At 38.0% G+C, this 115421-nt stretch overlaps 10 protein-coding genes and 1 long non-coding RNA gene across 23 annotated transcripts; 7 read left to right on the forward strand and 4 right to left on the reverse strand.

The window, feature by feature from the left end:
* Positions 1-7321: 7321 nt before the first annotated feature.
* On the reverse strand, positions 7322-22302 carry fgd5b (FYVE, RhoGEF and PH domain containing 5b). 3 transcript variants are annotated; one of them, XR_013192974.1, is made up of 22 exons: positions 22095-22275; positions 18866-21215; positions 18121-18226; positions 17974-18032; positions 17819-17849; positions 17549-17655; positions 17317-17437; positions 17041-17119; positions 16845-16895; positions 15541-15599; positions 15326-15397; positions 15103-15171; positions 13862-13945; positions 12423-12502; positions 12230-12323; positions 11996-12133; positions 11483-11585; positions 11278-11387; positions 9035-9157; positions 8806-8948; positions 7877-8242; positions 7322-7709 (listed from the first exon to the last, which is right to left on the reverse strand). XR_013192974.1 is itself a non-coding variant. In XM_077198263.1 (21 exons), exons 1-21 carry the CDS (start codon positions 22102-22104, stop codon positions 8206-8208), a joined length of 4026 nt encoding a protein of 1341 aa, XP_077054378.1. In that variant the 5' UTR covers positions 22105-22302; the 3' UTR covers positions 7322-8205. The 3 variants fall into 3 exon arrangements, 2 of the variants coding, with proteins under 2 accessions (XP_077054378.1, XP_077054379.1); XM_077198263.1 differs by having other exon boundaries at positions 7322-8242; positions 22095-22302; XM_077198264.1 differs by lacking the exon at positions 7322-7709 and having other exon boundaries at positions 8061-8242; positions 11492-11585; positions 22095-22262.
* A 2152-nt stretch (positions 22303-24454) lies between these two features.
* LOC143706400 (uncharacterized) lies at positions 24455-25847 on the reverse strand. The gene is made up of 3 exons (XM_077198267.1): positions 25762-25847; positions 25011-25225; positions 24455-24913 (listed from the first exon to the last, which is right to left on the reverse strand). Exons 2-3 carry the CDS (start codon positions 25219-25221, stop codon positions 24591-24593), a joined length of 534 nt encoding a protein of 177 aa, XP_077054382.1. The 5' UTR covers positions 25222-25225; positions 25762-25847; the 3' UTR covers positions 24455-24590.
* A 180-nt stretch (positions 25848-26027) lies between these two features.
* Positions 26028-31636, forward strand: crbn (cereblon). Of its 2 annotated transcripts, none has more exons than XM_077198265.1 (11): positions 26028-26153; positions 26710-26819; positions 27053-27255; positions 27426-27584; positions 27686-27842; positions 28221-28283; positions 28583-28667; positions 28749-28864; positions 28992-29056; positions 30100-30231; positions 30360-31636. In XM_077198265.1, exons 1-11 carry the CDS (start codon positions 26036-26038, stop codon positions 30535-30537), a joined length of 1386 nt encoding a protein of 461 aa, XP_077054380.1. In that variant the 5' UTR covers positions 26028-26035; the 3' UTR covers positions 30538-31636. The 2 variants fall into 2 exon arrangements, with proteins under 2 accessions (XP_077054380.1, XP_077054381.1); XM_077198266.1 differs by having other exon boundaries at positions 28224-28283.
* Positions 31637-32055: 419 nt separating this feature from the next.
* Positions 32056-34612, forward strand: vhl (von Hippel-Lindau tumor suppressor). The gene is made up of 3 exons (XM_077198273.1): positions 32056-32524; positions 33578-33700; positions 34054-34612. Exons 1-3 carry the CDS (start codon positions 32329-32331, stop codon positions 34245-34247), a joined length of 513 nt encoding a protein of 170 aa, XP_077054388.1. The 5' UTR covers positions 32056-32328; the 3' UTR covers positions 34248-34612.
* A 1026-nt stretch (positions 34613-35638) lies between these two features.
* On the forward strand, positions 35639-41198 carry tatdn2 (TatD DNase domain containing 2). Of its 4 annotated transcripts, none has more exons than XM_077198270.1 (7): positions 35639-35998; positions 36623-36939; positions 37024-37377; positions 37963-38961; positions 39054-39181; positions 40302-40485; positions 40606-41198. In XM_077198270.1, the coding sequence occupies exons 2-7, from the start codon at positions 36634-36636 to the stop codon at positions 40744-40746; spliced, it is 2112 nt and encodes a 703-aa protein (XP_077054385.1). In that variant the 5' UTR covers positions 35639-35998; positions 36623-36633; the 3' UTR covers positions 40747-41198. The 4 variants fall into 4 exon arrangements, with proteins under 4 accessions (XP_077054385.1, XP_077054384.1, XP_077054383.1 ...); XM_077198269.1 differs by lacking the exon at positions 35639-35998 and adding an exon at positions 36046-36114 and having other exon boundaries at positions 36604-36939; XM_077198268.1 differs by lacking the exon at positions 35639-35998 and adding an exon at positions 36064-36120.
* A 198-nt stretch (positions 41199-41396) lies between these two features.
* Positions 41397-42429, reverse strand: ghrl (ghrelin/obestatin prepropeptide). Of its 2 annotated transcripts, none has more exons than XM_077198275.1 (5): positions 42352-42429; positions 42115-42229; positions 41891-41971; positions 41701-41809; positions 41397-41518 (listed from the first exon to the last, which is right to left on the reverse strand). In XM_077198275.1, exons 2-5 carry the CDS (start codon positions 42226-42228, stop codon positions 41511-41513), a joined length of 312 nt encoding a protein of 103 aa, XP_077054390.1. In that variant the 5' UTR covers position 42229; positions 42352-42429; the 3' UTR covers positions 41397-41510. The 2 variants fall into 2 exon arrangements, with proteins under 2 accessions (XP_077054390.1, XP_077054389.1); XM_077198274.1 differs by having other exon boundaries at positions 42115-42253; positions 42352-42369.
* A 736-nt stretch (positions 42430-43165) lies between these two features.
* ccdc174 (coiled-coil domain containing 174) lies at positions 43166-47009 on the forward strand. The gene is made up of 11 exons (XM_077198276.1): positions 43166-43291; positions 43483-43587; positions 43673-43773; positions 44447-44505; positions 44621-44774; positions 44865-44960; positions 45066-45202; positions 45334-45428; positions 46023-46152; positions 46280-46429; positions 46547-47009. Exons 1-11 carry the CDS (start codon positions 43250-43252, stop codon positions 46852-46854), a joined length of 1377 nt encoding a protein of 458 aa, XP_077054391.1. The 5' UTR covers positions 43166-43249; the 3' UTR covers positions 46855-47009.
* Positions 47010-47533: 524 nt separating this feature from the next.
* Positions 47534-52976, forward strand: LOC143706418 (sorting nexin-6). The gene is made up of 14 exons (XM_077198305.1): positions 47534-47700; positions 48255-48362; positions 48448-48555; positions 49205-49274; positions 49454-49581; positions 50199-50282; positions 50465-50539; positions 50636-50666; positions 50791-50875; positions 51004-51043; positions 51136-51222; positions 52063-52152; positions 52275-52340; positions 52509-52976. The coding sequence occupies exons 1-14, from the start codon at positions 47698-47700 to the stop codon at positions 52650-52652; spliced, it is 1119 nt and encodes a 372-aa protein (XP_077054420.1). The 5' UTR covers positions 47534-47697; the 3' UTR covers positions 52653-52976.
* Positions 52977-56006: 3030 nt separating this feature from the next.
* On the reverse strand, positions 56007-94632 carry slc4a8 (solute carrier family 4 member 8). 6 transcript variants are annotated; one of them, XM_077198292.1, is made up of 25 exons: positions 94371-94632; positions 78372-78453; positions 78093-78254; positions 74218-74353; positions 73696-73856; positions 70524-70712; positions 69803-69891; positions 68441-68598; positions 68268-68355; positions 67951-68097; positions 67770-67870; positions 67357-67531; positions 67009-67142; positions 65131-65376; positions 64846-64951; positions 64106-64267; positions 63863-63976; positions 61394-61555; positions 61042-61293; positions 60853-60921; positions 60591-60764; positions 60123-60254; positions 59547-59650; positions 59242-59350; positions 56007-57398 (listed from the first exon to the last, which is right to left on the reverse strand). In XM_077198292.1, the coding sequence occupies exons 1-25, from the start codon at positions 94413-94415 to the stop codon at positions 57387-57389; spliced, it is 3309 nt and encodes a 1102-aa protein (XP_077054407.1). In that variant the 5' UTR covers positions 94416-94632; the 3' UTR covers positions 56007-57386. The 6 variants fall into 6 exon arrangements, with proteins under 6 accessions (XP_077054407.1, XP_077054408.1, XP_077054410.1 ...); XM_077198293.1 differs by having other exon boundaries at positions 59547-59647; positions 94371-94597; XM_077198295.1 differs by lacking the exon at positions 59242-59350 and having other exon boundaries at positions 94371-94595.
* LOC143706423 (uncharacterized) lies at positions 81702-96419 on the forward strand. Its single transcript, XR_013192976.1, has 4 exons — positions 81702-81806; positions 82101-82165; positions 93162-93194; positions 96356-96419. It is a non-coding gene; the product is annotated as an uncharacterized LOC143706423 (long non-coding RNA).
* Positions 96420-96748: 329 nt separating this feature from the next.
* ttll3 (tubulin tyrosine ligase-like family, member 3) lies at positions 96749-109283 on the forward strand. The gene is made up of 12 exons (XM_077198298.1): positions 96749-96864; positions 98207-98310; positions 98451-98616; positions 99604-99659; positions 99766-99894; positions 99999-100113; positions 100406-100516; positions 100584-100776; positions 101429-101577; positions 101651-101894; positions 102537-102972; positions 107486-109283. Exons 1-12 carry the CDS (start codon positions 96846-96848, stop codon positions 108089-108091), a joined length of 2328 nt encoding a protein of 775 aa, XP_077054413.1. The 5' UTR covers positions 96749-96845; the 3' UTR covers positions 108092-109283.
* Positions 109284-115421: the final 6138 nt, after the last annotated feature.

The following is a 115421-nucleotide window of genomic DNA, read 5'->3' on the forward strand; positions in this document are numbered from 1 at the left end:
TAGTTTTAGCGTATGGCTGCGTTAGAGAGAAGTTTACATTGCTACATAAACTTTGCATCTGACACACTCTCTCTCACACATAACACACACATACTCTATAAACAGATAAGTGATGCCTTGTCAGTTTCCAGCAGTAAAACAGAAGCCACATGTCTTCCTCTTCTCATCACAAACCAAAGAGAGTATTTTACAAAGTAGCCTACTTGTTACACATGTAATGTTAAACTAACCCAAATAAAAGTGAAGTGGAAATATTAAGAAAATTTAAAATATATATATATATTTTTAGAGATAAGTTTATTTCCTGTGTAGTAATAGTAGATCAGGCCATCTGATATGATTTAGAAAACGAGAGATTCCTTATATATATATATATATATATGTGTGTGTGTGTGTGTGTGTGTGTGCACTGACTGTTTAATTTACCTATAGATCAATTAAAAGAACAGACAATGCTTTTATCTATTGTAAGAATATCTTTTCCTCCGCCTCTCTTTATCACTCTGCTGCATTGCAGAGGAACATTAGGCACTTAAAAGACCCAAAAGTGTCATGACAATGTCACTGTGACACTGCCACACAATCATACACTCTCTGTGATAGTAATCCATCTAAATTCTCATCTTTGTTGCTTCTTCTTGGGTGAGCCTGATTTGTACTCGAATAACATCCCGTATCCAGTTACTTCTTTTAGGTAAAGTTTAATAACAAAATTAACTGGAAAAATGTTACATGGTCAAAAAACTGTATCGCTCCAATATTGCATCACACAAAAAACTAACAGTCATTGCCGGAAATGACATCATTGTCAGTATTAAATATTATTACACATCTAAAATTGTTTACTCATGATTATTTACCAATTGCTTAAAGGGATAGTTTCACCCAAAAATGAAAATTCTGTCAGTATTTTATGGAAGTAAAATAATGCCAAATGTTTTTGAAACAAAAAGCATGTTCAATTGTACTATGCCTACTTGAAAAAAAAATGCATTGCATTTTTAGGGCTTGCATTTTTATGGTCTGAAATTTAGCATGGTTGAATATTTAAGCTGCAAATATTTCAATTCAAAACATTTCAAACACATTTTCATTAGTAACATTTCAATAACTCATATTCACCTTTCATATTTCACTTCTAAAATATTCAAACTGATTAAAAATACAACCTATAATATTCAACAGGCGGTTTTCGGTCCATTTTATTTCGCTTTGCAAATTCGCTTCCACAAATTCAGTGGTTCTAATTCGACAGTAAATTCAATGTTGACATCCAGGAACTGCAGGAAAAGCAGTAGATTACCGAGCACAATCTCCATCTGCTGTTAGTCGACCTCACCAGCAGGGGGTGCAAGCGCGTGTTGTTGACGAAGAAAGAGCAACAGTTAGAGCAAGCCATTCATTCATAAAAACTCATTTACAACAATTGAGCATGCATTACGTTTTTTGTGACGATTATCTGGGTCAGTAGCCTTAATGTGCGTAAAAGATGATAAAGGCACAAAAGCTGTTTATGTTTCATTCATTAACTTCATTGTTACTTTCCCTTTGTTACATGTTATCAGCTTTTTCTACCATGAACGGGATTATAATCGGTTTCCCTCAAAACCTCATCATACTCAAGGATTCCCCTGCCATCAGGACAAAACCCTTACCTCGCACCTTATTGGGGAAGTATGCCTACATACATGTACTGCATTAGATTAAACTGGGAAGGGTCATAGCACTTTCATATTGTTGTCCTATATTGTTAGTTTAAGTTTGGATAAAATCGTCTGCTAAATGACTAAATGTAAAATTGCCTTGAAATTTTGGCTTTAGAGACGGTCCCTAAATGTGCGAATGTCCAATCTCAAGCCAATTTATGCCAGTATCACTGAGAAACGCACAGCTTTAAACTTTGCGCGTTAAGTTCATATTCTGAGTCCTTCTGCTTGCCTGCGAGTTTGGTCTTTTATATCACTGTATTAGTCCATTTTTAGCTACGTTAAGAGTTTTATATATCCAGCAGGGGAATCCTGAAGTAGGCTATTGAGGGAAACCCATAGGGGAAACCCTAGTAGGCCTACTGCATGCAGCACAATCGCCGCAATATAAGGTTAACATTATAATCTCGTTCACGGTAGAGAAAGATGCATGTAGGCTACACAGGAAAGGTAATCGTGAAGACGTTGAATTTCACATAAAACAGACATCATAATAATCACAGATACACTTACATCGTTGTAAATGGGTTTTTATGAATGAATGGCTTGCTCTAACTGTTGCTCGGTCTTCGTCAACAACACGCGCTTGCACCCCCTGCTGGTGAGGTCGACTAACACCAGATGGAGATTATGCTCTGTAATCTACTGCTTTTCCTGCAGTTCCTGGATGTCAAAATTGAATTTACTGTCGAATTTGAACCACTGAATTTGTGGAAGCGAATTTGCAAAGCGAAAGAAAATGGACCGAAAACCGCCTGTTGAATATTATAGGTTGTATTTTTAATCAGTTTGAATATTTTGGAAGTGAAATATGAAAGGTGAATATGGATTATTGAAATTTTACTAATGAAAATGTGTTTGAAATGTTTTGAATTTAAATATTCACAGCTTAAATATTCAACCATGCTAAATTTCAGCCCATAAAAATGCAAGCCCTAAAAATACAATGCATTCAAATACAAGCAGGGTTAATGCAATTTATATTTTTTTTCAAGTAGCACAATTCAACATGCTTTTTGTTTCAAAAACATTTGCCATTATTTTACTTCCATAGTATGTACTCACCCTCATGTTGTCATGTTACAGTCATTACGTTCCTGTATATATTGCGTGAATGACGTGGTTGGGCAGATATTGTGTTTTGTGGTAGGTGGTATGCCATACGGAACCGTTGCCACTGAAACTGCATATTAACGCACCAGTGGGGCTCGACAGCCTTAGTCAAACGGGTTGGCGCGTATGGTTGGGTTGCGGTGAGATTGTGGTTAGGTCTCAGCAGCAACTGTTGGTTTATTTGTATAGGTTGTATAGTATTCACAGTCATTACGTTCCTGTGTATATTGCGTGGATGACGGGTGGTTGGGCAGATATTGTGTTTTGTGGTAGGTGGTATGCCATACGGAACCGTTGCCACTGAAACTGCATATTAACGCACCAGTGGGGCTCGACAGCCTTAGTCAAACGGGTTGGCGCGTATGGTTGGGTTGCGGAGAGATTGTGAGATTGTGGTTAGGTCTCAGCAGCAAGAGGGAAGTAGAGGTCAGTAAGCTGGGCTGAGTTGAGTGGGGGACGGAGGGGGGTGACTCTGGGACGCCAGAGTCACTGTCGAGCCCTCTTGAGGTGTCGTGGGCTAGTCGACGAAACACTGAGGACGGAAGGTGCCCACTTGAAGACCCTAGAGATGTTCCCTACTCCGCTCAATCCAGAGGGTTGTTATGGGGGGACCGCACTGTGGTTGCAGCCGTTGTGTGTGCTGACGCGCAATACACTGTATTAACACCAGACAGAAAATTCACGTCACTAGATGGAAAGAAGCGTAAATGGATGGAGAAGCATAGGTTACTGTAAAGCTACGTCTTAGTTGGTGATTATCTTGGCGAAAGCCGAGTACAAATCAGCATGAAGTTTTAACATCTACTCTCGTGTAATGGAAATCATCCAATCCCGTAAGACCTTCGTTCATCTTCGGAACACGAATTAAGATATGTTTAATGAAATCTGAGAGCTGGATCACTCCTCCATACTCCTCCATAGGCTTCTTCAGGGATTGAACTTGCCGGCCTCGAAAAGTTAAAGACATCGTTAAAATAGTCCAAGTGACTACAGTGGCTCAATCTTAAGTTAATCAAGCTACGAGAACACTTTTTGTGCGCAAAAACAAACATAAATAACGACTTTATTTCAACTATTAATTTCCTTCTCTTTGGGCCTTTAGTCAGTTAAACTAGTGTAATTCCGCAGTGCTACGTCACACGTAGGCTCACTATTGGCTGACGCTGGTCATTGTGTGTGATGCGTGTGACGTACAACAACAGAAGTGTACGCTGTTACTCTAGTGAACTGACTCGAGGCCCATAGAGAAGGAAATGAATAGTTGAAATAAAGTCGTTATTTTTGCGCACAAAAAGTGTTCTCGTAGCTTGATTAACTTAAGATTGAGCCACTGTAGTCACTTGGACTATTTTAACGATGTCTTTAATAACTTTTCGAGGCCGGCAAATTCAATCCCTGAAGAAGCCTATGGAGGAGTATGGAGGAGTGATCCAGCTCTCAGATTTCATCAAAAATATCTGGGGTTCCGAAGATGAACGAAGGTCTTACAGGGTTGGAACAACATGAGGGTGAGTAAATACTGACGGAATTTTCATTTTTGGGTGAACTAACCCTTTAATGCACACAATTATTTATTCCAAATCTATATAAAGAAACATAACTTATGGCTCTTACAGCCTCTCAATCACTCTTCAGTCAGATTTTCTTGGTCTAGAAGTATGAAAGACTAAAAACGGGTATTCTGAAATATTTGACCATTACATCCATGATGATCTATCTTTAATCTATTTCATGACCTAAAACGATAAAACTGTTTATTATTTACAATACACACAACTATTTACCTTTAAATTGAATTTATCTACACTCAAGGGCAAAAAATGGGCCAATCCAAAAATGGCAACAAAGACATACTATTAAATGTATTAAAAGTGTACTTGAGTATGTTTTTAGTACAATACAAATATACTTTAATGCATTTTTAATACATTCAATAGTACGTCTTTTTCACCTGGGAAATTATATTTAGTTGTCTTTTAATGGTCTTAACCATTTTAATCACAAATCACTGGTCAGGAAATTAGCAAGAATTGCACAAATACTGTAGATAAAGTAACTTAGCATGAATAGCCTTCCCTTTTGTTTTATTTAAATGTATAAGCTGTGTGGGTAGTAAACTTGCAGACAGCTTTTTACAGGAAAAAAAGTTATGTTAATGGCTTCAATCAGTTCATGAGTATTTGAAAAATGCCTCCCAGTTCATTTGAGCCATGCATTTCACTATGCCAATGTAGGCAAATTAAGTCGACTTTGTGTAATTATAGGTCTCTCAGTGAGAAAGGTGAAGTGGGTTGGGCTACAAGCAGTCTAATTAGAGATGTTTTGATTAACAGTAATTATCACACATATCACAGGCATTATAACAGTAATGATCAATGTACAACTAATTTTCATTAATTCAGTGCATGCAGTCAAGTACTTTGAAGAAACCTATAAGGCTGAGTGGAAGTACCATCCCCTCAAATTGGAGTGAGTGAGTATAGATAGTCCACTACTGGAAAGGTAGGTTCCAAGCTTTAACCATCCAGCACCACCCTTAATAATTTTTGTCTTTAACAAGATATTTAATTTCTTTCTGTTTCTTTCTCTTAAATGTTTTAATGAAAGTTCTAAAAATGCATAGCTGGTTCAACGAGACCTTTAAATTCTGAAATCAAAATTGACTTTATTTTCGTTCTTAATGCTGTGTTTGTAATCTTTCATTAAAACATAAGATCCCCTCTGAAATGACTTTCCTTTTCGGCTTACGTCATCAAGCCCCTCTCCTCAACCTGACAGACAACGCCCAACTGCAGATCCATTTTATTATGGAATGGCTACTTTTCACAATACAATAAGTTGTCAATGTATAAAATTTTTCAAAAGTCCTGTTTTCTTGTTCAATCTTGTTTCAAATAAAGTAAAAATTTATTTTATGCTGACTTAACACCTGGAGCTAGAAGGTCCAACCACACCCTAACCCTACCCATAACTCTATCCCTCGACCCATTTGATCCACAGATTTGGAGCTGGACTAGGTCAAGCTCAACCCATGACGCCTAGAGAGGGGGAGCTGCGTCATTTGGCTCTGCACAGTGAGCGCCACTTGGTGCTCTTTCTTTCATCTAAACAAGCAACCTTGGATCCAACCTGGGTCCATCCATCTAATGTCCAATGCAATTAAAAAGCCTTGCCAATTGCTATGCTGGACAGATTTATTTGAAATAATAAGGAGATTTTTACACTCTCTCTAGAATTTCTGATTATGTAGATTGCATGTGAGTGTAGGCCTATATCGTATATTGTTAGCTCAAGTAATACACTAGCTCAAGTAATGCACTTGGTTACAACCATTACAATAATTTTTCAATCATAAACCTGATTAAAGTGGAACATTATATACGTATACTGTATATGTTCCACTTCTCTATATATAAGGGAAGTGAAGTGACATGAAGGCCAAGTATGGTAACCCATACTCAGAATTTGTCCTCTGCATTTTACCCATCCAAGTTAGTGCACACACATTAGAGCAATGAAAAGTGAACAAACTGTTGACACACACACACGGAGCAGTGGGCAGCCATTCACTGCAGCACCAGGGAAGCGACTGTCGGTTATGTGCCTTGCTTAAGGACACCTCGTTTCCTGCCAGTATTGAACCAGCGACCTTCGGGTTACAAGTCTGACTCTCTAACCATTAGGCCACAACTTTGTTACACGTATACATCTAGTATTCACTATAATATATTATGCACACACACAAACACACAGTCTTACTGTATATACTTTCAGAAAAGAAAAAAGGGGAGTATGTGAGGCATAATGTGATAGGCAGAATGGACAAGGAATAGCTTGAGATCAGAGTGACTTGGGAGAAAAAGAAAATACAAAAGAAAAGAGAGAGGAAGGTAAAATGATGAATGTGTCTCTTATTTGGGACAAGGTGTCCGTAACTTTCAGGTACTCCAGAAAACACTCTCACTTTGTTCTGGGTCACATTGTCTCCTGGGGACGTGGAAGCAGGGCAACGTCACCCCTCCCTTTTTCTTCATATCCCTCACACACAGTCTCAATCTGTAATACACTCTTTAATTACGGAGTTGAAGATACTTAATCACAGAATCGCATGTCTAAAATTCACTCTCTGTGGACTCAACCTGGCTGTCATTGAAAATAAAACTTAAAAACACAGAAGGGTCCTAATAAAAGTTATAGAGCTAAACATAAACTCTTGGTTCCTCCTTAAGTTCCTCATCTGAATTAGAATGATTTACATTGTAAAAAAACTACACAAAAACATGTGAATAGAACAGAACTGAATTTTAAAAAAAAACATTTAGGAAATCATATATGCATAACAATGACTACCATATTGTTAACGGTTTGATTTCAGCATTGGTCAAGCCTATATATAGGTTATAGGCATTTTATACATAACCGCGTTAAGGAAGCAAATTTTCACAAACAAAACGAGGAAAAGAAGAAAAAACTGAAGTTGAGGCAATGTGAACACAATGCACTACACTCAAATAATGTTTATTCAAATGACAAAATAACAGTTAATCCATCTGACAAACTACTTATACATTCCTCATAAATATACATTAAGCCCTCATAGTGAAGATGACAAAACATAACATTCCAAGTTAACAGAATGGCAAATTGGACAAAAGGTAAGTAAATTAAACATTGCATCCTCATCAAGTGCAACAAGAATTCCAGCTCTGTTGCTTGCTAGATACTAACCATTGTCCAAAAGACTGACTGAACATAAGATGCTCAAATTCACCCCAGTTCCCATCAATAGAAATTGTCCTAATATATTTGAGTGGTCTGGGATATTACATAATATGTCATTGTATAATGAAACTGTTAGTTAAGTTAAGCCAGGGGTAGGCAAGTTCGGTCCTAGAGAGCCACTGTCCTGCAGAATTTAGTTCCAACCCTAATCAAACACACCTGAATAAGCTAATCAATGTCTTCAGGATTAATAAGGCTATAGGCAGGTGGGGTGTTTTTCAGTGTTGGAGCCAAACTCTGCAGGACAGCGGCTCTCTAGGACCGAACTTGCCTACCCCTGAGTTAAGCAACATATCACTAGTTCTCATCTAGATATTCTCATCTAGATGACAGCTGGAAGTGCTACAGGGCGCCTTTTATAGCTCAACGAGGTCTTTGGAAGAAGCATTTGGCACAAAATAAATGTCTGAGTGTGAGCATTTTGTTCCCTTGGCATTCCAAAAATACATGTGTTGCGTCACATTAGCGTAGGGATTGCTGATTGCGCTCCCAGTCACACTGGGTAGTGATTTTTGAGTATGACGTGCAAATGCATTGCTCTTGAATGATCAATAGCAGATTTAATTGCTGATATGAGAAGACGACACAACGAGGACGACTGATGCTACAGAACTGTAGCTTCTTCCATGGCGTTGACCCACCTAGAACAGAACAGAATTTTCACATTATACAAAAGTAGAACCTAACATATATGTTATATTATTTGTATAATGTTTTAGAAAGAAGTCTCTTATGCTAAACAAGGCTGCATGCATTTGATCAAAATACAGTAAAAACATTAATGATGTGAAATATTATTACAATTTAAAAGAACTTTTTTTTATTTTATTGTATATTTTAAAATGGCAGAGCTGAATTTTCAGCATCATTACATCACATGATCCTTCAGAAATCATTCTATTATGCTGATTTACTGCTCAAGAAAAATTTCTTATTATCAATGTTGAAAAAAATTGTGCTGTTTATATACTGTATATATTTTTTAAGTTCAAAAGAACAGCATTTATCTAAAATAGAAGTCTTCTGTAACAATATGAATATCTTTACGGTCACTTTTGATCAATTTAATGCTGAAGAAAAGTATTAATTTCTTTTAAAAAATCCTACTCAATCCAAACATTTTGAATGTAACATTATTCATATTTATATATCATATACATTTTTATATAAATATACTGTGAATGTAAAGTTAATGTGTTTTAACCTCAGCGCAGTGTTACTGTCCTGGGCTCTGAAAGTATAGAAGAGAGTGCTTTTGTGGTACAGCTGAAACATACTGCTTTCCCCTTCAACCTCCGGCCTCACAGAGAAACCCAGCAGGGGAAGGGTCTCACATGCCACCCTCTCCTTATATATGAGAAAAAGACACAGGAAGGGATTAGAAACTGCATGTTGCAAGTTAATGTGTGCAAAAACGTGACTGTGTGCATTACCTCAGGCTGTGGATATGTGTAGAGAACTTTATCCTTTAGGAGGAACCACAGGCTTCTCCAACTTCTCTTGCTGTTCTTGCATCTCTGCAGCGTTCCACTCATCATGCCCTCAGACCCGGTCACCTTGGCAATGACACATGATAATATATTAGTTTCATAGTTCACCCCGAATTCAAAGGAAAATAAACAAAAAATAAAGAAAACATTCATTTAAAAATGTTAAAAAAAAGATAAATATATATTTATATATTATTTAAATTAAATTTATTCATAGATCTCATTACAAAACGTGTATGAGTGATGATTTTCATGCATTACAACAGAGTTTTAACATTATTATTGCAGTATTATTTATAAGACAGCTAAGATTAATAGTTAATTTTACTTCAGCCTCATATACAGGTCCTTCTAAAAAAATTAGCATATTGTGATAAAGTTAATTATTTTCCATAATGTATGTATGTAAAAATGTTTTTCATATATTTTAGATTCATTGCACACCAACTGAAATATTTCAGGTCTTTTATTTGTTTTAATACTGATGATTTTGGCATACAGCTCATGAAAACCCCAAATTCTCAAAAAATTAGCATATTTCATCCGACCAATAAAATAATTGTTTTTTTAATACAAAAAAAGTCAACCTTCAAATAATTATGTTCAGTTATGCACTCAATACTTGGTCGGGAATCCTTTTGCAGAAATGACTGCTTCAATGCGGCGTGGCATGAGGGCAATCAGCCTGTGGCACTGCTGAGGTGTTATGGAGGCCCAGGATGCTTTGATAGCGGCCTTAAGCTCATCCAGAGTGTTGGGTCTTGCGTCTCTCAACTTTCTCTTCACAATATCCCACAGATTCTCTATGGCAGACCAATTGAGCACAGTAATACCATGGTCAGTAAACCATTTACCAGTGGTTTTGGCACTGTGAGCAGGTGCCAGGTCGTGCTGAAAAATGAAATCATCTCTGTAAAGCTTTTCAGCAGATGGAAGCATGAAGTGCTCCAAAATCTCCTGATAGCTAGCTGCATTGACCCTGCCCTTGATAAAACACAGTGGACCAACACCAGCAGCTGGCATGGCACCCCAGACCATCACTGACTGTGGGTACTTGACACTGGACTTCAGGCATTTTGGCATTTCCTTCTCCCCAGTCTTCCTCCAGACTCTGGCACCTTGATTTCCGAATGACATGCAAAATTTGCTTTCATCCGAAAAAAGTACTTTGGACCACTGAGCAACAGTCCAGTGCTGCTTCTCTGTAGCCCAGGTCAGGCGCTTCTGCCGCTGTTTCTGGTTCAAAAGTGGCTTGACCTGGGGAATGCGGCACCTGTAGCCCATTTCCTGCACACGCCTGTGCACGGTGGCTCTGGATGTTTCTACTCCAGACTCAGTCCACTGCTTCCGCAGGTCCCCCAAAGTCTGGAATCGGTCCTTCTCCACAATCTTCCTCAGGGTCCGGTCACCTCTTCTTGTTGTGCAGCGTTTTTTGCCACACTTTTTCCTTCCCACAGACTTCCCACTGAGGTGCCTTGATACAGCACTCTGGGAACAGCCTATTTGTTCAGAAATTTCTTTCTGTGTCTTACCCTCTTGCTTGAGGGTGTCAATGATGGCCTTCTGGACAACAGTCTGGTCGGCAGTCTTACCCATGATTGCGGTTTTGAGTAATGAAACAGGTTGGGAGTTTTTAAAAGCCTCAGGAATCTTTTGCAGGTGTTTAGAGTTAATTAGTTGATTCAGATGATTAGGTTAATAGCTCGTTTAGAGAACCTTTTCATGATATGCTAATTTTTTGAGGTAATTGCTATAAAAATAATGGAATGGTAAACATTTTAATAGTCTTAAATAATATTTAATTTTCTTTATTTAGTATATATATTTGCCCTTTTGATTTTTGGGTGATATTAAAGGGCATATTTAATTATGAGATTCATCTTCAAGAGCTGCAAGGCAAAGGGTCATAAGTGCAAATCCCTTTTAATAGCACCTTGGCTCCAAACTCAAGAAGGACTGCATTAAATATGTTCTTAAGAGACACTTTCTTACTAAAGTGACTTACTACATGACAAATGACTACTAAGAGCATCATAACCATGCTACACTTTAGATTTACTATGTTAGATCATGCTACACTTTAGATTTATTATGTTAGATCAGTGTGAAAAATGATCTACTGAGAGTGCAAACAAATATTTAGGTATTATTTCGATATAGATATGAATCCAGAGGTTTTGAGATACCTGGTTGAAAGATAAATGGCCTTTGCGACTCTTCCACAGACTTGAAGGATGAATGTTTTGGAAGACAGCAGAGAGCGGTCGACTGGAGCTCTCCGTTATTGCGGCAACATCTTTCAAACAGATGTACACACATATGAGAGTCAGTCATAACTAGGTTTAACTTATAAAACTATTTGAAATGAAATCAAAGATATTGTGGTTGTACCATTCTTACGCAGTTCAGTGTAACAATAATCGCACACTTTGGCACGTCTGTTCTTCATGTATTTTAGGGGGAATTTGTTCCTGCAACAATCTCTGCAAACAACCTACAAGTAAGATAAGATAGAAAAACCAGAATTAACAGAGCGTACTGGTAGCCTATGTAAGTATGGGTTACACTTTATTTCAATCGTCCACTTTGGACATTCTACTAACTATAAGTAACATTGCAACAACATGTCAATTAACTCTCATTAGAGTATAAGTAGACTGTCTGCTTAAAATCTGCTAACACTTTATTTTGATGCTCCCCAACAGACATTCTACTGACTATAAGTAAATTTGCAACTACATGTCAACTTATTCTACTTACCTGAACCCTAACCTAACAGTCTACTACAGTCTAATAATACTCTAATGAGTAGGTTGAGACATGTAGATGCAAAATAACTTATAGTTTTTAGAATGTCTAAAGTGGACAATCGAAATTAGCATGTTTCTCTGTATGCATTTGTACCTTTCCACAGGCATGGCAGTGATGCCGTCTGTTTGTGAGGCTGAAATGTGTGGGACAGTTCATGCAAACGGTCACCTGGGAAACAGACAACAGGGGAGGAGCGTTCTCACCGAGACACATCTCTGGACCCTCCACTAACTAAAACACAAGACAAATTCAAAACAGGAAACAAAATGTCAACTCTTTCAGGTGTCACGTTGACATTTTTTCATACTGTCCATGAAGCTTCCTAACCTCAAAACAGTCCACTAGGTCTCCTGATGCTGGGCCAAGATCCACCAATGTCCGATTAAGTGTAACAAACCAACTGTCCCGTTCGATGCAGGAGCTGCACACGGGAACACATGCATCAGTCATGCTGAACACATACACATGCACACATGCACACATGCATGCGTGGGTGAGTGAGTGCATGTATGTCACTTGCCTGGCAGACAAAGTGATGCTGATATCTTTCACTTCTATCTTCAGTGCACTCTGAGCGTTCTCTATAGGTGGCTTGCTGACCTGAAAGACAAGAGTGAGAAAGATTTAACTATTATTATTCACTCCCTGTCTGTGGCTCAGATCATTTATGGAGCTCAAAAGGAAAAATAAATTGGACATTAAGATTCTATAAGAGGAAAGGCCAAAATGAGAGAAGGAAGATATAAACACAATAAATAAACAAATAAAATGTATATATGATTTTTTAAAAACATTTTTAAACATAAGAAAAGCAAACTAAAACATGATGAAGAGAACGATCTGCCATGTTTTATGCATTTCAATTTAAGTTTATTCTCTCATTTTTTAATGCATTTTTCCTCATTCTTTTAGTTTTGAATTCTAATCTCGTTTTTTTAAGCATTTTTTATTATTATTCTTTAAGACCATTAGATTCTTTTAGATCATATTCTTATACTATTTATACTTGTCACATTCCCAGCTCAAAGATGATGAAGGCAGATTAAGTATTTCCCAATAACAGCTAGATTTATTCAACACTATGACAGAACATAAAACAATGCACTATGACAGAACATAAAACAATGCACTATGACAGAACATAAAACAATGCACTATGACAGAACATAAAACAATACGCTACACCCAAACATTACCAGATAACAACTGAATGAAAAGGAGGAACCTAAATACATAGTGGTGATGAGACAATGACAAACAGATGTGATGATTAATGAGTGTCCATGACAACTAACGATTGGCGGGAAACTAGGAACAATGGAAACATAGGAAACAGGTGACTGACGAATAAAAACTAAAAGTCCATGAAAACTAAACTAAACACACAGATCATGACTAATATATAATAAGAAATATACATAGTGCTATAAGGTACTATTTAAATAATGCTTTACATACATACTTATAATTAATTAATTAGTTATTTTCATACTATTTACATGTAATATTTATTAATATTTTGAATAACCTTTTATTTTACACTTTTTTTGTTTTTATTTAATTGTATGTTAAGTTTTAGTAATTTTGTCATTTTATTTGTTTTTAAAACGAATTCAATGTAGCTATATTTCAGTTTTAGTTTAGTAATTGTATTAATCTTATTTTGCTTCAGTTAGTTGCCAAGGCAACATTTCCAATTGACACCAATTTTCAAGTTTTAATCTAGCAAGTTTAAGGTTTTTTTTTATTATAATATTTATATTACATTTTATTTCAGCTCCATTTCAATTTATGAAAGTTATTTTTAATAATTTTAGTTAAAAATAACAACACTGCTAATAATTAGCATTTTGGGGACTAATAATGGTGCATTAGTGTTATGCCTATGAATTTTTTTTTTCCAAGAACCATTATCCATTAATAAACAGGAGAAATTTCCATGAATATGGTCATTCCTACCTCCATCCCTGCCAATGGTAGTCTGTTAATGAGTCTGAATTTGCCATCTTGCTGAGGATATGTGTAAAGCATTACGTCATTCATCTGAAAATGTAAAATGTTAGGGCTTAGAAATACATAACTTACACAACATACATGTAACATACAAGCACAAATAATTACTTGATCATTTTATTATTTGCATACCACAACAGTTAATATGAGTTGGTCGCAGTAACAAATGTTCACCACAAGGTCGCACTAAGAGATCGGTTTTGACCACAAGTTGCTTTGCTGCATCACTTCCCTGTCAGTCAGTGACTACACAGGCAGTGTGTTTGTATTAAGCCAGCTGGTTTCAGACCAGCTTCCAAGGTATGATTACATAGTAATCTAGAACATATCCAAACGTGCATTCAAGTTGTGATATAACAAAGCGAATAATCACTGACTAGAATACTTACTGTATTTCTCTGTGAAATAGAACCATTAGTCAGTAATTACTCAGTCTTACACCATTTTTATTCTTTCAAAACAAATGCCAAATCATGTGAACAGGATTGTTGGTTATCATAGGCAATGAAGAAACAACTATACTGCTAAACACAACCAAATTCCATCTTTGTAGACAGGGTGTTGTGCAAATGATGTGCCTTCTTACCATCAAATACTGTCTGATAAGGCAGCATATTTTGTCTTCTGAAATGTTAATCAATGGTGCATAAGAAACTACGATATGCCACAGACTGTCTCCTACATCGAGTAATAAAACATGAGGGATATTCGTGTTCAGCACTCTGGGGGCCACATGCCCGTCTCATGGCACAACTGTCCGTCTGGCTTTAAAGTCTAGAGTATTTCTGACAGCCCATCTCACGTCCATCCTGTCACCCTCTGTTCTGTTATCTTAGCAGATCGCTCTGTCCCCGTTCCCACAGACTTATTCTGGGGTGAGAGCAGCACGGCAAAAACAATAGCACATGTAGACATAAACACACACAGAACAACATCCTGCCAGGAAACTCAAAAAACAAGTAAAATAGCTCACAAACACAAAGGAGAGACACTAGAGACTATGCAGAAAGAAAGCAACCATGTGTCTTGTGTGCTCAACCTCACAATCTCATCTCAGCAAACAAAATTGATATATAAAACCAAATGACAGAGAAGTTTTTTAGTTGTAGTTGCAAAAATATTTGTATAATTGATAATCAAGTTGCAAAAATATTGTGGGTAAAATCAAATCAAATCAGCTCGCATACCAAGAAAAGGTGACGTGGCTGCTTGCACTTTCTGCTGACCTTCATCAGGGTGCCCTCTTTCACAAACACCTATGGCAAAGAAACAGATAGACAACCTTACTCACCATTACTGACTGAATTTTTTCTCTCTCTAAAAATCTGAAACAATTTCATAAACTAACTAAATTTGATAGGTTAAGAAGTATAATGTGTTATGTGATCAGTAAGCCATTGAATTTCTCACTCTCCCAGGCTGTAGGAGATCTGTCAAACCCAGAACGCTGTGTTCAATGTGGACCAAACGCAGGAGATCTGCCTGACAGAGAAAAAAAACCCAAGGTAAATTCCCTTAAATGTCACAGTGGGGTCATGATATACACATTCGGCCTTGGTTTCACACACATATAACCTTGTAGACACTTGTAGACAAACACATTAGGCCAACACACACATACTCACTCCATTCTTAAGGCTGTCATTGGCATGATAAGCTACATCTGAGACCACAACCAAAGCATCTGAGGGGCAAGAGAGAAATAGGTAGAGATTTAATATTTTAATACATTGGTATTTTCAACATATAAAAATATTGTACATTATTTTATAATATTAATAGATAACACACACACACACACACACACACACACACACACACACACACACACACACACACACACACACACACACACACACACACACACACACACACGTAGTGTTTCCATGTTTTATGGGGACTTTCCATAGACATAATGATTTTTATACTGTACAAACTGTATATTCTATTCCCTTACACTAACCCTATCCCTAAACCTACCCATCACAGAAAACTTTCTGCATTTTTACATTTTCAAAAAACATCACTTAATATGATTTATAAGCTGTTTTCCTCATGGGGACCAAAAAATGTCCCCACACGAACAAGGATTTCAGATATTGCCATCCTTATGGGGACATTTTGTCCCCATAATGTAGGGTTTACCAGGCCACACACACATGTTATGAGTTTCCATGTATTATGGGGACTTTCCATAGACATAATGATTCTGTACAAACTGTATATTATATCCCTACCCCTAAACCTACCCATCACAGAAAACTGAATTTTTACATTTTCAAAAAACATCATTCTGTATGATTTATAAGCTGTTTTCCTCATGGGGACCAAACAAAAAGTATATATTTATGTTAGATGTGATTAATGTGATTAGTGCTGGAGATGCCATATACAGTATGTATTGTAAATAGAACTGGATATATATTGCATATATTTTAATGACCTATGTTCAATAATTATGAATAATAATATAATAATAATAATATTATTATAATATATAAAAATATTTTCTAAAACTGCATATGCAATAATCAATCAATATAAAAATGTTTAAAATAAATTGATGTTAAGCTTAGTACGTCACACGGCAGAACATAAAAGTACACCTCCCTTACCAACAGATACTCTCTTTTAGCAGCACCTCATAAATAAATGATCATCATATATAAATAATGCAGAAAGGCTTGTTTAAGAAGATTAATGAAACTGCACGAAAGGTCATTTGTCTTTTGTGAAACTATCTTGAAGATCTGAGATTTGTGGTTGCTTAAGTAAATCAATTATACACACTGAGAGATAAGACCAAAGGTTTCCATTGGAATTACAAACATGCCAAGATAAGAATCAAACATCAATTTCTTAAAATTGATGAAAACTAAATTAGGGGGGAAAAAATGGCTTCCTGATTAAATTGAGTAATGTGTTTTACCTTGTGTATTTTCAAACTCTCTGTTGTCTGGTGAGAGGTTATTTAGGTAGTCTGTTAGAAAAAAACAAAGAAACAAATTTAAAGCAATAAGAAACATTAAAGAATGAAGAAGAACATAAGAATTACACAAAATCACAAATTATTAGGTAAAACATTAGGCATGTTTATCACAGAAACAAACATATTTAGACGTCACCTGTTAGCAACATACGGTACTGTAGGATGCGCACAATGACCTGCAGGAACTGCTTTTTCAGGGTCACTGCATCTAGTAGCTGAGATATAAAGCACATCCGAGTAACTAAGCACAATAAATAAACATTCACATGTAATCATACAGTACAAAACACATAAATCACACAGTACAGTTTGAACAGCTACACTAAACAATTATGGCTGGTTGATGGATATGCCTAATAATAAGCATATATTTGATTCTGTTAGTCAATCAATGAAAAAGAAAAATCCTTACTGTGGCTTGTATGTGTTCCAGATAATTCAATTTGTCATCATAATGACTGATGTAAGAAGAGAAAATGGAAAACTCTTTCTTCTTTGCCAGGATGATTTCAGCAACACCTTGATTCTGATCCCTGATGAATGGAGTGAAATAGGAAACAGATGAAATGATGACAGATGGACATAATTTGGGGATGATAAACAGTTGAAGGTAGCATCTGCACATGCTTTGGTGAGAGTCTTACCATTCTTTTAAGCGGGTCTCCAGTAAAGTGTGGATATTTTTGTGGAGAGTACAAATATCAGGTACCTCTGTCCACACTGTCATCAGCCTCTCATCGGCTTCAACTGACTATTGTGTGAAAGTGAGAAAAAATAAAAGGAAGGGCATTTCAGTATTTTGAAGATGCATTCCATCACTATTTTTCTGATTTTTCAAAATCACATTAACATATTTTTACCTGAAAACCACAGGGAAACATACAACGTCATTAATGAATATATGAATGACTCACCTCACAGAGAAGTTGTAAAGTCTTAACATGCCTTGAATGAAGAAAAAAGAGGCATGTTGATAATAATATTGTATTTCTATTCAATTGTTTTTCAATTATGAAAATAATTTGTGCCGCTCTACTCGTACACTTGAGATGTTGTTTTCATGACTTACTGGGCCTCACTATCCAGAAGCTCTTTGGCACAATAGAAAGCCCTGGAGCAGTTGACAGTCTGAAAAAAAAAAAAAAAAGACAGCGGAGTTACAATAAATTGAAACAAATGCATGCAAGACACATAGAAACACTCATAATTAGCTCACCAGTTTGTCAGATGCATTTGTCTTTTTCTCTTGTGAACTAGTTACACCAACAGACATACCCACTGTTCCATCCGGCCTCACATTAGGAGAACAGAAAGTGTAGAGGCTAAATAACAGAAAAGGTCAAATCATAACACATGAGTCAAAAAGTGTTTAAAAAAATGTAAAGTTTTTTTTATGGGCAATAAACTTTACTGACAAAAACATCATAATCAGAGATCAGATGCTTGTCTAAAAAATGGTCTATTACTAATCTGGAACTGCAAGACGTTGAGTTCTTAAAATCCAGAAGCTAAAGGTCTAAAATGAACAAATGATTGTCACTTGATGTCATGATTCTTAGATAAATTAAATAATCCTGAAAATATAACCAAAGATTTGCTTAATTTTTGTGTTTTTTTACCGTCTTTCTTTTTTATGCATCTTTTGTATTAGCTTTTGTAATATAATCGGGTCAGTTAAAAACATACAGATTAAAGGGGTTGCAAATTTGTCTTGTAAATTTAGAAAATACATAGGATTGTATCATTAGATTACCAAAAGATTTAACATGTTAATTTGCCTTAGTTTTCAATATGTTAAATAACACATTTCTTATGATCCCAACATGCTGCGTCTAGTTCCTCAAAACTGAAAAAAAATATATATATTTTTTAAATCACAACTGTATTGAAATGAATCCTGAGCCTCATATTAATAATATAAAATATAATTAAACACCATATCAATATATAAACAATTGTACCTATCTGTCTCTTGCTCAGATGACTGACTTTTGCCCTGAAAGCCTGGCAGACTGCTCATATCCACATAGCCATCAGTATCATTGGTTGAACTCTGATTTCTTTGACTCTGAATGACTGGTTTCAGGAGGCGAATCTGCACATTCTCATAGTGAGAAGCAGCGTTTTGAACGTTCTCGTATTCCGATGAGTCGGTATTGGGAGATGAAAAAGATCGAGGTTTGCAAAGGGAAAGAGGCTCAAAGAGGGAGCCTGGCTCAATAGAAATGCTGCTAGAAGTCAAATCATTATTAAGAGTGAAGTTTAGTCTTTGTTTTTGTCTATTCTTTTGGAAGAGATAGGAAGAAGGGGACACAGGTGGTGTGCAATCTGGAGTGTTCTGCAACTCCAGGCTGCCCATGTTATGCCTGATAAAATCCAAGCGTTTGCATGACGCTTGTGGACTAGACTCAGATGAAGACCTGGAGGAGATTGAGCTATTATCCATCACACTTTTCCGATCTGATTTCCTAAGGAATCGTAACGGCAGAAGGTATCGTTTAAAGCCGAAATCAGGCTTCTTGCAAGACGCAGAGATTTCGTTCGGGAGGGACGGAGAACTTTTTCTGATTGGTCGCTTTGTGATGGATGCAAGTTCAAAAGGGGGTGGAATATCCACTCTTGTAACTTTAGCTAAGTTTGAGGAGAGGGTGCCTTGTGAAAGACACCCTAACGAACCAGTCAATGCAGGCCTACTATCTTCAAGGAAACACTGATCTGTATAGGAGGAGCGTGGGTGTAGCAAAAGTCGCCCATTTCCTGGTGCAGGGCTAGTCATTAGGTCAACTCTCTTACTGGGGGTTTCCACCGATATAGAGCGAGTCATAAAGTACTTCCTGTTCTGAAGAAAGCCTTTGGCTTGGACTTTTGGCTCTGTCTCTTCATACACATGATCTACTGTGAGTTCTTTTCCTTCAGATATACTCAAGTGGTCACTTGCAGCTCCTTTTTCTTCTCCAATGCTCTCTTCATCTTGATTATGTAGTAAATGTTGGCCTTGGGGTTCAGGTTGCTGTTGAACAAGCGAGAGGGCGCTGATGACATCAAAATTTAACGAGGCAGACATGGCTTCATCATGATCAGCCACAAATTTGCTACAATAGTTGTGATTTGCATCTGGTACATCATCATCTGAGATAGCCTCAGAGCCTGAAACAATAAATGGCTGAGAAGAAGAAGGAGAATTTGAAGAAGTCTGATCGGACTCAAGGAGATTTACATCTCCAGTGTTTGATGAGGGACAGTCTGGAGACTCAATAGCAGATGAGAGATCCTGAGAAGCACTTTTGACTGACAAATAATTGTTTCCTTTTTTCTCCATTTTCTCTTTTTCCACCTGCATTTCATCATCCTCTTCCTCAATGGAAGTTGAAGACAAATCAGAGCTGTTCAATCCATCCTCAATGGAAAGCATCATAATATCTCCATTGACGTTGTCCTCTGTCTCTGTTATTTCAAGAGGCTCTGTTTGTTCAAAGAGATCACACTCAGAAAGTCCATCTTTGTCTGCTAACGCCTCACCTGCATCACAAATATCAGGGAACATCCCATCTATGTCTTCTTCAAGTGAAAACATTATGCTTGGGATTATACCATCTGGGCAAAATTCTTCAATGAAAGTTCTACCGGTGCATATGTTGTCATACAATATTCTGTCTCTGTGTGTTATGCATCCAAAAACTTTACTAGAAGCCATATAAACATCACTCGAACTTTCATGTGATGTTGATACACCATTTTTAGTCAGTCCCCATGCTATCTTCCCTATGTCTTCTACTTGTATCTGCTCTGCTACTACATTATTACCCACCTCTCTGTTACTGGATGAATCAGAGAGAAGGTCCATTGACTCTTCCTCATCCTCTGACTTAAAAGTCTCACTTTCTTCTAAACCTTCCACCAAATCTAAATCTATTCCCTGTGCTAACTCATCGCCACATCCTAACTCATCCCCCTGCTCCAGAATAACCTCCGGTTTTGCCTCATCTGTTTGTACTGTCTTTTCTGTACACTTTTTTTTCTCTGTCTTCCTCTCTTGTGACCCCTCCTGTTTCAGTACTATTTTTCTATGCATTTCCATCTCACGCCCTCTTAAATTCGGAGGACTTAGATGTTTGTTGGCGTGGAATGGAAAGTGCGTATGGAAGTTTGAACTGAGATGATGCTGGAGATATTTTCTAGGTTTGGATGCAATTTTTGGTTTGGGTTCTTGATTATCACAGTACTCTTCAGGAATAGGTGGTTGACATTGCATCTCGAAGAGAGGCTCAGCCTGGAAGTGTCCTCTGGGCTCCAGGGGGTGCTCTTGAAACTCTAAAACACAATGTGTAATAAGTAAATTAATATTTACTAAAACATTGCTGGAAAGTACCACTGTAAACATCGTAACACTTCAGGGCAGTTCCTTCTGCTTTATGCATTAAGATTGTCTGGCTATGGACACAAAATATAGAATAATATGTAGAATAAAAATTAAAAAAATAGATCTATATCAAATTGTATGATATACACACAATTGTCTTGACATATTACAAGGTGTTCATTTGTATTTTATATTTTGCATAAACTTTTCTTTTATCATGCATTCAGTGTTTATTTCTGCTTTTTTAAAATGTTTTAAGTAGGCTATATATTTGTTTTATTATTTTTACCCTTTTCACGGACCCAAACTTTTAATGTTAACTATAAAAATCCATCATACAAATGAATTCATTATGATCTACACAAAGAGTAAAATAAACCATTTAAGTTTGCATTTTATATGTTTCAAATATAATTTTCACTACAAGTTTCACTTTCAAACACAGTTTACTATAGTGGAAATTTTATTACGTATAATTAGCCTACTTCCATTGGGCCAAAATTGCCCATAGCCAAACATTCTCATAAAAAAAGGATTGGATTAGCAAATACCATAGTGTATTTCACACGTGTTCTACTTTAGCATTTACAAATAATTAAATAGCCTATCTAACCCGTCAGATCAACTGTAAATTAGCCTACTCCATACAGGATAATACAATGAGACAAATTTGAGAAAATTAAAAATATATATATCGAAAGGTGAGCTACACTAAACTTGATATATTTCACATACTTTCAGACATTTCCCACAGACACATATTCCTCGCTTCCTAAATTACCATACTAGCCTACTTGGTTTTCGTAACAGAATCTTGTTTAAAAACTCACCTGCGGTCATTGTCGAACATCATCTAGTAGCCTATCTGAGACACGGCAAAACGGGTCAAATCCATTTGAACAATGAAATCGTAATCCTAGGCGAATTTACACGGGATTATAACACGAGATTATACCTCAATTACAATCCCATAAATTACTGCGTTCTCTTCGTTTAGCGCTATAGCAGTGCAGAACAGCAGGAGCTCAGCACGAGCGCGCGTGCACACACACTCACGGACGAGACTTCGCCTTGACTTCCTGAGGAAAGGGCGTCAAGACAAAAAGAAAACAAATAAGGAGTTTTTAAATAAAGAAAATTATATTTATATATATGTTTAATGTGCATAAATATAGAGTTTGTATAAATTTGACCACCTAGTTTGTTCAGGAGCACACAGATCCGAGGAAGGTAAAAACTATTTGTTTCTATATCTTACAACATAAAATGAATATAAAACATAAATACCTAAAATAAATATTATATATAGAAAATGTCAAAGTTAACTGAGGGCAATATATGGCCTTCAGAGGTTTGCATTGCAGGGAAAAACCTCTCTATCCCGCATAGCCTTCCTTAACATACACCCAAGAGCAGGCAATATGTGGAGTATATAATGAGCATATTACCACTTTTTAGGACTTTCTATGAATTTGTCCCTAGACATTTTGTCCCTAGCAAGCATTCATGATGAAAAAAAACCTGCACATGATTATAGATTAGAATCTCTCCTCATGTAAATCTCTTATAGCCTACTAATGATAAGATCAGTCAGAGGTTAAATCCAAATAGTTCAAATGTCATTTTGTTCAGATGTCTGTTTGTAACTGCAAATATGGCCATAAGTAAAGTAAAGCTATAGCACTGAAAAAGGTCTAGAATCATCAGTTTGTAGCTGTTAGCTACAGCTGCAACGTCTGAAGTGCAATGACTTGATAGGAGTAAAACTGGCAGCTGTTATTTTTACATGATTAATAGTAGGAAGTCTTTTCTATAGGCTTAAATAAGGCCATGACCTTTTTCCAACATCTCTACAGAAATAAGCTTCCTTCCTCAAATTTCTTTAGCCTCAGTTCAGTCTGGGTTAGTGTGAGCATTCAATTTTCAAGGTCAGGAGAAGAGTACAATTGAAGAGGTTTTCAAAAAACTACCTTAAACCGACTTGTACCTAACTTTACTTGTTTTATTTATTTACTGTAATGTTATTCGTGAACAAAATTTATTCAGGTGTCCTTTCATGCTTAAAAAAATACAGATTCTTTTTGTTTCAATGTTTGTGTATTTAGATGGGAATATAATGAGTTTGTGGATTAGACTTCCTGTTTTAATTTTTCTTGCAGGATGAAATGTTTTACCTGCTCATTTGTTCCACTTTGTTGGGACACCATGACAACAAAAGTGTCACAAACTTGGGATAAACAAGAAAAAAAAGGAAAGTGTATTACTTTGTGTTAAGAGATGCCTGCACAACATAATACACTGGATCACATCATGCATGGCATCCTAATGTCTGCCTTCCATTCCCTCTATGATATTAATATATCCTTGATACTTTTGGAATCGCAATGGCAACTGAACAATGGACAATATTATTGATATCCTCTTCTCCTCTCCTCTCCTCTCCTCTCCTCTCCTCTCCTCTCCTCTCACTGCCCACATAAATAAATAAATATGGTTATACATTTCTTATCCTTGATTCATCGCACACTCACAAAGGCTTATTACCTTCACACAGTGTTGTAGTTTAACATGAATGTATGATTCTGGTGTTATCATTCACATTGCAGTCAAAGACAACGCTGGAAAATGAGGGAGATCTCACTGGCAGTTAGTGAGACCTGCTGTAGTAAAATGTTAAGCACAGGCACATACAATCACATAGACATGGATATAAAGACATGGTGGAGACAAACACTGACACGAAATCACTGTTCATCGTTTGAACAAAGAAGGGAAAAAACACCCTGAACACTCCACCCTTTCCAGTTCAAGCAGGAAATGCTGAGCATGATAAAGTAGGTTGAGTGTTTATCAAGGATTCTGTTTTATCTGAGCGTCAGTCCTTTTGATCATACATTAGCATGTGTTCAGTTTCCATTGCAAATGTTTTTACCAGTCCCTGTTGATATGTGTTGATGCATGATATCACATAGGTATATTTATTTAATGAATCAGCTCTGACTAGAGCATAATGAGCATTATATTTCATGACAGAAATGATACAACACAAAAACATTTAAGGAAAGGATATGAGGAAATAGCATCTGTTAAGTAAGAAGGAAGGTTGAATTTGTCATTTTATAAAAATGAAATAGTTTCTAAACATAGTTATTTGCAGCACGTTATGATATAACACAATAAGACATATGCAGGGTTTTTTCAAGTTTATTTAAAGCTTTATTTAATAAGAAAGGTAATTGTGCAGAAGCAATTTAAAATCAATTTGAATATATATAATTAATAAACATAAATATACAAACAAATAAACAATAAACAAACCCTGGAAATCAAAACACGTTGAAAAGGTCACTCAGGAGGACTGTTTCATCATCATCCTCAGACTCAAAATGATAACTCCATCCTTCATAAGCAGGTTGTTCACCCATAAAAAAGTCATCATCCATCCGGAGAGTATGAAGTAGCTTCTCTAGACTAAAATGCTGAAAACCCCTTTTACTATGAAACGCTTCTTTATTGATGAAGGGATTGGTGCCCATGTCCTTATTCTGATCTTTCTTGAACTTTCTCTCTCTGCCCTGATCAGGGTTAGTTAGATGGTCCATTTGATCATAGACTCGCCTCTTCTCTTTGTCAGAAAGCACCTCATAGGCTAAGGAAAAAAAATTGAACAAAATGATTAACAAAATACTTCATTTTGGTAGTGAATAAATGTATTTTAGGATGTACACTTGTGCACCCACACACACCCTGAGCAATGTGTGTGAAGATCTGCTGTGCATTCGGGCTTTGGCTCTTGTCAGGATGGTGTTTAAGGGCCAGCTTGTGAAATGCTTTCTTGATCTCCCTTGAAGATGCAGAGCGAGAAACTCCAAGAACTGAGTAATAGTCACTCACACAAATACAGGCACACACACATAACAGAAGCACCATGCATAAATGCTCTGCTGACGCCATCATTCACCTGAAGATCAAATGAGAATAATAAACAAACACATATACTGTTCAAACATATTTAATGTACCAGCAGAAAACAAACATATATAATGATATCTATCAAAGTGGCATCTGTTAATAAATTATGCCAAGTAATTGTTCCTCATAAGTAATGTAGCATTTATTTTCCATAAGTGCGATTGCGTTTAACTTTTTATTTTAATTTTAGATCAATCCACTCATCAAGGTATTCTAGCAGAGCAATCACAGGTGTAGTTCATCACATTAACTAGAACATGCTCCACTAAGTTTGAAAACCAGAAAGTCTCAAAAAGAGCTTATTTTAAAGCTTTTATTAGGTATCATTTAAAATGTAACAATTTTTGTATGTAGTTTTGCTAGTATTGGTATTGTGGTGCGTTTTTATCTTTGATGATAATAATGCACACACACACTCAAACACACAATTGCAATACAATGGAATCCACACTTTTCTAGTGTCCAAAACTCTTGGGTCCACTAAGGTTCCATACGAAAGAAATTCATACATTTCAGCAAACTTACCAAAGTAGGCCTATATTACTAATACACCCAGAACATTCCCTGAAAAAATAAACTTTTTGCATACACGATTAATAAACACAGAATTTCAATCAATGCTGACCCTGCGTTTCGAAACGTTCCTGCGCTCTTTTAGTGGTATTTCTTCGTGAACGAATTGTTTTTTATGGATCTTTTAGTGTGAACTATTTAAAAAGATTCGATTCATCAGGATGATTCAAAAGATTCACTATGCCACTAACATCCATTCACGTGAGGGCGCTGTGTTTTTGTTCGCATGTCTCTTCACTGCTTCTTGAGAGCGGATTGTAAACACAAGGCTATGGCTGCTGAGAGGGGCGGAGGCGACAACGACGTTAACGACGAAATGGGGAACCAACTACAGCTCCTGCCAGGTGCGTGTTGGTATTTGTGTCCTATTAAACACGGAGTTATATCAGAGTCGAAACCATGCCATCTTAATGTCCTCCTCAAAACTTGCAGGGAGATCTTTACAGACATTTCCATATCCGCAGCAGTCGCCGTGCATGAGAGCTGACAGGTTTTCTTACAAACTGAAAGTGTCTGCGTACACCTGTTATTTATTTGCCCCTTGTGTGCCAAAAGCTATTTTTGTAACACGTTTAGGAGCTGTAGCAAAATGGATGCAACAATATTTTGAAGTCAAGTGTTGTACGCATTTTGTTGTTTTATTGTGTTGTCAGCGAACAGTTGTTATAAATTGCATTATGTAAGATGAGATATATCTTATCTTATTTATGTAAGATAAGATAATATTGCTTGATATTTGCTGTTTGCTTAATAGTGACTTCATGTATGCCTGTTGTCCACAGATGACTGATTTTAATGTAGTAGTTGACAAAATGAAAGTATGAGTAATAAGTGAAAATGGAGTAAATAATAAGAGGAATTATATTCCACTTCTAATCTTTATATATTTTTTATGTATAGACAATGAAGAGGAAGAGGAGGATATCATGGAGACTGAGGATCGAGATGGTGAGGATGCAGAAAAGCCAAGTATTATAAACTTTGACACGAGTCTGCCAACTTCACACGCTGTGAGTGTCGTCATCAGTACTTTTAAACACTAATAAGATTAAAATCATTTTTAGGATATAGCTCTTTCACTCATTTGAATTCATTAGCATGCACGTTAATATTAAATAAGGCGTTTATGGATAGATTTTTGCTGTAAAAGAAATCTCAATTTATAGAAATAATGTAACTAAGTCATCAATAGTTTTTATTTTTATTTTGCATGTTCGTCTTCATTTGTGTGTGCATTGTGAAGTATCTGGGCTTAGACATGGAGGAGTTTCACGGCCGTACCCTGCATGATGAGGACAGTGTGCAGAATCTGCCGGTTCTTCCCCACGTCGCTCTCATTCTGATCCCAGGTCAGACGCTGCCCTTGCAGCTTTTTCGACCACAGGAGGTCAGCATGTTCCGCAACCTCATAAGCCAAGACCGCACGTTTGCCGTGCTTGCACAAAGGTATTAACAGACACAAGGTGTAGAATAATCCACATTAATGATCACGTACCTTTGATTCCTCTTCAAAGACATTGTTTAAGCAGGTTGCAGTAGAGGGTTTGCAGGTGTATTGATATTTCTTACATTTGTACATGTATGTCATAGTTTGACCAGGTTTCTATTTCTCTCAGTCCTGATGCGAATGGAGCAGAGATAAAGGCAGAGTTTGGGACGACGGCAGAGATCTATGCATTTCGTGAGGAACAGGAGTACGGCATCGAGACCGTGAAGATCAAAGCTATTGGACGGCAACGCTTCAGAGTGCATGAAATTCGTACACAAGCAGATGGGTATGGGTATTCACATGCTTTCTGTGGGTACAATGCTATTTTTCATGAATTCAGTTATGTAATGAAAATAAATATATTTTTAAAAATTATATATTTCGTAGGATTCGTCAGGCAAAAGTACAGATTTTACCGGAAAGGATTCTGCCAGACCCTTTATGTGCACTGCAATTCCTGCCCCGCTTGCATACATGCACTCCACAGACCAAATGCTCACAAACAACGCCACCGCTGGACCGGTGCACCCAGACTTATAGACAGGTAACTGACATACAGGTAAACGCACATCACTTTAGGAAACGTCAAAGGGGGTCACAGAATATATATAATTATTATAAATACAATTATTATTGCTGTTGTTGTAGTTGTTATTATATTAAAACATCTAACTATTATTATTAATGCACTAAAAATCTAACTTAATTAAAATGCTAAAAAATACTCAAGATCAAAACTGAAATATTTTCCCCCTCAATAACTAGTTTTTATTAAAGAACATTTAGTTCTTTAGTATATATATATATATATATATATAATTATAATTAATTGGACTAGTTATTCTACTTTATCATTGTTTTGCCATTACTTCTACACGTAGCTTAAATATGATGTCACTTTCCCTCTCACTTTCTTTCATAGAAGAAGCTCCATTGTGCTGGTATGACCTCATGGCCTCCCTGGGTGTATGACCTCTATGACTCTGTGAGTTTGATCTCTTATTATTCATTTGATTATATCATAAACAAAAGATTTTACACTATACATTATAAAGTCCTAAAGGTGCATTTTTTTCCACTTAAACCATTTTAGATCTTAGAAATAAGAGAAAACTTATTATTTACTTATTGTAAATATTATTTAACTTTTATTCTTATTATTTATTTAGACTGTAAATACATTGATCCGTTTCTAAAAGGTACAATCTCAGCAAACTATCATTATCATTTAGATAATATTGACAACATTTTAGCACTGATGGTTATGTATGTGTTTCTCTCTAGAAAACTCTCATGAGCAGAGTAAAGAAACAACTCCATGAATGGGATGAAAACCTCAACGACGAGTCCCTGCCTACAAATCCCACAGGTACACACTGGAGCACATAGACACTTTCAGGCTCACACACACAGTCAAGTAGTTAAAAATTCTCTCTCTCTCTCTCTGCAGATTTCTCATACAGGGTGGCCGCATGTCTACCAATAGATGATGCTCTACGACTTCAGCTACTGAAGATTGGCAGTGCCATTCAGAGACTGCGCTGTGAGTTGGACATCATGGACAGGGTGTGTATGTGTATAGTTGCCTTTGTCTATTAATCTTCATATATGTCTTTCTATTTGTCTAGGAGCTTGTTTTATGCATTGTAAAATGCAGGAAAAGATCATGTTCATTTTTTTTCTCTCTTTACAGTGCACCTCTCTCTGCTGTAAACAGTGTCAGCATACAGAGATAACCAGCAAGAATGAGATCTTCAGGTCAGACAATGACTTTTTGTTTTAAATACTGAGAACTGAATTTGACAATGTAGTTATATATAATATATTGTTTGGCAATTGAGGAGAATTAAAGGGACAGATTACTTTCACCAAAAGGCACCAAAGCCCGTCAAGCACCAATAAAAAAAAAAATAAAGCATCCTAAAAGTTCCATGAAAGTGGTCGTATGAATGATTCATCCATGCATATTTCATTTCAAAAAAACATTTAGACATTTCCATTGTCAGAACGTGATCTTCTGGTGAAACAACTGACTTCTCTCGGGTGACGTAATTTAGTCTACTTAAAGTTCCGGTGAACTGGAAGTTGCAACCGACTTTACTTCTGTGTTGTGACGTATTTCCTAGTGAAACTGAATATTGAATAGAGGGCGGGGTTTCACTTTAGCGCACCTCCTCTCCATCCCTCGCTCATAGCAGACCGGCAGTTGGAGGGGAATGGTTAAGGATAATCAATCAAAGCCATCAAACTGATGTCATCATAGAAGCAACGCCATTCCAGATCGGAAGCAAATTTTTAATGGAAATTATTATTTTTGTATTATTATTGACAAACAAATTATTTTCTGTCTATTAACTTCCATGGATTAAACATTCACCATAAGACTAACAAAGTAAATAAGGTCAGTTTTTATTTCACGATGACTTTGTTTGAACCCTGCACCTTTCTTACAATCGACTGCAAGCTCGCAGTCAGATCTGCCTCCATCAAATCTACAACTGATGGATAGAACCAAGTCCCCTCCCTCCATTTTTTTTATTCGAATGCACAGTACACGGAAGAAACAATGTGTCGCTCCTTCTGTTTTATTGCAACTTTAATATTCAAAGTCCTCTGAAGCCACATGATAGTTTTTAGTTAAGGAAAAGATCAAAGTTTACTTGTAAAGTCGTTATTTCTCTGTTGAACTTTTCAATGTCTTGAGGCTTATCAAATGATGACAGACTTTACATTTTTGGGTGATCTTCTCCTTTAAGATGGAAATGAATACAGTTACAAATGCAACACTCCTCTTTCTTTAGTCTGTCTCTGTATGGGCCAATGGCAGCATATGTGAATCCACATGGTTATGTTCATGAGACACTTACGGTCTACAAGGCCAACAACCTCAACTTGATTGGACGGCCTTCCACACTGCATAGTTGGTTTCCAGGGTGAGATTTAATGCTTTTGTATGTTCAATAATGTGTTTTTGATCACTTGAATTTTGATTTTTATATCTAAGTATCCATCCAAATGATTAGCCAATGTCACATGAAATTTGATCCATTTCTTTTCTTAGGTATGCGTGGACAATTGCTCAGTGCAGAAACTGCAGCTCTCATATGGGCTGGAAGTTCTCAGCAGTAAAAAAGGATCTGAGTCCACCTCGGTTCTGGGGTTTGACTCGTTCTGCCCTGTTACCGACAATCCCACAAGGCGAGGAGGGTGTCAAGGGGTCACGCTTGCTGTGCCTGTGATGTGATCTGACGATTACTTGTGACCTTTAACCCAACAGCTCACAAGCATATGCTCCCCGAGTGGTCTCCTCTATCACCCCAAAAACATGAGACTCCAAACCACACCTAGAGAGAGAGAGAAAGTGTGTTTGTGAGTTTATATGTGTAGATGTGTGCATGAACAGGGAGAGGAAAGAAAAAGGGGACAGTGATGCATAAGATACAGAAGTAGAAAGAACAACAGAATTTAAGTTGTTGCCTTCACACACCTTGTGCTGTGTAAATTAGAGGCTGATACGTGCAATATCATACCAGATGAGCTCTTTAAGATTACAGTCTGTTGTAATGCACTTAATTAACGGTCTAAGCAGTCTTTTCTTCATCATTACTGACTAGACAGTTATTGATGCTTTTTAAGCAAGATCTTGTTTGGATGTTCATGAAATAAGTACCGTGTTAAAATAGGGATAAATCTCTAACTCCATCTCATTTAGTCTGACAAAAAGTCTTTCATGCCCACATTTATTGACATAATCAATCATCATGTAGAATACCTCAATCTATGAATAGTTCTTGAACATCTAAGCTTCTTCAAAACAAGATCTAAACTGCTTAAAATTAAATAATTATCCACATGCTGTCTCATGTGCTTGCTTCGGGTACTTGGCACACAACACCTGGCTAAAAGTGGCAGATTGTGAAGAATAAAGGAAATATCAGGGAGTTGCCCTTTATGTTATTCTCAAAAACTATTTTGTATTGCTCAGTTTCTCTGTTTTGCTTTTTCCTTTGTCATTTGATTTTTTTGGAGACCATTTAATTAAATGATGGTTTGATGTATATTTTGAGTTGAGAGCCCAAAACAGATGTTTGTATCCAGAATGGAAGTCGCATGTGACAAACTAGTCTCCACCGAGAACGTCCTAAAAATATAAAGATTCTGTTCACATGTTTATTAAATGGAGTGCAAAATACACTTTATACAGACAATCGGCACACACGTGTATATTCTCCACCAGTTACATACAAAAACACTGACTTGCATATCTGTAATGTTCCAGACATAAAATACTGTTCAGTACGAATAAATTCTCACCAATAAACCGCTTCTGAAAAGTCACAGTGTGTTTCATCTTTAAGGACACTTTGGTAACACTACAATTTGTAGAAACATTTATAGTATGGCATTCCAAACAGAACCTTAGTTTGATCACAGTCTAAACACATTTGTACACAAAATCCAAAATTAGAAAATAATTATATTATGTTGAAAATATTATTTTCAGCATTCTGCTGAAATAGCCTGCTTGACATGTAGGTCATGTGACAGCAGTGAATTATACTACTGTTTGAAATATCTGTTGCATAATGCCTATTATTTCTTATGCTACTTTTTAAAAGAGAAGGAAGTATATACCGTAATAATTCATTCATTTCGAGCACAGTTACAGGTATACTTCATGCGTCATGTTTTCAATTCATTTCCAAACCACTAGAGGGAGGTGTTGGTATGCTGTCGCGCGCTTTCTTCTTCACTGGCTCTCACGTTATTACGCAACAACAACAACAAACGTCAAGCAGTACAGATGGATGTCTGATAGTCACGTACGCGTTCTCTTCTTTCCGTTCGTGTTCTCTTTAAAACAGATCCCAGATGGTCCGAGCCGATCAAGTGAACTTTATCGTATCTATTTTTTGTATTTTTCTGTTTGCTTAGCCTTTAAGAGGGAACTAGCGCTTTAGGTGTAACTTTACTCCGTAGTAGCGAAGCTGTTATTTGTAGATTTGTGTTGGTCCTGTCCTGTCCTGTCGATGCCTCAGGAATCTCAGGAGGGGCAGCAATCGCTGCCGCTGGTCCGATCTTTGGTCAGCCGGATACCGGCCTACGTGTTGTTCTGTAACAACAGCCCGCGCGTCGTGAAGCCCGTCTGGATCAACTTCCGAGGGGAGCCGCAGCCATACGTAGATATACAGCCGTACACCGGTCGAAGAATGACAACTTATGTGGGTTCGTCAAATTATCGTTGAATTACGTTCAATATAAATTGGTAAAATTACAGTAGAGGCGGTCAGCTCGTTCAGGGTTATTTTAATCCTGTTACACCTTAAGAAGTATTTTTTATGCCATTCAATGCACAAAATAGCTAAACACCAATTGTTTTGCACCAGGCAAACCAAAGTGTTCAGCCTTTGAGTTGATTATCTAGTCTAAGAAGAAACTGCTTGAAAAATTAACTTTGACCCCAAATGTAAGTGATTCGAAACCATTGACATCTTGTTTAGACTTTTTGCAAGCGGTGTTCACTGCAGGAGAGGCTGCTCACTGCAGAGCCAATGGGTGGAGCTTGACGTCCAGCTCCCCCTTTCTGGACGTAAAGGGACCCTACCCTATCCCTAAACCCAGAGGTGGAGCTTGGGGAAGGTCAAACTCCATCCATTATGTCCAGAGACATTGTCCACACAATGTACATTATGCCCCCCCTCTTTGGATGTAATTTGGCCATAATGGGTGGAGATAGGTTCAACCAAACCCATCTTTAACCATAGGCTTGTTCGACTTGAACCGCCGCTGCACAGACCGATCGGTTGATGACATCAAAGTACCGCGAGAGCTATTCAAAAGCATAAGGAGCCGTCTGCTCTCTAATCGCTCTCGCGGTACTTTGATGTCATCAACCGATCGGTCTGTGCAGCGCCGGTTCAAGTCGAACAAGCCTCATGACTCTATCCCTCCACCCATTAGATTAACGAGGGGGAGCTTAATGTCATTTGGCTCTGCAGTGAGCACCATTTGCATTGCAGAGCCAAATGGGTGAAGCTTGACCTAGTCCAGCTCCACCTCTGTGGGTCTAAGGGGTGGAGCAGAACTTAATTAGGCTTGGGCATAGGGTAGGTTTAGGGTTAGGGTGTGATTGGACCTTCTAGCTCCACGAGCAGCCTCTTGTTTTTTGACTTCTTCATGGCAATAAAATTAATAATTTCAAAGATGCCTTAAAGGGTTAAGTAGTGCAATAATCTGTTTGAATGAAATTTTCTTATACTGCATTTCTGTTTACGTCAGGACATCCATGGATGTTTCGGGATGCAGAGACTGACGATTCAATGGTAGTCAATAGTAAAGAGATGTACTTGCCGGCCTCCGTTGAAAATGGACAAGTCTCAATTGCGCACATCACATTGCCTGGTAAATATATTTCACTGGCTTTTGCTTAAGTATTCAGGCTAAAAAACAATTCACTCCTTTTATAAATTAGAAATCTTATACTAATATTGAGTAACTGAGATAACTGTATTCCTAGGCATGGCATAAATAACAACACTTGACATTATTTTCAGTGTAAAAGAAAAATCTTTCAAAGAAAATCTGGAAACACACACACACACACACACACACACACACACACACACACACACACACACACACACACACACACACACACACACACACACACACAATTATAGGATCATTAATCAGACTGTGAATCTAAAACCTTTGTGATTCTAAAATTGACTTTGCACTTAATATTTGTTTACCAGTGTTGACCTTGCGAGATCGCTGTCTGCAAGTTGTGAGGCGGTTGGTGCGCAGAGAAGATATCTGTCGGCTGGAGATCGCCCGCTGCCTACAAGATGACCTTGCTCAGAGACCCAACATCCACGCCGATCTACGACGCATTAGCCAGCGAGTGGAACAGAAGTTACTGGAGAACAGAGAACAGCAAAACAGATGAAAACATGAGCATTAACTTAGGGCTTTAACAAGGACATATTTACTGAGCAGATCTGTGCACCAGCACCATATACAATGGACAATGTAGTCTGACTGTAAAATACAAACCTGAGATCAGGCGGAATATTTTCTTAAGCAAATGGATGCTTTAAACATGTATCAAGCAATGCATTTAGGTCATTTCCTTTACTTTAATGAGTGGTACTGAATTGAGAGCCCACAGAAAGAACTTTATAAAATGCAGATTTTGTGTGATTGTCTGTGTAGTAGACCTTGCAATCTCGGTATACTGTTGCTCTGTTACTAATAACTTTATACTTGGAAAAATGTTCTTTGTAAATAAAAAATTAAATATTTGTAATTATATCTAACTTTCTAATCTGATTCTAATTCTAATCTAGACTCTTGCATCAAGCCAGCATTCATTATCTATCTACATATATACTGTGAAAATGTACATACAGTACTTAACAAATTGATTAGACCACCTGTTAAAATAAAGGGAAAACACAAATAGTTTAGGAATCTGCCCAAAAGTTGTTTAAAACTTTTCTTTCTTTTTTGTCATTAGGCAAATAGCAAACTGAAACAGCTAAATAGTCTTTATTCACACATAATAACAAAAAACATAATATTTTATATGGTATCCTTTGGCTTTGATAGCAGCTTACATTCTTGCTGGCATTGTTTTTATGTGCAGTACTTTTCCACAGTGTCTGTTATTGACTCCCAAATATTTTCTATTAGTTCCCAAAGAGTTGCTTTTGATGAAACTTTTGTGCGATCTATCTTTGAATCCACTAAATCCAAAATTTGTTCAATAGCAGACTTTTGACTTGGCCAACTTTGACTTAAGAGTTTACACATACTGGTGGATTAACCATTACAGAAGCATATAAAGAAATAATTATTTCGGTAATGACCAATATTATTACATTTCTCTAAAAGTGGTTTTGCTTGGTTTTAAACATCTACTTCAAACCCATCTTAAATTACAATGCATTTTCTGATGCATCTTTCGAACTAAAATGATAAAATTGTCCTTTTGCTATAGTTGTAAAACAAGTGAGCACAAATTAAGCATAAGCATTAAGGTGGGTGTTAATTATTTAACAATAGTAGATTTTAACCAACATTGTGAACTGTTCTCAGGTCAAGGATTTTGTTTTATAGAGTATAACTGTCAGGTTGGAGCAAGTTGTCACGTTTTAAATGCTACAATAAGTTTATACAATTTATTAATTACAATATTTGTTGGACAAAACAATGGTTTGATGTTTCTGTATATTTATATGAACTGTTTGTGTTTTCTCGCTTTTGAACTGATTTTTTAAAAATATATTTAGCTAAAAAGCACTTTAATAACTTACCCCAACGTTCAACGTCTTTTTTTTTCTTTTTCTTTTTTTAAACCTTTTGTCCTGTATTCGCCTTACAGAAAATTGCTTTTCAGAAATAAACCCACCATGGGATATACTACCTCTAAAGTTTCTATACAAATATAAATGATATTGCATTTAATCTTAATTCTGTAGGTCAAATTAAATGGTCATTTTTATATTCCTTCAAAGTCTACACACATGCTTGAAATGGAGGAATGTGCACACTCCATACTTTGTACGTCTCAAACTAAGCGTTCACCATCTATGCTATCCAGTACGGTGAGGACCGTTGACAGCGGTGAGCAGTGAACGCATCGCTAATTACTTACCCACGTGATCCACCTGAACTTTCATCCGCTTAGGCCATAAGGTTTGTGATAACGTTATTAACTTTGCTGTTGCTTTAATAGAATCGGGTTTAATCAAGACTATTACACACTTTCAGACTGTTTTCCGTTCTTGTGATCGCCGTTATGTCCACTGACGCTTGGGGTAACGTTAACCGTTTTAGGTCAGGCATGAGGTTTCTGCTAATTAACGTTGCTAGCATCTGTTGTTAACTAATAGCTTTTGAAATAAACATGTTAACGCGATTTACAGTGTACACAGGTTTTTGCTTTTAGTTAATAATGTATATAAATAAATACATAGTATAAAAGAGCCGTCGATGTGTTTCTAACCTTTTAGCTAACCTACATAAAATGCCTGTCTGCTGACCTTTCTGTTTTTAAAGATACGTGTAAATATTGAAATAAAATGATATATTAATTCATTAATTAATGAAGGGAGTAAATATAACTCCCTTTTACTTCAAGTGAGTTCAAATGTTCTTATAACTGCATCTGGCTCCACTTTGAATTTACAGTGTTTTGAATAGTTTTCAGGTTTTCAAAGAACCTGGAAGTGAATCCATCTCAAAATTGGCTTAGAAACAGCTGCATCTGTTTGTGGTTCTGATTTTTGACCCATTTATACATTTTCTTGCTTTCTCAAGATCCTAGTACGATGAACCGCAAAAGGGAAAAGGTGAAATTGACATGGCTGAATAAGGTGCTGAACTCCCCCAGAAAGCTCATGAAGAACAGTGTGGGTGTGGCACAGCCCACATGCTGGGATGGAGATGGTCAGGATAGCGGTATGAGCGAGCCTGTCTCTCCTGGCCTGAACACATCTACTGGGTCAGCTGGACTGGGCGACGTGGAAAACATGCATCTTACCACTCCAAAGCACTCTTCACGAAGTGCATCTAAATCACGCTTAAAATTGACTGGACCCCACCGAGCACTCCGGAAAAAAAACAGTCCTGGCGAGGTGTGTAACAATAAAGATCTTTTTTTCAGTTTCCCCAGTCAATATATATATCCATTAATTTGAGTTTTTTTGTATGGCATTTAGGACACTGTTACAGGGCAACAATGCTCTGTTGAGCCTTCACCTCCCTCTGCTGGGAAAAAACACAGGAGTCCAGAGGATGGACGGAAAGTCATTTACCTCAAGGCGCTGAATGATGCAGTGGGGAATGCAGACAAAAAGTCATCATTTGGTGGGCCTAAAAGTCTATTTGCGAAGAAAACCCCAGACAAACCTGTGAAGGCAGAGGAGGAGGAAAACTGCTCTGACCTTGATTGCTGCTCATTCAGTGAGAAGAATGAACCACTTTCTCTGTTCACGACTAAGGATGATGGACCTCCCCCACTTGAGATCATTGACACAGAAGATGAAGGGGAAGAAATAAAGCTGGACACCAGGGTAATGGATGATACTACTTTTATTTATTTTTTTGGAAATAAATGAATTCTTATGTTCAGCGAGAATTGATCAAGTGCCGGTAAACACTTTTACATTGTTGCAAAAAAACAAAATACATTAAATAATGACATTCTTTGGCATTTCTATTCATCAAAGAATCCTGAAAAAAAATGTATCATGGTTTCATCAAGAAAAGTGAATATTATTGAGTATTCAAATCAGCATATTAGATTGATTTCTGAAGAATCATATGACAATAAAGACTGTTTATAGAAGTCATGATGCTCAAAATTCAGCTTTGCATCACAGGAATTATTACTTTTTTTAAAAACAAAATATAGCAAAACAGCCATTTTAAGTTGTAATAATATTTCCCAATATTACTGTTTTTACTGTATTAATAAAATAAATGCTACCCTGTTGAGCAGGAGAGACTTTACAAACATAAAAAAAAATCTTTTATATATATATATATATATATATATATATATATATATATATATAATCCTATTTAAAGGATGTTTATTCTGCACTATTTTAAATGTCTTTTAAAAGAATTGAAACTGACTTTGTCTCTATGCACAGAGTGTGATCCTAAAGCGGCCAGAATCGCCGGATTGGTCGGATGTTGAGGACCCGGAGCAGGTTGAAGTTTTCTCGCAGGATGAGTCCTTTGAGCCAAAGGGTCAACAAACAAAGCTTAAAAGGGATTGTGAGCTTGTGGACTTCAGGGACACTCCTCCACCATTAGAACACAACCCTTACTCCTCATCACCTGCAGTTTTAAAGTCTTCAACATTCTCACAAGCCCACAAGAGATTCACAAGAGATTCTGAAGAATCTCAAGGGGCTGACACTACCCCAACCATCCCAGCCAGGGATGTGGAGTTGTGGTCAGAGCGTCCTCCTCAAACTACAGCCTCTGACCTCGCAACCCCCGAGAACTATTCGTGCTGTATGTCAGTTAGGCGGTCCCTCAAATTACAGCAGTCCATCATCAGCAGCTCTACACTGGCCGATCCTTTTCCCGGGCTCAGAAGCATCACCTACGCCCCCTTCACACCTGAAAGCTGGGATTGCTTTCCTCATACTACACGCAGGACTTCAGATTCAAATCACGCATCCTCACGGATGCTTCTTGCTGCTGAAAGTGACACCCGCAGGATGTCTGTTGGCTCGGAGCCTCTTTGGTTGTCCGATTTGACCAACTCAAATGCAGATTCTGCAGGATTTATTGACACGCACTGTCACCTTGACATGCTCTATGGGAAGTTGGGTTTCCAGGGAAGCTTTCAAAGGTTTCAGCGCAAGTATGCAAGTAGTTTCCCTTTGGAGTTCAGGGGCTGCATCGCAGATTTCTGCAACCCACGAATCACAGAGAAAGAGGCCATCTGGGAGGGGCTACTGGCAGAGGATAAAGTGTGGGGTGCATTTGGTTGCCACCCACATTTTGCCAAAGAGTATAACCACACTCATGAGCAAAGCATCATGCGTGCTATGCGTCACCCTAAGGCCATAGCGTTTGGAGAGATCGGTTTGGATTACTCGCACAAGAATTCCACAGACTCAAGGAAACAGAAAGAGGTATGGCAGACTGGATGATTACTTCCAAATTAATTAAACATGTACTTGAGAGAGTCAAAAGAACATTATTTATTTTGATTTTTCCTGTCAAGGTGTTTGAACGGCAGTTGCAGTTGGCAATCGCTCTCAGGAAGCCTCTAGTCATACATTGCCGTGATGCAGATGATGATTTGCTGAAAATTATGAAGAAGTGTGTCCCCCGGGATTACAAAATACACAGGTCAGTTCTCATAAACCAAACACTCTGGACAGTTTTTATGTTCATTCTTAGAAATAACTAAAATAAAAACTCATGGCTCATATTTCGCTCTAACATTAAACTAAAGTAATAAGTTGCATTTGTAATTAAACAATGAAGCATGTTTTAAGGAGCATTAATATTTATTTTATGTATTTAGTATTACAATATTTACGTTTTTTTCTGTTTTTAAATCATTCTGTCCATTCAGGATCATTTTATAAATATTTTTCTTTCATATATAATCTTTTATATATTTTCTGCTTTTTCTTTTATATTATTAATTATTTAGATAAGTTTATAAAATAGAATGTCTTATTTATTTTAAGTGAAATTACATTTTATTGTGAGATTCACTCTACTGCACAAAATGCCTTTACTAATACTAGTTAGTCAGTGTTGCCAATTTAGCGCAATTTTTACAAAGAAAAACTGATTAGCAACAAATCTAGCAAATTATTTATTTTGTTTTATTTTTGACTGCTGGTTAACATTTAGTTGCTTTCCATTGATCGAAAGTATGTAAATGAGAACGGCTTTATTGGACATTCAGCTATAGATATATAGACATATATGCCTCATTAGCGGCTGTTTCTATGGGCCGCTACGTAAGCCATCCGTCATATTGGAACGGTCAAAACACAGGTCCGTGAACACTTGAGAGCAACTTGACTGACCATCTGCAAATGTACTTAGACGTATGGATGTCTAAATCTGCAATAGACTTCAGCAGATCATTTTGCTAAACTAACGACACAAGAAGACGAAGGCATCAGCTAACATCACATTAAAAGTATAAAAACCTGTAATTTTGAGTTAATACATATAAAAACACAAACCAAAGTTCTTATTTCGCAACATGCTGACTGTTCCAAGATGGCGGGTGCGCACCGACATGCCTGGAGGGGTCGAATGTTGCATCTACATACACATCTATGCATTCGGCTGTATATTATATAAAAATTCAGTATGTGAGCATGGATTAGGAGAGAAAGCACAGTACGTCGTTAATGACTCTTTGAGCAGGATTTTGCTACTTTCCATTGAAAATAGTTGGCAGCTTAGTTTATAGTCTACTAACCTGTGTTCATATGTTTGTTAGACACTGTTTCACCAACAACTACTCTGTGATTGAGCCGTTTCTAAGTGAATTCCCTAACCTGTGTGTGGGTTTCACTGGACTGGTGACGTACCAACGCGCTATAGAGGTTCGAGACGCTGTGAAAAAAATCCCACTCGACAGAATCCTACTGGAGACCGATGCACCATATTTCTTACCCAGACAGGTATCAGTGCTAGTTACTAAGCACGCATTGTTTGATTCCACTAACACATACGTGCATGACTTGTCTAATTTGTCATTCTTTAAAATACACATACATTCACCTCCCTTCCTCTTTCTGTAGGTGCCCAAGTCCGTATGCAGGTTTGCTCACCCTGGTATGGGCATACACACGCTGCGTGAGATTACTGTGCTGAAAGGAGAGCTGCTAACCACAGTACTGCAAACAGTACGGCAGAACACTAGACACATATACGGACTGTGATTGGAAACGGTGTGTTAAACTACTTATTTTATCAACTAAAGTCCTTCAAAATCTTAGTCCTGCTAGCAGTTTAGTCTTGCATCTTTGGCCTTTTCTTCTTTTTTTTTTTTAAACCTTTTTCTTTTGTTTTCATAATGTCTTCAAGAATTGATATTCCAATGTACTATAGTGTGTATGAGAATTGCAACTTAAGTTTCTTACCCTGTTACAGGGAATTTCACATCTGTTAAAACCGTTAGCAATGATACATTTTAATATCTTTTCAGTTTTGTGTTTTAAAATGGTTCTGTTCTCAGGTTTCTTTGGCCGTGTGTTTGCATACATGCTTACAAGTTATGTATGCTTTTGTGACATAAGTAACATAAAATGCCATCTTGTGTCTTCCCTTATATAAGAAACCAGTAATTTTCACATGAACGTTTATGTAAAAAGAAAATGTGAAACAGATTGTGGTTGGTTTTATATAAATGTAACTTTTGTTTAAATAAATGTATATGTAACATGAATGGCTTTATGAAATTAATCTTTTGAGAAAGACAAGGCAGCTTTTCCTTTTGTGACTCCATTAACCTTTAGTTTCATCTGTCACACAAACATGACCTTGAAACGCATGAGAGTGAGCAAAGAAAATAGAAACCAGAGGCAGAAAGTTATTTCTTTGTCATCCTTTATTTTGTCAAATCAATGTGTTTGAAATTGATTTAAACTGTAAATCATTTTTATGATTTATAAGGAGTTGATTTTTGTAGGATTGGTAGATCTTGTCAGAATTCTGAAACAAATGAGAACATACATTTAGTGTGTTAGTTTGAAGAACACAAACTATTCAAATACATCATCAAACGGTGTCTTGAAGAATTTTCTGCCAGAAAGCACTTTTAGGTAAAATTGGAACTTTTTCTGGAAAATTTTCCATTTGTTTGGATCTGTTCTTAAATCAAGCATTTAGCTCACCAAATGGAGAATCGCTAAGAAGATTCACAAGAACCTTCTGCAGCACAGGACCGTACTTCTCATATTCTGCTTCACTCAGAGACACGGACAGTTGGAATGGAGCGCTCATCTAAACAGGTAGTGAGAGCAAAGTATGACTAAAGTAGTAACTCAATGAAATCCTATTTAAATGTGCATTTGCTTGTTTTACCATAAACTGATCATCCTCTTTAATCACTGGGATCTCTGACTCAGCAGCATCTCTTCTGCCCACCCGTGGTGGCTTTCGACCCTTGAAATGGGACACACAATATATCAGATGCCAGACTTCGAGCATGAATTGATATAGTCTTTACCAACTTTATTTTTAAATTGAGTTTCTAAAATTGGTTAACTCCAAACAAACTCAGACACATCCGCTAGACATATACTCACCTGTGGTTTCTTATCAGGACTGAGGAAGCTGGTGCCGCCTCTTACAGATTCGACACATAAGGAAAGAGCACATAAGAGCAGGAACATGCGGCTGGCACGACTGCGCAGAGGCATCCTGGGAAAGTCACCCGGTTTAGTTCTGATTTATGACAACAATCTTAACGACTGTACTTTAAAAGTAAAATTATTTTATATAAACTAAGTGTGCAGAAATAGTAAAAAATCAATCAATCCCACCTTCTGTAATGATCAAACTGCTTCAGTAGGTCTGCACACAAAGATTTGCTTCTCACTTTTATAATAGCCTTTGGTTAACAATTAGCATTAAAATCTACAAATGAAACTGTGAAAACAAACAGAACTAAAAATCGCTGATTGTTACTGTATGTGAATGTGTGACAAAGATTTACCTTAAGGTGATATGAATATGATAACAGATGATGACAAATAAAGTAATATGGTGATGTGGCTGCTGTGTCAATAGCTATATGTGTTACTAGACCACTGAATTATTGCCTTAGCAGGTTAATTTAACAGACCTGGCAATTCCTCTGTAACCGGAGCAAATATTTGGTATGAACAAACACTTTTAAGTGGACTCACCCTTGTACATGGTTGGCAGCATATTCTTCCAAAACATGATCCTACCCATAAATAACTGATATGCGTACTGTTTTTATGGCAATTAAAGAAACTTATTTTACACTTATTTTAATGGTTCTGAATACGATTCATTTTCTCCTTTTTTATCAATAATAATAATGTAGCATAAAATACAATTTTTATGGAGAATATCAGTTTATGGGCCATTAGCCAGTCAGGCTTGGAGACCAACTAACCAGCTGAACACCAGCTTGACCATCTTAAACTCGCTACATCCAGCTTACCGAGCTTCGTCTGGTTGCTTTTTTGGACATTTCGTTGCATAACGCCATATTTTGGGCATTTAACATAGTAGAAACATGTTTTATTTACGCCTTAAAAATGAAAAACTAGTTTCAATTAAAAATATTGTTGTAGTTTGACTTCCGAGACGGCAGATGGCAGGCTACATTTCTTCTTTTCAGCATTGTTTTTGGATACTGTTTTGCTCTCTGAATGTCAGTGCTTGCCTGCTAAATCAGCTACAGTTAACATGGATAAAAAGAAGAAACCATACAATGTTACAGCCTCATCGGTGAATAATTTGTATCTTATCTCTTTTTTGAACAAGACACTTTTCTCAATTTCAGTTTTGTTTGTGTGTTATAGTTAGCTTAGCATCACAGCTGACAGTAGACTTGCATGGTGTACCTCTTTTTAAACTGGGAATGATGGCCCGATCCTAAAATCTCTTGGCCAACGTATACTTTTCAATTTACATTTCAGCTGGTGGATTTGAAAGCGGAATTATATCGGAAGCAGGAGAAATTTAAGCACGACAGACTTGGCCAAGATGCAGGAGCTGCACAGAAGTCCAAGACAAAAATAAAAGTAAGACACGGGCAGTTCATAACGACTGGTATCATTCAACCATTATATATACGCCTGTTGTAATTGTGTGTTTATGTGCTCACAGAAGCCCAATATCTGGACTAAACAAAATGAAGGAGTCAATGTACGAGCGCAGAGGGACGTTCAGCAAACTGTTGAGGAAGAAAACACACTGGACAAATCCAGGTGAATATAGACGTACACTTTTAACGTGATTTTATTTATTTGAATCTTTTTTGGAGCTATTAATAGTCCAGTACTACATTATTCTGAATCTTTATATCATCTTTATCAATTCATGTTATTTTTCCAACTTCACTACAGAGTGGCTCAAAAAGTATATAGACACAAGTTGTATGAATGTCAGTACCATGAAAAGATCTAACTTTAGTGTGTTTGCAGTTGACACTTTCTTTTTACTTTCTTTTTTACAATGAATTTTATATAAGTGTGGCTTAAGTGTCCAAATATTTTTTGAGGCCAGAGTATAGTTCATGAGTTTTGTTTTTTATAACAACCTGTTGTCATAAATAATTTTTCATAGTTTTTTTTATTTGCTGCAGACTGTTTCACATTCTCATATTTAAAAAAAAACATACAATCAATAAAAATACTAATGAAGATATATTATTATTAAAATGTTTTTTTTAAATGTTTTTTGGTCACTCTGTTTTTATTAATACTGTATTATATAATAATCTGAGACCATACACCCTGTTTCAAATGCTGATATATTGTAATGACTGTAAATTAAGTCATGTTTCAGATCCTTCTAATTTTACTCTTAATCACCTTCATTGTTCAGATAGTGGAATGCAATTATATGAATGCTCTCCTGATGCGTTTTTGTCTTATGTAGGCAAAAATTGGAGGAAAAGGCACGTCTTTATGAACAGATGACAAAAGGAGATTTCCCAGGTATATGCTTGTTGACCAAATTCAAACATTTCACTTCTTGAATACATTTTTACACTGCTTTGGGTGTTTTGTAAATGAACTGATATTGAAGTTGACCATTTCTTTTTATATTTAGATGAGGAGACTGAAAGTCTTTTTCTGGTGGACTTCACCCAGAAAATCATTAACCAGAGGAATGAACCACCGACATGCACTGCAGGGGACCGAGATGGAGAGGACTTTGATGTAAATGTCCCTGTTCCAGACCCACAGAATGCAAATGAAGAATGGTACGGTGTGTTTATAAATATATTTTGAACCTGATTACGGGTCAATAATAATGATTTGAACTTAACTACGGCTTTCTCTCTCTCTTGCAGGGTGGACTATGTTGATGCATTAGGACGTTCTCGAAGATGTCTTAGGAAAGACCTACCTGGTTTTCAGAAAATGGACCAAGATCTCCAGAACAAGAGGTATGTTTATTGTTCTTATATTTGCTGTGTTTTATTTTATAATTTTTTTTGTATCTAACTAATTTCCATTGGTTGTGCTCAATTGATATCTATTATTATGCACAGGGTGACTGGCACTGACAGGACGCTGTTATCTGATGACATGAGGAGAGAAATGCAGAGAGAGCAGTGGGAGAAAGAGGAAGAGGAGCAGATGAAGAGACCTGTTGGACCCATTCACTATGAAAATATCAGAGAGCAAGGTGATGGAGAGAAATGATCTCTAGACACACTGAAACCTTTCTAATGTGTAGGAAATGCCTTTAAGTCGTGCTGCTTTGAGTGTTGAGTTATATCTGCACTGTCTCACATGAGTGTTTTGTGTCCATTTCAGAGGCCAGAGAGCTGGGTGTTGGGTATTTCGCTTTTGCCCAGGATGAGGACCGACGTAGAAAACAGAGAGAAACTCTAGACATGCTGAGAGATCAGGTCAGAACAACAATTAAATGAGTCACAAACTCTTTTCCAAAGCAGATTGAGCTGCTGAGACAGCATTGTAAGGCATTGTAAGTGTGCATACAAAGCAAAATGATATATTTTGCTGAGAAAGCACTTCCAAAATGCATTGAGACTTGAGGTGCACTGATATGAAAATTCTGGCTGATGCTGATAAGCCCGTTAAATATTGTGATCCTTATTATTATTATTATTATTATTGACTATTAAAAAATGGCCAATATTACATTTCTATACCATTTTGTCTCTATAAATTTAGGGTAAATGACTAAAAACTAATACTAATAATAAAAATTTAAATACAAGTGAATATAGGCATCACACCAATATATAATTGATCATATGAAACACAGTTAATTGAGATATATTTAAAAAATTGTGATTTATATTATTATTGTTAATAAAGATTAACACTATATTTTTAAACGGTGTGCTTAGCTTCTATACTATTGGCTTCTATACTATTAGCTTCTATACTATTGGCTACGATTGAAACAGTCTTCTTCAGCTTCTCTACTATTGGCTGCATTGTAAATTAGTAAGGTTTACAATTTTTTTTCTCTGCAGACCACAGAACAGCGCGGTAAACGCGAGCAACTGAAGGATAAGCGGAAAGCCCTTCTTGAAGCTCGACTCGCTAAAGTGAGGATGAGAAGGATAAAGAAAAGCAAGCTGGAGCCAGGGGATGAAGAAGATGGTGTGTTGCTGAATTTTTAACAAGTCTTTATATGCTTTAAAGCATATTAAACATGTATCTGTATGTTGGTGTTTTTTTCTAAAGCATGTGAGGATGTTTTTGGATCATGTCTGATGTTTCCTTGTAGCTCCTGCCGCTGAAAATGCTGAGAATGATGAAGATGAAGTAGTTGGACCTCCAGCCCCTCCAACAGTGCCGAAAGTGGAGGTGGAGATTCAGGAAAGAAAAGACACCAAACCTGGCGTTCCATACATAAGAGAGTGGGACAGAGGCAAAGGTACATGGCCTGACACATAAATACACTGCACATCCCTTCCTTCCTATTCATTTGCTCATGTGTTTACATTTGCTGTGTTGAAGAAAATGCAACTTAAACATTTATTTCCTTTTCCAGAGTTCTCCTTGGGTCAGTGGACAAGTCTTCGTCGAGAGGAGCGAGACTCCGATTTTGCTCCTCCCTCTGCTTATTTCGCAGATGACAGATGGGCCAATCACAACAGAGCAACAGACAAAGGGCAGGCTAAAGGAAAACCTGCCTTCAAGTGGTCTGAATCCCAAAGGGCTACCGAAAGAGGCACAGAGGACATATCTACCCCTAGTCATCCTTCTGATATGCCCACATATGCACAACCTTCTCAACCACAGACTGCTCAAACACAGAGTCTGGATGACCTGTTGTCGTATTACAAACACTCTACGTGAACAACTCAGAAAATCGTTTGGGAAACTATAGGAAATGGCAGGCTCCATCAAGCCTGGTGCATTATGTCAGTCTTAAGCTGGAGGGACAGTTAGACTTTATATAACATGTAACTGATTTGCATAATTAGAATAAAGAATGACCAGATTTTTTTTTATCTTTGTCTTTTATTCCATCTCTATCTTTCTATTGTCCCAGTGTGAAACGCTTTTTTAACCATAATACATTTTGCCATCAATTCTTTCAACAGGTTGTAAATGTATTTATAAATAAAAATATAAGTAACTTATATCTATAAAATTATTTGTGTCAAGCAAAAACATTGATTTAACCAAAGCTACTGTTCTCTTCATCAGTTTCTTGTTCTAATGATTGCGAAGTGTCATTCTACTTTGTGTTTGTCACCATCAGTTTTTATGCATGCTATGAACACTGCAGTCATGTGCAACTCATAAACTTTGCCCAGTGTAACTGTGCTTAGTTACTCAGTAGCCTGTAATGAGTATGCTTTACAAGTTACTTAGTTTGAGTGTATTCCACATGTCATTTGAAAGAGGACACTAAAAAAAACTATATTGGATAAAATTTCACATACAACCAAATCGCAGGACGATAGTGACCTTTGATCTGAAGGATGTCCTGTCTCCGCAAGAATGTGCGTGTGAGCATTTTGTATCAACTGGAGAGAGAGAGGAAGGGAAATAAAGTAGAGGTGACAGAGAGGACCGTAAAAAGGGTGTATGTGTAAGATTAAGAGAAGAGTTTACTTTTTTTCTCTCATATGTCTCTGTTTTCTCAATTTTGAAGATTAAACCAAAGTAGGAAACCTGTTGAATTCCTGTGAGATGGTAAGTAACCATTTAAGGTTGTGATTATCACATGACCATGTAGTAACATGCTGTTCAACCATCTGCTGTTTGAAGACAATTTGTTAATACTAATGAGTGCTTTAAATATCATGAAATGTAGTTTTTATAGCATTTATTAATCTTGGTTCATTTATAAATATCACATTATTATATAGATATTTCATAAAATTATTTATAAAATGAATTTACAGTATACTGCAAAAATGCTATAGTTCATTGTTAATTCAAGTTCATTCATAATTCATTAATTGTTATTAAACATGCATGCATTACTGTAAGTAGATAAGTATTGTTCATTAGTTAATGATGCCTAATACACTAGTTTATATTACTGAATTGAACCTATAGTAGTATAAAACATGTATAGGCTACTGGAATATTATTATTACCTCAAGAGATTTGAGCTCTTTTACGTTTCACAACACATATATTTGCTTATAAAAACCCTGTAAGTGTTTATAATAGTCACAATTGATTGCAAGCATTGATTTCAATTCTTGTACTGGGTAAATGAATGACTGTGAGTGTTTTAGGAAGGTTCAAGTGCAGAATCAGCACTAAGTGTAAGTGCGAACAGCATCAGAATCACTGACTTGACTCAGGATGGAGACGTTCTGACGTTTGCCATTACTTCCCAGAAAGTAAGATGTGTAGTAAATGCATAAAACATGCTCTAAATATGTTTTGTGGAATGCTTGAATATAATTACTTCATTTATTCCCTCAGTTGAACGGCAGTGCAGGGGTGTGTGTTTTTCGGGCATATGAGGACTTTGAATGGCTTCAACAGAGTCTTTTCTCACAGGAAAATGTTCCTGGACTTCAGGGAATTATAGTGAGAGAATTCTCTAAACATTATAGGCTCATTCCGTGTCAAATCAACCAAATTTTGAAAACTTCGCTTGCTAAAATGATTGATTTTGTTAATGTTTTTTTTCTGAAGAGAGACAAACATTAATTGTGATGAAAGCCAAAGTATGAAATGCCATGAATAAATATTTGCAGAGTAATTAACTATTTTGTCGAGGAGGGTCAAAATGACGATTTTCACCTGAGATTGGGAGTCAAATTACAAGGGGGAGAAAATGACTTTAGAAAGATGGCAACATTTTTGCACACCTATAATTTGTGTTCAGCAGATGCTGCCATCTTTCAAGTCATTTTTGTCATTTTGATCCCCCTCTACACATAGTGAATAACTCAGTCAATATTTATTCATGGCATGTCATATTTTGGTTTTCATCACTATTTGTTTATAGTGCCATCTAATGCTAATTCTGAAAACGGGTTACAATCCTTCACATGTCACTTTACTTTAAGTTAGTCTTTCTTCAGAGAAAATATGAACAAAATAAAACATTTGAGCCAGGGACCTCTGATTGAGTTTGAATGACCCTATAGGCATTTGCTTATTAATTTTCACTCTAAAACCACAAGATCTATGAATGGGGAAACACTTACATGAGATAATTTTATGCCCACAGTTTCCGCCTTTGCCCCCTAAAGCACTTCCATTGCAGTCAAACATGCAGACCAAAGCACTCAAACAACTTGGTATGTATTATTTGAACATGCACAGGCAGTGTGTGTGTGTGTGTGTGTGTGTGTGCGTGTGCGTGCGTGCGTGCGTGTGTGTGTGTGTGTGTGTGTGTGTGTGTGTGGATCCCAATGATTATTGATAGGCTACTTTGTTTCTTATGTAACACATTTTATGTTTTTCTGTATGTGTTCAGGATTCCTGGCTCTGGGACAGGATTGGCAGGGTTATTGTAAAGCTTTGGAGTTTTATCTCCAGCAGGTGGCAACACACCGAACTCTCTGCAAGTGCAAAGCACTGGACAGCTTTCTTATTAACTCTGAGGTTTACTATAAACACACACATACACACACACACACAAAGTGACTGTGATTTTTCATTAATTCAAATTCTGTATCACAGCCTGATATGATTGATAATACAATGCAACTAACCAGGCTAACCTGTCCTGCTGAGGTTTCCAGCTAAAGCTGAAGGTAGTAGTTGTGTTTTAGAACATAGTAGCTGGTCATTATCTGGTCAAGTGTCATTTAGATGGTTGATTAGCTGGATTATCAGCTGGTGGAGACCTGGCTGAGCTGGTCACCCATATTGGAACAAATCAGCTACTATGCTCCAAAAAGCAGTCTGGCCAGTTTAAGCTTGCATGATCTGGTTTGTTTTTCAGCTGTGTTCTTGACCAAGCTCAACCAGCTCCCTCAGTCACCTAAATCGGTTAAGACCAGCTTTTACCTACTGGAAACTAGCTAACATGGTTCAAAAACATTTGTTTCTCATGCTGGGTTCCCCAGCATGGAGAAGATCTTTGCTTGAAAGCTTCTGTTTTTATTGTTTGACCATTTTGCTGTTTTTCTGTCATCACCTTAATCGGTTTTGAGGGAAAGGTGACTAAATCTTTGTTGATAATCTCACTTTTGTCATTGCATGTGTTGTTTGACTAGTCTCCTGGAAAACAGAGAGGCAAGAAAGGAATCTTTAATCGCCTTAGTCAGGCTGTGGAGGAGATGAGGAAGGAAAGTCATAAGGTATCTGTGTAAAAGTTTGCTGTTCATGTGAGTGATTTATGCAGGTGTTCATCCAATCCACCCCTGGGAAAGTCTTTTGTACCAAACACAGCACTGTGTAGTGATATGATTTATTATGACAATATAAACTTTATAGATATATGAATGTGATTTATTTCATATGTAAAACTTAATATCCCCAGGATGTGGACAACTTCTTTCAGAACGAGAGAAATAAAAACACAAATATTGCCGCTTTGTCAAAGGTTGCCACAGAGGTACACTATTCAAGCTGTTTTTCAGTTTTTATCTGGCCAGTGCACTGTTAGTCATTTTATAATTCAATGAGCAATATTGCGTTCTTCTCTCAATAGAAATTTATCGATGTTGTGATGACAGAGCAAAGTAAGTCACTGCAAGAAGTTTTCACACATCATTTAGGAATATAGTTGGATTATATATCACTATGTGTGTTTGTGTTTGCGTGCGTGTGTGCGTGTGTGTGTGTGTGTGTGTGTGTGTTTTACAGAGCTTGCTTTGGCCTGTGGACATTTCTCCACATCTCTTCATCTTTGTGTGAATCAGGACGATGCAGATGGTGTAGCTTTCTCCAAGTTAGAATTTACTAAATAAAATTACCTTTTGTTCCTGCATTAATGTGCAAGCTGAATAAAGAGAGTTTATGTGAATGTTGGTTATTATGAGAGGATAATCATTTTATTCAAATGTTGTGTTTCTTTAGGGTTTGTTTGAAGCTATCTGATATAATTGAGGCAGTAAAGGTAAGTGCACTTTCTCATTCCTTTATTTATTTTTATAAAAATATTAAATACTAAAATTTGAACGTGTTTTTTTTTTTTTTTTTTTACTTTAGAAAAACTTTGAGAAAGTTGCCAGTAACAACCTAACTACTCTTGGTTTGGGTCTGGACCTGGAGTCTCGCTACCAAGAGGCAGAGAAAGTATGTTTTATAAAATGCCTAAGCATGACTTTCAATTTTGCTTTTTGATATTGCTTTTATACAATGTTTAATACAGAGTAACTAACCTTTTAGATACAGTATTACCGTAAAATTATTGTTGCTTTTTTCATTCCTGGATGATGCATCATGTGTGATGATTTAACTTTCAGACAGAGTCAGTAAAAAATCCCCACCATAATGCACAAGTCACAGACAGATTTGCGGCCTATTTTTTATTTTTATTTTTTATTTTATTTTGAGGTAGATTCTATTTTTTCTATATTCTGTTTTAATTTTAATTTAGTATTTATTTATTTATTTGTTTTTATTTCAGTTATTAATATCAGTTTATTTTAGGCTACATGAAGTTAAATTAAAAGAAAATGAGAAATGTTGTCTTACAGACTAGTAAGGCAACCAATACGTTTTATACAAGTTTTTAGAAGTTTATACAAGAAATACAAGGTTTTTTTCTCAGTGAATGTTTATTTTATCTCAAGTAACAAAAATGTTTTTAGTTTTAGTTAACTATAATAACCCTGTCACAAACTAAGAGACTGTCTGGAAAACGCAGGCAAGTGGAGTGATACAGTGAAAAGTCTTTGTGCTGCTATAGTCAAGACTGTATATCTGATCTCCTAGTCTCAACCAATCAAATTTGAGGGCTGGAACTATTTGTTTAGAAAACTCATTTCAGTATTTAAACATAAGCCTCAAAACATTAATTCAGTCAAGTGTTCAAACTCCTGCATATATATTTTACGTTGAATGCAGGTTTGTATGAAATGTAATGGAATCTAACCCAAGACTGCTGTGGTAGTAACTGTCTACGTGTAACAGGAGATGCTCTTCAGAAGAACCTGTAAACTGATAGAGCTGGAAACTGCTAAGAAGAGTACAGAAAAAGCCAAGGCCAATAAGAGAGAAGTGGTATGTTTTTAATGTGTATCATTCATATATTATCTGTCCACATACACACGTCCACACTGATGTGTTTACATCATATTTAACTGGTAAATTCAGATGAATTCTTCCTATGTCTAATACTGTAGATGGAAGAGTTTCAAAAAGCTGTTGAGAAAGAGTTCAACCTGATTTCATCTGTGGCTAAAGAAGAGGTAAATGCTGTGACTAATGTTAAACCCAAAGAAGATTATCTGCTAAACGTGTTGCACTGGAAACATGAGTGACATGACTTCTGATTCTTCATTTTAAAGTAATGTTGATTGCACATTGTACATTTATATAGGGTATATATATATTTATTGGACTAATGTGTGTGGCAGATTGAGCGCTTCCATAGCGCCCGAGTGAATGTGCTGAAGAACTTCCTGATTGGCTGGTGTGAACAGCAGCTCAACACAGCGAAGGAGTGCGCTGAACTCTACTCTCAGCATCTCGAAGCTTGCAGAAACATGTATTCAGAATGAATGAAACAAACCGGTGGTAGATCACAAGAATATTTCTGGTAATGTAATAAAACTGTTATGAGACTGCCAAAATAGAAATGATATAATGAAATGATAAAAGTGCAATGTAAATTCGGTTTATTCTCATCTTTTTAATCAACTGTCCTTTTTAATCTGATTGTAGCCTATATATTTTTTTCCCAGTTTTTAACGCTGAAAAGTCATCTAACTTGAACTTCCAGTTACACAATTCAAAGTTAGGCTAGATTCAGAAGTAAACTTTGTCCTATATAAGTAAGCTTGCAGTATGCAATAAAACCCATGACTGTTTCTACTTTGCACACTGCCAATTCTGAGGTGATGGTTTAATAATACTGCACAAAAAGAAACATTTATAATGAGTTGGTGTTCGTAATATAGTCAGAACCACGAGCATGTTTTTAAAGGTAGATAAAGTTTATTCCAGTGGACATTGCCTAACCTGCTTAGACTATATTACAAGGTGGTCATCTAAATTATTATTATATATATTTTTTTTAACTTGCATGGTTATAAGTACTGGTTCTCAGCTTATAAATGAGTTACTTGAAAATGTAGACTAGTCTAATATGAATTCTAAAAGTAAGATTGATGATATCCCTTGGCTAACTACTAGTTGGTCAGATTAATTTTTAAGACACAGCCTTAAAAAAGAGGCTATATTTATGCAACTGGTCCCAGTGTGGAAAAAGCAGACCAGGAGTCAGAGTTGCAGTCAAATGCAAAAGAGTTTAATGATCACCATGTTTTCCATATTCTAAAGTCTGAAGTCAGACAAACAGGGTTACCTATAAAAGTGTAACTTACAAAGTAGCTATCTATAGTAAGGTTCAAGAAACCTTTACAAATATGTGTATATAGTAAGGTAAATATATAAAAGTAAAATACTGGCAATATACTGTATATGAGACACACACATGCAGCATATTTTAAACAGCTTATTCAAGAAGAAAAATAAAATAAAAATCTAAAAACTCCTTTAATAATGATAATTCTTGATTAAATGCTGGCAGCTATCAATCTGCAACTTTCAGATCGTCACCTACTGAAGCTAAGCAGGGTTGAACCTGGATGGGTCTGTGAGGGTCCTAGTACCCCAGTATAGTGTTGGGGAGACAATATTGTCACACCAAAAACACACCATCCTTAACCAAGATCCTGACTCTCTGTGGTCATAAAAAATCCCAGGATGAAAAAATCCCAGAAAGAGTAAGATCTGGCCAAACTTGCCCATTGACCTCAGTCCATCATCATCGCCTTATAATCATCCTCATATAATGATTGGCTTATCACTCTGCCTCCTCTCCACAAATAAAGTGATGTGTGCTCTGTTGCCGCATCATCCAGGTGGATGCTGCACATTGGTGGTCGTTGAGATAATTCTCCCCTTCCGTATGTAAAGTAATTTAAGTGCAAAGGAAATATTTACTACATAGATGTAACAAATTAGTATTATGGACTAGATCACATATAAGCATTGTAAAAATTATATTAAAAATGATTTATAGAAGATTACAAAACACTAATCACTAATAGTGAACAACCAGTAAATTACAAACCAAATTCATGATATCAATGTGCTTAATGCTGATGTGGAGGTTGATTTCCTGGAAAGGAGATGTGATTGCTTCAAGTCTAATTCAATGTAGAATCGCCACTGCTGCCAGCCACAGTTAGCAGAGATTGCCTACTTTAATTGTGGACATTGTGGATTCTAGAGGTTTATAACAAACAGACATACGATCCCTGGTCATCCTCAGTCAGGCCAGAGAGAAGCAGAGACGTTTCCCGGTCAAGTCTGGTTAAACAGTGTAATTCTGTCACTGTACAGCTCAAACACACTGGATATTTCAGTGTAAATGAGATCTTTAGAAGCCCTTCTGCTGTTGGTTTCTCAGGAGATGCTCTTGGGCTTGTCCTGTGGGTTGGTACAGATACAGGACAGCAGCACAGACTCTCCAGAGAAAGCTCTCATCTCTGTCACAGCACGGGATTTAGTACAGGCTGTGGGAAACACACCTGTAGGCTATCAGGGGTCCCCAAAATATTTTGTCAGCCGAACCTTTTAAACGTAAATGAATGAGGTTTTAAGTTTTTCATATTTTTTTCAAGTTTAATATTTAAATAATGTATATTGACGAATGTTCACAGTTCTCTGATGTTGGTCACATGATATACAGTAGCCTAAACAGTAGGCTAGTAGGCTACTCTTTACAAAAGTTATATTTTTTTCATTATTTTAATTTTAAAATAGGCTAATGTACATCTGTTGAATATGAATTTTAAGATTTAAGTTAGATTCCTTAGGCTATTTCTGTAAAAAAACAACAACACTGGGCTATAATTTAACTGAACTCGTGCATTTGTATTCGGAAATGAATTCAGACCCAAAATTCATGGATGAACAATGAATTAACTGCACATTAAGTAGTGTTACTTGTTATGAGGTAGTGCAGAGACGACAGGATGTGTAAAAATATCCACATATTTATATATACCATGTTTATACTGTGATCATGTAGGTGGTACGTTGGCTATCACTTCAGATGAAGCTTTTACAAGTCACATATACTCTCAGCTCGTTTTTATCAGTAAAGTTGAGGAACTCTAATACAATTAACAGTTACTGTAGCAAGCATTGAGTCACTGAAACATACAGACATAAATGAAGGTCTTGAATTCTATATATTGTAATAATTGTAGGCCTACTATTATAAGTGTTGCAGTGTTCTTCTTGTGTTTTGTACTTAACACTGCTGTTCTTTCATAACATTAAGGTAACATAAATAAAATTATAAAATAGTTTCGAAAATGAAAGTAAATGACAAAAATATACATATTCATGTATTTGATGAATGACCGTTTAATAAGCTGGATAATGTACAGTCCATTAATGGAGAGTTAATCGAAATAACACATCTGAAATATTTTGGGGTAATATACCCCAAAGCTCAAAGTTATAAAATAACTTTGGGGTAAATTATTGTGAAGATGGATATCCAGGAATATAAATGCAATGAAAGTGAAGTGAATACTGACATTATACTGGGGTGGATCAGCATGAGCAGAACATCAATATGATGATGGATTTTCAATTTTACATGAGGAGTACATGCTCAAGCTGTGGTTGAAATGGAATTGAGTCAGTGACTAACTTAATATCCAATTTAATACTCAATTATGTATTACACATTAATTTCTTATCTAAATATATATTTTGACCTATTTTCAGCTGCAAAATTAAAAATATTACCAAATTCCAAATTTAGAATTACTGAATGAAATGTAATGCTGTTCAAGAAAAAAAACAAGAAAAAAAAAACACATACACAACTGTTAACAGGCTCATTTCATTCATAAAATCTAAAATTTATTGGAATGAAAGATATTCTCTTTGAGCACATCCCAGCATTAAGATAACATGTACAATCAAGTCAACAACAACATTTCCGTAAACAGGAAAGCCATGGAGGGGACAAAAAAAAAGATAATTTAGTAGTTCAATGACAAGCTGGGAAATTTCTTCATTCCTCGACATTCCAAAGATGAATTTACATTCTGAATTAAATATTGACATTCTCCTATCATCTGAAGGCAAAGTACAGCTGTAGCCCATTCATATTAACAGCCAGTGTCTTACTGTACCTGCTCAACTAATTTTATTAAAATACATTTATATAAAAAAAGAAAATTCTTTACTTAAAATAATTGTATCACACTGTTATACTCTATATTATAATTCCATTTAAAATATAAAATCATATAAGTATATATCTACACAAAGTGCAACTGTAAATAAAGTGTTATTTCATTGAGGTTAAAAACACAAACATATTTTTACCTCTTTCAGTGCAGAAACTACTGTGGGAGTTTTAAAAGTGTGGGGAGGTAGTCTAAGGAGATGGCTTATTACTGGGACTTGTGACCAGAAAGGGTCTTCAAAGAAAAGTCTGAACAGTCCAGTTTACCCTCAACCCTGGTGACTCAAATGACTGGTGAGCTAAAAGCCATTTAGATGGTGCATCGAACAGAAATTTCAACCAGTCATTTCATACTTTGAAATGGTGGTAAAAACACTTACGACAGAATTCATACTTATCCATCAGTGTCCCTGATGACCCAACCACATAGAAGCCTTTTATTGCTCAATATTAACATGTTTCAATACAACACACTCAATAAAAATAGACAAGTCTGTCTACTGGATAAGGACTAATTTGGTTCATGGCCATGTTGGTCCAATGTAACGGATGGCTATTTATAAATAGATCAAACTGACCATTTGGCTTAAACACACATACTTATTGTGGGTGTTTAGACGATGAACAAAGCACACATATACAGTAATATCTACACCAAGTATTATACTTAAAATGAGAACATTTAAACAACTCTATTATTCAAAAATGAGAACCAGACAATTACAAAAAGGTAAATAAAAATACATGTACTCTACAGCACAGCACAGAGACCTATATATCTGCTAAAACTCAGCTAAAACTTAAATAGAACCTGGATTTTGTAGGAGAATATGTTGCACATACACACACTGACACACCAATATATCTCACACAGCTATACATAAACAGTGTGAGAAACAGTGGAAAGGAGTGAACTAATATCTGTGTGTTTTTAGCACATGGCCGCTTCTCTAAGTCAGCTGAATTTCAAACAACTGACGCCAAGAATGTAATTTCTTCTTTCTGTGGGGTCACTTCACGGAACCTCCTGTGTCAAGAGAAAAACACACAGATAATGAAAGATAAAAACAAAACTTTTTAGCTGTTTAAAACCCAGTTAGTTATCTAATAATCATCTAGCTACCAGCATTAGAGAGGTCATATTATGCCCTTTTACAAAGTTTTGATTTAGTTTTTTGGGTCTATTAGAATAGGTTTTCATGCTTAAATGTTCACATTATTTTACATTATTGCAGCACCTCTCTTCCCCGTCAGTCAGTAACACTCCGTTTAGTTCCGGTCTCTATGAAGCCCCTCCTTCTGAAAAGCACAATGTGCTCTGATTGGTCGGTTGGACCAGTGTGTTGTGATTGGTTAACAGCTTCAAGCAGGTTTTGGAAATGTCAAGCCTCTTACCATAACCACGTTAGATCCGGAGTGGAAAAAAACAACTCTGGGATATGGCGACAACACACTACTAAGGCAACTACGTTTTTTTCTGTATGCCTTGGGGGGGGGAATTATTTAAATGAGGAATATTGTAACGTGTACGCTCCCAGAAGAAAAAACAAGACTATAATGCAGGAGTTTCAGGGAGTTCAGAAACATGATGAGTAGGGATGGGAATTGATAAGATTTTATCAATATCAATGCCACTAACGATTCTGCTTATCGATCCGATTCTTTAACGATTCTCTTATCGATTCCTGATAGCACTGTGTGGGAAAAAGTAGTCTTTTTCGGGGGGGAAAACAAGTCGTTTTAATGCTTACACTTGACTAAGCAAACTGTACTTTTTATGTAATTTCTGTAATAAATGGAACCTTATTGTAAAGTGTTACCGATTAGTTATACACCGATTAAACGTCCCGTGAGTTCAGTGTTGAAAAGATCAGTTGTTTTAACCATTCATTAAAACGAATCGGTTCAAATGAGTCATTAGTTCGCGAATTGGACGTGTCATTATCGGACGTGTGCGCGTTGTGTGATTATCCCGCCAGTTGGGACATCCCACAAGATGTGTGTCATCACAGAAAACATTTCATCACTGGATCGTTTTTTTTCGTTTATTTGAAGTGTGATTATGTCAGCTGAATGTGCGGAAGACTTTTCAGAGAAGATAAGGCAACGTATTTTAGCACAATTCACACCCAGCGGCAATTCAGGAAAAACAAATCTCCGAATGCTCCACATAAAACTTTAGTCTCCCTACCTTACCATCGTTTCGTTTATTTTGATTAATATGTGCGAGGGAGAGAGGAAGACAGCGCTTAGTTTTGAGACGGTGAAGCCTACTTTCGCCTTGCTCCGAAGAGAGAGAGTGCGTGCGCGCGACCGGGGCTCTCTCTCTCTCTCTCTCTCTCTCTGCTCGATCAGTTTAACATGCGCCCTGTCACAAGCGCAGCGGTTCATCTACATTACCAGAGAGAGACAATTTTACTCACTGATCAAATAAGACTTTGCAGGACAAAGATTATCTTTGGACGCGGTGCTATGGTGCTTGATAAAGGACAAAAGGGACAGTTGTGAGTTCACGGTCTGTACATACTATGGCTGACTCAGAGCAGGAGCATCGATAAGAGGACTCGTTAACGTCGAGGGCATACAATATCGATGGATCGTAAAATTTAGAACCGGTTCTCGAGTGGAACCGGTTTTCGATTCCCATCCCTAATGATGAGAGAATAAAAACTCTCTTTTGAGTGGCCTTTGTGCTTTGTAACATTGGAAACCTTTTTCATGCTCAAAAAGCAACATTACGCACTAAAGAAAGTTGAAAATGTAAAAAAGCATAATAGGTCCCCTTTAACATAGAAAAGTATTATACACAAGGGTAAGAAAGGAAATTCAAGGAGCCAACACTAAAAAGGATGGAAAGAGAGAGTCCTTGCCTTTTTATGTGTACTTGAATGCTGTGTGTCCATGTGATTGGAATTGAGGGATTTCCATACAGTGGTTTTAGACATTTCATCAGATATGTTAATATCAGAGGGATCGTTCCTGGACAACAGGTGGAAACAGTCGAGGAGAGGAGGGGTGAGGGCAGGAGAAGGGGACAAACGGAAAGGTGAGTGTTAGTAAGTACACATTCACAGATACACAGTGAACATTGTGGTGTCTAAGCTTATTTTGAACGAGTCTGAATGTTGGACGGGGCCCGAGGGTTTGCATAGAGCATCTGATAGCAGTGTGGTACCTGGGGTCTGGTGTTTTAGGTGAGTGTAGAGGTTTGCTCTCCAATGGGATCTGCACTGTGTCTTTGTCCTCAGAGTCATCCACCAGCATCTCCTGTGATTCCTGCTACTCATAAACACATACATTCAGCCTCCTTCATTTACATGTCACAAACCACAATGCAAGGTTAGGTTGATGTATTCTTTTTCAGTTTACATGCATAAATAGCCTGATTTGTTTGAAATATCATGTTAGGGTTGTTCAGGGTGGAAGCCTAACATACTACTACATTGTGTACTGCTAATGTAATAGTTTATTAACTACTTCTGGTTCATTTGTTATGCCTGAAAAGGAAAGTTTTGTGGAGCACATTGCATTCTGGGATTCAGTATTATGTTGTACATTGCATCATTTTGGCAAATGTTATGTTTTCTGCCCATAAAGAAATTTACAACAATGGTATTTATACATACTGCATAGTATAGAAAGTAGTGTTTCTATTACTACTTGGTGTATGTCCTTTTACCTGGATGGATTTAAAAACATTGATTGTTTGGATAGCCTTTGCTTGATTAAACTCTGCATATGATTCACAAACCTCCTCTGCCTTTTTGGAATCATCATCTAGCTTCTTCTTTTTACTCTCAGGCATCAGATCATCAAGGTAACTAAGCTCCCGATTGGAAAAAAAACAGTCCAGCAGCTTACGGATGAACACTAATGCCAGCACCTGCAGGAAATAAACACACTTATGTCACTGTTATACTATATTACACCCATAGTTTTTAAATCAACCTTTATCACTGTTCCGTGTTTATAACAGTTGAGCATTGCACTATTAAGGTCATGGGTTTGATTCCCAGGCAATGCATGAACTGATAAAGTGTACTGTGTACTTCGAATGCTTTGGATAAAAGTATCTGTCAATATATAAATGTAAACTAATACACATAATGATTATTTCTCGCCAGTGTTCACTAGAAACACATTTTATTCTAGTATTGAATTGTTAATGAAGTTTTAACACACCTAACATTAAAAGTATGTACTTTGTTTTGGGTCGTACCATCATAGGGAAGACGATTGCGGCAGGGGAAGTTTTGATGACCCAGAGCAGCACAAGGCAGGTAAGTTGGGTTAGAGTGAACAGGTGGACTTTCCTCAGAGGAACGTGACGTAGATAAATAAAGTCTGGCTGGTGCTTCGCTGGCATGCCAAACAACTTCAGACGGTCAAAGAACTGAGCAAGACAGGACAGAGAAAGATGACAAGTATCTGACGTGTCACTATATACACACATCTATGTTAAGTGTCAGATGAATGTCTACCTGAATGCCTTTTAGAGATGAGGCGCCCATATAAAGAAAAACACCATAGAGAACTGGCATGGGAATGAACTGTAAAACAAAAAGCAGTCCTTTAAGATATTTTGTTTTGTTATCTGATGCAATGACATTAAGTATGCCTCATTTAAGTAGGCCACATATTATATGTATCGACAGATTTTGTGCGATTACCTGTAATGCCCCAGTCATGAACACAGAGCAGCCCATCAGTAGAAAAATGACGAGACCAGTCAGCCTTTGTTCTCTAATACCCAGAAATCGAGGTTGCTCTCCAGGGGCAGAGCTTTCAGACTCCAGCTTCAGGCTGTTGACGTGGGAAATTGACAGGACGGTTGCTGCGACAAACCAGGGCAACCCCATTATAGAACATACAGCTAGCATCACTCCAACCACCAGAAGATCCAAATGGTACCCGCAGCCTTTCTGTGTAGAGGAAATAGAGAACATACTGATCATACACAAATATGATCAGCAGAGACACACACACATCCTCTGTAAAGGCTACTTTAAAAAATATACATACTAGAAGTTTGTGCTCCTTGCGGTTTATGATGACGGCGGTGATCTGTTGGTCCATGAAGATGAGGATGGTGCAGAGAAGAGCTGGTATTGAGGCAGCCAACACAGTCCACCATGGGTTTCGCCCAATGGGGTTAATTAGCCAACCCCGGTCATCACGTGTGGGCTGTAAACACAAGGAGAAATTTAACAAAATAGCACGGTAATCATACTTTCTCCCTAGTATTACTGATCCTTTTTTCCTTTCATCCTTTCATGATCCTTTCATATATTTTTCATCTTTACTAGTATTACCTTAAGAAACTAACAAATTTTCAGCAGCTATTCCTTCCTTCTTTATTGTCCAGTGTCACATGAACCTTACAAAATCATTCTAAAATGCTGATTTGACACAAAGTAGATGTTACGATTCCTATTTTAGGACTCTAATTTTGATATGTATTTTCTACTCCCATTGTTCCTGTGTTTGCCTTGTTTCCTTAGCTCCCTGGTTTGTTTCCTTGGTTATCGTTGTTTGTTGCTATAGTGATTCATTACCATAACCTGTCCCTTGTTAGCCTCTTGATATGTTGTGCATGGAGTTTCCTATGTTCTTTGCCTGGTGTTGTCCTTTGTGAATGTATTGTGTGCTTAGTTTTCAGTTCTATTTCTGCCTTCCTTTTCCCCTGTGTTTGGATGTACTCAGTGTTTTGCCTTTGCTTTAAATCACTTTTGTTATTTTGTTAATAAACTTATAATACTTCATTTGGATCCTATGCTGCATTCAAGCCATGTTGGAATTACCGTAAATAAAGCTCTGTATACTTTTGAATCACTCGCATGTAACTCTTATGTCATGTGTAATATAATTATGTTATGTGTAATTACAAGTTAAGCATGTGAAGGCTTTTTACAGTTTTCGACATGGCATAAAATAATCTCTACCTTCCATCTTCTCTGAAACATCACACGTTACATTAGAAGTTTTTACTGTCAATTTATTGTGTCATTGTTTAATAAAAGTATTTATATCTTAAGAAAAATATTAATATCCTAAAAAAATCTTACTAACCTTAAACAATAGCATATAAATTAGATAAATTGACTAAATATTTTTTACAGTGTAATGTACAATTTTGGCACAGTGGCTCAGTGGGGTAGCACTGTCGCCCTCACAGCAAGTCCCCGGTTCGAGTCCCTGCTGAGCCAGGAGTCCTTTCTGTGTGGAGTTTGCATGTTTTCCCTGTGTCTGAGAGGGTTTCCTCCGGGTGCTCAGGTCACAATCCAAAAACATGCAGTATAGGTAAATGGGAGATGCTAAATTGTAAGTAGGTGTGAATGCGTGTGTGTGTGTGTGTGAGTCCCAAGCCATGTAATTAGGGGTTGGGCAAAGACCTGGCAACCTACCCCAATTCAATCTAAATTGAGGAATATTTGTTAACTATGAATCAGTCTAGCTCAATTGTTCATTTAAATCCCTGTCCGCACACAGCGCATGTATCTGGATTAGCCTGGGGTATAAACTCAATTCCAAGACTCAGCATTGTCTTATCATCTAATCTGTCACTGCAGGGGTGCCACTCTAATCTAATCATATGGACAAATGTCCCAGAAACAAGTCATGAACAAATTGCACAAAAAAAGGACTGGATTATGTCTGGACAAAAAAGAACTGACTGAAGACTGAAGCAGTGCATTCATCACTGTAAGGTAAGCTTTGAATGAAAAAGCTTTCAAAACAGAGCTGTTAGAAAGAACTAGAGAACTCAAAACATTCAGGAGAGCTTTTCCTCTTTACTGCCCCACACAGATGATTCCTTTTGGGTACCAATTAAATCGGGTACCAATGGGTACCAATTTAATTTGGCAGCTATTTTAGTTTATTTGTCTAATTTATATTTTATCATATGTTAGAGTTTGCAATAATATAAGAACATCGTATTTTAATAATGATAGAACAGGCTTCATATATAAATATATAAACACGCATTAGCAAAAGTTATAGTAAAAATGATATAGCCATGTTTTGAAACAAATTATTATGTTTCAGTTTTTCAATTTAATTTAATTATTAAATTATTCAATGTCCAATTTTTATTGTGATTGGCTTGACATTTTATTTATTTTTTATTAGGTTAAAAATAAATATACCTCAAATATGTATGGATATATAATGTGTAATATGATGAACACAGTACTTCAATCCAGTATATACATTCTATTTCTGCAAAGATTTTCTAATAAAAGGGATGCTGATCATGACACTGAGGAGGGCATTTTGGAAATTATATTAAAAGTCCTTCCTGAAGAGCATGGATATTCCACCAGAGGGCAGAAGACATGTACTGTCCTTCATAGTATACCAGTATTTGTAATCAAAGTATTTAAAGCCTTAGAAAGCCATTTACCAAATTTAGTACATATAGCGTTAAAGGGCTAAATATGCAAACACCAGTGTGTGTGTTTGTGTGCACATTTGACTATTGATTCCTACCTTGAATTTGCTGGGCACTTGTAATTTTTGGGATGGAATTCCAATGATATAATCAAGCAGGACCATGAAAACAATGGTGAGGAACACAGCAAAATCACTGATCATTGACCGTACCTACATCACAAAAACAAATGAATACACACTTTTAATTTATTGTATACAAAATCACACAGTATATGCAAAAACAAATGCATATGTTTGAGAATATTAGTATTTCAGTATATTTAAGTATTTCAGCCTCACCCGTGTTGGGAAGTATCTGCTAGTCTTGAACTGTTTCAGGAAGCTAGACAGGAAAACAGTACCGAAAAACAAGATGGCTGACCAGAAGAGAACATCAGGGGTGTAGGGACCATGGTGTCCACACGCCGATCCAATAAACTGCCCCTGGAGATCTAAACACTCCTACTCACAAACACACACAAAGTTTGGCTCATATTTAACTGAACTGGCAGCCCAGACGCTGACTCAGTTGTGAAAATAGGATTAGCACTAAATGCGATCTGTGTGAGACTACACTGTGAAATAACATTGCACTACAGTAATGGGACGAGAATTGAATAACAGGACTCCTTCAACTGTATAATGTGTCATAAGGTGTTCTTTTCCCAGCATGATGATGTGAGATGATGTACATGACAATGTGAGGCTGTTGAGAAGTTAAAAGTGAGATAAATCACATTTAAAGGAATATTTTGTCCCGTTAATATTTACACTTAAAGACATATACAGGGTATGTTCAAAATCACCTAGTCTAGTCTAGAATCTAGTCATATTAGTGGTCTAACCAAAAACGGTTGCTTTTGCATGATGATGCATCCACACCAGTAGGTGTCAGTATAAGTAAGTCTTAGATTGTTGTTGTATCAGCCAGCTAAACAAAAAAATACATAGTGTACTTTTAAGGTAAGACCATGTAAGAATGTTTTAGTTTTCAGTAGTTTGACTAGACTGTGTGTAAGGATTGTGGAAGGTTGAAGTACCGTTACAGTGAGGTTGCTCCATGGCACTGCAGAGGCTGTGACGTTCCTCTGATTCCACAGTTCTAGTGTTTTATTACTGGGATTATCAGGCTCTGCGCACCTACAGCTGATGGCATACAATGTGTTCAAATGTGTGTTCACAGTTATTCCAGTCTTCATTTTTCATTGATGTCTAGAAGAATAACTTATTCTCCTTACTTACTTAGAACACAAAATTAGAAACCCAGGATATTTCCTGAGATTCAACTTGCATAGGTGTCTGTATATATGAGTTCATATACTTACTAGGCTAGTGTTAGTTTGTCCAGATTGCCATGTCTGTTGATCGGGTACAGTTCTCCAAGATGGAAAAGTTTCTCCAGTGCTTCATAAATAAAGATAAGGCAGATGAGCGAAGCAAAAGCTTCCTCTGTAAAACGTGTGATGTAACAGACCAAGGAGCTGGCATCCGTTGCAACAAGAATCAGACACAAGAAAGCTGTCCACAGACCAATACTAGTACGCAGGGACAGGTACGAGAGGTCGAAGTCTCTACAGGGACAGAAACAGGCAGGCCAGAATACAATAGAGAGGGTTAAAATCTGATTTTCTATGATATATTTATCGCACAATATTAGGAGTGAGGCTAAATTAGTAAATTAATACTAAATTGATACAGATTGTAAATATATATTCTACATCCCCTGAAATGAGCTTTATGTTTTTAAAGGAAAATTATTATTAGACTATAATATAATAATTAGGGCTGTCAATCGATTAAAATTTTTAATCTAATTAATTACATACTCTGTAATTAATTAATCTAAATTAATCGCATACACAATCTTACAATGTTTACATGGTACAATTTCTGGTAAGCTACGTTTTTATTATTATCGCTTGACACAAATTTCACGATTTCAATTTAATCTAATTATTGTGATTTGATGCAATATTGACTCATTTGGATAAATATTAGGTACACAAGATAGGCATTCATTTTTCTCAAGAAAAAAAAATCTCACCCAATGCTGTAAAAATACAGCTATCCATATCAGCTGGTAGTATTTAAGGTTAAAAATAGCTCAAATTAAATATAATGCGTGTTTACAAATAACAACTTTGATATAAGTAAAAATATAATCCATACGTAATATACTAGTAGGCTACATAAATGTTGAAAAATACTCTCTATAGCTCTTTTTTATAGCCAACTATAACATGCTATATGGTCATGAAATGGCTTTCCTGGGGTAACTTAGGGCTAAATGTTATGTGACATAATTGTTCTCCAGCTGTTTTATTGACCTCTTTTCGCGGTTGAAAAACACTGATTGATCGAGGAATATACATTTCGGTAAGTTTTAGACTGCCCTACTGTATCTTTCAACATTGGTCAATCGTGTTTATTTACTATTAGCTAGAGATGATCGGTTCACGTGCCGCTATAGGGATCTGTCATGTCACATTTACAAGCGCCAAAACGGTATTGTTTGATTTTCGTAATAAAATTAACAGAATCTGAGAGCTTAGATTTTTTTAATATCATAAGTAACGTGCTCTGTCTTGTCTGTTTCCGTGTCCTCTCTTTGGTGCGCCATTTTTCTGTGCGTGAGAAAATGGTTGTGTGACGTGAGAGCGCGTGAAAAGTTACAACACACATACACACACACACACACAAGCGCGCTTTCTCTCAGACACACTCGCCGACTCACGCACACACTCCTGGATCCTTTGCATTGATGTGGTACTTTAGAGTTTGACGAACTCCGTTTGTTAAAAGTAAATGTTCCAAACAATGATCCAAGCAGCGCGTTCTTGTCTCCCTCCTTCTTTTTACACGAATGGTAGAACGGCTCCGCAAAGGTCAAAACGTAATGGATTAATGTGCGTTATTTTTTTTAACGCGTTATTTCTTCTCAGATTAATTAATCGAAATTAACGCGTTATTTTGACAGCCCTAATAATAATACAATATTTTAATATTAATAATAATCATTCATATTATATTATTTAAGAATTATTAATTAATTAATTAATATATAATACATATAATATAGAAATTATTTTAACAAATGTATTAAAATCACAACAACCAATTAATTTTTTTCTGGGTAAGAAAGTGAATGATTAGTTAATACTTAAATATGTATATTAATAATACTTGGTCTGGTCTGTACTGACTTGCAGAACTTGAAGAGAATCTTTTCAAACACAAGGACGGGTCCAGTGCTTCCCAGTATAGTTAGCGGCTGACCAGCAAACAGAGAATATGCTACTCCAGTCATAGACGCTCCTAAAAGAGACTCAATCGCACTCTGACACACACACACACACACACACACACACACACACACACACACACACACACACACACACACACACACACACACACACACACACACACACACACACACACACACACACACACACACACACATGACTGCTGTGTTTTGCATTAAAAACATATTTTTACATGACTTTCCCTAATAGACCACACAGAAACAAAACTGTGTGTGTTTGCGTACTTACAATGCGTCCCTCTGTAGCCTCTCCCAGAAGCCCTCCAAACGTGATAACAGGTGACATGCAGGCACAGTACAGAAATAGAAAAGAAGCTACACACTGCAAACTCAGACCATCTTTATAATCACTCAGATAAAATGGAGCTTTTCTCTTCACATCCAGAATCAGTCCTCCAAACAGTCTACAGAGAGAGTAATGAGAAGGAGAGAAATATATATTTCCACAAATTTCTATTGTTTCCATTCTGAACTAGTAACATTTCTATCCATTAAATATGCTTTTGTTAATTCAATGTTTATAAAGCTGTTTCTCCTCATATGGACTGTTGGCAGCTCCCCGCAATGTAGATGATTTCTGGTTTTAATATCCTGGTGAGGATATCTGGTTCCCAAAATGTAGTTAAAACCTGACCCACACACCTTCCAGTTCTCTGTAGTTCTGGTCCATGGTGTTCCCCATGCGGCTCTTCCTCATCAGGAACCACTGTTCCGTTCGGCACTCCAGGCATCTTTCTTTTCTCCTATTCCAAAAGAGAAATAGATACATTACAACAAATAATCATTCACTTAAGCTCGCTTTAAAAAGTGTGTTTTTCCATACCTGCGATGGGACATTTTTAGGAGGTTCTATGCGTATAGAAGGGTCCCATTCTCCTGGAGGCAAAACTGTCACTTGATCCAGAAACTCATCAATACCAGCCAACAAATCATTCCTGTCCTTGGCCTTGTATGCAACATCATGGAAAATCTAAATGATAGAAGTAAGAAAATATATTAAATCGAAAAGAAGAATTTAGAAGTTTTAATTTAATCTACAAATGGTATTTCTGAAAACTTAAGGACTTGGGTTAATGCATTAATATCCAATGAGAAAATGCTATGACTACTGATACACTGTATGTCTAGTTCTGCATTGACCTCATCGGTCATGATGGTGGCCATAGAGCGACCGATCTCATGGTACTGCTGGGCTTTTCCATCTGGACCAAGCAAAATGAACAAGAATCTGCAGAGTAAAGAATGATTTTGATCATTCGGTTACAGTGGATTTATCAGCTCCATGCATGCATTTGCAAACAAATAGTTTATACCTAGTGGGAATGGGAACTTCAGTGAGCCCTGTGAGGAGTACAGCAGGAGACAGGCGGACAAATGCAACGATGGATCTCTCTAAAAAGTCCAGCTCTCCAACTAGCACATTAGAAGCTTCAGCTCCAGTTGGGATCTTTTTCATGAAATGTGTGTCAACCTACGGAAAGAGAATCATAGCAGTGTTGATTTTTGTGTTATTTATATACTATTATAATACGTATTCATATTTTCAGCTTTTATTTTCATTTATTTATTTTCAGTATTCATTAAAATTTTTGGTTTAGGCTTTAGTCATTTCCTTTTCCATTTTATTTTTATTTCAGTTTTATTAATTTAGCACTTCAACTTAAACATATTTTATTTTAATTATAATTGTCAGGGCAAAAGTGTTTCAGTCTTTATTGAGATGGTGAAGACTGGAAGCAGAGTGGGAAAGGGGATCAGGGATCAGGAAAGGTCCGTGACCCAGAGCTCGATCTCGGGTCACCCGAAGTGCAACCGCACTACATGTCAGAGTGTTGCCCATGAGGCTATCAGCTCCAACGTTCATGTTTTACATGTAATATTTATCCTATTTTATTTCAACTTTATTTCATTTATTATATATAAATAAATCATGGAGAACTCTATTAGTGGCTATTTCAGACACAAACAGCTGTTCATTTCAGTCAGGGTGATAGATAAGAAGAACAGAAGAACAGCAGGTGTGTAATCTAATCTGATTGGGGCCATCCTCACTGTCACTCTGTCTAAATGTCTGACATCTGGCTCATTACAGTTCATTTCCTGTTTCCTGATCAGTAGCATAACATTACACAAACAAGCTGCAGTACCTCTAAAGATCACCAGATGGCAGTGTTTGTGTGTACGTGTGGGTGCATTTGTCCCAGATGTTCTTGGTAATCGATACATTGCCTGCCTCCAGTGCGCAATCAGAATAGAAACAGAAATAAACAGATTGAATTCTGCTTGTTTTAATGGGTTGTCTTGCACTTGCATCATCTTTCCTCTCTTTTCTTATCCTATTTCTTTGTTCACCGTTCCATTTCACAAATTATACATTTTTCTATGTCTGTTTTCTCTGAAAACAGGATGCAGGACAGGTTTTTGCATAATTGTTTTTTCAGATTGTGTAAATTATTTGTGGCTTAATTTCTGGGGGTAAATAGAATGCCATAGATTAGAATGAGGCCATAGAATACTCTGTCTGAATTTGCTACACACAGTATGCATTGCAAACATTAGTGATATTGCGTCAATTTCATTCCCACAAACGTGTGTATCTCTTATTTGGTATTTTTTATTTGTAGTTTGATAAAAAATAATCTTCCAAATTAGTCTTGAATTTGTGGTTCAAGTACCTTGGAGAGATCCATCTGGCCATTATCCGGTGCTGCACTATTCTTTACATCTGGGTTTGTAGGTGGAGGCTGAGGAGAGGTGGCAAGACCTGACAGATACAATAACATATGAAAAATATATTATATCCACAGCATCCTAAAATATACCACATGAATCAGTTATGCATTATTCCCCAGTGGATACCAAATAAATGTGTTTAGAGTAATCTAAAATTAAAATTGGAAATTTATAGTTCTGAAATAAAGGTCATAAAAACTATAAAACAAAATATTTTAAAATATAACAATAAAATGTAAATATAGGGTGTTAGTATGAGACTGATATGGTAGAATCACTTATCAACCAAGTTATGTCCACTCTTTCATCTCCAATCATGAGCAAGCAAACAGATTTAACCAGTTAATTTTCATATCATATCCACAAGGATACCACACAGGACGTCATTAATGCACCAGAAGTAGTTTCGACCTCCAAAGAATGGTTTGAATGAGGAAATTCTGTTTACAGAATAATTCATGAAAGAAAAGAATTAGCTTTGCATTTCTCCTGTGGTATCTTTCAGAACAATAGCCAAATTGACTTCCTTTGTAAATGCATTACTGTAAACACACCTTTTACAAAATCAGAATCTAATTTGAATCTATCCACAGAGCTTAGGTTGTGTTTAACCAAAAATGTATTCCTTTATAGTACACATGTAAAATGTGCAGTTCAGCTCACCCGTTTTATCCATAGAGTGAGGTTCACTCTGTCTCCTGCCAGACTCGGTGAGGGATTTGACCATAGGCAGCAGGTTGTTCCTCTTTTTGTCGCTCTGGTGATGATGCCTCTTCAGAAGTGCCTCTCGAACCTTCATTCTTACACTGTCATTCAGTTCATGAGCTGCCTCCTGATGGTCAAGCACCAAATCTACACACAACAAATTATACATACACATGAGAACACAAATTTACATCAGACAATGTATATACAGAACCATATTGAATAATTTAAAGTGACAATGTCTTGTTTTGCAAGATTACACTGTATTGCGATAATGATCAACCTATTTAGGACTGAAAATTCTCTGTTGTATTCCAGCATGCTATATTGCAGTACTTTCCCACAATTCCAGTTGGAGCTGATGCAGCACTGTTACTCTGCATCACTCACTTCTTTCCTACACTCCAACCTTTACAGCATAATTAATCTCTCAGGCTCTCTCTGTCCTTCTCTTTCTCCGGCATTAATCTTGTTCCTAGCACTGCTGCAACATTGATCAAAATAGTCATGCCTCAATGAGACACAGGTTACATTATCAGTATGTTAGACTTTAATGTCAAATGTATGAATTAGGTATTCAAACTTATTTGCATGGTTGCAGGCAACTTTGATGGGAACTTATGACTCAAATATTCACAATTATTGCTGACTTCTATGTGATATTTTTTAATAATTAAATTAAATACATTTGCCCTTTTTTATAGTTGTCTGCAAAGTGATGTGTGTAATTAGTGAAACTAGTGGCACCAAACGGAATTGCAAATATTACTATTGTTTCCAAACAGGGGTGCGTTTCCCAAAAGCATCGTCGGCCAACTATGATTGCAATTTCCATTGAACTGTATAACGACATTACTAGCGACCATAGTTGGCTTTGGGAAACGCACCCCATCTTGTCCCAACCCAACTTTTGCAGTGGACATTTCAAGCCATTCAAACATGCACAATTGTAAAAGAACTGCCACAGTTTACACTCTTTTAAATATCAACCTACAAATGCAACTTTTATAGTTGTCTCTGGCTGCACATTAAATGAGATTTTAACACTGAGAAATTGACACATTTAACCTTTAATCAAAATTTTTCTATCTTTCATTTAAGGGCTGCTAACAGCCATGCCTCGTTTATCAAACTAAGTACCCATGGGTTTTATGAGGGTTTGCGTTTGTCTATCACTAACATGAGTGGGAGTGTGAGGCTGCAGTACGTGTGAAGATACAGGTGGGCCTAATATACTGTAGGACACACACACACTTGACACACTGCTATACTATTCCTCAGTAAAAATGGGTACTGAATAAATATAACCTTGTCAAGCTCGATCAGACTGTTAAAGAGGACCTATTATGCTTTTTTACATTTTCAACTTTCTTTAGTATGTTGCTGTTTGAGCATGAAAAAGGTCAAATCTACAAAGCACCAATTTACTCTAAAGAGAGTTATTCTTTATATCAGTGAGCACTGTTTCTGAATTCCCTGAAACGCCTCGATTATAGTCTTGAGTTTTCTTCTGTACACGTCACAATATTCCCTATTTAAATAATTCCTGCCCAATGCATACACAAAAAAAGGGTGGAGCCTGGTTGAGTTGCCTTAGTAGTGTGTTGTCACCATGTCCAAGAGATGCTGTTATGATAAGGGGTGTCACATTTCCAAAACATGCTCGAAGTGCAGTGTTGGGAAAGTTCACTTTCTACATGAACTAGTTCAAAGTTCAGTTCACAAATTTAAAATGAACTAGTTCAGTTCATAGTTCATACTTCAAAATTTTGAACTAGTTTATAGTTCTTTTTTTCCATATGTTACTGCGAGCTATTATTTTTCAAAATTATTGCCACAGCCCATATAGTACCACAGACAGCAATTATTTTATCGGCGGGCAAAGTTTGCACAGAACTGTAAGATTTTTCCCATCCTCACCGAACTTGTCATAAAACTTGTTTAAATGATCATACGACGCCTGCTTCATGCTTTTTGTTTTGATGACGCATGCAGCAGTGCGACACTGGTGGCTGGTGTTGCCAGATTGGGTGTTTTTTCCGCTACACATTAAGGCCTGTTTACAGTGTGTTTTATCCGGGTTTTCGCTCTACTAGTGCAGTGCCCGTGCAAAATCTGCTTTCTTCAACCCTCTCTGTCTCTGGTCCTGCGCTGTGCTCACTCAGTGTGCGGTGGGGGAGGGGAGTGGCCAGCGGCTAGAGTGGCAAAAGCCAATGTGTGCTTCTGTTACCGATATATATTTAACAATATCTTTTGCATTATCCAAACAATCGGCACTGCACTTACTCGTGCCCGTAGCAAGATACCTGTCAAGTTTGAAATCCATCGGATTAACGGTTCGAGAGATATGCGATTAACAGACACACAGACAGACAGACGTTCCTGTAATTTATAGATAGATAGAAATCTGGCACCCTATTGAACGAAGTTAAACTGAGAGACAAGCCGTTCACAGACACCAGAATGAACGAGTTCACAGTAACGTTCATCAGGCAGTTCAGTTCATGTTCTCCCAAAATATGGACGAGTTCATGAACTATCGTTCAATGGCACAACACTGTCAAAGTGGTTGGCTCTCACAATCACAAGATTGGTCCAGCTGACCATTTTACATTTATTCATTTAGCTGACGCTTTTATCCAAAGCGACTTACAATTGCTACATTTCAGAGGTTGCACGCCTCTGGAGAAACTAGGAGTTAAGTGTCTTGCTCAGGGACACATTGGTGTCTCACAGTGGATTCAAACCTGGGTCTCTCACACCAAAGGCATGTGTCTTAACCACTGCACCATCACCACCCAATCAAAGTGTTTCATAGAGACCGGAACTAAACAGAGCTTTACTGACAGACTGGGAAGAGAGGTGCTGCAACAATGTAAAATATGTGAAAAATAATGTTTTTTGAACATTCAAGCCTGTAAAGCTATTCTAGAAGACCCGTAAAAGGGCATAATATGACCTCTTAAAGCCAAATTCCTGTTGAGCAACTATTTAATATACTGGCATTTTGTTAATCTGATACAACAATACCATTAAAAAAGGTGTAATGTGTTATATATTTTCAATATTAAAATTCGTCCTTTCCCAGTTAAAACGTGCAACTCACCATATCCACTGATTTCTGACTGACCTGCAATTTCCTCGATGCAGTTGGCCTTCATGTCCAATAGGACAGTTCCATTTATGATGCAGCTTCGTAACTCAAACAGGCTATGGAGAGAGAGTGTAGCTACGTACGGCTTACTCCATCTCTCCCCGCCATCTTCCACATCCTCCTCAAATTTTAGCCACCTGAGAAGTATTAAAGAAAAAAGAGACTCATATAGACAGTCTCTTACTTTGAGTAGTATAGTAACACAAAAACACAAAAAACATAATAATGTAACGTAATAGATATTTCATATTTTCCAAGTAATATTTTGGACATATTTATAATGTAATTTCTATACAATAAATATGGTCTTTATGCATGAAAATAAATAGCTGCCTTTTTTGTATTATTATTAGGATGGGAGACCCAAGCATGTGGATGTTCATATTTTGGGGTCTGTACCATTTAAAAGATTCAAAACCCCTGAGTTAACCTACATTTTGCCACTGAATATCCTGTTGCAGGATAGGAAATGTGTTGACATTAAGAAACTATTCTTACCTAGCAGTTTCCTTCCACTCCGCATCTTTGCCGCCTTTAACACAGATTTCGTCAAGTTCTGTAAAGAGCTCATGTGCCACATGCTCCTCATCCTCTTCAGTGCCCAGAATAAATTGAACCCTCTGGGATGGAGTATCTGAGAAAGAGAGATAGGAAGAATGAGAGACACAGACAATAGTATATTTGTACAACTTTTTCATTTTCACTGTGTGAGAGGAAATAGAGGAAGGAAGCACAGTAAACAAAACCAGAGCAATTTTCAATGTTTGTTATCATAAATATAAGTTCATGCTTTAAGAATTTGTGGGCTCAAAGGCACAATGCTGAGAGGATGTAGGGTAATGAACCTTTTTATGATACAGTTGATACCCTGTGCTTCGGAAAGATTAATTTAACCTTAACTATCTGTCAATTTGTTAATTAGCTTTGTGGATTTTCATTCACTCTCTCTGCAGGTTACATCGTTATGCCAGTAGGTGCTGACAAGTGAATGTGAGTAAATCATCTGAATCATTCACTCAACCGATTCGTTCAAAAAAAGTATTCATTCAGGAACTGCATTTTATGGGTGCTTCTCAAATTGAAGGCTGCATCCTAGTAAGTCTGTGTCCTTCCTAGTCCAGTCCTTTTGAGGCTTGTAGGCTAGAGTCCCCTTCACCATTAAACGCTAGAATAAGACCATCTAGTAAGTGCGCATAGCTAAGTCACACATATTCCCGCCTCCACGGTCACGGCACGAAAATACTCATAAACTCAATACTCATACAAATATTTTATATTACTGGGTTTCTATTAATGCAGTGCAGTAAATGAAAACCGTCTTTGCTATCCCAGTGGCTTACATTATTGGCAGTTTATTACACAGCTCTGTGGAATACTTGATTCTGACTGGTCAATTGCGCCATCCAGCGCTATGTTATTCCCCGATATCAACCGGTGAAAGCAGATAGCGCAGGCTCATCCCGGTTACTGAAGTCAGCATTGCTATACGCTTGCTAGGAACGTTTTTTCTTCGTGGAAGATCTCCTTTTGGTGAACTAATAAATATTAAATATATTTTGTGTGCAGTTTTTAATTATGCCATCCAGTATTGTGGACTCGCTCTCTCTTGTTTCATATAAAAGCAGCTGCTGCTATTTTGTGACTATTGTTTTTTACACTGTTGGATTACAGGATAACAAACAGGTACGATTTTAAAACAGTTTAATCTGAAATCAATATCTCTTATCCCCATAATTATTTATGAGGCGAAATGCTGTGTAATAAGTGGTATGACTATATAATAATAAAACTAATTAAATATTTAGACTCAGATCAATATTTTGTGTCTAATTATTTACTTACATGGCAAGTAGCCGTGTAATAAGCGTACATCAAATGTACATCAAGCCGGTTCCCACTAAACACTGGACGTCGGATAGACATGCAGATCAAGCCTATGTTGGGTCCGTCTGTCCATGACCAATTCTGGACATCTATTCGATGTCCAAACTAGTACCAATATTTGGACGTCCAACCATGACCCAACTTGGACGTCATGTTGACGTTCAACATTTGACCTTTGAACTGGGTAATTTTTTTGGACCTCATTTGGACGTTTATTACAGGTGCAGGAAATCTACATGATTAATATGCAATATTTTTTTATTTACAAATATCAACATTGTTGTTATCAACATGATTAATACATATGAATACAGATTATTTATAATTATTTAAGATAATTTTCCAAAAACTCCATTTAATCGTCTCAGCAGCAGGTGATAACTGGAGAGGCATATTAAGGTGTAATGCTGTAGCTCAAAAAGTAGAGCGTTGGCACTTGCAATGCCAAGATCATGGGTTTGAATCCCAGGGAAAGCAAGAACTGATTGGAATGTAAATGTGTAATGCAATGTATGTCACTTTTGATAAAAGCGTTTGCCAAATGCATAAACATGGGACAGAAAACATGTCCTCCAACCTTTTGAAACATGGGACTACAGTTATAGAAGTTGTATAGAAACAATGTCTAAAATTAGTCTAAATTTTATGTTGAAAAGATGTCCACAAACGACTAGGGCTGTAATCTCCCAGTCGAGTAGTCGATTAATTGGTCGATACGTTCTGGCTCGACTAAAATTCTGATTGGTCGACTTTTTGCCGCGTTAATTTCATTACATTAATTTCATCACTAATTGCTAATGGGGGTGTTTTCAGAGCACCCCTGTTTCACAGGTAACAGCCTGTTTTCACTTTTTGGATTAGCCCAACCCACTGGAGACAGATTGAAGAAAGAACTACTAAGGCATTGGTCTGCATCATCCATGGTGCTTTGCTGAATTTAGCGTTCAATTTACTGACAGAATAATCTACCATTTCAAAGACATCGGGAGTGTGGCAGTATTTTATGAAAATAGAAAATAGAAAAAAAGTCGAAGGCAAAGTTTGCATATCACAGCTCGACATCAAACATGGCATATCACCTAAAAACGGTAAGCTAACTTGTCTGCGTTTAGTTGCCCCGTCTGTTTTGAGTTGCTATATGAATGAACATATCAGAATTGGCATAAAACATTGAAATATGCCAATTAGAAATAATCGTTTTATAAGTTAACTGCAGGCGCACCCTCACACAACGACGGTAGCATCCCCCAGACACACCCAGACCACGCTGGAAACATTTTATGGTTCACTTTTATTATTATTGTGACCATTTATTTCTAGTATTATTTATTGGATTTTTTTTTTTGGAGCCTAATGCGCAATTGCGCTGTGCCCACCATTTGTATTTGTTTTGAGCCTATGCTTTCCTTTTTCAGTTATGTACTTTATTTCATTTCTGCTCTCATCTTGATCTGGTTTGTTTAATAAACATTATTTTTTCATTAAAGTGGACGTGCCTTGTGTGTTTAAGAGTAAAAGCTTTAAATGAATAGTCTGTTCATGTCTCAGCCTAGCCTGGTTAAAACCAGACCCTTCTCAGTCGTAACTGAGTGTCAACGAGTGTGTCATTTCAGTGCAAAATAATTAGGTCAAAAAACGATTTAATATACTGCAATAGCCTACAAGTTTATTATAATAAATATATGTTTATTTATAATTCATTTATGCGGACAAGGCTACCAAGTACTGTGCAGCTATTAATCTAACGTTTTTTTACATTAGAAAAAAAACGTCCCGCCCAAGTCGACTAATTAGTCGAAATTTCAAGACTTTAGTCGACCGTGATTTTCTTTGGTTGATTACAGCCCTACAAACGACCAAATTTGGTCCCATGGACGTCAACATTAGACGTGCAATAGACGTCGAATAAAGATGTCGCCTGGCCTTACAAAACAACCCCTTCAGTGGACCGAAATTGGACGTCACTCCGACGTCACATTGATCAGTGGGTTATCTGGCTGGATGTACAAGGTACAAGCCCTTTAGGCTTATGCAAGACGGGCTTTATTCTCAGATAACAACCGGCTGGATGTACATTATCCCTTACTTAGTGTTAAGTGATTATTTACTACACAAAAACAGATGTTAACTAACTAGGACAGCCTTCCGTTTGAGAAGCACCCAATGAATAAGTCATTGAATCGTTCAAAACACGATTGGTTCAAAACACTGATTCATTCAGTAGCACCACTATACTGTGTGTTGCTTGGAGACACCCAGGGGTACATTTTCATTGGGGGAGTGAAAATATATACAGTAACTGCGAATATTGTGTCTAAAATGTAAGTTTCTCAGTATTGACTAACTTATTTTCCACTTAATTGCTATATAAAAGCAATATCACATATTACTCATTTTGGACCCAGGATTTAATTCTCCAGATTCACCATCCTGTGAATAAACCTACAAGCAATTCCTTGACTTGTTACCCAGGCTGTTGTTGTTCTCACCGTGTGAAGCTGAGGTACTTTCTGTGTTCCCGTCTTCCTGAGCTACGCTTTCAGCCCTCATCCTCCCAGATCTCCTGCGGTGTTTGGAGCTGTGTGGCCTGTGATGACGGTGAGACTCCCTGCCCATGGGCATCCGCACACCCACAAACAAAGTCCTGTGACCTAAGAAAAGTGAGAGGGATGAAATTTAACATGATTTTTTTTGGTTAATATTACTGTATTGAGCTGTGAGCTATATCATATGAATAACTAAATGTGTGTGTGTGGTTTTGTACAAACCCTCTAGCTCTTCTTTCTCATAATGGATATTCAGAACTGAGCTGGTGCCACCATGGTCCACCACTGCTTCCTCATCAGGCCTCTGAAAGACACATGCTTACTTAGTTAAATGAGTGTGTAAATAAGTACATACAGTACCATAGACTTCCTAACACTAAATACATTTTTTCATTAAAAACAGTAGGCCTATTGTTTAGCTATTTATGGTTTTTCTATTTGTGGATGTCCCAGAAACGTTTGTTTTTCTATCATTGTGGGGACTTCCCATTGATTTCTGTTGTTTATATAAATTTTAATCCCCTCAACCTTATGCTCACAGAAACCTTTCATTTTCACATATCAATTAGCATATTATTCACTATGTATTCTTAATTACAGATTTCACTATCTTTGTGGAAAAATATGTTTCCCTCAAAAAAAGCAAGATTGTTTGTTTGATAAAGTCCTAGCCCGGCTGGGTGGGAGGGGATCACTAACTGCTTTGCTCTGAAAATTTTGGTTTCTTTGGTTTTGTATTTGTCTTAATATTTAATGTATTGTATTGTTTACTTGGTTTGTAATCTTTGTTGTGTCAGGAATTTTTGAAGGAATTTAATTTTGTTTTGATTATTCTTCATTAATAAGATTTTTTCATTTAATTTGTTAGTATCTGAAGTTGAGTTTGTTTTTATCTAGACAATTCAGTTTTTACTGATTATTGAAATAAAATATTTGTATTTATCCATATCTCCACCCTCATATGAGAACGAACTTGAGCGTCCCCCCTTTTATTGGGCGGGCATATCCATAGGTGTTTTCCTAAGGTGGCGTAGTCGGGTGTTTAGAGCATTAAGGGGTTGGGCTGTATTGATTAATGACTATCAATTATTATTGCAGTTCGTTTAAAAGGTAAACTTGGTCCCCTCTGTCCAAAGTATTATTCCATTCCCTTTGTTCATTACTTTTAGGCCACACTCAATTAATTTTAAACCTGAATTTAACAGACAACATAATTTCATATGAGGGTCATTTCTTTGTGCGGTGCTCAGATGATAAATGTGTTTGAGAGTTATTACAGGGCTGGGCATGAATAAGCTGACATTTACTGTTCTAAGCAAAGTTGTGTTGTTCTGCTTTCTTATCAAGGTTCCAGGGTTCAAATCTCCATTTTTAGTAGCCTACTTTATTTCCATGAGGTCTTCTTGTCATGTTTTGTTTTTGTTGCATAGTCATAATTCATTAACATAAAGATAGCCTTTTATATTGCCATTTTCCACTTTCTATCTGACCCCTATTAGAAGTAGGTCTACGTTAAAGTGCTCTTGTTCTTCATCATTTGGCCCTTAATCTCTAACTGAAATAAATCAAAAGAGGCACCTTAAAAATATTACAAAATTTAAATAAAAAAAATATTCGTTTGAACAGCTTTCATCGTAAGTTAGTATTAACAATTTTCACTCTAGAGGGTGTCAAATGCAGTTCCTATCCTGCAGATTATTAGCTCCGTCGCTAATTAAACACACATGAATGCGCTAATCAAGGTCTTCAGGGTTATTCTAGAAACTTCCAGGCAGGTGTTTTGGAGCTGGCTGGAGCTAAGCTCTGTAGGACAATGGCGCTCCAGGAGCAGAGTTTGTATGTGCTCTCTAGAGTCTCTAGACCAGAGTTTCTCAACAGGAGGGTCGCGAAATGTGTGTTAAAAGACAGAAAAACGACAACAACAACACGTTTTTTCTGTTGCGAGGGTTTTATTTTGAAAGGCCTGCGGTGTCAGTAGAGTGCCTGAGAAAAACACGCTGTCCTAATTTATCTATCTGTTGTCAAGCTTTATGTCAGTGTAATTATTTCTAACGTTACCGTTGTTTTCGTTTTCTTGTTATGAAGCAAAAAGTCTCTCACCTCAGAAAAAACGAACTGTCCTGTCCAGGCTGATCTTTACTGTGCTGAGTGTGCACGCGCCTCGCAAATGCGGAGGCTTGCGCTATGAAATCACGAGTAGTTACGTTGTAAATTAGTAATTCATTGTATTAGTATTACCAAAAAGTTGCAATAAATTCCGTGACGGGTACATCGTGTGTTAGCTGGGAAGGATGCAGGTATGATGTTCATTCTATTCATCAGGATTAGTGTCCACATTTAATTAACAGTTCATGTTAGTATTTATTACCGTAGTAGTTTGCAAAATACGACTTTTTCCACTCATTTTGTTATTTTCTGTTTTTAATGACCGTGGTGGCTCATACCAACGTACTAACTTTATTTTACTAAAACTAGTTTGGGTCTAACTAACGTTATAACATAGCCTCACCTTTAGGCTGCTTGTTCATCATTTTTAGGGATTTTCTTAAACTTTTTGTATTTGTTGTGTGTGCCAACATATTTGTGAAATAAATTTGCTTGGTTTTTAAAAGGAAATGTATGTGTATGTATATATATATATATATATATATATATATATATATATATATATGGTCAAAATTTAACTGATTGTGTCACGGTTCATGGATTCAGTGACTCATTCTCTCTCCTGTGTGTGTGAGTGTGTCTGCTAACTACCTGGTCACTCATCAGCGCCAGCTGCGGCTCATTAGTGCAGCTATTTAATGTCTGTGATTTCCATCCTGTGTTGTCAGATCATTGGGGTTTTTGTGATCAAGTCCTGTTCCTGTTCGTTTATCTGGGTTCTCGTCTTCGTATTTGCTGTGGATTTTTGTTCCTAGATCCTTGTTCGTCCCTGTGGAGTCTCACGAAGGATTTGTTCCCGATTGCGTCCCTGCGCTACCCTGTACACCTGGTTGGCCACTCTTCGGACTTTGAACTCTGTCTCTCACTTCATCGTATTCTCTTTCAATAAACTTGTTTTCACTCGCATCTGAATTCGACTCTATTTTCCAGTCCAACCCTGACAGAACGATCTGACCCATCATGGTTTCAGCGAGAGAGGAGAGTCTGCAGGAATTTCTATCCCGCAGCAATTAACGCATTGATCGCCAAGAAGAGCAGATGGCGGCCACGGGTCACGCAGTACAGGTCTGGGTGGCGCAGGTGTCTGAGCTCACCAACCAACTTTGTCAACTAACAGTTCCCACTGCGCCAGCCCCACCGCCAGTTCCCCCTGTTCCTACTGGGTCCTCAACTCTTAGAGTATTCGACTACCAGTGCCAAGAATACGGTCAGTCCTACATTCGATCACAAGCCCATGCAAGTAGGTAGAGCTCGGCTTGCCCAGGAGGAGAGAGAACAGCGGAGAGTTAGAGGACTTTGCTTGTACTGTGGTGGAGCTGGACATTTCCTGGTGGAGTGCCCAGTAAAAGACCAACCCTGGCAGTTGCACTGAGGTTACTGTCGGGCGATTAACCATGGAAAAAGCCTCATCGGTTACTCTCCTCCCGGTAAGACTTCAATGGGCACCCGGAGGTCATCACTGCCAAGCTCTGCTGGATTCAGGAGCAGAAGGTAACTTTATGGACTTTTCCCTAACACCTTCAGATTCCCATATCTCCACTTACTCACCCGATCTCTGTCAGTGCACTTAACGGACAAGAACTCCCTGTCATTACTTACACGGAGGAATTATCATTTCTACTCACTGAGTCTCCATCAGCATCCATAGTCCTAGGCCACCCCTGGTTGCTTCAGCACAACCCCAGGGTTGACTGGGGCCACGGTTCCATCTCGCCCTGGAGTGATCAGTGTTATGCTTCATGTCTTGTGTCTGCCTGTTCGTCTGTGTCTTGTTCTTTGTTGCAGGATGAGCCAGTGAATCTATCTAAAGTGCCTGAGGAGTATCTCAACCTGAAGAAAGTGTTCAGTAAGTCCAGGGCAGCTTCTCTTCCACCGCATCGTCCCTATCACTGTGCTATAGATCTACTGACAGGTACGTCTCCTCCTAAAGGCAAGTTATACTCACTTTCTGCTTCAGAAAGGGAGGTCATGGAGAAATACATTTCTGATTCTCTGGCACCGGGTTCATCCGTCCGTCCTCTTTTCCAGCGGGGGCAGGATTCTTTTTTGTGGGGAAGAAGGATGATTCTCTGCGGCCGTGCATTGACTACCGAGGGCTGAACAACATTACGGTAAAGAATACCTATTGTAACGGGTTTCAGATGTTATGGAAGAAGGAGGCGGGAACTGGCGAACATTCAAACAACTTTTAATAAATAAACAAATACAAAAACAAAAGTATAAGCCAGCAGCCCCTCACGGACAACTGCTAAAACACAGCATAAAATCAGGCCTGTTCCTCTCTCGATCATCAGCGTCATCGCTCGTCCTTTTATGCTTCCGCTCCTCCATGAGAGATGCGAGACCAATGCGTCTCACAGGTAACGTTCATTATTACTCACGCCACCGGCCTCGTGCTGTTCTCTGACGTCCCTCGGGCCTCGTCCTGCTCGCCACACCTATCCTTTGCCGTTGATATCTTCAGCCTTCGAGCGGTTGCAGGGTGCATCTGTCTTCACAAAACTGGACTTAGGCAATGCATATCATTTGGTTCGCATGAGGGAGGGGGATGAGTGGAAAACCGCCTTTAAAACCCCCAGGGGGCATTTTGAATATTCGGTCATGCCTTTTGGTCTGTCTAACTCCCCTGCGGTTTTCCAAGCACTCGTTAATGACGTGCTGAGAGACATGGTAGATCATTTCATATGTCTACCTGGATGACATATTGATATTTTCCTCTTCTCTCCAGGAACATGTTCAGCATGTCAGGCGAGTGCTCCAGAGGCTGCTAGAGAATGGGCCTTTTGTCAAGGCAAAGAAATGCACGTTCCGCGCACAGTCAGTTCCATTTCTGGGTTATATCATCTCCTCCGAAGGAATACGCATGGATCCCGACAAGGTTAAGGCTGTGGTGGATTGGCCAACCCCGGATTCCCGTAAGGCCCTACAGAGGTTTCTGGGGTTCGCCTATTTTTACCGTAGTTTCATTCGCAATTTCAGCCACCTTGCCGCTCCTCTGACTGCCTTGACCTCAACCAAAACAACTTTCAGGTGGTCTGGTGCAGCTGAAGCTACATTTTCCAACCTCAAGAGCCGCTTTGTTTCAGCTCCCACTATTATTGCCCTGATTCGTCATGTCAGTTTGTGGTGGAGGTCAATGCGTCAGAGGTGGGAATAGGGGTGGTTCTCTCCCAGTGCTCGCCCACGGATGACAAGATGCACCCTTGCGCATTTTTTTTCTCATCATTTATCTTCTGCCGAACGTAATTATGACATTGGTAACAGAGAATTGCTGGCAGTCAAGTTAGCGTTGGAGGAATGGCTTCATTGGCTAGAAGGTTCGGGGGGTACCTTTTATCGCCTGGACCGATCATAAGTAAGGCTGAGCAATTTTATCGATTCTGCAATATAAATCGATATTTTTTCCCCCAAGAAAGTATCGATTTTTAAGCCGCGAGTATCGATACATAAGTCCCATTCAAATCCCCCGAGTTTACCCCCGTTCGCTTTAAAGCTCGGACGTTATCGGTTCTGCTGTCGGTAGGCTACAGGGGAAATTAAGAAAATACACGTATTATTTATTATTGCTATAAAGACGTAATCTTGAACATGTTTATCTCGCCAGCCAGTTCTATATATAATAATATTAAACAATTTGTCTGTGACTGTGATGCAATTTTGCTATTCGCAGTCCAGCAGAGAGAGAGCGATCTGTCACGCTGAGCCACAGCTCGCACAACATCACAGCCCTTAATGAGTGACAGAACTAAACATTCAAACGTGGTTACACTTTAGATCTGGGATATTATTCTAATTTTATTTTAGATTTCACCTTTTAGAGATTATAAAAAGAAGATATTATTCTAATTTTATTTTAGATTTCGCCTTTTAGAGATTATAAAAAGAAGATATTTTAGATGAAACCATTACAGACTAGAGTAGACGCAGAGCAACGTCCTCCCTTTCACAGCGATGCGCTGTAATTTCTTTCTAAAACCCAAACGTACCGTCAGAATCAGCATGATCGGTGATTGTTGTAAAATGCAGTATTTACTGTTGCTAGATAGCGGACTCGTTTAATCATTAAAATACCTAGTATAAGCACAAAAATCTGCGCAAGAGCTGTTCACAAGGCGACGTGCGCTCCGAAATGGACTGCAAGGAGACAAGAAAAGCCCTACTTAACTTTGGGCTTCATGTGCGCATTTAACTATCAAATATACATACAAATATAAAAATGACCAGCTCTTCACTGAAACACAGTTTATTCACTTAAACACAGTTTATGTCTTAAATGGACGTAAATAATTGGGAGAAAATTATGGTGCATCAGTCACCTATTAGATCTGCACTCGTCTGAAAGGGGCAGCAGTCTAATAAACCTGCTGACGATTGAGCCATTAATGCTAATCAAACTACAAAAGGCACTCACAGCTCTTGAATGAATAACTTAACTTGTCCAGTAAGAGACAAATATTGTGTAATTGATGTTTTTAGTTTTCAGTTCAATTAATTCAATCCAAGTAAATGGAACAGGAACACTCACAAGATGTCACAGAAAATTACTCTGTCCCCTTTAAATCTTTCAGAAAATTATGTAAGTGTATCGAATTATATCGAATCGTATCGTTGGCTGAATATCGTGATATGTATCGTATCGTGAGCTGAATATCGTGTAAAGTATAGTGAGATTAGTGTATCGCTACAGCCCTAATCATAAGAACCTCGAATATATCAGATCTGTTAAACGCCTCAACTCCAGGCAGGCTCGGTGGGCACTTTTTTTTCCGGTCTTTTTGAATTTTCCTTGTCTTATCGTCAGGGTTCCAAAAACCTCAACCCCGATGCTTTGTCTCGTATTTTTGACCGTTCCGAACGCCCGTCCACTCCCGAGTGCATTTTACATGAGAGACTCTTTGTCTCCACACTCACATGGGAGGTTGAGTCAAAGGTCCGTTCGGCCTTAGAAGGGGTAATGCCTCCGCCCTAGTGTCCACCGAATCGTTTATTTTTGCCGGAGGGATCATGGTCCGACGTTATTCGGTGGGGTCATTGCTCCAACGTGGCGTGTCATTCAGGAGTAAATCGTACCAGTTTTTTGATCAAGCAACGATTCTGGAGGCCTTCCATGGCTCATGAGTTTTGTTTTGGCGTGTTCGGTCTGGAGAAGAGAACACTTGGAGAAGAGCCTTCAAGACTTTCCTCTAGGTGGGAGCGAGTACGAAGGCTCAGGCTTGTGATTGCCTGTGACCAATAACTCTAAACAGACAGAGGCCACTGATATTTATTAGGCTTCCTATTCTTCACTTCCTTTACATTTGTCTCTGTTTGTCTGTTTGCGTGAACGCGTACGCGTGTGTGAGATATATCCCACTGGGATACTGTTATCTTTCCATGACAGATGATTCATCAATGTGTTTTCACGTCTGTCTTCTGCAGGAACACAAGCCTATAATTCAAATAAATCTGATTGTAAGCACAAAATTGTAAGCACAAAAGCTGAACATTTTGTGCTTACAAAAAAAAGAAGAGCAAATCAGAAGGTGCAGATATTCTATTCTATCTTATTCTAGCATCACTTGTTGACCCCCATACTTGGAAATGTTGCTCTGTTCTGTTTTAGCTTGAGGCTTATGTATGTTTAATATGCGAGGTAGGCCAATTGATTGCCAGTCATGTGTGGATCAGCATTGAGGTCATTCATTACATTGTGTGTCACAACAAAAACACTAGTAGCTTTCCATTTCAGAGGATCGTCTTGCTTCCATCATCCCAATTAATATATAATTATTCAACACTCATCTTGTCAAGGTCCACGAGAACTGTAATTATTACAGGCTTAAAAACTATTGCTTTAAATTATGGAAGTATCTTAGCTTCCTTAATTCGACTGTGATTTTAATGTTTTCAGATGTATTTCCAGGTAATAGATGTTACATGGCTGCAATGCAACATCACTATGAATATACCTCACTTCTAAGATGTGATGTAGGCTACAGTAACTGCCAAAGACAATTGTCTGAATGTTTATAGTGGTAGTGCTTTAAAATTGATGACTTTAAATGTATATAAAATAGAAGGAATATATTTGAAATTGACTAGATAAATATACAGTAAACCTCAATAATCAACTGGTTGGTTTTCAAATAATTACCCAGTTTGACAGTGTATTTGCACTCTTTCTCTGTTTTATTCTATGTAATCCTAATCATACTTAAATTACAGTCTTAAACAGAGGGAAATCATAAAATGTCTCATTCAGGCTGCCATGTTTCCCTTGTCATGAATCATTTGAGTAGTTATTGTCATTAAAACACTTACCCAGGGGGCAGGAGAAAATAGAGATGGAGCTAATCATCTGAACATATTAATTAATTTTTTATCATCTCCTCTGTGCTACTGTTTTCCTACTTCTCCTCTCTCAATCTCTTCTTGTCTTTCTCCCTTTATTGGTCTGACATGAGCATATACCCTAATCAAAATAATAACAGAACACTTGAGCTGACTAGACTGCTCCTGTGTCACCTAGTTACCTGTCTGTGTACAGTATGTGTGTCACTCACAAAGAGATTTTCCACTGGAAAAATTACCTCCTCTTACCTCTCCTTATCAACAGGCAACACTTATACAGTCCCTGATCAATTTATTTCTCTTCTATCTTGCAATAGTGAGCTATGAAAACAGTTGCGAGACAGAAAGTCAGAAATGTATTTCTTGATATTTTTATAGCCCACAATATGACCTATCTCACAAATGTGACTTTGTTATTTCTCACATTTGGGGCCAGTAAATTATACTTTTACTCAGCAAGGATGCATTTAATTGATCAAAAGTATAACAGTAAAGATACTTATAATGTTACAAAAGATTTCTACTTCAAATAAATGCTGTTCTTTTTAACTTTCTATTCATCATCAATCCTGAAATAAAATGTACCAGTTTCCACAAAAATATTAAGCTTCGCAACTGTTTTCAACACGGATAATAATAAGAAATGTTTCTTGACCAGCAAATCAGCATAATATAACTATTTCTGAAGGATCATGTGACTCTGAAGACTGGAGTTATGATGCTGAAAATTCAGCTTTACCATCAAAGGAATAAATTACATTTTAAAATATATTATGTAGAAAACAGATATTTTTAGTTGTAATATTTGACAATATTAAGTTTTTTTACTGTATTTTTGATCAAATAAATGAAGCCTTGGGAGCACAGGAGATTTTTAAAAATACATTAAAACTCTTTCTGAAACCAGACTTTTGAACTGAGCATATCTTTATTTCTCACAGTGTGACTGTACATCCCACTTTATTTCTCATTTTAAACTTACTGGTAATTGTGATTAAAAAAAATGTACTCTGAGGCAGAAAGATAATTAATAAATAATTCCTAGTTTATAGAGGACACTATAGTGTTTGCTGGTGCACATGTGCTTAGGCTGTGGGTACATGAATATTGCACTTTTGCCTTCAAGGGTCACATGGGCCATTTTCTTGTCCTTCCTCCTCCTCCTCACTCGCTCTCCAGCACATTGCCTTGACAGTTATGTTAGTAATCTTGACACAGACCACTACCTCTGCCACTACCAGATGCTCTCGTCTGCCTGAACAGATACACAGACACATGCACATACAGTAGACACGCACAAACCATTGTTCGAAAGTGAGGGGCAGAGTGTATGTTATTGATTACTTTTAATTTTTCAATAAACCACTAAAAGCATACTTTTGGGAGGGATGGTCAACCCTGCAGTATGAGTAACTGTCCGTGTACTAACAGTATTTAGACTAGGAATTAAATAATTGTGGTTAGAGTGCGAGAGTTGCTGTAGTACCTGTTACTCTGGGCAGAATGACTCATTCATTATAGTCAATGTCATCTCACCCTTCCTATCACAATAATATTTTTTATGGCATCATGTTCATCAGAGGCATATATTTTAAAACACAGGGTGGTTTATGTGTGGTTGCATATAACAATATGTGCATTTGTATTATCGTGTGTGACAAGTGTTTGTGTTTTTCTTTCAAAGTACACAAGATTTTCCTCAAATAGCACATAACAATGGCTTTAGTTCACAGACTTTGTAGTGCCTGTGTGTGTGTGAGTACTTGTTCATGCAGCAGTAATAAAAATTACCATGGTATTGCCATGCTCTTGTACATGGTACCATGTTAATAATACATTTTGGCATGTCAGTCAAAGGTAATACCATGGTATTCTTTGAAGTACAGTGTAAAATGCCATTGAGATTAAATCACTGTTTACCATTAAAGAGGCCATTATTCTTATTATTTTATATTATAATTATATTAAAATATACATTAAGAGGCTAATGCTATTAATTGTAGTGTCACTAAATAATGGTGGTGTAACTACAGTATCATGCATTGTTTTCAGTTAAACTTATTAACCCTGGACAAAGACTGCCTTTTCTTGGCTAACTATTTTGAACGGATGCAAGCAAAGTACCTTATGTAACTATTCATGTTCTCTGAATCTCTTTAAAAATGTAAAAAATAAAAGTGATCAATTGAGAGAAAGAGAGACATTGAAAGGCGTGAAGAGAGCACAGCATCAGACAGATAGTGATAACAAAATTAGGAAATTTAAAGGCAATGTATCTCTAAGCCAGAACATTGTTAATGATTTTCTTACAATAATAAATTTAAAGGGCTTGAATAGAAAGAGATATCATCATGGGTAAAAGTATTGGGACACCTGACCATTACACCAACAGGGACTTTAATGACATCGCATTCTACTTAATATGAAGTTGGTCGCCCTTTGCAGCTATATATTTTCTTAAAAGGCTTTGCACAAGATTTTGAAATTTTTGCCCATTCATACAGTAGAGCATTTGTGAGGTCAGGCACTGATGTTGGACCTGGCTCGCAATCTCCATTCCAGTTCATTCCAACAGTGTTTGATGGGGTTGAGGTCAGTGCTCTGTGTGGGCCAGCCAAGTTCTTCCACACCAAACTCATTCAACCATGTCTTTATGGACTTTGTGCACTGGGGCACAGTCATCCTGGAATAAAAAAGTTCCCTGCCAATCTGTTCCCACAAAGTTGAAAACATAGCATTGTCCAAAATGTCTTGGTATGCTGAATCATTAACATTTCCTCTCACTAGAGCCCCTTTCACACAGCGCGCGTTGATCCCGGGAAATTGCCTGGAAATTGCCAGAACACCTTCTGTGTGAACGCAAACACGACCCAGGATTGATGCCGGGATCGATGCCGGGGTTGGGGACCTAGTAACATTGCCGTGTTCAGTCCTGGAAAGCACGCTGTGTGAACAAAAGCCGTAATCAATGCCATGTCGCAATGATGGCGCTGAAGCCGGGATCGTTCACCAGCGTGAAACGGTACGTAATGCGCTAGTTTATGATCGAATCAGAGAAAAAAATGCACAAGCGTGGTTTCTCAAGAGACAAATCGCAGCTCATAAGCAAACTATAGACGCTGCTGACGCTGCAATAGACTGCAAACTATAGACGCTGCTTATATGTCACATCGATGTCACATGTCTTTACAGGATTTTTACGGGTTGTGTTTGAACGCACTCTCTGATTCCAGAAAATCACTGGCAGTGTGAATGAACCAAAGTCAAACAAACCCGGGTCAAATCCCAGGTCACTTTATCCGTGTATTTTCCGGAATCTCTGTGTGAAAGGGGCTTAGAAGTAAGGGGCCAAACCCAACCCCTGAAAAACAGCCCCATCCCATTATCCCTCCTCCACCAAACTTTACCGTTGTCACAATGCTGTCAAGCCAATAGCCTAACGTTCTCCTGGTATCCGCCAAACCCAAACTCGGCCATCAGACTGCCAAACCGTGAAGCGTGATTCGTCACTCCACAGAACACGTTTTCACTGCTTCAGAGTCCTGTAGTGGCGCACTTTACACCACTGCATCCGATGCTCGGCATTGTACTTGGTAATGTGAGGCTTGCATGCAGCTTCTAGCCCATGGCAACCCATTCCACAAAGCTCCCGCCACACAGTTTTTTTGCTGATATTAATTCCAGTGGAAGTTTAAAATTTATCAGTCATGGAATCAGGGTTGGTGACTTTATGCGGTTCTCTGCTTCATGTCTGAGTTCTTAAACATTTAGTCTCTGCAATAATACCACTTACAGTTGCCAGTGGAATATCTGGTAGGGGAGAAATTTCATGATTATGACTTAATGCAAAGGTGGCATTCTATCCAAGTACTATGCTTGAATTTACTGAGCTCTTAAGAACAAACCTTTTTTTACAAATGTTTGTAAATGCAGAGTGCTTTTAGGTGCTTGATTTTATACACCTGTGGTAATGGGTCTGATTGAAACACTTCAATTTAATAATTAAGAGGTGTGTCCCAAAACTTTTGTCCATATAATGTATGAATATTTATTTGTTTATTTACACACAAACTTGATTGGTTTGCTATCTTCGTGGGGACTCTCCATAGACGTAATATTTTTTATACTGTACAAACTGTATTATATCACCTTACACACTAACCCTACCCCTAAACCTACCCATCACAGAAAACTTTCTTTTTACGTTTAAAAAAAATCTCATTCTGTATGATTTATAAGCTTGTTTCCTCATGGGGACCTCAATTTAGGTCCCCACGGTGACACAAGTCCCCATGAGTCAGTGTGCATTCAGGTTGAAGTCCCCACCAGGATAGAAAAACAAGCACACACACACACACACACACACACACACACACACACACACACACACACACACACACACACACACACACACACACACACACAAACACACCTTTTTTCACAGTTGTATATTAGGTGCAAAATGGACACTGTAAGCATGCTGTAGTTTAATCATATGTGGCAGGATGGGTTAGCACCCCTCCCACCTGTTTGAGGTTTGACCAATGGCCTGGCACCTGTTGCGTATAAGAGCACGGGCTACCAGTTCATTGAGGTGCGTCATTTTTCCGGGGCCGTGACGTCATCCACGCGCCCCGCTGCTTTCTCTGCTGGAGGGCAGGGTTGAGTTTGGACAATTGAGACAGGTAGTGTAAGATCTATCTGCGTGTCCTGCTTGGAGACAATTGCCTCCATTCACCACAAAGTTTGGGATAGTGATCCTGGGACAGCATGTGTTTCTGCACTCGCTGAAGGTTATAGCGGCGTCCCGAATGAGTATTAGATGCTCTGTGCTCCTCATAAAGTGCTTATTGCTTCAATGCCCTGTGCTTCATCATAAAGTGCTGTTTGCTTTGTGCTTCATCTGACTGCTGTTCTGTTTCCACTGATTATCCCGCGTCGAGCACGAGACTGATGCGCTTTCTACGACCTCTCATGTTGACTTAAAGTGAATTCTCAGTGCTTAAGCTCCACGATTCAGTGATATGCTTGGAGTTTCCTTTGCATCATTTTGTTTGTTTCTTTAATTGATTTTAATTTTTAAGCAAGTTTTGAATGTGTACTTTTGTTCTTAATTTAATTGTGTTAAGTGAATTTATGCATTGTTTTCATCAGAATATTATTTGGTTGAGCTATGCTGTCGAATTTATGTGATCATTTTGTTTAATGATTTGTTATTTTCTTTGGGTTTTTGATTTGCGACGACTGGGTTGGGACCAAATGGTTGGCTCCTCCTTGGAATTGTATAAATTCATTTATTATATAATTGTATTTTGTTTTCTTTGCATATCAATGCTTTTAATGTCTTTTTCTTTCGTTTGTTGGCAGGACCTGGGCGCCTGGGGGGCAGACGAATGACCTTTTGGTGGTGGCATCCTCACTGTGTGTCGTGGTCTTCTCTGACATGAGTTGCTGAGTGTGTGGGGTGAAATTCCTCAGGTGGCATAGTCGGAAATAATACCAACAGGAGTTTGAGAGCGTGAGCACAACGTATCGTCTCGCCCAACTCCATGTATAATAGAGCTGCCCTCACACATAAATGAAGAATGAAGATTACATTTTTGTTATTTTGCTTATTAGTGCTCATATAGAAATAGTATTTCTCTAGAAAAACAACTGATGTATGAAAAGAAATCTGGAAAAGTTTCAGGCTGCAATTAATGTAATGGACATATTGAGCCAAGTCAGATGTGTGTGAAAAAAGGCAGACAGTTCTGAATGGTTTGCTCACATTCACTCTCTCTACTGAGAGTGTCTGAATAAACACACGTTTTTCAACAAATGGAAAAACTATCGATCGGTCTCTCTGACAAAGGGAGGCTCTTTCTCTCAACAGTCACTATCCACTGGATGATAAAGTTTTCTCATAATCAAAAGTACCTTTGGGTAAACTCTATTCTCATCATTTTATTTTATATAATATGTTTTCCCTTTTTGTCTTATATTGAATCCCTGAAGCAGTTGTTATGAATCTTCTGAACAGAATAGATCACCCAAAAATGAAAGTGTTATCAAACTAATTCATACGACTTGTGTGCGACTGTAAGTCTTTTAAGTTATTATTCGCTGAAAATCTTGACAATTGCTCTAACTTTCCTTGGCGCATTCATGAAAGAAGCAGCAATGCCAGATTTATCAACACGTGTTCTTTTGAGCCAGATTTTATCAATGAATCAGTTGATCCATTCAATGATTTGCTGATGAAGGTGATTGATCCAGTTAGTTGACTCAATAATCTAGCTGTAGTTGTTAATAACCCACTTGAGAGGGAAATCAATCAGTGATGACTGTTCTGTCTGTTCGTTGCACACAAAAAGCCATTGTATGGATTCAGAAGAATTGGAATAGCACACAAGTCATATGGGTGACTTTTATGATACTTTTGCATCTTTTTTTTTTAAGCCCATTAAGTTTGTTGTAATTGTATACAACAGGGACCAATATATTATTCACATTTTTTAATTTTTTGTTCCACAGATGAAAGTCAGACGGCTTTGGAACGACATGAGGGTGAGTAAAAGATGATTTTTTATTTATGGGTGAATTAATCTTTTCATCTTTAATGACAGTTAGCAGTAGGCCTGCTCAAAAGAGCCGGAGTCAGGCTTCCAACTAACATGTCAAATGGTAAGCTACAAGCATCACGCTCCGGCATTCAGCTTTACTTTGGCGCTGAATAACTCCACAAATAACGCTGTTGCCGAGAAAGAGAGAGAGAGAGAGAGAGAGAGAGAGAGAGAGAGAGAGAGAGAGGATGGCGTCAAGGTCATTTAAGGTTAACGGGGTACACACACTGACAGTAAGAGCGCCCCAAAGGAAGCCATATTTTGCACAATAATCCTATTAGATGCAACCCTATCAAATGCTGAAAGCTTTAATTTCTCAATCAATATAAGATGCTATACGCCCACCCTCTTGATGCATTAGTATAATGGATTGTAAATTATACATGATGTGCTATTTCTATCCTGCGCTCTCATACTCAACCCATTACAAAAAGACAGTGCCTGATCCCTCCGCAAGAACGCCCATCAGCCTTCCCCAAGACAAGCTCAAAGTCATTGACGCGGATAATAAACGAACGATGCGAGCTGTTGTCCCTGGCAATAGGAATACTGCTGCAGCACGTGCCTGTAACGCTGCAATAATACACGCGCGGAGCACAATGTAATATCGCATTACTCTATATGTTACTTAATGTTATCTGTAAAAAACACATACATGTAAGAAATAGGAACGGTCTGCTTTTAAAGGGATGCAATTATACACCGAAAGTGCAGCGTCGATAATATATCTGTGGCAATGGGGGCGAGAGGGAACACACAGTACTATTGATCCCTGCACTAATGGGGCGACCGGATGTGTTCCTAGGCTATTCCATTTCAGATTAAAAGGCAATCTTAGGTTTGATTTATGATTTATAACATAATAGGGTAAGTGAGATACACAACAGCACATAGCAGATTGTTTGTTACAGCAGATGCCGTATTTAGTTAGCCTACTGGAGGAATAAACCAAATAAATAGACATGTGCAATAAACTTATGTGTTCTTCATGATTTCTTTCATGCGCTCTCATACTCAACCCATTACAAAATGACAGTGCGGATCCCTCTGCGAGAACGCCCATCAGACTTCCCCAAGACATAGGCTACGAGGAGAAATTCGTATTAAATAATTTAACTACCTGATAGCTCAGCATGCTCTCCTGGTCGCTGTTTTCGGCAGGCATGGTTAACTCCGTTTTAAAGCAGAGTCGATTGCAGCTTCCACAGAAAGACTACAGCGACGCGTCTCAGATTAACAGTTCCTATTGAGAAACTCCAGATCAATTGATGCATATAGGATTAGAGCGGGAGACATTTAGGAGCTTATTCTTAAACACGTTGAGAGATATACACGCACTCGTCCTGTGTACACATTAATGCTGTTGTTAGGGGCGCGCTCTCCAGGACTTGGAAATAGGTACAGACCGTGGCAGCATCATATGTCGTCCAGCCAATCAGAGAGCTCGAACTGGAACTGTTGCTGAAGCTGTCATTCTATTGATGCGGTTTTGCACCAAGAGAAAAAAGCGCCAGAAATAGTTTATGAATGTACTAATAAATGTACAATTTATGAGGGCGAAAAATAAACGTGACAATATCTCAAGCTAAGTCTACATCGTATATTAAGACACATTGTGCTAAGTTTTTAGAGAAAAATCTTAGTGACTAAGTAAACTAGTCTACATTTCAAATTAAACATGGGTTTTATATTTTGTGTTAAATGTCATTCACTACTCGCTGGAATTCCATTTTGTTCAGTCATTTTTGCACTACAGATATATTTTTTATGTAGGCTAGCCTACAGTTATTTATTTGGCCTCTTTAAATAATTAATTGAATAAATTATATTCATTTAATTTAGTAATCCTTTGCTCTCTTCTTACCATAAAAAAATAGCAAATGGTGTTGTAAATTCCTGTTTCACAAAGATTATCAGTAGCCAATCCAACTCACCCTAAATCTTAAAGGTAATAATTTCACCCAAAAATGGAAATTCTGTCATCATTTACTCACCCTCAAGTTGTTACAAAGCTGTATGCATTTCTTTCCTCTGTTGAACACAAAAGAAGATATTTTGAAGAATGTCGGAAACCAAACTGTTGATGGGATCCATTGTATTCCATAGTATTTTTTTTCGATACTAAAAGTCAATTGGGCACATCGACTATTTGGTTGCCAATATTCTTCAAAATATCTTTTTTGTGTGTTCAGCAGAAGAAAGAAATTCATACAGCTGAGCTTTGAAACAACTTGAGGGTGAGTAAATGATGACAGAATTATTGGGTGAACTATCCCTTAAACATTTCTTTTCGCTAGATAGCGTACATTGCCATCTAGTGGCTACTACTATGTATAGAGTACAGATAGTTTTACATAGTCTGCCTTCATTCCAAATGGATAGGTTATTAAATCACAAACAAACATAATACAAAACATTATTATTTTAGAGACACGCAGTGTCTATGGAACAGTTTAGTCATACAGTAAACATGCATAATGATAAATAGCGGTGTACATATCACTGTTATCTTTGGCCAAGCTTAAAGACCACGAAGACATGACAAATGATATGACGCTTTAACAATCAATCTTTTATGGAACATTTCATAAATAATTCAAGTGCCTTTTAAAGCGATTGATCATAACTGTTTTAACAGACAGAATATCATTCGCCCAATCAAAAATAGCTAACAGTTAACTGTTATTATTGTGCAGCATGGGGATATCATCAGTAAGTTTAACTTATATAATGAGACTGCTGTGCTTAACTCCCCTGACACGCTAATGTCCATAATATTCACAAGCCTATTGGTATTTAAAGTAATGCAGCCAAAAGAGTAAAATAAAGAGGTGCTATTTGAATATTTCATTAAAAGCCTCTTTCGTTAACCATTAAATAAATATTGGATATTACATTTCTTAGCTTCCAACTGTAGCGTTGCGTGTTCACACTGGATTTGCCGCACGGCGTCATACGTTTCCAGGAAACAGTTGTTAAGGGTGATGTAAACAGCACGCCGGACCAGGAGCTGGAATGTGTGCAGTGCGCATGTGCTGATTGAGCGTTTCTCTACGGCTCTGCTGAGCTGGCTGGGCGCACCGGTGACCTTATCGATTTTCACAGACTGCTTCTGGCGGGGCGCGGGTGTGAAATCCAGACTGAGGCGAATAAATGTAGCAGTCCAGGTGAGTTTGCTTAGGGAATCTAAAGATCAACTTCGTCGTGAGCCGGCTTGTGTTTGTGTTATGTTTTAAGTTTTATAATGTCAAGTTGATCTACAAACCGATGTAATACGTTTTAAATTAAATATTGTGATGTGATTATTCAGGAAGGAATATGCATAACGTTACAGTTGTTTTGTGTTGAATACGAGCATGATGAGCTACTGTGTAAACCCGTTTCCAGGCAGTGACAAATTACATTGTTCAACTATTGATGCATTGTGCGCGCGTCTTTCACGACCCTGAGCTGTCACTATGTTACTTATTTGTGTGTGTGCGTGTGTGTGTGTGTGTGTGAAACAATAGTATTAAATTCATCTGACTTTTTTTACCTTTAGGTTAAAAAGGAAAGATTGATCCATTTTGTGAGTGATGTGAGAATTAACTCAAATATGCACCAACATATGCAAGGTATATGCACACTTTTACAATATTTATTTTCACCACTTATTTATTTTATTTTCTACCTTTGATGTCACTATAATGTTATCTAACATAGACACACATGGATCTTAGAAGCTACACTACAGTTTTGGGGTCGGTAAGATTTTTTTGAAAGGCAATAATTTTTTTCAGTAAGGACACGTTAAATTAATAGTAGCCTATACAAGTGACCATAGAGACATTTATGTTACAAAAGACTATTGTTTCCAATAAATGCTTTTGAACTTTTTAGAATCCTTAGAAATATGAATAACCGTTTCGGCTGAACTGTTTTCAGCATTGATAATAAGAAATATTTCTTGAGCAACAAATTAGCATATTAGAATCATTCCTGAAAGATCACGTGGCAGCTTTGCTTTCACAGGAATAAATTATACATTGAAAATATAGGTTCTATTATAGTAGAAAACAGTTATTTTAAATTTGAATAATATTTCACAATATTATAGTTTCTACTGTATTTTTTTTTATCATGTGTGTGTTATGTGGATGAAGGATGAACCCAATCGCAGACAGCAAATAATACAAACAGGGGTTTATTAATAACAAAACAGAAAACAAAACCCACGATGGGGCAAAACAAGACCGGATTGACTAAGACAATAAACTAACCACTAAGACACGAAAAAACATTTCTCTTAAACAAGACTTCCAATAAGTTACTCACAGCTAGATTCACACAACACATGTCACTACATCACACAATGAACCGGCACAAGACAGCAAACACAAGGGGATTAAATAGGGAACACTAATGACGAAGACAGGTGAAACTGACTAGACAATAATGACAAGACGAGGGTAACAAGGGGGCGGAGTTACATAACGAGACAACACAAGCACATGGCCCAAACAACAGACCATGCGCTTGTACACAAAACATGGCTCTGTCATGATCCTGCCACAAGACTAGGAAAAATCAAGGACATGATGGCAGAATCATGACAGGGTGAGCATAAGAGGCTTCTTTCAAAAATCTTACAGAACTTAAACCTTTGAACAGTAGTGTATATTAGCGAGGCATTCTCATAGGCACAATGGTTTTTATATTAAATATTTAAAACCCTACACCTCAAACAAACCTAATGACTAGATTGTATTTGATCGAAATCAAAACATGATTTGGCCAAATACGGGTTTTTCATATGAGGACCACTTCAGATATTCTCAGAATTTGGAATTACAGTGGATTTGTGAAGGTATTTTGAAAAATTGGCCCACACAACTATAGCCAAACCTACACTCACTAGATCGACCCTGTTATATTGTTGTGCAGCAGTTTTGTAAAGCATTTCTGTGTATGTCACAGTGCCACCCTTGGTGGGAAAAGTTCGCTGTAATTATGTAAATCAGCCTCTGATTAATGGGGACAGACTGAGAACAGCAAAGACTCTAGTGGACAAAGCCATAAAGGTTAGACTTCTAAAATCTCAAAGAATCTTTGTAGATGTATGTGCATCGTATAACTGCAAAGGATCTTTAATCATTAATAATAATGATGACAATGAGATTTTAATGAACACACACTGACGACTGTGATGATTCTGCTGTAGGAAAAGAAAGTGTTCTCGGTGCAAGGCCCATATCCTGTAATCCGCGCTGGCCTACGTGCAAGAGGATGGGTGGAGCGGCGACTACCACGGCCGTCTTTCCCACAACCCCGTCGACATGATCTTGAAACTGAGGCCACAGATGAGGGTGACAGCAACGATGATGATGGTGAGAGTATCTGACAGAACAAAGATGAGATCCTTTCCATCACTCTCCCTAGACACACGACAAGGCTTGTTGGTTTCTGTGCGCACAGGTTTACTAAGCTATAGTCTACTTAAGGGACAAAATAGTCCCTAGAAGTTAGGTAAATCTGACAAAGCTTCTGTTGGGCATACCAGGAGATGTTTTAAAAGTTAAAAATTAAAAAAAGTTTCTACACCACTGGAAGTAATTATAATTAAATTAATATAAAACAACAGAAGGTTATGGTATCCTCCTCAAATAGATAATTTGGTAGACTATCGTTCACAAGTTTGGGGTCTGTAAGATTTTTTTAGCTTGGACACTATCAGGCGGTTTAATTGTAGATTTATTATTAAAAAAAATGTCTTTTCTCTTTCAAATAACTTTCTATTCATCATAGAATCCTGTACAAAAATAAATCATGGTTTATACAAAAATATTAAGCAGCACAACAGTTTTCAACATAATAAGAAATGTTTCTTGAGCACCAAATCAGCATATTATACAATGATTTCTGAAGGATCATGTGACACTGAAGACTGGAGTAATGATGCTGAAAATTCAGCTTTGCCATCACAGGAATAAATTAAAGTAGAAAACCTTTCATTTAAATTGTTATACTATTTGACATTATTAAAAATTTTACTGTATTTTTGATCAAATAAATGCAGTCTTAATTAGCATAATAGACCTCTTTCAAAACAATAATAAATAAAAAACTTACCGACCCTAAATGTTTTGAATGTTAATGTAAATGTGCGTGAGTGTGTGTGAAGTATACTGTGAATTTTAGGCTTGGAGCATCCTATATAACTGTGTTTAGTTAACGACTCACAGTTATTTAAAGCTTTATATGATAGTTTGAGTTGCTACTTGACACCACTCATTCCAACACACAGATGTCTGTGACAGATTATTCTTTCAGTCCCTCGACTACTGTCACACCACCTTCTCTGTTTCTTTATACAGACTTAGGAGAGGAGGGAGAGAGGGATGATGAAGCAGATGATCTGTACGACCTAATGGTATGTTTAGAAACTGTAGAATTCCATTTCAATGACAGTTGCCATAGCAGCTGGGTTTTTGAATGCGATTTGTGAACAGTCTCTGATCCTTATTTTTATCCCCTAGTCACGGTTGGTTCGCAATGAGACCCCGTATTTCTACTGGACAACAAAGAGGGATTCAATCGACTGCCAGTCTTTACGTAAAGATCAGATGACCAATCATTTTGCAAAAGCGGGATCTTTTACAACCAAGGTTCATCGTAAACTTGACAAAAGAAGCTTTTCCAAACTAAAATTCCTCTACGCACAACTCTTTCAATTACTCATTACTGATTGTTTCATAACTGTCTTTTTCAGGTTGGTTTGTGTGTGAATTTGAGAAATCTGCAGTGGTTTGATGAAGCAGATCCCGATACATTCTTCCCACGCTGCTACAGACTGGGGGCGGAGGATGAGAAACATGCTTTTATTGGTCAGTACACTTAATCTGGAATATACTGTGTCCTTGCTGTATGTTTCCCTATTTGCATATTGGTTTCTTTTCATTTTACAGATAATTATTTTTCCCCAACGTGATTTACACCCCATGCACTGCACAGTCCCCCTGGGGTAAACTAGGGTTAAGTGTTGCTCTCAGGGGCAATTGTGATATATGATCTCTGTAACAGTTCATGGGTCACCTCAACCTTGGACTGAACCTGCATAATTTGCATTGCCAGACCTGATCCTCACAAAGATTTTTATTTTCTTCTGTTTCTTTACAGATGACTTTAAACGCACAGCATGCACAAGTCTACTTCTGTATGTTTTGGAGAAGTATGGTGGGGATTTAGAGTGGGAGAGAATAGGCGAGGTTCATGACGCTAAAACTAATGGTATGACACACACTAACACACACATTTGAACTCACACATGTATTAACACATCTTCCCTCGTTTGTAGGTCTGAGCAAGCGGAGTAAACAGCACACCAATCAGAGGGTGGGAACCTTGTTAATTGACAATGCATTGCATGTATGTCAGGAGTATCTGAACAGTTTAGAACACTGTGACATAGACGTCACTTTGGAAACGACCCCTACCCTCTCGGAGCAACAGTGGAAAGTGTTTCTTCAGAATTATTATTTAGTTATTCAGTGAGTATAATTTTTGTATTATTATTTATAGTATCTAAAATTGCATAAAAGAGTAATATCATGAATAAAAAGGTTCTTGATCTTTTTTAAAAGAGTTAAATGTACCTACATAGTAAACATACTGTAAGTTTCGGGACCGAACATTATATCATGCACTGTAAATCACCTTATGAAAATAAACAGCATTACAAACGAATGCAACTTTCTAACTTTAGACACATTAAAGAATATTTACACACATTTACATGTCAACAATGGTGTTCAGCAACTTGGACTACCCAATCATGGTAAAGTAATAAAGATGGAATAAGTAGAATAGATATTATTATTCCTAAATACCAGAACTATTAGACCTGATATCAAACCTGCAACCAGTGAGTAATAATAATATAAATATTTTAAATAAATTGCAAGAAACCTTTACTAGTATTAATAGGGGTATCAGGGAAATAAATAAAATAGTACAAATTATAAAAAATTATAATTTGTCATCTCTAATAAGCTTTTTTTCCCCTCGAAAGGCACTGATAAATTTTTTCCTCCAACCTTGTATTATTTCCATTACTAACACTAAGTTTATCTGTAGAATAGTGAAGATGCATAATAGTAAGTTCAGAGAAAGCTTTCTTGCAATGTTTCTTTTCCTTTGCAGTGAAGGACTGACGATAAAGGGATGTGAAGAATATGTGGAGCGTTGTAAATGCATGCTGGAGCAGATGCGTCAAGTTTGCCCTCAGATGGAGACTGATGGACTCTGCAACATCTGGATCATTAAACCTGGGGCCAAGTCACGAGGCAGAGGTGATTTTGTGAAGGTCAATGTTGTAAATGATATTGCAACACTGTTTAATTCACTCTTGACCTATTGTTCTAGGTATAATGTGCATGAACAAGCTGGATGAGATGTTGAGTTTAGTAGATGGAGACCACGGCATCACGATGGACAGTAAGTGGGTGGTGCAGAAGTACTTGGAGCGGCCCCTCCTCGTGCATGACACTAAGTTTGATGTAAGGCAGTGGTTCCTGGTCACAGACTGGAACCCTCTCACTGTGTGGTTCTACCGTGAGTGCTACCTCCGTTTTTCTACACAACCTTACTCCACTCATACATTGGACAGGTGAGAAAACAAAAATGAAAATTCTGTCATCGTTTACACACCCTCATATCGATACAAACTTGTATGACTTTCTTCTGTGAAGCACAAAAAATAAAGAAAAAAAATAAAATATATATATATATATAAATCACCTATTAATTCAAGCATTAATAAGGCAACAATGGGTCACCATCAGTCAGGATTTGGCCCAGAATATAATATCCACCATGCCAGAGCCCAGAGCGAATTGCAGAGGTTATGAAGAAGAAGGGTCAGCAATGTAAATATTGACTCTTTGCATATATTGAATATTTTTGCCAATAAAAGCCTTTAAAACTTTTTAAATGCTTATCATTGTTTTTCAAAGTACCATAGAAACATGTGAAAAAATTATCTACAAATACTGAAGAAGCAAACTTTGCGAAACACAAAATTTGTCTCTGCCAATACTTTTTGCCACGGCTATTGTGAACTAACGTTAACAAATGGAACTTCAGTGCTACCAATGTTTTTGTCCATGCAGTTAAAGTCAAGGAGTCTCATGTGAGTTGAGGATGAGTAAATGATGACAGAATTTTCCATTTTCACTATTCCTTTAAGATGTCTTTCTAGGCTTCAACTAATCACCCCCCCCCCCCACCCCCCCGTACTTTCCACCTTCAGCTCTGTACATCTTTGCAACAACTCCATCCAGAAGCATTTTCAGCCAAGCCCAGATCGCAATCCTTCTCTACCCGCTGAGTGCATGTGGTCATGTTCGCAGTTCCGCTCCTGGTTGGCTGCTTCAGACCGTGGTGGTCTGTGGGAAGGGGTGGTGGTTCCAGGTATGCAGAAAGCTGTTATCCAAACTCTCTTGACTGCACAGGACAGTGTGGAACCTCGCAAAGCCAGTTTTGAGCTTTATGGAGCTGACTTCATGCTGGGAAATGATTTGCGACCTTGGCTGTTGGAGATCAATGCCAGCCCCACCATGGCCCCCTCCACAAGAGTCACAGCTCGACTCTGCCCCGCTGTACAGGAAGACACTTTGCGGGTGGTGCTGGATCGACACTGTGACCGCAACACTAATACTGGTGGCTTCCAGCTCATATACAAGCAGGTACACACAAAGAGCCATATGGGTAAATCTGTCAAGATATGTCTGAATCACCAAACCAAATGAAAAAACAAACAAATATATACTACTGATCAAAAGTGTGTAGGGTTGTAAGATTTTTTAATGATTTTGCAATAATAACCAAGGGTCACCAAGGCTGCATTTATTTTATTAAAAATACAGTACAGTAATATTGTGAAGTGTTTTTTCACGATTTAAAATCTTAATTAAAAAAACTAAAAAAATATATTTTAATTTATTTTAAAATGTAATTTATTCCTGTGACAGCAAAGCTGAATTTTCAGCATCATTACTCCAGTATTCGGTGTCACGTGATTCTTCATTTCTTATTTTTATCGTTGTTGAAAAAAGTTGTGATGGTTAATTTTTTTTTTTTCAAATGAACAGCATTAATTTAAAATAGTTTTTTTGTAACAATGTCTTTACTGTCACTTTATCAATTAAGCGTTTCTTTCCTGAATTTTATATACAGTATATATATATATATATATATATATATATATATAATTATTAGGCATTTGATTAAATAATTGTATTTAAATGATTAAAGATTTTTTATGTTATTATTTCAAATTGTATATTTTAATATATACAGTATATATATATATATATATATATATATATATATATATATATATATATATATATATATATATATATATATATATATGTTACAGTAATGAGAATGAGGTTGTCACGACACAGAAGTAAGACCGGTTGTAGCCTGGCGAAGGGAGTTCTGGGCGTATTTCGCCCAGGGGAGGAACCGGCTCCAGCTGTCCTGGTTCTGGTGGCAGTATGACCTCAGGTGCCTCCCGATTTCTTGGATCTTCCACTCAGTCTGGCCGTTAGTTTGGGGATGATTACCGGATGAGAAACTGATGGTTATACCGAGAAGTTTGAAGGCTTGCCAGACACGGGAGATGAACTTAGGAACTCTGTTGGAAACGATGTCTTCTGGAAGACCGAAATGACGAAAGATGTGTTGGAATAACGCTTCTGTGGCCGCAAAGGCGGTTGGAAGTCCTTTTAGGGGCATGAGCTTGCAGAATTTGGAGAACCGGTCATCTATGACGAAGATGCAGGTATGATCCCTCAGGATCTCCATGCGGAGCAGGTTTGGTCAAAGTGGCTTGACTGATTTGGTCATCGAGTGTCCATTGGAAGGGGCTGACAATCATGGCTGGAGGGAGAATAGATTCAGGTGTTGCAGGCTCAGGATCTGGAAGATGAAAACGAGAGAGTGAGTCTGCCTTACAATTCTTGCTTCCAGGTCGGTAGGTGACTACAAAGTCGAATCTTGTGAAGAACAGAGCCCATCTGGCTTGACGAGAGTTTAGCTTCTCTTAAATACTCAAGATTTCTGTGGTCAGTAATGACTTCAAATTGATGAGTTGCTCCCTCCAGCCAGTGTCTCCATTCCTCTAGAGCAAGCTTTATTGCGAGGAGCTCACGATTCCCAATGTCTTAATTCTGCTCCGCCGGGAACAGCTTTTTAGAGTAGAAGGAAATAGATGGAGGCGTAGGGGATCACCCTGCCGCTGCGACACCACTGCTCCGACTCCAGTGGTGGATGCATCGACCTCGACAACAAACGGTAGCTCAGGGTTCAGATGGCGGAGGACTGAAGCGGAGACAAATGCTGTCTTAAGGTCTTCGAAGGAGAGGAGGGCAAGAGGTGTCCAGGACAGAGACTTGGGCCAGTTTTTCAGGAGAGACGTGAGAGGTGAAATGATTAAGCTGTTATTCTTGATGAAACGACAGTAAAAATTGGCGAAGCCCAGGAATCTCTGCAACTCTTTAATGGTGGTGGGTGGTGGCCAGTTCTGGATGGATTCCACCTTCCTCTGGTCTATTTGGATGCCATGTTGGTCGATGATGTATCCCAGGAAGTGGACGGAGGACTTGTGGAACGCATTTCTCTAGTTTGAGGTAAAGTTGGTGATCCTGAACTCGTTTCACATGTTGCTGATGTTCCGACAGGGTTTTGAGGTAAATCAGAATATCGTGTATGTAGACGATGACGAACTGGTTGAGGAAGTCTCTAAATACCTCGTTCATGTAGTTCTGGAAGACAGCAGGTGAGTTGGACAGCCCATATGGCATGACCTGATATTCATAGTACCCTGAGGGGGTCATGAAGGCGGTCTTCCACTTGTCTCCCTTGCGGATGCGGATCAAGTTATAGGAACTTTGAAGATCTATCTTTGAGACAATGCAAGCCCCACGCAGCTGTTCCAATGCTGCTGGGACCAGAGGAAGGGGATAACTAAACTTGATGTTTGTGAGTTCAGGATCTGGTAATCGCGTGCACAGTGAACACAATCCGCAATGGTAACGGTGAAAGCCATGGATTCTGAGATAGCGCGTTTGCTCAATTTAAACTTTAATTACTGCAATAATTTAACAAACATAGCAATAATTTAACACACACACACTCACACACACACACACACACTTGAATTTAGTGGTGGGGAACACTCACACACACACATGAATTTAGTGGTGGGGAACTCACAAAGGTGTAAATTTCATTTATTTCCTTTCATTAGTAACGCGTACCTATGGACTTCGTTTGGAGAACTTTAAAGGCGATTTTCTCAATATTTAGATTTTGTGCCCCATCAGATTCCAGATATGCAAAAGGTTGTATCTCGGCCAAATATTGTCATATCCTAACAAACCATAGATCAGTGGAAAGCTTATTTATTCAGCTTTCATGTGATGTATAAATCTCAATTTAAAGAAAATGACCCATAAGACTGGTTTTGTGGTCCAGGGTAACATATGGTGGTAATTGGGTTGCCAATCGCTTGCTGAACACATCCTGGAATGCCCGGTATTCAGGGAGGATCTCCACTTTGCATTCCGTCTTTGGGCTTTCGATGGAGGTTTCGAACATTGTGAGATGACAGGGTTTGGATCTGAACTAGGTTGAAGAGGGACAAAACAGGTCTTGATGACTGCAGACAGACAATGTTGGAGGCAGGATTGTCCCCACTGAAGGATCTCTCTTGAATTCCAGTTCATAAATGGCTCATGTTTTTCATCCATGGGCGTCCCAGGATGATGTCAGTGTTGGATCCTTCCAGCAACATAAATCCAATTTCCTCCGTGTGCAGACATCCTATGAGGCGCGTCAGGATGGGGGAGAAGTGACAGATGTGACCACAACCCAACAGTTTCCCCAGAATGGAATGAATCTCTAAGTTTTGGAGACTACATTTCCTCTTAACGTTGAGCCTTTGGAGGAGGTTGAGAGATATAAAGTTCCCCCGCTGAGCCGGAGTCAATGAGGGCTTGTGCTGAAACAGAGGTTTGACGGGTCAGAACATACTGTATATGGTAGTACGGGTTAGAGGAGCAATTTTAGGTGGAAGATCGACTGTACTCACCGCTGGGTGTGGAGGTCAGATGGTTTTTTGGATGAAATTCTCGATCCCCATGGCATCATCATAAACGACCATCAGTTAGCGAATGTCAGCATTCAAGCCATGTCGAAAGGCGGTGAGAAGAGTGGTTTCGTTCCATCTACTAGAGGCTGCCAATGTACGAAAGGTTAAAGCATACTGACTGACTGATTCGGTACCTTGGTGAAGACGAAAGAGTTGATCGTGAATGGAGAGGGTTGATGTTGTTTGTCCGAAGACCTCCTTCAAGTGGCTGGTGAAGGTTGATAATGAGGTAGTTACTTGAGCGTTGGACTGCCACAACGACTGTGGCCACTGTAGCGCTCGTCCAGAGAGAAGAGAAATCATGAAGGCCACCCTTACGCGATCTGTGAGGAAGAGATGTGGCTGTATTTCGTATTACAGTGAGCACTGAAGGAGATATCCGGAGCAATCCTCCGCCTCGCCGGAGAATGTCGCTGGACGGGCCGTGGGACTGGCAGATGCAGCAGCAGAAGAAGGTGGCGGCAGTGATTGCCGAACAGCTTAAACCAGTTCGGCAAACGGATCCGTGCTCGTGCTCTGCATGGTGGTCTGGTCTTCTGTCATGACAGAAGGTGGAAGTAAAGTAAATAGAGTTTATTTACAGAGCGTGAGCAAAACAGAACATAACAGGTGAAGGATGGTATGCTACATGACATGTAGAACTTAGCTGACTATAACACAACTGAAGATGGTTGAGGATGATCTAGGAACGGATACACAGGGAGACATAGAAGATCCAAAGACAGCTGACTTCAAAAACGATGACGATCAGGTACAGGATAGCTGGGTAACTCTGGTGAGAGCAAGAAGAGTCCGTGTAGCGTGTGACAAGACCAGACAGTGAACTGAAGGGAGTGCAGGCTTGATATAACGATTTAACAATTCCGGTGATGATGAACGAGTGGGTGGATCTGGTGCTGATGGCTGAGTGGATGGTGTGAGTGACTCCATGACAGAAGATCTGTATAAAATGTAGTTGTCCTGAAAATGTCACCGAAAATCTAATAATTTTTTGGGCCCTAATAACTAACTTTATTTTTACTGTTTTCTTATGTTTTCAGGCAGCAGTAGAAGTTCCTCAGTATGTAGGAGTGAATCTTCTTGTAGAGGGGACTTCAATCAGACGTCCCCGTGCCCCTATTTACAAACCTCTCATTCAGTCTCACCCTGAACCGCTATCAAAATCCACCAGTCACAAGCCTTCACTCATAAACAGCCATTGCACTTCTGGCAAGGAGAATCAGTCACAGGGGGTAAAAAAGGCCTGGCCTACACTCTCCTCCCATAAAGTCACACCAGAGCTATCTTTAATCTTTCACCCTAAACTGAGGAAACGTCCCCACAGACTAGTCTTACCTTCAAACTGTTGTGTTCTTCCCAACCCATCTGAACTTCATCCACAAAAGCTCTCAGACACTCTAGCCCAGCCCGATCACCCTCACACACACAGGACACGCAGTAACCTTCCATCCCTTTACCGTCCAACCCCCTCACTGGACGTGATAAGCATACGACCTAGACAAATTAAACCCTCCTTTCGCTACAAACACAACATGCACACAGTCAATATATCTTATACAATCTTACCCATGCAACAGCAACTTTCACTAAACCATAAACGGGCCACTGACACTTTTACAAAGAGAGAAGGGCCGAAGACTTCCTGAGGAACCTTTTGGAAAACAGGATTTCATACAAACAAATTATTGAGTTAATATGACTTAAATGCAATGAATAAGTTCTAGACTGCATCAGTTTTCATTGTGTGTTTATCTTGCAATACACTGGATTCAAAACCCATATACCTTATCAATCTACTGTCAGAAATAAGAAAGAGAACTGCATATTTGCTCTCCATGACCTTTTTAGTAATTAAGAGCACATTCTTTTAAAAAGAAATCTGTCATCATTTTCTCTCATGCTTTCCAAACCTGAATATTTCTTTATGTGGAACACAAAAGGAGATCTGATGCAGAAAGTTGACTGGTCTGGTCTCTTCCATACAATGGTTCAAAAAGCACCACAAATTTGGCTTGTGCTCTCTACTTAAAATCTCCTGAAACCATACTAAAGTTTTTTTTCACAGATTTTTTATGGCTTAAAGACACATTTTTAACATAATGAATTCAATTCAACGTGAGATATACAGTAGTACTATTATGGAGTGCCTAACTCTGTATTATATTGATATTGGAAACTTTTCAATGGTGCTATTTTTGATGATTATTAACATGGTAATTTAACTGTAATGTACTGACTGTGGTATTAAGCTATGGTGCTGAATTTTGTATTCTTGATGTCAGAATGTTTCCATATGAGCTGATCATTGACAATGATACTTATTTGAAACACTAATGACATTCTCAAACTGTAACTTTTTTCAAATTCATGCAATTTGAAGTAAGCTAAGTAGATGTTTTGCACTTTATTTTTCTGTATGTGCACTTGCGAGTATACTTACAGTGTAGGCTACTTGCCTAAGAAAGCACTGGGTATTATAAGGTAACTACTGTATATGGGTTAAGGTTAGGTTTACGGGTAGGTTCAGGGTTAGTACCTAGTTATTTCCCAGTTATTGTATTTTCTATAATAACTACATAGTATGTAAATGGGGAACAGGACTGTAAAATAAAGTGCTATTGATGTTTTATATAACTCGTGTTTTCAACCAAACTCACCACTAGATGGAGTATAACTCATGCCTTTCACCAAACTCACCACAATTATTTTAATCTTCCTCATTTGTTTCACAATGCTTATCATAAATTAAGTAGTATCATATCAATTGCATGCTAAATTCACCATCATGGATACGTTTGGTACAATATGCAATTAATACAGTTTTGCATGTCAACAAAAGGAATGAGGGTTTGAGTCATTTCTGCATACACTTGACATTCTGACGAACCTCTAAAAAAACTCTTGAACTAAAATCACTGAAATATTATTTACATTTTTCTTTTTTTTGAGGACTTATGCTTTCACCTGTCTCTGTTGTTCTTTTCTACATATGAATTATATTATTTTTATTTTATTATTTTTACCCATTAATAAGGACATTTTTAGAATGTTTACATTGACCTGTAATTCAAAAACGTTGCATTTTTTTATTTATTATATTTAATTATTTTTACACAATGCCACATTCATATTTTCTGAATGTTTTGCTTTAGATTAATTCAGAGACATTGCACTCAGTCATATACAAACAAAAGCAAATCGAGACGCTTTACAATCAACAAACACTCACTTGCCCATGCATTAGCAGACACTGTAAAAGTTATTGTTGCCAGGAATTGCAGTTTTTACTTTTTTTTACCTTCCAGCAGATCTCAAGTCATTTTCTGTTTTCAAATCTTCAAATGTCCGTATGTCTGATTTGGAACAGGATGTAGTTCAAATCTAAAACACTTACATAAAAGGGAAATTTAGTAATTGTGAACAAAGTTCTCACTGTCCACCAAACTTTCACACAGCTATGTTTTCCTATTATCACTTTATCATATATACAGTATACTACCACGGGGATGGTTTACTATCCATGTGGCCATATAGGTAAAATACATACCTTAATAAGCATGGAATATTACTTAAATATATAGATGTCTGACAGATTGGTACATTCATCAAACCACAAAAGAACAAATGACAATGTGGTAGCAAATCAAGCAAACATCTCTCACCTCCTCTCACACACACCACTCTCTCTGTCACACACACATGTTGGACATCTGTGAACTCCGTGTAACCTACAGAGGCACAACTAATATGCACCCCAAACCATGGCTATAATAAAATGTGATACTTGCGTCATATGTTCATCACTCAGGCCCATATGTTTATACAAGTGGAAAAACTTGCTAAATCTTTTATTTATATGAAGTTTCTTGTTCATATACACCATTTTAATTGTGTATATACAGTATATGTATATTTGTTTTTATAGAGAAGAGAAAGGTATGATTGATGTTTCAGATAGCCTTGTAGGTACATTTAAGTATCTCATACAAGTCAATCTTGACAAGTAATTACAGAGCCAAAAAAAGGAGGTGTATGTACACATTTTTTTTAACACTTCTAGAAGGTTTCTCAATTTCTAAATGGAGCAAAGACCATCAGCGCTGTGGTGATTGATTGATAATCCAAACAATCAGCAAATGTCATCTCTCTGCATTGGCTTCCTCAGGGATTCTTGAATGTCTTCCATGTTGATTCAGAAGATCTTTGGAAGTACATAGTAAAAAGGCTGGAATGCCAGGCCGGTGACCCATTGAGCTGTTAACTAAATGGGAGGATGAAACCAGAAGAGAGACAGATAGCTGGGAGCAGTGGGTGTAAGTGTAAAAGAAAGCACAAGACTCTTACGCCTCTGACACACAACGCATACCACATACCTGGAGGGAAAACTTAACTTGACAAGTATGAATGAGCAGGATATTAGCAGGGTAGAAGTATTCATTTTTAAAATCACTGATTGTATTTTTTTTTTTTTTGTGTTATATTGTTTTATTTAATTATTTATTATGTTTATTTATCAGTGTGAAAAATGAGAGAAGGGTTAAGGTGAGTTTAGGAAAGTTTGGGACAAGGCTGTTTCTTGACATAAGTGCATTGTGTATTCAAGATTGCATGGCAATTAAACAAAAACAATTAACCTTGTCAGTGTAAATTAATTTAAAGGCAGCAGTTCTGGGGCATCATCTCTTCTGAGTTACAGGAACGCTCAGTGATTTATCAGCTCCGTCATTTCACCATCTGCCCTGTAACCACATCACAAAATATGAAGGCACATATGTGTAATATGTGTTGCATGTGTGAGCTGAGGTTTCAGTCAAAGGAATGGAAATCATAATCACATGTAAACATTTTAGATTTCTTCCATTTCTCTACTATTGTATTTCCTTCAGTCAGTCATTTAAATATGTGTTCAACTAAAACGATTCTGTCATTGACTCATTCCTGAGTTTAATAACACTGACAAGATCTACAGAAAAGATGTCCCGGATCTTGATGTGATTACAGAGGCCCTATGAGGAGGGAAAGGAGTTTTGCATTACATCAGAGGCATAAATATGGTCTGTCTGTACATAAGATGTACAGATGACAAGGCCTCAAGCTTCCTTGGATTTTAGTGGACAACTGAGCAGGAGTATTCAAAACTGCAAGCTCAAAAAATCATGTTAAACTTGGTGGATTCTTGTGCAACCAACCATGTTTGATCTCATTACAACTATCGATGAACTGCATGTACAGTATCTCTCCTCAGAATCCCATCTTCTCAAGTTAGTAAGACAGCAAGTAACAGTTCAGACAGTTAACTTCAAATACTCAGCCCCATGGCAAACGACCAAGCATGACCTGAGAGAACATTGACATAAATGTACTACCAGGTGTATGGAGGCTCATGTGTACCTGTTTTGTCATGGTTGTCAAAAACAGGACGGAAGCAATCGCAGGTCAAACTCAGTTCTTTATTGAACAATGAAAAGCTAGACAGGAACACGGGTGTGGACTGGTGACGCAGGGACCTCGATGGTCGAAGACGAACCCGTGAAGTGCAGTGAAAACCCAAACGACAATCCAACGAAGAGACGACGACGAATCCAACAGGAACACCACACGGAGAGACAAACATCCAACGAATCCAACAGGAACACCACACGGAGAGACAACATCCAAGAGACAACATCCAGGAGACAACATCCAGGAGACAACATCCAACGATCTGACAAAGGAGATGAGAGAACTGTGAGAATATATGGTGAGATGAGATCGGCTGCAGCTGGTGATGTGATGACGATCAGCTGGAGCGGATCAAGGAATGACACTCATTCACGCCCACTACACACGTGCTTTCATACAACAACATAAACACGAGACGAGAAGGAAGCAATGAACTTGTATACCGTGACAGTACCCCCTCTCCTAGGAACGCCTCCTGGCGTTCCCAGACTCCCTTACCTGTCGATTGAAATCATCGATCAGAGAGTGATCCAGGATGTCTCTAGCCGGAACCCAACTTCTCTCCTCCGGACCGTAACCTTCCCAGTCCACCAAGTACTGAAATCCACGTCCCCTCCGTCTAGAATCCAGAATGCGATTTACCGAATAGGTGGTCTCCCCATCTACGAGACGCGGCGGGGGGGGAACCGGGACTGGCGGATTAATGCGAGCATGAAACACGGGCTTGATTTTTGAAACATGGAAAACGGGGTGAACCCTCCTGTACGCTGGAGGTAAACTAAGGCGGACTGTCACCGGACTAATGATCTTGGTGACAGTGAACGGGCCAATGAATTTGGGGGCAAGCTTATTAGAGACGGATCGGAGAGGAATGTTCTTAGTTGAAAGCCACACTTTTTGACCAACGACGTATACGGGAGGCTTCGACCGGTGGCGATCGGCCTTAGCCTTGGTGCGCGCCCCCACTTGGAGTAGAGCCTCACGGGCTCTAGTCCAAGTGCGGTGACACCTCTGGATTAAGGCGTGAGCGGAGGGGACCGCGACCTCGGATTCCAGACTAGGAAAAATAGGTGGCTGGTAACCTAAACTACACTCAAACGGAGATAGGCCCGTAGCCGACACTGGTAACGTATTGTGGGCGTACTCCACCATGGAAATCTGTTGACTCCAAGAGGAAGGATTCTTAGAAACCAAACATCGCAACACCCTTTCCAGATCTTGGTTGGCTCTCTCGGTCTGACCATTGCTCTGGGGGTGGAACCCTGAGGACAGACTAACTGTCGCCCCCAGTAACTTACAAAATTCTTGCCAAAATTTGGACACAAACTGGGGTCCTCTGTCAGAGACCACGTCCATCGGGAGGCCATGTAAGCGAAAGACGTGGTCAATGACTGTCAACGCTGTCTCCTTAGCTGAGGGTAATTTGGGTAAGGGAATGAAATGAGCCGCCTTCGAGAACCGGTCCACCACAGTCAAAACGACTGTGTTGCCCTGGGAGGGCGGGAGGGCGGTGACAAAATCTAGAGCGATATGGGACCAGGGTCTCGAAGGGACAGGCAGCGGTTGAAGGAGCCCATCAGGCGGACGATTGGAAGTCTTACCAGTGGCACAGACCGAGCAAGCCAAAACAAAACTGTGGATGTCACGAGCCATAAGTGGCCACCAAAATCGTTGCTTGACTAAAAACTTAGTACGATTAACTCCTGGATGACAAGCCACGTTGGAGCAATGACCCCACTGTATAACGTCGGACCGTAATCCCTCCGGCACAAATAAGCGATTCGGTGGGCAACCGGGCGGAGGCATTACCCCTTCTAAGGCCGTCTTGACCTTCGATTCGATCTCCCATACGAGTGTGGAAACAAATAGGGTTTCCGGTAAAATGCACTCGGGAGTAGACGGGCGTTCGGAACGATCAAAAATGCGAGATAAAGAGTCGGGTTTGATGTTCTTAGAACCCGGGCGGTACGAGAGAGAAAAATCAAAGCGACCGAAAAAAAGTGCCCACCGAGCCTGCCTGGAGTTCAATCTTTTGGCGGTTCTGATGTACTCTAGATTCTTGTGATCGGTCCAGACGATAAAAGGAACCCCCGCACCTTCTAACCAATGACGCCATTCCTCCAACGCTAACTTGACTGCCAACAACTCCCTGTTACCAATGTCGTAATTGCGTTCGGCTGGGGATAATCGATGAGAAAAAAACGCGCAAGGATGCATCTTATCGTCTGCGGGCGAACGCTGGGACAGGACTGCTCCTACCCCCACCTCTGATGCGTCGACCTCCACCACGAACTGACGTGAAGAATCAGGGGCAACGAGGATGGGAGCTGAAACAAAGCGGCTCTTGAGTTTGGCAAACACAGCCTCGGCTGTATCTGACCACCTGAACGGAGTTCTGGGGGAGGTCAAGGCAGTCAGAGGTGCGGCTAGTTGGCTGAAGTTGCGAATGAAACGCCGATAGAAGTTGGCGAACCCCAGAAACCTCTGCAGGGCCTTACGGGAATCTGGACTTGGCCACTCTACCACAGCCTTAACCTTCTCAGGGTCCACACGCATTCCCTCAGACGAAATGATGTATCCTAGAAAAGGAACAGACTGTGCATGAAAATCGCATTTCTCCGCCTTGACAAAAAGCCCATTCTCTAGCAACCTCTGAAGCACTCGTCGAACGTGTTGCACATGTTCCTGGAGAGACGAGGAAAATATCAATATGTCATCCAGGTAAACATATATGAACTGATCTATCATGTCTCGCAACACGTCATTGACCAGTGCCTGGAAGACTGCTGGGGAGTTGGACAGCCCGAAAGGCATGACCAAGTATTCAAAGTGCCCCCTGGGGGTGTTAAAGGCAGTCTTCCATTCATCCCCCTCCCTAATGCGAACCAGATGATAAGCGTTACGCAAGTCCAATTTCGTGAAAACAGACGCTCCCTGCAACCTCTCGAAGGCTGAAGACATTAACGGCAAAGGATAAGTATTCTTTACCGTGATGTTATTCAGCCCCCGGTAGTCAATACAAGGTCGCAGAGACCCGTCCTTCTTTCCCACAAAAAAGAACCCCGCCCCCGCCGGAGAAGAGGAAGGACGGATGAAACTGGTTGCCAGAGAATCAGAAATATATTTCTCCATAGCCTCCCTCTCCGGATTGGAAAGCGAATATAACTTGCCCTTAGGCGGAGACTTACCTGGCAGTAAATCTATGGCACAGTCATAGGGACGATGCGGAGGAAGAGAAGCAGCCCGAGACTTACTGAACACTTCCTTCAGATCGTGGTACTCCTCGGGCACGTTAGACAAGTCCCCTGCCTCCTCCTGTAACACAAAAACAGGCACAGACGGACAAGCAGACATCAGACAAGACTTATGACATTCCTTGCTCCACTCCAGAATAGCTCTTTGCTGCCAGTCCACACGAGGGTTGTGATGAATGAGCCAGGGGTGTCCAAGAACTACAGGTGCCAGGGGGGAATCCAGTATATAAAAAAAAATAGTTTCTGAGTGATTGCCTGAGGTGATGAGTGTGATGTTTTC

The sequence above is a fragment of the Siphateles boraxobius genome, unplaced genomic scaffold (genome assembly GCF_051911475.1).
Source record: "Siphateles boraxobius isolate OS27281-9 unplaced genomic scaffold, OSU_SipBor_1 41, whole genome shotgun sequence".
Classification (NCBI taxonomy): Eukaryota; Metazoa; Chordata; class Actinopteri; order Cypriniformes; family Leuciscidae; genus Siphateles; species Siphateles boraxobius.

What these genes read in the sequence shown, in the direction of transcription:
- fgd5b (XM_077198263.1), bottom strand. An exon ending in TGGAACACATACAAGCCACA is followed by an intron (nt 17,120 to 17,316) that starts GTAAGGATTTTT and finishes TTTATATCTCAG; the next exon opens with CTACTAGATGCAGTGACCCT. An exon ending in AGCCACGTCACCTTTTCTTG is followed by an intron (nt 13,946 to 15,102) that starts GTATGCGAGCTG and finishes TTACATTTTCAG; the next exon opens with ATGAATGACGTAATGCTTTA.
- LOC143706400 (XM_077198267.1), bottom strand. Translation starts at nt 25,221, where the DNA reads ATGATGGCGTCAGCAGAGCATTTATGCATGGTGCTTCTGTTATGTGTG. An exon ending in CTTCACACACATTGCTCAGG is followed by an intron (nt 24,914 to 25,010) that starts GTGTGTGTGGGT and finishes TTTTTTCCTTAG; the next exon opens with CCTATGAGGTGCTTTCTGAC.
- crbn (XM_077198265.1), top strand. Translation starts at nt 26,036, where the DNA reads ATGTCTCTTCACTGCTTCTTGAGAGCGGATTGTAAACACAAGGCTATG. An exon ending in GCACCCAGACTTATAGACAG is followed by an intron (nt 27,843 to 28,220) that starts GTAACTGACATA and finishes TTTCTTTCATAG; the next exon opens with AAGAAGCTCCATTGTGCTGG. An exon ending in TGTATGACCTCTATGACTCT is followed by an intron (nt 28,284 to 28,582) that starts GTGAGTTTGATC and finishes GTTTCTCTCTAG; the next exon opens with AAAACTCTCATGAGCAGAGT.
- vhl (XM_077198273.1), top strand. Translation starts at nt 32,329, where the DNA reads ATGCCTCAGGAATCTCAGGAGGGGCAGCAATCGCTGCCGCTGGTCCGA. An exon ending in AAGAATGACAACTTATGTGG is followed by an intron (nt 32,525 to 33,577) that starts GTTCGTCAAATT and finishes TGTTTACGTCAG; the next exon opens with GACATCCATGGATGTTTCGG. An exon ending in TGCGCACATCACATTGCCTG is followed by an intron (nt 33,701 to 34,053) that starts GTAAATATATTT and finishes TTTGTTTACCAG; the next exon opens with TGTTGACCTTGCGAGATCGC.
- tatdn2 (XM_077198268.1), top strand. An exon ending in AAAAAAACAGTCCTGGCGAG is followed by an intron (nt 36,940 to 37,023) that starts GTGTGTAACAAT and finishes TATGGCATTTAG; the next exon opens with GACACTGTTACAGGGCAACA. An exon ending in ACTCAAGGAAACAGAAAGAG is followed by an intron (nt 38,962 to 39,053) that starts GTATGGCAGACT and finishes TTTCCTGTCAAG; the next exon opens with GTGTTTGAACGGCAGTTGCA.
- ghrl (XM_077198275.1), bottom strand. Translation starts at nt 42,228, where the DNA reads ATGCCTCTGCGCAGTCGTGCCAGCCGCATGTTCCTGCTCTTATGTGCT. An exon ending in GTCCTGATAAGAAACCACAG is followed by an intron (nt 41,972 to 42,114) that starts GTGAGTATATGT and finishes TCCCATTTCAAG; the next exon opens with GGTCGAAAGCCACCACGGGT. An exon ending in AAGAGGATGATCAGTTTATG is followed by an intron (nt 41,810 to 41,890) that starts GTAAAACAAGCA and finishes CTACCTGTTTAG; the next exon opens with ATGAGCGCTCCATTCCAACT.
- ccdc174 (XM_077198276.1), top strand. Translation starts at nt 43,250, where the DNA reads ATGGATAAAAAGAAGAAACCATACAATGTTACAGCCTCATCG. An exon ending in TGAAAATATCAGAGAGCAAG is followed by an intron (nt 45,203 to 45,333) that starts GTGATGGAGAGA and finishes TGTCCATTTCAG; the next exon opens with AGGCCAGAGAGCTGGGTGTT. An exon ending in GCCAGGGGATGAAGAAGATG is followed by an intron (nt 46,153 to 46,279) that starts GTGTGTTGCTGA and finishes GTTTCCTTGTAG; the next exon opens with CTCCTGCCGCTGAAAATGCT.
- LOC143706418 (XM_077198305.1), top strand. An exon ending in GCTTTCTTATTAACTCTGAG is followed by an intron (nt 49,582 to 50,198) that starts GTTTACTATAAA and finishes TTGTTTGACTAG; the next exon opens with TCTCCTGGAAAACAGAGAGG. An exon ending in TGTTGTGATGACAGAGCAAA is followed by an intron (nt 50,667 to 50,790) that starts GTAAGTCACTGC and finishes TGTGTTTTACAG; the next exon opens with AGCTTGCTTTGGCCTGTGGA.
- slc4a8 (XM_077198290.1), bottom strand. Translation starts at nt 94,415, where the DNA reads ATGCCTGCCGAAAACAGCGACCAGGAGAGCATGCTGAGCTATCAG. An exon ending in AAGTGCCCAGCAAATTCAAG is followed by an intron (nt 61,556 to 63,862) that starts GTAGGAATCAAT and finishes TTGTGTTTACAG; the next exon opens with CCCACACGTGATGACCGGGG. An exon ending in GCAAGGAGCACAAACTTCTA is followed by an intron (nt 61,294 to 61,393) that starts GTATGTATATTT and finishes TCCTCTACACAG; the next exon opens with AAAGGCTGCGGGTACCATTT.
- ttll3 (XM_077198298.1), top strand. An exon ending in TGACAGCAACGATGATGATG is followed by an intron (nt 98,617 to 99,603) that starts GTGAGAGTATCT and finishes TTCTTTATACAG; the next exon opens with ACTTAGGAGAGGAGGGAGAG. An exon ending in TCCAGCTCATATACAAGCAG is followed by an intron (nt 102,973 to 107,485) that starts GTACACACAAAG and finishes TTATGTTTTCAG; the next exon opens with GCAGCAGTAGAAGTTCCTCA.